This window comes from Myxocyprinus asiaticus, chromosome 6, assembly GCF_019703515.2.
Source record: "Myxocyprinus asiaticus isolate MX2 ecotype Aquarium Trade chromosome 6, UBuf_Myxa_2, whole genome shotgun sequence".
NCBI classification, from domain to species: Eukaryota; Metazoa; Chordata; class Actinopteri; order Cypriniformes; family Catostomidae; genus Myxocyprinus; species Myxocyprinus asiaticus.
In genome coordinates, this window is record NC_059349.1 from 53,872,123 (window position 1) to 53,994,018 (window position 121,896).

Genomic DNA, 121,896 nt, shown 5'->3' on the forward strand with positions numbered 1-121,896 from the left:
TAAAAATTTACTTTCTGTTCAGTTTAATGTTACGAAAACAATTATACTTAAATTCGATGCAAACTGAATGGATTCTTTAAGTTTAACACTGTTTTGTTTATACTGTTTTGTTTTGATATAATAATCTGAATAGAATCTGAATTGATGACATTTGGGTGCGCGACATGAACCGGCATGAAGATATCTCATGTAAACTTCGCCTTAAGTATAAGGAATAGTAAATGGAGATCAGCCGATGATAGGTTTTACCAGTGTTTTTAACCATCAGTACACTTTTCTGCTTAACTGGTTATCATTTTTTAAATATCGAATCTACAGATAATGGCGCCATGGGTGTGTAAAAAAGTAGCGGGATCAGCAGGAAGCAGCGGTGTTTATAATTATTTCAGTGAACTAGAGTGCTATCATACAGCCTTATAAGTAATACCTATTACTTAGTAACACTTGGTATTACTTCTTCGCTGCTTGGCCCCCTATTGTAATTGTACTGATTCTGTAATTCTGCCCTTAAAGTGTCTGGGCGTCAGAGACCGTAAGTCATGGAGACACCAAACTTAGCAGGATGATCCCAAATCCCCCCCACTACTCAGGTGCACAAACACACACCCATCTGAACCTAGGTGGCGCTATAATAAACACTTTTACGTTTTGGCTCATATCTCTGCAACCGAATCGAAATTATTTTTTCCTCTGGTTCCTTGAGTCAAGCCCTACAAAATGTATATCTCCGATTTCATTTCCATCGATAATATTTTTCCGGCACTTTGAATTTTTTTTTAATTACTTTTTCTAACTCCTCCTAGACCGATAGTATGATCAGCATGCAATTTGGTATACATCATCTACAGACCCCCCTGACAAAAAGTAATCAAAAGAATTTCGATACGTCAAATCGTTCCGAAGATATTAATGACACAATTCCTTTGGTTTAACTTGATTTGAGTAATTGATCAATATCCACTCAACACAAACTCCAAATGTAACCAAACTCAGTACACATAGTCAACAGGAAGTTTAGAAGATGTCAACAAAGTTTCGTACAATTTCACCCCTAGGGGTGCTACAACTAAAAAACTGTCATAACTTTACAGCCGTTTGAGCGACAAAGTTCAAATTAAATATGCATCTTCCTTGGTTCAAATGATAACATATTCTTAAAAAATAAATTCGACAAATTAACAAAAATGGCCGCCAATGGCCAATCAAATTTCAGCACCTTATAACTCGTATTGGGAAAGGCCGAGGGTTATGGAAATTACTATACACAAGCAGGGTGTCAACTCGAAGCCACATATAAAATTTTGTGACATTTGGCCACACGGTGGCGGTATAATTAGCTAATTCGTATTTTTGCTCATAACTCCGGAACCGTATAGGCTACAATACAAATTTGTAGCTTCTCTGAATCCACCAGTGCCCCGCAATGATATGGTCACATTTGTTTTTACAATTTTGATTTATTCGAAAAACCTACTTTTTCGAACCTGTCCTAGGCCGTTTGCCCGATTCTTACAAAACTTGGTATATATCATCTACAGACCCTCCTGATAAAAAGTTGTATAAGGAATTTGATGCATTGAATCATTCCAAAGATATAAGCAAATATGTTTTGGGTGTGGCCTATAATGACTAATTAGTAGTGTTGGGTTCGAGTCCACCTTAGTCGTGTCCAAGTTGCGTATGAGTATTTAAACAATCGAGTCCGAGTTGAGTCAGAGTCCAAAAGAGGCTGAATCGGACTCAAGACTGAGTCCATAAAATCTGTTCATGAATCTGAATTAAAATTGTAGCCATAAACTCAACATCAATATTTTAAGCTTTTTTTAAACTTCACAACTAAGAAAAACAGTTACAAATGTAACAAAAACACCTCTGTTGCCTTTCATATATATATTTTATGATTAGTATCCTACTGAACAAACTTCAAAGTGGTTTCAGAATGAAAGTATATGCTTTAGGTGTATAAAGACAAAACTGTCCTTCAACACACTTCTTATTGCGTTCTGTTGACATTTCAATTATTTGTTGCTTTTTCCCCTCCACTCGAACGTAGACTAAAGAAAGTGAAAGCTGCATTAGTCATTACAACCAAGGTTATTATGTTTCGAATTTTAATTGAGTTTTTATTTCTACTTCATTTTCAATTTGTCAATTTAATTTAGTTTTATTTAAAATTATCCCTATCTAAATAAATAATAGTCAATGCTAGTAGTCTATAGTCTCTATCTGCCGACTGATTTGGGAAAATACAGGACATACAAATGAGTCAACAGAGTAGTAATTAGCACTCGCTGAGAAGTTACGTCTCATGATTTGACTGCAAATGCTACATCCAAAAACACTGGAAAAGCCCACTGATAATATTAGCGCCATGTCGTCACAGACATGAGTTTCTAGTTAATTTGCGGGAAACCGCACAATGCAGGGCAGTTCTGCGTGCTGCTCGTGTACCTGATGCATCCGTTTGCGTCTCGTAGCAGCTGCCGCAGAAGATAAAAAAATAATTATAATAAGTGATATTTGCTTGAGCGGCAGCTGCGTTGGTCAGCGATCAGTCTGAAATCTTTAAATTCCAACCAAAGAAAATTTCACTTCTTTAACTGCAAAAATATGGAGAATAATAATTTTATCATAAAAGTCATAAATTTAACAGATGTGCATAAGTTACCCGGTGGTTTACAATAAAAATTAAATAAATAAACATTTAAAATAAAAATGTCATAACCAACTAAATTCATCTCGTAACATGAAGTTTAGCTTCATACACACACTCTGTCATCAAATAATACATTTATTTTATAGTCTATAATTAAATTATAAACAAAACATTTCACTGCCCAAAATATCCTAATATTTTATTGTGCATGGTTGAATGTTATGAATGTTGGACAAATGCTGTAAAAGAATGTATTTTAAGCAGCTTGTCAATGCTTTGAAAATAGTCAATCAATAATAAACAGGTGCTGTTTATCTGTTTAGAGTTGCTGTCTGCTTTAGCAATAATGCTTTTCCCCCTCGACTATTTAAAAAGTTACACAGTTACTTCATCAAGCTATTATGGACCAGTTCAAGCTGACAACACTGTGTGGACCACAAGAGATGACAGAAGCCTACATGTGTAGATACATTATGCATAAAAAGACTTAATATCCAATATTAATCCAGTATTTTTATTTTGATATGCTGTTTTTAGTAAACTGTGAGAGACATGATGTGGGTGACTTGACTCAATGAAGTTCTTGATTTTAAGTTTTTAACCACAATGAAACCGCAATCTTGGCTGCACAAATGCCACACGCAATTTTACCATTTGTCAGGTCCCGTGTCCTGTGAAACTGCCTTGTTTAGTTTCTATTACATTGGATACATACCTGTCTTTATGTTTTCGTCGTGCCAGCCACCTCGGTAGTCGATGTTATACTGTAGTATCTGTATTAACATTCAAGCGTATTGGTTGACTGATGAGTGTGCAATTAATTTCTGTTTTGTTATTTATTTACTTATTTTTTTCATTGCATCACAAGTGTCACGGACTCGGCTGGACTCTGAAAGAAATTCCGAGTCCTAAAGGCCAGAGTCCGTGACAAGTCCAAGTCCATTAAAATTGGACTCGAGTCCGAGTCCAAACTCGAATAGCCCACGTCTACTAATTAGCCTGTATCTTGTGAGTGCAATTTTCAAACGTAACAAAATGTTTACACATAGACAAGAGAACACTCTGAGGTAACATGCCGAGTTTCTTTCATTTTGAATGCTAGGGGGAGCTATAATTTAATAAAATCCTATTTTTTGCAGCTGTGCTCAAAGCAGGTGAAATGTCACACCAAAATAGGTGTCCACAGGATCTTTTCATTCAAATTTGATTATTTTGGTCATCTCGCCATATGTGCTGGCCCCCGACAATAGTCACATGCGACTATATTATTATTATTATTATTATTATTATTGTTATTATTATTTATACTGTTACTATTAATAATATATTTATAGGCAAATGCTACATTAATGCTACAGTATGTAAAGCAATTATTAAATATCGATTCTGCATATCGGTTATCGGACTTGTATTATTATTATTATTATTATTATTATTATTATTATTACAATTATTAATATATTTATAGGCTAATGCTATGTTTTTATGGTTATCAAATTTTTTTGTTACCATTGTGCAAAAAGGCATAAATAAAACAATGATTAAATATTGATTTTGTATATCGGATATCGGACTAGTATTATTACTATTATTATTATTATTATTACTATTATTAATATATTTTTAGGCTAATGCTCTGTTTTTATGATTGTGGTTTAATTATTTTTTTGTTAAAATTGTGCAAAAAGGCATAAATAAATTTTTTTTTAAATATCTGTTCTGTATATCGGTTATCGGATTGTATTATTATTATTATTATTATTATTATTAATATATTTTTAGGCTAATGCTCTGTTTTTATGATTGTGGTCTAATTATTTTTTTGTTAAAATTGTGCAAAAAGGCATAAATAAAAAAATTAATAAATATCTGTTCTGTATATCAGTTATCGGATTGTATTATTATTATTATTATTATTATTATTATTATTATCATTACTATTATTAATATATTTATTGGCTAATGCTATGTTTTTATAGTTGTGGTCTAATGATTTTGTTGTTAACATTGTGCAAAAAGGCATAAATAAAGCAATTATTAAATATCTGTTCTGTATATCGGTTATCGTATTTGTATTTGTATTATTATTATTATTATTATTACTATTATTCATATATATATATATATATATAGGCTAATGCTATGTTTTTATGGTCGTGGTTTCATTATTTTTTGTTAGCATTGTGCAAAAAGGCATAAATAAAACAATTATTTAATATCGGTTCTGTATATACCGATATACAGAACTGATATTTAATAATTGTTTTATTTATGCCTTTTGTAATATTATTATTATTATTACTATTATAAATATATTTATAGGCTAATGCTATGTTTTTATGGTTGTGGTCTAACGATTGTTTTGTTACCATTGTGCAAAAAGGCATAAATAAAACAATTATTAAATATCGGTTCTGCCTATCGGTTATCGTATTTGTATTATTATTATTATTATTAATATATATATATAGGCTAATGCTATGTTTTTATGGTTGTGGTTTCATAATTTTTTGTTAACATTGTGCAAAAAGGCATAAATAAAACAATTATTAAATATCGGTTCTGCATATCGGTTATCGGACTTGTATTATTATTATTACAATTATTAATATATTTATAGGCTAATGCTGTGTTTTTATAGTTGTGGTCTAATTATTTTTTTGTTAACATTGTGCAAAAAGAAATAAAACAATTATTAAATATCGGTTCTGCATATCGGTTATCGTATTTGTATTATTATTATTATTATTACTATTATTAATATATATATATATATATATAGGCTAATGCTATGTTTTTATAGTCGTGGTTTCATTATTTTTTGTTAGCATTGTGCAAAAAGGAAATAAAACAATTATTAAATATCGGTTCTGCATATCGGTTATCGGACTTGTATTATTATTATTACAATTATTAATATATTTATAGGCTAATGCTGTGTTTTTATAGTTGTGGTCTAATTATTTTTTTGTTAACATTGTGCAAAAAGGCATAAATAAAACAATTATTAAACATCTGTTCTGTATATCGGTTATCGTATTTGTATTATTATTATTATTATTATTACTATTATAAATATATTTATAGGCTAATGATATGTTTTTATGGTTGTGGTCTAATGATTTTTTTGTTACCATTGTGCAAAAAGGCATAAATAAAACAGTTATTAAATATCGGTTCTGCATATCGGTTATTGGACATGCAAACAACAATAATCGGTATCAGTTATAAAAAAAATGTGTTTAATGAAAGTGTGATGTTTAGTTAGGAGTTTGTCCAGTGTTTTTAGAGTGGCTGGTCTTTGACTGAACACATAAGAATCTGCAATGGCCACTAAAGTTAAAGTCGCTATAGTGACAGCTGATGAATGAAACTAATACTCGCTAAAACCTGGACAACAGAATACACAAAAACCAGGGCACTGCCTCTGGCCTTCAATCTCCCACCAGCTTTCTTGAAATTAAATAGCTATTTCAGGCACGGCTCTCACGCTGCGCTTAATTGCCAACATTATGGCCCCTTATCCATGAGAGAAGTCCACAGAGTTCATCTATCTCCTGATTATAAATCTTGAAGGGGGGCTGGTAGTCCATCCAGACAATGCAAGTCTAGACTGCTCTGAATGTAAATATTAAGTTGAACATTCATTCCAAATGCCTTTGTGGGCCGGACACAAACCGTGGGAACGTGAAAAAGTGCAGGCCCAGTCGGGCAGTGAGTAGACAGCTATGACGCCCTGAATGCCTCCGCAGCAGGTGAAGAAGGACCCTAGATGTCAAGGTCAAGGGGTGCTCGTCTATATGGCTGCCCTCGGCCCTGCCAGTCTGGGATGAAATGCAAATGAGCCGGTCTGCTTAATAAGCAGCGAGGGTGTGTGTTTGCACAAGTTCATGGTTATTTTATGTGGCAGACGACAGTTCTCATCACCTCCCCCAGTAATGTTCTCAAGTAGTCTGATATAGAGACTACTTGAGAGCATTACTGGTGGAGTGCAAACACAATGGTCTCGTCATCTAGTCATTATGGCTGGTCTCTTTCTCTCTTCAATGTTTCTCTGTGCAATACCAAAACATCACTCTGATAACATTTTACCTTGTTTTGGAGAATTCTTTGTGAATTTGTTATCATTGGATGGTCTTTGTTGGGTGTTGCTTTTCACATGATTTATTATTACTTAGAATAAATAAATAAATAAATAATAAAATTTGTTTGGCACTGTTGATCTCCAAAAAACAATGGAAACAATAGAATTTGGAAAATATATTCAATGGAACATATTGTTTTTGTTTGATATTTTTGGCATCTTCACCATCATTGTTTTACACCCCCTTGGCCCCACATAAAACATTTCTCTTAACAAAGAACCATTAGACCTGATTAGCTAGTTCATGATTCAGTGTATTGTTTCCACTGTCTAAAAGGCCCAGAGGAAAATGTTACTGCTCAGGTGTTGCTCTGACAATATAACTGAGAACATCAAGTTTCAACTTGTCTCAGATATTTCTCCTAAAATGTCTTAAGAGAAATGCAGCAAAAGTCGGTAAAACTTTTGTTTCTATTTATAAATCTTAATAAAGTGATACTTCTGTTTTCTTACCATGTTATTGTACTTTTAATAAAGTATCTTTCAAGTGATATGGCTTAACTTCGCCAAAGTCAAGCAGCAGTGAAGGGTGAGAGCAGGGATAAAATACTTGTAAACTTGTAACTAAATTAACTTTTAAATTAACTATGCTCCAAAGAGACAGTTTTTGAATGCATGACAACATAAGTAAAACACAATAGTAGTTAACTCCAGGTATACTTGCACAGGTGTGCTTTCCTCTGTTGTTTTCTGTGTATTCTTCATTAGCTGACAGTCATTTCAGCTGCTCTAAAATCAGCTCTTCAATTCATACAGATGGGATCATCATAGACGTTTTGTAATATTATGAGCAAGACCAGAAACTACACGAAAATGGAGATGAATCGTGCATAAAATACAGGTGCATTTCAATAAATTAGAATGTCGTGGAAAAGTTCATTTATTTCAGTAATTCAACTCAAATTGTGAAACTCGTGTATTAAATAAATTCAATGCACACAGACTGAAGTAGTTTAAGTCTTTGGTTCTTTTAATTGTGATGATTTTGGCTCACATTTAACAAAAACCCACCAATTCACTATCTCAAAAAATTAGAATACATCATAAGACCGATAAAAAAAAACATTTTTAGTGAATTGTTGGCCTTCTGGAAAGTATGTTCATTTACTGTATATGTACTCAATACTTGGTAGGGGCTCCTTTTGCTTTAATTACTGCCTCAATTCGGCGTGGCATGGAGGTGATCAGTTTGTGGCACTGCTGAGGTGGTATGGAAGCCCAGGTTTCTTTGACAGTGGCCTTCAGCTCATCTGCATTTTTTGGTCTCTTGTTTCTCATTTTCCTCTTGACAGTACCCCATAGATTCTCTATGGGGTTCAGGTCTGGTGAGTTTGCTGGCCAGTCAAGCACACCAACACCATGGTCATTTAACCAACTTTTGGTGCTTTTGGCAGTGTGGGCAGGTGCCAAATCCTGCTGGAAAATGAAATCAGCATCTTAAAAAGCTGGTCAGCAGAAGGAAGCATGAAGTGCTCCAAAATTTCTTGGTAAACGGGTGCAGTGACTTTTGGTTTTCAAAAAACACAATGGACCAACACCAGCAGATGACATTGCACCCCAAATCATCACAGACTGTGGAAACTTAACACTGGACTTCAAGCAACTTGGGCTATGAGCTTCTCCACCCTTCCTCCAGACTCTAGGACCTTGGTTTCCAAATGAAATACAAAACTTGCTCTCATCTGAAAAGAGGACTTTGGACCACTGGGCAACAGTCCAGTTCTTCTTCTCCTTAGCCCAGGTAAGACACCTCTGACATTGTCTGTGGTTCAGGAGTGGCTTAACAAGAGGAATACGACAACTGTAGACAAATTCCTTGACATGTCTGTGTGTGGTGGCTCTTGATGCCTTGACCCCAGCCTCAGTCCATTCCACCCAAATTCTTGAATCGATTTTGCTTGACAATCATAAGGCTGCGGTTCTCTCGGTTGGTTTTGCATCTTTTTCTTCCACACTTTTTCCTTCCACTCAACTTTCTGTTAACATGCTTGGATACAGCACTCTGTGAACAGCCAGCTTCTTTGGCAATGAATGTTTGTGGCTTACCCTCCTTGTGAAGGGTGTCAATGATTGTCTTCTGGACAACTGTCAGATCAGCAGTCTTCCCCATGATTGTGTAGCCTAGTGAACCAAACTGAGAGACCATTTTGAAGGCTCAGGAAACCTTTGCAGGTGTTTTGAGTTGATTAGCTGATTGGCATGTCAAAATATTCTAATTTTTTGAGATGGTGAATTGGTGGGTTTTTGTTAAATGTGAGCCAAAATCATCACAATTAAAAGAACCAAAGACTTAAACTACTTCAGTCTGTGTGCATTGAATTTATTTAATACACGAGTTTCACAATTTGAGTTGAATTACTGAAATAAATGAACTTTTCCACGACATTCTAATTTATTGAGATGCACCTGTATGTGCAAATGTCCACGAGAAGTCAAATTTGCAATATTTCTGCTGTCCTCAGACCTTCAGAAATTTTTCCTCAAACCTTTTTCTGACACTCAAAGGCAATTATTTATGTTTTTTAATTTTATATACAGTATATATTAAAATTATATATATATATATATATATATACAGTGACAAGAAAAAGTATGTGAACACTTTGGAATTAGCTGGTTTTCTGCATTAATTGGTCATAAAATGTGATCTCATCTTCATCAAAGTCACAAGTATGGACAAACACAATGTGATTAAGCTAACAACACACAAACAATTATAATCTTTTATGTCCATATTGAACACATCCCATTAAACATTCACAGTGTAGGTTGGAAAAAGTATGTGAATCCATAGGCTAAAGATGACTAAAAAAGCTAATTAGAGTTAGGAGTTGGCAAACCTGGCATCCAATTAATGAAACGAGATTGGAGGTGTGGGTTAGAGCTACTTTGACTTATAAAAAGCACTCAAACATTTTGAGTTTGCTATTCACAAGAAGCATCTGCTGACGTGGACCATACCACGCAATAAAGAGATCTCAGAAGACCTACGATCAAGAATTGCTTTGCATAAAGCTGGAAAGGGTTACACAGTTATCTAGAAGAGTTTAGATATTCATCTGTCCACAGTAAGACAAACTGTCTATAAATGGAGATGATTTAACACTATAGGTACTCTCACTAGAAGTGGTCGTCCTGCCCAGATGACTCAAAGGACACACCGCAGAATGCTCAACGAGGTAAAAAAGAACCGTAGAGTGACAGATAAAGACTTGAAGGAATCATTGGGACTGGTTAACATCTCTGTTCATGAGTCTACTATATGGAAAACATTAAACAGGCATGTATCAATGGCAGGACATCACGAAGGAAGCCGCTGCTTTCCAGCAAAAACATTGCTGCATGCCTGAAGTTTGCTATACTATATATAGTATTATATTAGGGCTGTCAATCAATTATATTTTTTAATCAAACTAATTACATGATATGCCAATTAATTAATCCAATTAATGCTGAAAAAGGCCCTCACATAACAATAATTCAATACATAATGGTTAAATAACAATAGTTATATTTAAACAATTATATTATAAAATATATTATATTGTAATAATTCAGATAAATAAAAAGCATTACATTATTGTGACAGACGAGTAAAGCATTGATAAGAAAATACTTTTTAAATGGCTTTAGAAAGCAATATATTGTTTATTTCCATATTATTGAACATAAGCCTATCATTGGCCTATAATTCACAGCAATCCATTTTGCAATTGAATTCGACAATCTGTCTGAGATAGATTAATTATAAGGGCTTTTCTAAGGACGAGTCAATGCACACATGAGATCCCTGCATTCGGAGTTGCCTTCCCTCCAGCTGTGTTTGAACACAAAAACTCATTATTATCTTGTGCCTATACAGCTGGCGTTCCTCTTACTGCCCCCTGCTGAAAACAGATGATATTTTAAGCCTAAATATTTCCGAATTTCCTTATTACAGTGCAGGGACATGATTTATTGTGTTAATTTTTTAGCTCGTAATTTTTTATATAATTTTTCGACTCAATTAACATGTTAAATTGACAGTCCTATTATATACAGTATATATATTTATTATTATTTTTTATTTTTTTTTACATTTTTTGAAGAAAATATTAGTGGTGTTTGCCAATGCAAAATTCACTGTGTGGTTGCCAGGGCATTATGTGGTTGCTAAGGTTTCCTAATTTCTAGGTAGTTGGTAGGGCTTTGCTAGGTGATTGCTATGATGCTCTAGATGGTTGGCATGGCTTTGCTACACGGTTGCTAAGGGGTTCTGAGTGATTTTCAGCACGCTCCAATATGGTTGCTAAGGTGTTTTGAGTGGTTACCGTATTTGCTAAATGGAAACTAGGGTGTTGTGGGTGGTATCTAGGTGGTTGTTTACTGACTGAAGTCAATATTGTCCTGCACCCTCAAGTCTCTCTGATATAATGTCTTTAGATGGGTTGGGGAGGTTACTTTTAATAAGTATTCCACTACAGATTACAGAATACATGCTGTAAAATGTCATTTGTAACACATTCCTTTAGATAACTCAGGTCAGTAATGTAATCTAAATACGTTGGATTACTTTTTCAGCACTGACAGATTTGTTTCACTTGTTTTGACCCTGGATATGACTGAAGTCTCTACTTCAATGTAAATCTATGGGGTTTTTGTGTGTCTTATCATCTGCGAGGTGAAAATAGTAAGTGTGATCTCTCAATAAAGTAACAGCACACCTCTTCTCAACAAGATGCAGCAGGACGAGTTTCACACTGAACGTTTAATACTCATCACGATGGTTTAACGACTCTTTTGTGCTCATCTCGCCCTCCTTAAACTTCATCTCTTTTCTCTCCGTCAGCTCAGTCGTTCTCTCACCCACTGCTTAAAACCTTTTTGCCATGTCAACAGTAAGTCCGCTCTTCAGGGGCTCACGTTCTCCATCCTGTCTGTCACTCCGGCCATCACTCTGTCTCTCTCTTAGCCCGAGTGGTGATTTTTAAATGAATAGTTCATAAAAAAAATCTTCCAGACTTTTTGTCTGAGTAAGTGGGTGAACAACACCTCTACGTACGTCCAGAACTAGTCATACAAATAGTTTTTGCTGAGCTGTTGGCCAGTACAGCGGTCAGTATCTGCTTTCTCGACATTAGATTATTTCTGGAAGCAGATGAGCAGGGTGTCTGGGCCACCTGCTTTTACCATCAGGCATATGGGTCAGACAACTATGAAGAGAGACCCTAGGGTCCTTATTTCAGGTGTGGGAGGAGATGCCAGCGTTGGCTAAAACAGAAATTCCATATTAACACACTAGTAGTATACGATTTCAAAATTCAGCCTATGTTTCCACAGAAAGAGGCTATTGAATACTGCATACTGTGCAGTAAATACTGTATACTACTCTAATGTTTTGCGAAATAAACTGCATGTGAAAAAGAATTCAAGCATAATGTTTATTGTATACTGTACATTACACACTGTATTCTGCTGCTGAAATTCAGATATAATATGTGATATCTTATACTACAATAAATGTTTCAAACAAGTGGTTTACTACATTATTATAACATCAATGCACTACATTGAGTGGCAATGTAATAAATAGTTATTTGCATTGAAATAAAATTGTATGTAAAAATGTCTTCATATTTGGCAGTCTGATCGAGTAATTGAAAAGGAGTGTAGTAGCATAACATTATTTACTATAATTCAGGATATGCAAAAACAAATGGCATAAACATTAGCATTTTAGATCTCTGCATGTCTATGTGTCCTTCACAGGCTGTGTACGGAAGCATTCAGAATTCAATGTAAGTCTAATATGCTGCTCAGTTTTTGAAGTTTAACTTTTTTCTGCCTGTGATATCCTAAAGTCTTGTACGTGCTGTTCTTGGTTGGTTGAAAGAGTAAAAATAGCTTCAGATGGAGCGGTTGAATAATACAATCACAAACTTGTGATTCCATTTTTAACAACAAATAAGAACTGTTTTCAGTTAATGACCTTAAATGACTTAAAAGCTCACTGGAAGTCTATCTGAAATCTGTTTCCTTACAAGGTACCTTTGTACACAAAACGCTGCCTGTAAAGTCATTGACTGCGGAAGCTGCATTAGGTTTCACACACAACCTGAACACATATCTGTGCATTTAAACAGAATAAAACAGTGCAGCCACGCATCTTATCATGTGGCTTGTTGAGCGCGTACCGCGGAGACGTAGCGTGTGTGGAGGCTTCACACTATTCTCCACAGCATCCATGCACAACTCACCACGTGCCCCACCGAGAGCGAGAACCACATTATAGCGACCACGAGGAGGTTACCCCATGTGACTCTACCCTCCCTAGCAACTGGGCAAGTTTGGTTGCTTAGGAGACCAGGCTGGAGTCACTCAGCACGCCCTGGATTCGAACTCGTGACTCCAGGGGTGATAGGCAGCGTCAATACTCGCTGAGGTACCCAGGCCCCCTGAGAACATGTACTTGCATTCAAACACACCTTGATGGAGCGCAAATCCAAACTTAGGGATCGTAAGATGTGTTTTTCTAAGTTTCAAACCTTTTTTTAACTTGACACAGCGACCTAAATATGGCACCTTTATGACGTGATGCGACTGAGACGCTCCAGAAGTGTTCGTCTGTTGCAGGTGTACATTGACGCATCCTTGAACAAGCACTTATAATAAATCTCGGACTGATTGACAAATTCACTTGCAAAATGGATTACTATGAACTGTAGACCAATGATTGTCTTATGTTCATTAATATGCAAATAAACAATATATTGGATTCTAAAGCCACTTTTTTAATGCTTTACTTGTGTGCCAAAATAATGTAATGCATTTTAATTATCTGTATTATTATTTGTCATAATATATAGATTTTATTAATAATTATTTAAATATAACTATTTATAATTATATAATCATTATATATTGAATTATTGTTATTTGAGGGTCTTTCTCAGCAAATATTTATGTATGCGATTAATTCAATTAATTAACCGGCATACCATGTAATTAATTCGATTAAAAATTTTAATCGATTGACAGCCCTAATACATTTATAAAGACAATTCAAATGTGAATGATTAAACAGTAAAGCAATGCACATACATTAAAACATAAAATGTCAAAATTAGTACCTCCATACAAAGGCTCTTAATGAGAACAAAACAAAGTCTTTTTATTCATCTTCTAACAAATTAAAGTCTTATAATGTACAGAGAACAACGATTACATTAATAAAAAAATCTACTTGTTATCAAACAACACTCCAATTTCTAGAAAATGTAGGTAGAGATTGGGATACCTACATGTTGTTTGTACCAGTAGCGGGTCCTGGCATAGGCGATATAGGCAGGCACCTAGGGTGGCAACGCTCTCTGGGGACAGCACAACAGTGTACCTGCCAGGCCACCCCGCACAGAGCTCGCAAAACCACGATGGGAGAAAGGTGCCCCAAATCGTGCCACCCCGCCCCCGCACAGAGCTCGCAAGATCGCGATGGGAGATAGGTGCCCCAAATCATGCCACCCCGCCCCCAAACAGAGCTCACAAAATCACGATGGAAAAAAGGTGCCCGAAATCGTTCCACCCCGCCCCCAAACAGAGTTCGCAAGATCGCGATGGGAGAAAGGTGCCCCAAATCATGCCACCCCACCCCCACACAGAGCTCACAAAATCGTGATGGGAAAAAGGTGCCCCAAATCGTGCCACCCTGCCCCTGCACAGAGCTCGCAAGATCGCGATGGGAGATAGGTGCCCCAAAACGTGCCACCCTGCCCCCACACAGAGCTCGCAAAATCGTGATGGGAAAAAGGTGCCCGAAATCGTGCCACCCTGCCCCCAAACAGAGTTCGCAAGATCGCGATGGGAGAAAGATGCCCCAAATCATGCCACCCCACCCCCGCACATAGTTTGCAAGATCGCGATGGGAGATAGGTGCCCCAAAACGTGCCACCCTGCCCCCACACAGAGCTCGCAAGATCGCGATGGGAGAAAGATGCCCCAAATCATGCCACCCCACCCCCGCACATAGTTTGCAAGATCGCGATGGGAGATAGGTGCCCCAAATCATGCCACCCCGCCCCCACACAGAGCTCGCAAGATTGCGATGGGAAAATGGTGCCCAAAATCGTGCCACCCTGCCCCCAAACAGAGTTCGCAAGATCGCGATGGGAGAAAGATGCCCCAAATCATGCCACCCCACCCCCGCACATAGCTTGCAAGATCGCGATGGGAGATAGGTGCCCCAAATCATGCCATCCCGCACCCACACAGAGCTCGCAAAATCGCAATGGGAAAAAGGTGCCCCAAATCGTGCCACCCCGCCCCTACACAGAGCTCACAAAATCGCGATGGGAAAAAGGTGCCCCAAATCGTGCCACCCTGCCCCCGCACAGAGCTCGCAAGATCGCGATGGGAGAAAGGTGCCCCAAATTGTGCCACCCCACCCATGCACGGCTTGCAAGATCGTGATGGGAGAAAGGTCCCCCGACAGGCTACTCAGCCTTAAAGGCTCTATATGGTTAGGATTATGGATGTTCATAATGTATTTTTACATTATAAAGAAACATAAGATAACCATGATAAACAGTAGATCTATAGGTAGGCTACACCATGACACTGGATCTTCTTAGTGGTCTTGCAATAATTACTATCAACCATGTGATTGCTGGGCAGATATGAAAACTAGGAGGGGAGGGTTAAATATTAAATTAGGGATTAGGTGTAATAGCACAGAGTAGTAGCAATTTGTAAGAGTTCTGTCATGCACTTTATTTATTGACTCTATAATTTAATTGTGCAATTTAAGTTATGTCCTGTATATACTGTATAATGTCAATGCTAATAGAATGTGCCATTTATTTATATATATATAGGGGCCGTTAAGGGGGGGTGCCACGTCCATTCTCGCCAAGGGCACCAAGTAAGCCAGAACCGCCACTGGTTTGTACCATATGACTAAATTGGTGGACAAAAGTTTTTAATCATACTTGAAATTAAAACTGACTTACTGCTTATTTTTTTAAAGAAATTCTAATGAAATATTATTCTGCACTACTTTTTTTTTTTTCAAGAATTTCAACTTTTCATGACTTGGTTTAGGCCTCCGGACCACATGAGATTTTTGACTTTAAGCCCCAGAAAAAAGATCAAAATGACTTTGAATGAGCGTCACATCACTGACCTGTAATTAGTTAAAAAGTATTTTCACTTTCACCTGAGGACTTAACCAAGGCAACCATCGACAAAACAAAGTTCTGTCAATCTTTGTCATTTAATTAAAGATTAAATACACTGCAAAAGTGTTTTTGTTAAAATAATTTTTTCATATATATAGATATTTATATAGTTGATGTTTGGCTAACTGTATTATGAGCCATTCACTCCATCCGCATTGTTTTCCAATTGTTTTCCTACAGTACATAAACATGCGTTAAACAGACGTCTTTGACTGTTGCACCACGTCAAGCTTTTATTCAGTGTCTAATTTTTTACATACGTTTTCAAGTTAAAAAGAACTGAAAAAAAAGTCACTCGAGACGATCACGTTCTGCTTTATTTGTTGCGCTGCATCTAGCTTTTTTTCCGCAAGGATGTGTTCGGTGTGAATGGCCCCTTAGATGCCTAAAAGACGATTTGGAGTGCGTAAGACGAACCTCAACAGATGCACTACGAAAATGACCTATAGAAATTCCCTTTAAAAATACGAACCCCCTAAAAATACATGTATAATTTGCACACTGGATAAACTCGTTATTTAATGTTTGAGAATTTACATCCAAACTGCACTGTTTTCAAACCATACTCCCTTTGTCATTGGTTAGATAAACAGATAGCCCCGCCCCTAAACTCACATGATTGGTTGAGCCAATGTTCCATTTTGGGCTGATTGAAACAAAACAAAACGGCAATATTTTATAAGCACCACATATACACAGTGTTACACTTTTCAGGAAATTAACCTACAAATGGCTTACTTATCGTTGTCTCCGCATACTGAATTTGGAAACGAGAAAGAATTTGAACGTCAGAAAAAAAAACTTTAACTTTTCATTTTATGTTCCTCTCTTGAGCTGTAAATGAAAGAATATGCTGGATTTTGCTCGAACGTTTCCTGGCGTTTCTCTTTCAGTTCCACTCTGTTGAGAATTTGTTGAGTTAAGGGAAAAAGGATTTCTGGGCTTTAACAGACAGGCAGTGACCTCTGACCCTGGCCCGCCCGTGGGATGCGGTTCCCATAGGCTGGTGCGGGTCATAGCCCATTCACGGTGCAGTCACGGCCTTTTAATGCAACTCACGGTCTCTGAATTCAGCTGAGGTGTGATCCAATGACATGTATTTTTAAAAAGGGCCGACTTCTTTGTTGGCCAGACACAATGTCCAGGCGAGGCGGGGGCCACGGTCCCCCTGACGGCCCCAAATGCGAAATACCACAATATGTTTGTAACACTTTTCCATGCACTACCCTCAGTTTGTAAAAACAAACTAATAATCGTGTTTAAAGTAACGCACTTACAATGGAAGTCTATGGGACAAGACATTGCTCCTTTAACATTTATCCAGCTAGATACATGTTAAAATACAGGCAAAAGACTTGCACATTATACGTGTCTACATGTTTTTGTCTGTCCATGACCGTGTTATGTGGTAAACCTGGTAAAAAGGGTCCCCAAAAATGCACTGTTTATGTACAGAAAAACTCCACCCACAGGAATTGCATCCTAATGCTTTCAATTTATCTGCCTAGAAAAGAAGTGACACCTCAAGAGGATGATTTAAACAACTTTGCAGCTCAAATAACACATTTTTAACAAGCTTCATATTTCTGCATTTAACTCTGTAAAGCCTGACATTTGAAATAATTTTTTTTTTCATTAAACTGTTTTTAGTACCATTAGACAAATTATAAAAAGAAATCGGGAAAAAAAATATGCATGTTGTTTTTTTAGTTTTTTTATGCATCATATTTGATGCATTAGGCTTTAAAGGTAATTTTTGTGCAGTACATTTGTTATGGAAGTTTTTCTTAGCCCATACATGCTACAGTGGTAAATCTTGGGGTATTATCAGAGGACTCTCTGGGCTTTTCAGAGATCCCAAATGTTTGAGAGTTTGGCCATGACAGCTTCCTCTCCTTGCTCTATAAATATGGACTGAAATGTAACACAGAATAATTCAGCACATTAAATACAAAGTTAATTAAATGCTCTTTTTAAATAAACAATTTTTATCATATGTATTTTATGCACTAAACACTATATTGACATTTAAAAAAGGGAAATTGTAAAACTTTTTTCACTGGGTCTCAGGAACTTATGGTAAGATGACATCATAATAGCTTGTAATGTAAAATAATGAGATCTTTATAATGACAGAGCAGAATGCATATATGACAATACACAGAAATATGAGTTCACACTTTAAATATATCTTATAAAAAGTATATGTCAGAATTGTCAAAGCTCTGTGATGTTTTTTTGTGGTGGGCATGAATGTAATGTAATGGTGATTGAGAGATATTCCTCAAAAGTCTGTTGTATCATATTTAATACATGGATTTCAAAGGGGGATTTTCAATAAAATAATATACAAAATTTTAACCAAGCACAAGTTGATTATATTCAGCAAATACTAATTTAAAAATATCAGTGACAATATAATCATTACAGTCACTTTTACTTTATTAAAATCAAAAAAGATTTCACATTGAGTGCATGCAATACAAAAGCGGACATTTTTGGAAAATTTTCCAAAATATTTGTCCATCAAGAATTGCCCAGAAACGTCCATCAAGTGGCAGCAAACATCTAGTACATTGCAGACAACAGGATTTTCAGCAAAATATTGATTATGTTAATGATGCACAAGCTTTAGAAAACAGTGTACCAATATTGATACAGGCGATGCTATAGGGTTAAACTCGCAGGTCCACTTGCCCCATAGACTTCTATTGGAAGTGCATTAATATAAACATGATTTTTGTGTGTTTTAACAAACTGAGAGATGAGTCGAAATTCTTTTGTGTCAATCGACATCATCTGCACCTGGAATATTCCTTCAACCTGAAACCATTTCCAAACAGACTGACTGCAGGTATCTGACGTTTAGTATTCTGTAAAATGCAAATATTTGTCATGTTCGGAGCAAACAAGAGTTTGCCGAGGCACATTACGTGGTTCATGACACGTATTGCGGCAATTCCGAGGTGAAATGTCCACTGTGTGGCGCTAAAAGCGAGTTAAATATTCTCCAAAACAGATCAATGCTCTATTAAGTTTTAAATCAACAAATCCCATTATAACCCCCCAATCCACATAATCTTCACACATGAACCCTCTCGCACCCAAACAGTCTCCTCAAGTGCTATCCAGACACCCCAACAACCCCCAACACACACAGACAGATTTATTCTCACCCCCCAGTAGACCCTGGACTCTTTCTGTCTACTCTAGTGTTTCTACATACATTAATATGCATCTGTCAGACAACTACAAATGGTTGAAGGAGTGTTTTTTACTGAGCAGGGTGTTACCGTGGTAAAAAATCTCATTGTTGTTATATAATAACCATATAGACTTGCAGCTTATACTGTATGTACTGCTGGGGGGGAAGTGGTGGCTCAGCAGTTACAGCTCTGGGTTACTGATCAGAAGGTTGGGGGTTCAAACCCCAGCACCACCATTGGGCCCTTGAGCAAGGCCCTTGACCCTATCTGCTCCAGGGGCACCATATCATGGCTGACCCTGCACTCTGACCCCAACTTAGCTGGAATATGTGAAAAAAATGAATTTCACTGTATATGTGCAAATGTATATTGTGTGATAAATAAATAAAATTAAAAAATTAATTAAAAAAAATGTTCTTCATAATGTGTCAGCTAGTGACCTTTAAAGAGTATATATATATATTTATACAATTAGACTCGCCTGTGAAGCATGCTTATGCAATTAAATGTCAAATGTGACTGATTTCTGTCATCATGAAATTCCAGGTTTAGATTTATTTGACTAAGACTTTAAAAGCTAATGCCAATTTCAAATTTAACATTTCTAAATAAAAGTTTGTTTTAAATTCATTGGTCCTTATTTATAAAAACACAATCAGAATGAATTTCTCTGTATATTTTACACAGAAATTTGATTTAAAAAACATATTTCGTACATATAAAACCATTCTTACATAAATAGCCGCATGAATGTGACAATTTATGAGAGAATAATTTTAGTTGGTAAAATTATTTCTGAATTCAATGGTTAAAATTGGGTTTGTTCAAATCACTAAGAATATAAATTTAAATAAATGTAGAAAGATTTTATATATATATATATATATATATATATATATATAAAACAAAAAATAGCAACAAAAAAAATAAATAAATAAATAAATATATATATATATATATAAAGAATATCTAATAAAAGAAAAATTCAAGAAGACTTTAAAAGTATAGCTAGCCAAAAAACGAAAATTCTGTCATCATTTACTCATCCTTATGTTGTTCCAAATCATGTTCATGTTGTTCAAATTTCAAAATTTTCAGTTCAATGGTTAAAATTGGGTTTGTTCAAATCACTAAGAATATAAAATAAAAAAAATAGATAAATAAAAATACTAAATATAATAATAAAAGAAATAAGAGAAAAAATGTATCATATTATATTATATATTTTATATATATATATATATATATATATATATATATATATATATATATATATATATATATATATATTGCTATTATTTTTTAAATATATATATATATATATATTTAAAAAATAATAGCAATATATATATATAAAGAATATATAATTTACAAAAATTCAACAAGACTTTAAAGGAATAGTTCAACAAAAAATTTAAATTCTGTCATAATATACTCACCCTCATGTTGTTCCAAATCTATATGACTTTCTTTCAATTCAGTGGTTAAAACTGGGTTGAAACAAATCACTAACAATATAAAATACATATAAAATAGATAATTAATAATAATAATAAATATTATAAAATAAATATTACAATAAATATTATAATATAATAAATATAAAATAGATTAAAATAAATAACATTCAGCAAAACTTTAAAGGGATATTTCACCCAAAAATCTGTATGACTTTCTTTCTTCTGTAAAACACAAAAGGAGATGTTACACAGAATGAAAGCCTCAGTCACCATTCTGTTTCATTGCCTCTTTAATCCATTGAAAGTGGATGGTGACTGAGGCTAATAATATTCTTAACATCTCCTTTTGTGTCATATGGGTTTGGAACAACAAGAGGGTGAGTAAATGATGACAGAATTTTTATTTTTGGATGAACACTTCCTTTAATGAGCATTAAGAAAATTCCAAATGAACAAACTTTTGAATATGGCAATTTAAAGATAATATCTATAAGGTATATGTATCTATATCTGACGTCAGTGATCAAATAGACAAATCTCACATTCTGAAGTGTGTGTGTCTAGTTTTATTGACCCACGGGTCGTGTTACTCTGGTCTCAGGGGGTCCCGTTTGTCTCCCACATAGAACTCGCCCCGGAACTAGAGGTCACGTTAAAAACCCAGACAGAGAGTGTGTGTGTGTGTGTGTGTGTGTGTGTGTGTGTGTAGACGCAGACATCATTATTTTTGGGAGATAAGGGTCACAATGTACACAATGTCAAACACCCTTAAAATATCAGCACTTTGGATGCAAATCAAATCAAATTTGTGGGTGAATGGGAGATCATAGCAATTTACTTTGAACAAAAAAAAAAGAAAAAATATTGTTTTCACAACTTTCCAAAAAGTGAAAACAGAAATAGAGATTAGTGTAATAAAATAGAAACTATAGTGATAGAAATGAACATTAAATAATTTAAAAATGGAAAAAAGTTTGTAAGATTCAACCAGCTAAATTGCAGTATTTTAACCTATTTTTAACTAAATTAAATTAATAAACTTAAAGGGACAGTTCATCCAGAAATGAAAATTCTCTCATCATTTACTCACCCTCATGTCATCCCAGATGTGTTTGACTTTCTTTCTTCTGCAGAACACAAATGAAGATTTTTAGAAGAATATCTCAGCTCTGTAGGTCCATACAATGCAAGTGAATGGTGACCAGAACTTTGAAGCTCCAAAAAGCACATAAAGACATCATACAAATAATTCAGTGGTTTAATCCATGTCTTCAGAAGAGATATGATAGGTTTGGGTGAGATAAATATCAATATTTACATCCTTTTTTACAATAAATCTCCACTTTCACTTTCACATTCTTCTTCTTGTGTTTTTGGTGATTCACATTCTTCATGCATGTCGCCATCTACTGGGCAGGGAGAAGAATTCTAACCCACACCTATCATGATACTTGTATTATATGAACCTACAGAGCTTAAATATTCTTCTAAAAATCTTCATTTGTGTTCTGCAGAAGAAAGAAAGTCCTACACATCTCAGATGACATGAGGGTGAGTAAATGATGAGATAATTTTCATTTTGCGGTGAACTGTCTCTTTAAACTTAATCAAGCTTTATCCATTACATTTTAAAGATTACTCCATTTAATTTGATGGAATTTTGTTATGAAATTGAAATGCATAAAGCTTAAAAATTGGCTATAAATGTGTGTGTGTGTGTGTGTGTGTTTAAATGGGGCCATATGATGGTATTATATTTACCACGATATATTGCCATATTTATACCATCATATTTAAATGACAAAGAATAACATAGTGTTACCATCATAGTAGTGTCCAAAAACACTGTTTATTTCTATGGAAATATCATGGTACTGTTTTGAAAGGGAGTGTATAATCGCTTTACTTTTTGTCCTGTCATTTGTCCTTATATAAACGCAGAATAATGGATTAATGTTGTGTTTTTTGCTCATTTCCACAGCTTAGAAGAAACAGACCCGCTGATGAGGTGCGCTGTTGTTTTGGAGACCTGATGATGTCATTTTTAAAGATGTTCAGGAAGACCGATTGAGTCAAATCCTGCTGGCAGAACATTTCAATCCAGTTCTGATGGGAAAAAACACACAATTTAACAAGCATGAGTTTTGTGGGACTATTGGTCTGTTCACTGTTAGTACAAAACTAAAAACATTCTGGAATATTTCCACAACCATCTGCACAAACACATGGATGCTCTCTCACACAGGTGAGTTTGTACAAGGTAAGTGAATCTAAAAATGCACATGACGTTATTTTCTTTAATATGCTTTGAGTTGCATTTCAGCATGTGCATTTCCAGATAACAGCTGAATGTGATGCATTATTCTCTCTAGTTTTTTCAAGCACTCTGTGTGAATTATAAAACTCAGTAACACTTAACATTAAACACAAATGCTTTTTGAGTCAATGAATACTGTTAATGAGCAATTAAATATCAGTTAAGCTGTCATTTATCATCTGAGTCTTTGTGTATTTTGTGAAATGATTATAAATAAAGCAACTACATAAGAAACATAACTTTGTGTGCATGGTGTGTGAGTACTTCACATTATGGTTTATGCCATATATTGTGCATTATGATGCAAATCGTATTTAATGTTTGTACATTTAATGGGTGTAAGCTGTTTTAAACACTCTGACTTAAAACACCTTTTGTAAAAATCCTAAATAATATGAATACAGTGAAAATGCCTGACACATTGTCCGAATGTCAATGCATTAGATAGCAAAACATCAAAGTAAGGGAAATCTGCAAACAAATGCTGTCTGAGCTTTTCTAATGGGGGACCCTTTTAAATAATCTAAAGTGCACTGATCTGGTCTATGGGTTTAATCTGGTCTTTTCAACATATGCAGATGGAGGATAAAAGTCTATATAACATAATACATAAATGTGTAGAAATAACATAAAAGCCTTAACTTTGTGACCATAAACTAAATACATGCATCCTTGAGTCGAGACAGGCCACTTCTGTTAATATGAATGGGAGAAAATGGAACGCCCAGATGTTGATAGGAAGTCCCGCCTCACAGGTGAAAGAGCCAATCACCTTTTAGATACAGACCTCACCTGTCAATCAACTTTAGAACGCTGATTTGAAATATGTTCTTTGATCCTAATCTTGACCAACCGTTTTGGAGATTTCGGTCTCTCTCCATTAAAGTAGACAGGAGCTGCAGTCATGACTGGAAATAACCTCCCGAGATCGTTCCAAACATGTCCAACAGTGGACCGACTTGCTAGAGAGACTTCGGTCTAATGAACAATCTTACGACATCACTGAAATTCTAATATAACTACTTTATTTTGGGCGGAAATGAGCATTCTAATATTAAAGGACTAGTTCATCCAAAAAATAATTGTGTGTCATCATGTACTCACCTTCACGTTTACCGTAGAACACAAACAGAATATTCTGAGCTATTTTAAATTCAACCAAAGTTGCTTTCAAGGCAAGTCATTCCACTTGGCGGCCATTTTTGGAACGCTCCAGGGCGGCTATTTTCTTTGTAAACAAGCGGCATAAAAGTAAAGCTGCTATTTACTTGAATGGGGAAAGATCATTATCTCCAAAATGGTTTGTCAAGATTATGATCAAAGAACATATTTCCAATCAACAATAAAATATGACAAAACTAGTTTCATAAATTGTGCTTCTTTACCTTAGATTACGCTAAATAAAACGCTTTTTTCAGGCTGGTTCAGCCAATGCGCATGCTCGTTCTAAGGTTGATTGACGGGCGATCTCAGTGGGACTTCCTTTTCTACAACCATTGGGCGTTCCAGTTTCTCCCATTCATTTGAAAGCAAGTGCTCCATAATAAGGAATTGTCTATTTTGGTACTCTGTTAAATTGTTTGTAAATTCCAATTTGATGTCGAGATAGGCTGATATATATATATATTTATTTTATTATGAAATTATTTTAAATCAGATAATGGAAATTTTTTCCTGTTTTGGTCTGTTAAATTAGTTAAATGGTTGAAACATCCACATTTTTATGGTTAAAACAGAAAATTATTATCTTGTTTCCATGTTTTAGAGAAAAAGGTTTGCATCTATTAATGACAACATTGTAATAGGCCTACAAATAGAATCTGCAACAAAAGAAAGTGTGTAAATTGGCATTAAATACTTAAATAAATGTGAAGAAACCAAACATTTTTTATTTATTTTTTTATTTGATTTTATTATTATTATTGTGTGTGGACAGAAACACTTATAGCCTAAAGAAACGAAAATCTTAAATTACCTTTTTTGTTTTCAATCATTCTCTTGTTTTTTTATTTCATTTGGCAGAATTAATTTGATTTAGTTTAATTTGATTGGATGGTCATTTTAAAACGTGGAATATATGTACGTCTTTAATATAATTTTTTTAACTGAAGGAAAATGTATTTGCATATGTTTTAATATTTTGTTAGGGTTTTTTTTTTTTATGTATTTTACTTATGCTATGTATTTTCCGATAAAACAATAATATATTTGAGCCACTGGCCCTTTAAATAATGAAATAAAAACATTTACCATCCAGCCAGCACATCCTCCAATCAGCTGTTTCCACAAGTGTGTGACATCATTTCCTGTTAGATGCAGTGAGCCAATATACATTATGCTCTTCTTCTGTAAACTGAATATTTATTAGATTTGTATTGCAATATCGCCCTTTCAATTCTTTACATTTAAGTCTATTAAGTCTATTAATATGAATCTATAACAATTACTTTGAATGCATTTTATATATTTTAAATACCTATATATGTAGGCGTATATAATCCAATAGAGCGCAACAGTGCCCGCGCACTTTTTCAGCCGTCTTGGTTCCGGAAGTATTTTCCCCATTCATTTCTTCCATAGACTTTTTAGAATATCCTTCATAAAAGAGTTGTGAGCCATGAACCAAACCAACCAGCTCCGACGTGAATCGCAACATCACGAACTTTGTTTTGAGGCAGAAAAGTATTTGAAAATCGGACATAAAGACAAAGATACAAGACTGTGCACTTACCGTCTTTCATGAGGGCACGGACTACAATCCCATGAAGCATTGCGAATGATGTCATTGAATAAAAACGATGGGAATATACAAAACTATTTATTTTATGTTGTTGATTAAGTATAGAAACAATATATTTTATGTTTATTGCAAAATATTCAGATATGTACAAATATATAAGGGAGACCGACATGATTACGTCATTCACAGTGCGTCATGGGAGCCTGTGGTCGCTCTGAGGCAAGTTTCGCGGGTTTCGTTGGCCGCCGTTCTCTGATTGGTGGATCTTTCGCTGATGGATTATGGGTAATGTAGTTGTTTACCATAAAGTCCGCTATCAAACTCGATTTTTAAACAATGAAGTTGAAATAAGGATGGCTTCAATGGAAGCATAAACCATAGATGAACAACCTCGTTGCTCACGGTAGGTCTGTCTTTAAAGGTTTATAACTTATCATTGAAAATCAATTAGTTTATGGGATAAATGAATGGGATACTTCTGGAAACAGACTGTTGTGATCTATTGTTCACAGGAAAACTGTTATTGAGGCAAGAATCGCTTGATTAAGATGGGCTTATGGGTACACCATTAGACAGTATTACATTTTAATTATGGTATTTTCTGACAATTGGGCTTTTGAAGGCGTTCTTATATATTACCTGGAGCAGTGACTTCCCCAAGTACAGAGGTGAAGATTAATATTGTGTATATTTAGTATTTGAAAACGCCAGCATCTTTGTCCTGCTGTGCTGTAAATTATTCATGAGTCATTTGAATACATGCAAATACACTGCATGGCTCCAGGTACCCATGGCAACCATCGGTTAACTCCGCCCACAGCCAGCATCGGCACCAGTCCTGAGTGTCTGTATCTGTTCATCATCTGTGTGACAATATCAGAGTTTTACATGATATGAGGACTAAATATTCAATAAACATTCACATGATAATAACCAAGTACAGTTACATTTTCAAAAGATATTGTAATATAAAACATATGAAGATATAACAGCACTTGTAAAATGAAATCTGCATTAGAGAGGGGTAAATGACAGGTCAAGTTCACTGGGGTTTCTAAAGTGAAACATGATTATTTCAGGTCAGTAGCGCCATCTAGCGGGAAACAATAGAACCCTTTGAAATCTGTTACATTTGAAACAGAACTTCAGTTTTAGAATGCAGTTATCCAACAGTCTTTGTTTTCTGAAAATGACATTCATTTACACTTTACTCACACTGTTAATTCAGCTGGGTTGAAATAAACGAATAAAGTGTGCAAAATATGAACTTATTCAAACATAATTAATATTTTGATTATATAAAACTGGAGCAGCTTAGTGTATGCCTGCCACATCATGAAATAAAAGTAAAGGGGAAGTTGTCACAAGTACAGTAACTATAAGGAGTTCACACACAAAACCTCACTAACATCTCTAGCAGTGTATGCTGGTCATTTACAGTAAATTTTATCCTCCAAAATACAATTCTAAAATCATCATATTGTTCCAGAAATTATTTTGTCAAATCAGTGTCCCATTGTGACAACTTGCCCCATATAGTGTGACAACATGGGGTCAACGTGTCTTTCTGAAAAATGTGGGCATATATATACAGTATATATATATATATATATATATAACTTTTAAAATAAACTTATCCTAACAAATACCAGAGAGTATTTAGCAGAGATGGGCCACTTCTATTAAAATGAATGGGAGAAATTGGAACGGCCAAACAAGGAGCTCTGAGCTCCCAGCGGTCAACAGATGTAGAAGGGAAGTCCCACCTTACAGGTAAAAGAGCCAATCACCTTTTAGATACAGATACCATGTGTCAATCACTTTGAGAACACGCATGCACATTAGCTCTGTTAGCTGGGAAATTTTGTATTTTTTAGCATAATCTGAGGTAAAGAAGCACAATTTAAGATTCCAGTGTTTTATTGTAATCTTGACCAACCGAGATTTCGGTCTTTCCCCATTTGAGTAGATATGAGCTGCACTGTCATGACTGGAAGTACCCTCCCGAGAGCATTCCAAACATGACCGACAGTGGACTGACTTGCTAGAAAGACTTTGCAAATACTCACTGGAGTAAAAAGTGTGATATCTATGAAGGTTAAATAGTGCCTAAATGATTTGCATGCACAGAGTAAGATTTGTGAATGCATAAATCAAATTGCAAGCGTAAAAATAAATTTGATCTGTGTGGGTGCCTCGTACCGACCCCCCTGCAAGATGTCGCCCATGCCTAAATCCGCCACTGCTCATAGGTGAATTATGGACACCTTGACTACCAGGGGGCTGGGCTGCAAGGACTCATGGCCCATCGATTTTGAAAACAGATGTTTATATATGCTTAAATATGTGGGCCCCACAGCTTATTCAAGACCCCTCAACAGGGCCTGTGACTATGAAGGCTTCCAGCCCTCTTATAGGACCCTTTTGCCTTCCTGTTTCTAATTAAAATTGCTGTGCAACTCTTTAACCCTTTTTGATCAAGTAAAAATAACAATAGCATTTATATTGTTACTGATATTTCAAAATGAGCATTTATTGAATTCAAGCAACGTGTGCTTAAAATGTCATTATTTTAAAGAAAAATAGGTCTAAACAATATAATGTTCTGGCTATTATTTCATATGTTTATATGGTTAAGCTTTAGTCTTTGTATAAAAGGGATGTCGAACAAAAACGTTTATTATACTATTCATTGCTATAACTGTATGTTACTACATTACAAAACATCACTTGGCTTAGGTGGTTGGGGAAAATATTGATATTTTAATTTGTGTGGTTCAAAAGTACTGATTAAACTAGATATGTAAAGTTTGTTGAGACAAACTACATTGCCGTGAAAAAGTATTTGCCCCCTTACCAGACTGATGTATTTCAATCACATTTTTCCTCATCATTTCTGGAATTTCTTTCGACCTTGGCATAGTGTGCTACTGCGTGAGACCTTTTAGCCAACTTCATGCTGCTGAAAAAGTTGTATTTATGTGTTGATTTGATTGAACAGGGCTGGCAGTAATCAGGTCTGGTGTGTCTAGTCCAGCTGAACCCCATTATGAATGCAGTTTCATAGATTTGGGGATTTAGTAACTAAGGGGGCAAATACTTTTTCACACAGGCCCAGTTGCTACTTTTTTGCTTCAATAAATAACATTATCATTTAAAAAACTGTATTTTGTGTTTACTCAGATTGCCTTTGTTTTATGTTAGATTTTGTTTACATTTTTGAAACAATTTAACACAAAAACAGCAGAAATCAGGATGGGGGCAAATACTTTTTCACAGCACTGTATAATGTTGATTTGACAAAACTGAAACCAACTGAAAGTCTAAAACAGTTTTAAATGCTTGCAGAAAATATTTGACAGGTCTTACAAAAAGAAAGAGCATCATAAAGCAGATTAAAGGGCTTGTATGTAAGTTTTGACTGCTGATGTTTGAAATCACGAACATTCAAAAACAGACTCGCAGCTCATTTAAATATTCTGTCAATGTAATGTAGTCTAGGGGATTTTGGCATAAACGATGCCTTCACAGGGCTTTTCTGATGGGAGAATAATAATGCTAGCCAAGATGTAGGGTCGTTCCAAACAGAATTTTCAATAAAATGACCAAATGACCACTGTTTTTGAGCTCCACACCTTTCAGCACATCGAAGCTCTCACAATGGAGGGTAAAGTCTTTGAAGGAAATAGAGTATAGGGATGATCACTTCTGAATGGAACGCACCCCATCATTCAGATGAGTTACAAAAGATATGGTAGCGTGAGCCAGAACTGTATGGACTCTTTGCCAAGTTTCACCAAACCCATGTGTAGATGGTGCAGGAGTTAAAATATTTCTTAATGTGTTACTGCCTCTTTAAATATATGCACATTTACACATATATCACACATTTTCTTACATGCTTATATTTTGTATGCATAATTTGTAGTATTTACATTGAGTTTACATTATAACAAACGTTAGTCCTTACAAAAATTTCGCCACTGATAATTTTCACATGGAAATGAGCTTTGCGGCAAACTTGCGGCAAATTGTCCATTGTTGCCAAAGGTTTGCCAGAGGTTCACCACTACCGGCGAAGAGCTGCAAACTTCTAGCAAACATCTGCGGCGAATCACAAGCTCATTTGCATGTGAAAATAACAAGCAGAAAATCTGCATCGTTTCGATTTTTTGTAAGGGTGGTACTGTCCCTTTAAGAACAGTGGCTGTTCAGTGAACCTGTTTTGTTTGAGTGGTTTCTTTACCACATCTGTGCTGTGCGTTTGAATGAATCTGACTGTAAATAAAAGAACAGGTATTAAAAGACACTTAATGACAATCGATTGCATAGATCTCAACTTTAAAAGATAACTGGACCAGGGCCGTTGCTAGTCATAATCCACCCCTGATTACACTTATGCAAAGCATTAAAGTATTGCTAATATTTTTTTCTTACGCTTACAACTTGATTTACAGCTTTACAAAACGTTCTGTGTGCATGCAATTTATTTTTACGCTTGCAATTTGATTTATGCTTTCACAAATCTTACTCTGTGCATGCAATTCATTTAGGCACTATTTTACCTTCATAGATATCAAGAGACTAAAGCTACTTTTAACTAAAAGAACAGCTCTTGAACTGTCAGGATGGCATCATCTAGAAGTCACATATTAAGTATTATTTTTAAAATGTAAACATAGCACATTTTTTCTTCCCACTATAAAAAAGGAAAATATGTGATAAGTGATGAAAACAAAGCTTTCCCCCCCAATATCATTAGTTTAATATACATTCATTGGGCACAAATCCTCACAATTTTTTAATATCAGAACATTAGATGCATTCAATTAATTTCATGATCCAGAATCAGAGAGAGAGGAAATCACTGTGATTCTGCATTCACAACATAACGGCATGATAAAAATCCTACATATCCTCAGTTTCTCATCGCAAACCTTTACATTAAAATATGCATGAATTTAGTGATCAGAAAAGTCAGACATATTCCAGAAACAGAGTTCCAGACTCAGTATCTTGCAATTCCATACTTCTAAATGGAAAAACACAGATTTCAGTCAAACCTCATGATATCAGATTTATAAATCGTGTTATAATAATTGATATTAATAATAATAATAATAATAATTGAAACTTTATGTTTTAGTATTCTGTGATTGTCTCGTTAGTACAGTGGCAAGAAAAAGTATGTGAACCCTTTGGAATTTCCTGCAGTTATGTATAACTTTGTCTTAAAATCTGGTTTGATCTTTATCTAAGTTACAATAATGAACAAACACAATCTGATTTAACTAATAACACACAAACTATTGTACATATTGAATACATCATTCAAACATTCAGTGTAGGTTGGAAAAAGTATGTGAACCCCTTGGCTAATGACATCAACAAAAGCTAATTAGAGTCAGTAGTTGGCAAACCTGGCATCCAATTAATGAAATGAGATTGGAGTTGTGGGTTAGAGTTACTTTGACTTATAAAAAGCACTCAAACATTCTGAGTTTGCTATTCACAAGAAGCATCTGCTGATGTGGACCATGCCTCGTAAAAAAGGGATCTCAGAAGATCTTGATCAAGAATTGTTGCTTTGCATAAAGCTGGAAAGGGTTACAAAGATATCTGGAAGAGTTTAGATATTCATCTGTCCACAGTTAGACAAACTGTCTATAAATGGAGATGATTTAGTACTATAGGTACTCTCACTAGAAGTGGCCGTCCAGCCAAGATGACTGAAAGGGCACACCACAGAATGCTCAGTGAAGTAAAGAAGAACCCTGGAGTGACAGATAAAGACTTGAAGGAATCATTGGAACCGGTTAACATCTCTGTTCATGAGTCTACTATACAGAAAACATTAAACAGGTATGGTGTCCATGGCAGGACATCACGAAGAAAGCCGCTGCTTTCCAATAAAAACATTGCTGCGCACCTTGACACTCCACAACACTACTGGGAAAATGTTTTGTGGACTGATGAAACTAAGATTGAATTATTTGGGAAGAACACAAAGGACTACATATGGCGTAAACAGGCCACCACATAACAACTTGAAAACATAGTGAAAAGTACGGTGGAGGGAGCATCATGATTTGGGGCTGCTTTGCTCCTTCGGGGCCTGGACCGCTTGCCATCAGAGGGAAAAAGTAATTCCCAAGTTTATCAAGATATCCTACAGGATAATGTCAGGGTGTCTGTGCACCAGCTGAAGCTGAGTAGAAGTTGGGTGATGCAGCAGGACAATGACCCTAAACATCGAAGTAAATCCACTACAGAATGGCTTCAAAAAAAGAAAATCCACTTTTGGAGTGTCCCGGTCAGAGCCCAGACCTTAACCCAATAGAGATGCTGTGGAATGACCTCAAGAGAGACGTTTACACCAGACATCCTAAGAATATGACTGAGCTGAAGCAGCTCTGTAAGGAAGAATGGTGTACAGGTCTAACCTGCAGCTACCGGAAACACTTGATTGAGGTTATTGCTGCTAAAGGAGGATCGACCAGTTATTAAATCCAAGGGTTCACTTACTTTTTCCAGCAGCACTGTGAATGTTTAATGGGATGTGTTCAATAAAGACATGAAAGATAATAACTGTTTGTGTGTTGTTAGCTTAAGCACATTGTGTTTGTCTATACATGTGATCCAATTTCTCATAATGCATAAAAATAAAAAACGCAAATACTGCAGTACAGTATGAAAATCTTCATGTCAAGACAATTTTTTTAACAAAAATCTGGATTAATAAAATCAGCACATCAGTGCAGTACAATTTAAATAATATATTATCATTTTTAGGATTAAATGAAGATTTGTTTTGTGCATTACAGTAGGCTACTACTAAGAATTGGGGAGTGGGGTGTGTCTATTTATTGTGAAAATAATGACACAATGCAGAAACTATAATAGTCCTAAAAACCGGTTTCTTTTTCTTAATATTTTCTTTTTGGTTTCGGTGTAAATATGACCTGGACATGTCCTTGATGTGAAATTTTCGTGAAATTCACCCTGATAATCTTCTTTTTAGAGCATAGATTTCATATAATTCAATACTTCGATACAAAAACTCTATGTCTATGAGTATGAACAAAAAACCAAACTTAATGTGAACATTTGATGCAGTTCTACTTTTTGTATTAGTTGTAATACTAAAACTCATGTAGAGATGATGTAGATGTGTTTATATGTTTAGTTGTAATATATGTTGCTGTTCTCACTTTCTTTTCAGGCACTTGTGCATACATGTGCAAGACGCAAAACACACGTCACAGACAGTAACACGCTACAGGTGAAGAAGACAAACACACACTCTCAATCGATCAGTCGGTGTGCATGACAACATATACTGTACATCAAGTGCAAGTTTAAAGAGAGGCAACAGACAGATCAGTCACTAAAAACAAACAGCCGTACTCCCGTTTAGTTTCTCTAAATATATAGAGATAATTTTACTCCACTGTCATGGGTCAGATGACCTTCCTTTGGTTCTGAGTCACTAAAGGTTAAAAGGTTAACAAGGTTAGTTCACGCAAAAATGAAAATATTTAATTGACACCCTCATGTTGTTCCAAACCTGACTTACTTTCTACTGTGACGCCCATAAGATGATCTTAAGCAGAATGATTACTGTCCTCTATTCCATATAATGAAAGCAAATGGGGACTGACTGAGGCTGCCAAGCTCCAAGAAGGACACCATAAGTCTTCACAAACATGTCTTCTGATGTCATAAGAAAGACTTTGTTAAAGGAACAGAAATTTCAAGTCATTATTCAGAGAAAATCTTCCTCTCGAACCTCATTCTCACTCCTGCGTATTCCAACTTGGCATGTCGCAGTCAGTTACGAGACACGAAAGAACCAACGGCGTTCTGCAACACTGGGGTGACACGTCATCTCGCAGCGCATTTTGAATAATCAAACGCGAATGAGAACATTTGAGAGCTTTTTAGGGTAAGATTTTCAGTGAATAACAGCTTAAATATCTGTCTGTTCCTCACGCAAAGCTATCATATGGCTTCAGAAGGCTTGGAATATAGTATTCGAGTCATATGGACTACTTTGAGACTTTTTGTCATTTTTAGGCCACGTTCACACTACTATGTTTAAGTTTCAAGTAGGGCTGCACAATTTGGACAAAAAGTCGTATTGCGATTATTTTGAAAAATATTGCGATTTGAACAAAACATCAAACAAAAAAACTACGCTCAAAATACTGTAGATTTAAACATTAAATTTTTTTGATAACGCAATTCGATTTTAAGGATTTTTGTTATGAAATTAAAATGGTTATATCTTACGTCTTACAATGAACCAAACTTGGACCTTTTTTACTACAGCCAAAAATATACAAATAAATAAATAAAATAGTAAAACAGAAAATATTCACATTGTACCTGTCAACCGTGTACCTGTTTGGGTCCACTTTGTGATTGGGTTTTTTGTTTTATTTTTGGAACCCAGTCTACTTAATTATTATATAATTGTAATATAACACCTATTATTATTATGCAATATATCAAGCTTTTATTTTGATGGGAAATGCTGTTTCTGGTTGTAGCAGAGTTCACAACATCTGTATAATGTACTACTCATTTTAACATCTCCTCTGTCCACAAATACCCATGGGTTATTTTATTTGCATATTAACTTGTAGCGGCCAAACATATTTGGAACTGCTCAGAATTGAAATGAAAATGAATCCGGAGTGCTTTAAATATAATGCGCTCAGCGCACGTAAGCAAATGGAACCGAACTCATCGCACTTCTGTTACTCTGAGTTACTATGGAGCTCAGAACCGCTCTAAAAACACTGTAATAATACACTAACACAACACAAACCAGACAGAGCAGCACACATAAACTTTGAAGTGAGCAGCACGTGCAAACTATTTATTTATTCAAATATGACTCAAATTACAGCCTTTTACGGTTTTATAATCGCACAAAGTAATTTCAAAATTTTGATTTTATTTTGATTAATTGTGCAGGTCTAGTTTGAAACCTCCGTTTCGGTTTCCTAACATCATATTTTCGAAAGTCTCCCTTTTGGCTAGGGATGCACCGATCCGATACCTGGATCGGTATCAGCTACGATACTAACGTTTTAGACAAATCAGGTATCGGTCCTACGAGCCCGATCCAAATCCAATACTGTGTGTTAGTCATGTTTGTTACTGTCAAGCTCCATAAAAGAAGCATAAAAACACCATTAAAGTAGTCCATATGACTCGTGCATTTATTCAAAGCCACATAGACATGCGATAGATTTGTGAAATCGCAAAACGCTGCGTTTAATAAGTAAATACACAGTATGCATGCGCAGTGCATTTTAGTGAATGGTGCAGCTGTTGACACACATAACGCGCACGCTAGTGAGGCGGTCGCGGCTGTTTTCACATTTGAGCGCTACTCATGAACAACACATCAGATGTAGATGCTCAATAGTTTGGCATCATATGCATTTAGAACAGCACCAGATGAGCATTTTACCAGAATTTGAATAAGAATCTAATTAAACTACTGTGAACAAGCCCACATACAGACACTTACAGGACATCCTGGAGTGTTCTGACAGTCAAAATAAAAGCTCGAGAGTTAAAAGTGCATAACTGAAATATATTACTGTTGTATTTTAAAATTCTAAAAAGTAAATAATAATAATAATAATAATAATGAAAAACAACAACACTAGTATCGGATAGGAATCGATATTGGCCAATAATGAGATTTCAGATATTGGAATCGGAAGAGAAAAGCGGTATCGGTGCATCCCTAGTTTTTGGTTGAGGAAAGCGCCATTCTAGTGTAAATGTAGCTAAATTAAAGCGTTTTCAAACTTAAATGCATTACTGTTGACGCCTGACAGTCACTGGTCACCGTATGCTTTCATCGTATGGAAAGAAGAGCATAAACATTCTGCAAAACATCATCTACAGATGAAGAAACATTGTTAGAAAGGGTTTGGAAAGATGAGTCAATTTTTTTGACTTGTGTGTAACCACAGGCAGAAAGTTGATAAAGCCATTTTTACATATACTGTAGATATTTTACATATACTGTAGAGATATTCCTGTACACAGGAAAATACTGTAAGCATTGCATACCATGTGTGTCCAAAAAGACATTCAGGACAGTAAATATTGCACACAGGACGTCCGGTCTGTGACAGCAGTAGATGCAGGACATTCATTCAGTGTATGCCAAAACACACGTCTGCAAAGTCTTTCATCAGGAAGTCAAAATTTAAACAGTAAACATCACACTTTTGTCAAAACTATTAGGTTTCTGCATTTGAGAGACACCACACTCTCTACTCTTCACTGGCAGCATATGCTTTAGATTAAAAAATTAAACGTCTCTTCCCGTTTTCTTGCGCAACAGGCTCTACGATGTCGCTCATGCATCTTTTTACGAGATGTTTGCACCATCTGATGCCTTGATGCTGCAACGAAACGTCTTTGTTCATCCACTGATGCGAGCTTACTGGAGTGCAGCTGTAATTTCATCTTCTCGTCTCTCTCTGCTGCCCCCTGCGGGCTACCGCGCATTATAACCTAACTGATGAAATTTTCGCAAGAGGATCTGCATCACATCAAAGGTCATGAAGCTAATACCGACTGCGATTGGACCTTTGACCCAGTTCATACTCAGGCCTTTGTAGAGGCCGCGGATGACGCCCTCCTCCGCTACGATCTCCCGCATGGTGCCGGCGATGGTGCTGTAGGTGTGACCGGTGACGCCCGCTGTCTGCATGCGTCTGCGCACCACGTCCAGTGGGTAGGAGGCAGACTGACCGATCAGCCCCGCGCAGGCTCCGAACGCCAGACGCTCGTAAGAGTACGGCTGCGGACGGCCTGTTCGCTCTGAAACAGCGAGAAGAAAGAACAAATCACTCAAGGTTACGAAAAACTACATTTCAAGTGAAAACATAAAAACATGTGCAAAACGGAAACTAATGTGCATCTATGATGTGAAAGACGAGTCACTGAAGGTTCATTCAGATGCACACAACAAGGTTATCATTAAATAAAACTATTACGAAAGCAACAAAAAAAGTGTTAAAATGTAAAAACGTAAGTTTTCAAAAGGACCAAAACAGAACTGCAATCACTGATGGTTACGAGAAAGGTTATGAAAAACTAAATTTCAAGTATAAACTGAAAGACAAGTCACTGAAGTTTTACATAACATGCACAAAGTTATTTTTAAATAAAACTATTACAAAAACAACAAAAATGCATGTTTACTAGAGGCAGACTGATAAATCGGTTTAACCGATTAATTGGTGCCAATAGTTGCTTTTTGGAAGTTTTTTTTTTTTTATTCCTCATTTATTTTTTCCTCATCAATAAACCTCATCTGGTGATGAATTTATACAAAACTCTTCATCTGGTGAATATATAGACCACAAAAAGCTTCATTTGGTAATGAAGCCAAATCTCTGTCATTTCAAAATAAGAGTCCCCGGGGTATTTCAGGCTTGTTTATGGTTATAAGTCCCATGTTATGCAACAAATCTTAATTTTTCTGGTTATAATTTGGATTTTGGTTGCAAAATAAACTGCTTTTAATATTTTATTCATTTTGGACTCTTGAATCCTCAATGTCTGTGCCTGTCATAGTAAGGAAATACCAAGAAATGTATCATTTTATAAATTGATAAAAAAAATTAAAAAAAAATGTAACGTATCGGCCGATTAATCGGTTATCGGCCTTTCCCACCACCTTAGTCATCGGTATCGGCAAATTCCACTAATCGGTCAACCTCTGATGTAATAGTACACCAAAACAAAAATCACAATTAAACTGCACCTATAATGTGCACTACAATACAAAAACTACAAATAATTACACAAACATTTTCCACTTTCGTATTTTAAATCCATTAAAAACTACATTTACATTTAAAAATGTTTTGCATGGGTAGCTCAGCGAGTACTGACGCTGACTATCACCCCTGGAGTCGCGAGTTCGAATCCAGGGCGTGCTGAGTGACTCCAACCAGGTCTCCTAAGCAACCAAATTGGCCCGGTTGCTAGGGAGGGTAGAGTCACATGGGGTAACCTCCTAGTGGTCGCTATAATGTGGTTCTCGCTCTCAGTGGGGCGCGTGGCGAGTTGTGCGTGGATGCCGCGGACAATAGCGTGAAGCCTCCACACGTGCTATGTCTCCGCGGTAACACACTTAACAAGCCACGTGATAAGATGCACGGATTGACGGTCTCAGACACGGAGGCAAATGAGATTCATCCTCCGCCACCCGGATTGAGGCGAGTCACTACGCCACCACGAGGACTTAGAGCGCATTGGGAATTGGGCGTTCCAAATTGGAGAGAAAAGGGGAGAAAAAATTGCCTTTGTATTTTTAAAACAATAAAAAAAAAACTACATTGAATTACACATTAAAGCAATTTTACTTTAATATTTTCAATAAATGAGGAATGTTGTCAGATACATAGTATAATATAATAAAAACAAAGCGGACAGCTTGTACCTGCATGGAGTTTCTTTAGGGTCTCGTAGGTGTAGAAACTGAGCCCAGCGTACGGTATGACGCCCAGTATAGTAGGAGTGAATCCCCTATAGATAGTCTTCAGTCCCTCCTCACGAGAGATACGCACAAACACATGCAGGATGTTACTGTACCTGAGAATAAATTGCACAATGACATCACACAAGAACATTTTAAATGACATTTAGAAGTAAACTGGCTGGTGGTGGTGCATTTTTTAACAGTTAGATGTATACAAAGTCTTCTGTATTTCTTACATCTCTTTGGCCGTGACGGCCATGCGTGCCCGGACCATGTCCAGTGGGTATGTGATCATGGCAGCTGTGGTGCCCGCCAGTGAACCAGCCAGCAGTCTTGGCACAGGAGGTAGAGCTCTGGAAAAGAGGGCACAAACTAACACTGGTAAGAAACTTTCACTATAACTTAAACTGGATGGACAGCAAAAGTTGTTAACATCTAAACCTGTATGTTACTGGAACAGTTACACTTACGCCCGTTTTTTTCTGTAAGGTGCGACGATTACAAAATAATACCGGTATGGCATGCAATGCAGCACTCACTTGCCCTGGAAGCCATAATAATTTCCCAGAATCCTCTTGTACTGCTCATGGGCGCAGAACTGGATGGCAGCGTACGGAATAACACGAACCATAGTGGCCGAGTTTCCCCTCCACAGACTGAAGAATCCATCCTTAAGATATGTGCGGTAAATTAACCTGTACGCCTCCTAAAAACACAACAAACACATTTGTGTGTGCTTCAAAAAAATCTGTGTATGCAATGAAAGCTAATCAAGCGCAATTAAGCTGCCAGTACACTGCCAAAAATAATTTTATTCATCACTATTTTGGACTTGTTTTCAGTAAAAATACCTAAACATCCTTTAAACAAGATAAATTTACTTGGAGCAAAATTACTTAACATATTACGTCTTGTTTGCAAAAACAAAAAAAGTGCAAAATGTTTAACAATTCAAAAGAGAACAAATATTTGCCAATGAGGTATGAAAAATAAACTGAATTTTCCCTTGGTATCATGTTTATTTTTCTAACCCCACTTACAAATGATATATATATATATATATATATATATTTATTTATTAGTGCTGTCGAAGTTAACGCGTTAATGCAAAAATAAAAAGGTTACGTAGTGAAAGCGTAATATGACCCTTCTAATAACCGTTCATGAGAAGCGAGTCCATTCGTGCAGACGTCGCTAATGTCACATGCATTGACCGTCGGGAAAACAGATGGGAGACATTATGCTGATACCTGCGCCAAGCATTTTATCAATGTAGCACAGCAGTAGAACATGTCCGTAAAGCACAGATGGAACTCGGAACTTTGTAACATGATTGCAGAGGCAAGACAGCTGCCATTTGAACACCTGCTTTGCACTGCGAGGCGCGGTGTGAAAGTTGCGACGTGTGGTGCGAGTGGAGGTGTGGTGGGAGCGTGAAATTAAAGTGTGAGCACAAGGCAATCGTCTGTGTGCCGCGACTGCTACCAGGTCCTTGAATAACATAACGTGCCAGTAAAGGCAGCTGGTTGAGTTTCTGGTGCCCCCCTAGGGAGTTGGTGCCCTACGCAGACTGCGTAATATGCGTATAGGGATCGGCGGTACTGATTACTGGCTAACGGAAACCCTACTGCTGTCTCCAAGGTTAGTGATACTGATAGCGCACTAACCAATGCAGAAGTTGAAGACATTACTGGAACCCTGCAGGTAATCTACACAATTGAAACCGGGATCTAAAAATAGTTTTTGATGTATTTTGCACAGAGATGTCAACTGTAAATGACAGATTTTTTGCATGAGTGGTGCAAATAGTCACATGACCAGAGCTATTTAATTCCACTGTGCTCCTGGAAAGATCATGTCTGTCAAAACTCCATAAAAAGAAGCAAATAAATCCTGTCATAATACACTTACAACTACCATATTTGTACATAATTTTAATTGAGTTGTGTTGTGTTCATTTTTCTGTTGTTGGGGTAGGTTTTGTGTGGATGACTGAAAAAAATACGTGGATTAAGCATATTTTGTCCACTCATGTTTTTAAAGATATTGCGATTAATCACAATTAACTACAAAAAAGATGCGATTAATCGCGATTAAATATTTATCGTTTGACAGCCCTAAAAAAAAAAAAATATATATATATAATTTGTAAGTGGGGTTAGAAAAATATATTTATTTTTTTTATCTTTTTTTAAGCATAAATGAGAACATTTGGTAGATTTCTCATATAAAAAAAAAAAAAAAAAAAAAATACGAGAATACATCTTCAATTCTGGTGCATTTTTTGGCTGCTGTCTGCAATTTTTCACACCCAAATTTAAAAGCTTACCTTAAACACTAATTGCAAAAAATTGGTCTCATTTTACAGATTTTTTTTTTTTTTTAAACTAACTTCATAGCATGAAATTCTGGTTCTATTTGTTCTATCTCCTTGCAAAAAGTCTTATTTCATTCCACTAGATGTCAGAGGATTTCAGGCTTCATTTTGTTATTTTATGTGACATAAATGCAAAAAAGATGGTATTCTGTGAAAGATTCAGATTCTAAGCTTTCAAATGATACCAAATATGAGTGACTTAAAGGGATACCAAAAATGAAAATTTTCTCATCATTTACTCACCCTCATGCCATCCCAGATGTGTATGACTTACTTTCTTCAGCAGATAACATTTGAAAAAAAATAGCTCAGTAGGTCCTTATAATGGATGTGGATGGTAACACAATTTGTGATGCTCCAAAAGCACAGACAATCAGCATTAACGTCATCCATATGACTCCAGTGGGTAAATGAATGTCTTATATCGCTTTTGTTGCAAAAAAGATGAATATTTACAGTACTTAAGCAGCAGTGTGCGCATTCACGAGAGGGCTGAGGTCACGCGGTCTCTCGTGTGACGTATTGCCGTTGGCATGTTCACGCGAGAAGTGAGCAGCGCTGTTTACAACTGAGTAGGAGGAATGCTGTACAGACCGAACACCGTAAACAAATTGAAGCAAATTTAAACAAAGATGTCATAAGATTTTTATTTAAGAGGAGATACAAGTTTTTGCACAGCCATACTCATTTGAACATGATGTGATCAGGAGCACAGGGAGATGGAGGAGGCTGGACCAACAAGCCTCAAAGAGACAGAGAGCTCAGATGATGTGGTGGTGCACATGTAGGCAATGCCAGGCAATGCCAACAGTGGTAGAACGCATCTGCTGCCGAATTGAACGTTGCCACGCCATCGCTGGAAAGACCCCGTGACCTCAGCCCTCTCATGAACGCACATACTGCTGCTTAACAGACGCAATGATTTATAGTTAAAAAGCACTTAAATATTGATCTTTCACACCAAAAGCGATCGTATCTCTTTATAAGACATTCATTTAACCACTGGAGTCGTATGGATGACGTTAATGCTGATTGTCTGTGCTTTTTGGAGCATCAAAAATCGAGTTACCATCCACATCCATTATAAGGACCTACTGAGCAGAGATATTTTTCTCCAAATGTGTTCTGTCGAAGAAAGGAAGTCATATACACCTGGGATGGCATGAGGGTGAGTAAATGATGAGAGAATTTTCATTTTTGGGTGAACTACCCCTTTAAGCATCCGGGGACTTTTACAATTTAAGTGTAAACTTTTTGCACGCTTCTCACCCCGCTGGCAGGTCCGTAGATTTTAAGAGGTTTTAAGGATGTTGAGATATTTTTTACTGGAAAACAAGAGTAAAAAAAAATACCAAAAATACCTTTTGAAAGTCAGACATCTTTAAAATTAATGTGCAAACTGCTGGCATGTTACAGCTAATCTTATTCACATTCAAAAGACAGAAAGAAAAAGAAAAACATTCACCTTAGCGGAGAATCTATTCGACGACACTAGAAGAAGAAAGGGATATTTTTTTTAGTGTTTGTGAGGGGGTTTCAAGCTAAAATATGTTTTTAATAAAAACCAACTTTTCAGCAATGATCTACCACTATTGTGGATTACTGCATGTCATTCATTGTACAACTAAAAGGTTTACTTTATTACTGAACTTAACTAACAATCAAACAGGTCACACATTCATGTAAAGTGAGTCACTGTGAGTTAATGAGAGAATGAATTTGTGCCTTGGAAGATGATTTTGGTTCGGTCCAGAGGGGCAACAGCTGTTTTAGCCACGGCCCCTGCAAACGCCCCAGAGAGCAGAGAGTTCAACACCGAACGACCCTGTTTAAAACCCTACACACACACACACACACACACACACAGAGACCATACATTGAGATTAGTTATGGTTCATGAACAGAGCAGTAAACAACTTAATCACCAGCCAAATATTTCTTCCACTAAATCTCAACAAAGAGACTTTACATTGAATTCTGTGAAAACACTTACCGTTGTTGAGGATAAAAAATAAAAAAAAAGGTTAAACAAGTCCAGTGTTAATCAGTAAGATATGTTAATTTAGCACCGGTGTAAACATGTCCAGGCATGCTCTTGGAGCAGATATTGAACGTTGGTTTCTGGGTATGATGCAAGCTTTCATTTCAGGCTTTAGTTTGTAAAGCAGAACAGGTTTAAACTCGCATTTCTAATCTGTGTTTCCACACAGAGACATTTAACCAAACCCCAAATGCCCAAAATGATTGACCAATTTGATGAACACCACTAAAGCAGGAAAATCAGGTTGAGTTGTGTGTGTCAAACTTCAAGTGCCAGCATGCTGAAAGGTTACGTGGCTACAGACCAGACTTGTTTAAACGTCCCAACAAATGAATATATCTACTATAGCAACAGGGGGGAAAAAGATTATGTAGATATTAAGGTACAGATGTAGTTACCCTGATCACAAGATCCACACATGCTAATGTTTTCACAGCATTATCTTATCCTTGGAAGTTCAGTCATTACTGTTATTTAAATTAATAGTTATTAATTTATTCATTTATAATCTTCCTCTCCATAGTATTCAAATCTCAGTCACGCTTCAATCTTGCTGCATCAGGACACAACGTCAATAGCTGTTTCCATCAAAAAATTTTAATGCGCATTTTGGGATATCGCATAAAAACTGCTGGATGGAAACACCAAGATGCAAATAAGTATCCAAAATGTGCATAAAAAATAAAAAAAATGTATATGCTCACTTGGTGGATACATTTTTTATTCAATAAGAAGAAATGCACATAAACTATGATGGAAACACACTTACAGAATAAACTCCTATTGAATTTGTTAGGAATAAAGTTGCACATCAAAACGGTCATGTGACTAGGGTTGCCACCCGTCCCATAAAATACAGGATAGTCCCGTAGTTAAAGAAAAAATTATGTATCCCGTATTGAATCAATACGGGACATGATTTGTCCCGTATTTAAGCTGGTCAGATGGCGTCACGGTGAAATCGTTCCAGATTGCCAATTTAACATTGATATAAGTTGGAAAATGTGCCTATGGTGGGTAAGGGACCGTCCACAAATGGTGATAAAACTGGATTTATTTCAATATAAATGTTCAATAAGATCAAACAATGTATGAATACAATCACTGAGTCATAAAGACAAGGACGGGTGAAGGACGGAAAAGAAAATACATATAAACCAACCAAAATATAGTATACATAAGATAAAAGGAGGCAAATTATATTATATATTAACGGGGGCCTGGGTAGCTCAGTGGTAAAAGACGCTGGCTACCACCCCTGGAGTTCGCTAGTTCGCTAGTTCGCTAGTTCGAATCCCAGGGTGTGCTGAGTGACTCCAGCCAGGTCTCCTAAGCAACCAAACTGGCCCAGTTGCTAGGGAGGGTAGAGTCACATGGGGTAACCTCCTCGTGGTCACTATAATGTGGTTCATTCTCGATGGGGCGCGTGGCGAGTTGAGCGTGGATGGCGTGAAGCCTCCACACGTGCCATGTCTCCGTGGCAACGTGCGGAAGCAGCTGGGATTCGTCCTCCGCCACTCGGATTGAGGCGAGTCACTACGTGATCATGAGGACTTAAAAGCACATTGGGATTTGGGCATTCCAAATTGGGTGGGAAAAAAATAAATAAATAAAAAATAAATAAATAAATTGGTCGTGACCCCCCCCTTATTTTAAAACGTTTTTTAAAATGTGGCAACCCTACATGTGACTGAAAAACTCGTTCATTAAATGGACTAACCGGCGGGCCAATCATCGCATCTGAAATGTTGCTCTGGTCATCCTGAAATAACACTGTTGAGAAAATCCAAAGCCTACAAAGAGTTTGCAGGGCAAATAAGTCAAAAATATGAACTGTACGGAAGAGAAGGTTTATTGACACTTCTGAAAAATATCTTATAGATCCACACGGTATAGTCATAAGGATGGATGAACGCACATATATAGTGCTCCTAGAAGCGTGACGCGCTGTCGCTCTCAAACGTGAGACAAAGTTCTTTACAGTGTTTTGTCTGTGTGCTCTAAACCGCCAGTATTTTATTAATAAAACACTCACAGTTGTGCTGAGTGACTCCAGCCAGGTCTCCTAAGCAACCAAATTGGCCCGGTTGCTAGGGAGGGTAGAGTCACATGGGGTAACCTCCTCGTGGTCGCGATTAGTGGTTCTCGCTCTCGGTGGGGTGTGTGGTGAGTTGTGCGTGGATGCCGCGGACAATAGCGCGAAGCCTCCACACGCGCTACATCTCCGTGGTAACGTGCTCAACAAGTCACGTGATAAGATGCGCGGATTGACGGTCTCAGACGTGGAGGCAACTGAGATTTGTCACTACGCCACCACGAGGACTTGGAGCGCATTGGGAATTGTGCATTCCAAATTGGAGAGGAAAAAAAAAAAAGTGTATTATTAAGATAATGCCCACGCACAACTCGCCACACGCCCCACCGAGAGCGAGAACCACATTATAGCGACCACGAGGAGGTTACCCCATGTGACTCTACCCCCCTAGCAACTGGGCCAAATTGGTTGCTTAGGAGACCTGACTGGAGTCACTCAGCACGCCCTGGATTCGAACTCGCGATTCCAGGGGTGGTAGTCAGCATCTTTACTCGCTGAGGTACCCAGCTCCCCATGCTTTTTAATTCGTAACAGGAGATGATCCCAATTCAAATGACCTCAAACACAACATAATATGATGAGTAGATCTTGAAATATTCCTCAGAGTGTACATGGAAAGCCGATGCACAAAGAGGGCGCTCTACACACATTATGTGTGTGTGTGTGTGCGTTCATGCATGTGTGTGTCTGCAAACACACATGCACATATGTGCCCATCTAATGGATGGGCATGCTCCTGAATGCTCAATTTTTCCTCGCTCTTTTTTTTTTTTTATAAACCTTACCATTCATTTCCAATGGTGGGTCATTTTGACCAGGGAACACCACAGGTGTAACTAAATTAAAACCAATAAAATTTTATGAAAATAGTCTACATTTCTTTTGCGTGTTCAGATGTCCTGTGTGAACAAAGTAATGGGATTTTAATCCACAATTTTTAGTTTTTTAATCTTTTAGATTTCATTGGATCAGAATGACTGAAATTCATTAAGCTTCATTCTTTCGATTGAAGATCTGGTCCATGACATATAAACTGCGTAGATGTGTATAACTTTCTTTCTTCTGCTGAACACAAATGAAGATTTTTAGAAGAATATCTCAGCTCTGTTGGTCCATACAATGCAAGTGAATGGTGCTGACAGCTCTGAAGCTCCAAAAGCACATAAATGCAGCATAAAAGTAATCCATAAGACTCTAGTGGTTTAATCCATGTCTTCAGAGATAATATGAAAGGTGTGGGTGAGAAAAAGATCAATATTTAAATCCTTTTTTACTATAAATCTCCACTTAAATTTTCATTCTTCTTCTTTTGTTTTTGGCGATTTGCATTCTTCGTGCATATCGCCACCTACTTGGCAGGGAGGAAAATTTATAGTAAAAAAATGACTTAAATATTGATCTGTTTCTCACCCACATCTATCATATCACTTCTGAAGACATGGATTAAACCACTGGAGTTTTATGGATTACTTTTATGCTGCCTTTATGTGCTTTTTGGAGTGTCAAAGTTCTGGCCACAATTCACTTGCATTGACTTTTTTTGTGTTTTGCAGAATATAGTCATAAACATCTGGAATGACACGAAGGTGAGTAAATGATTACAAAATTTCATTTTTAAGTGTAATATTCACTGGAACTAAACAGTGCAACTTTTTCTCTGCTATGATCAGGTTTAGAAGAGAGTATTCTTACCTCTGACTGGCTGGAGGAGGGGCGTGGCAGCACCTCGCCCTGTGTGAGCGCCCCCTGGCGTCCCTGAACTGCATTACCCATGCCAACCTCACCCATTCATACACACCAGCACACAGGAGGGCTCGCTGGCTGGACACAAAAACACACACCTAGCAAGACACAAGAAAGTAAACATTAGTACATAACACTAATAAGACAACGCTGATTTATTAAACTACCTGAAATCTCATTGGCTGACATTATAAAAAACTGACGGGGTCATTTTTCATCCCAAATAATAAAGAAAGAAAGAATAAAGTATACTTTTCTTGAAGAAAATGAAGCATATTTTAGGCAAATTTAGACGTTTTAATTTGTAGCATCATTTTTATGTCAATTAAGTACATTTTGTTGTAATGCCTTTATGCCGATTTAAATGTTAGACTTATTTGAATAATAATTTGGAAGTAAAATGTGCTTAATTGTCATGAAAATACAGTTTAGGCCCTTAAAAACAGCCTCATTTTGTTTATGCAAAACATATTATTCGTTCTATTGATTTTGGAATGAAATGTGACCTGGACTTGTTTTTGAGAGATCTAAACAAAGGACTGTTCATCATGTCAGGCCAATTTCACCTCTGTAGGATTATATGTCAAATATTACCATTATCAGAGCATTTCCATTTCAAGACAGCTTCAACATTAATGATAAATACTGAATTAATCTCTCGAGGGATCCTGTGTTAAACCAACAGCTCTGAGAAAAATGAAAATCAATGCAAGAAAATCCAATTGACTTGCACACTCAGGTCAGAGAAATATGACGTGTCGACAGAAATCCAGTCTCACAGAATGGCCTGGATCAAATAACAGATCGAGTTCTAATAATAGCACAAATGTGGAATTATTCATGGTCTGGACAGGCGAGATATGAACAGGCTGACAAATACATACTACTTTATTTAGCTTCTTGAATATATTCTAAAGATAGCCCTAATTCATATACAAACTAATTGACTTAATTTCAAATAAAAAAAATAAGACAAAAGGTCTGAAATATCCCAAGATCCACAACGTGAACTCAAATATGCATCTTGTATGAAGTTATTTCACGTATACACTTACGTGAAAAACAGGCTTCATCTGCACCGAGCAAATGCGTTAAAGCGTATCAAGTGCCGGACGGCAGTTTCAGCGGCCCGAGAGCACAAATTTAGCTGCATGTGCTTTACTTGAATCAATCTTAGGATTTAAGAATCGACATAGATATCGTTCAAATGAAGAACGTGATGCATCGGAAATTCAATATTTTTACCTACCCCTATTGTGAACCAAAAAATAAATACAATTATAGACCATAGCGTGGCATAACTCAATATTTCAAAATCTGGAACACTGTTTTCTGCCCATGTGATCATAAATGAAGTGACCCGTCATACATCATAATCTCTCTCTCGCTTGATTTCACCCCCACTGCGCTTTTTTCTACACTGTTTACAGGGTTCACACAAGATCCTTAAACTGCTTTTAGAAATGTAAATACTGGAATACCTGGAAAATCGCCTTGTTTTAATGAAAAGTGCTTGAGATTAAAGCGGATCGTTTCCTCCATGTAATGTGTGTCCATCAAAGATGAGGCGACTCCACTTTCATTGAATAATGTGTCTTAATATTTTTTCTGTTCTTTACAGTCAGATAAAAAAAAAAAGTTAAAATATTCATTTTACTCTCGCGCAGCACGGATGTGCGAGAGATTCTCGTTGATGTTCGCTGAACCGGAACACTGCGAGTCGCTCGTTGAACTCTTAAAGTGACAGTAACCTTTTTAGTGTTTCTTATGCAAATGAATGTAAACTCAGTGTTATTACTTGTAAATTATACACATTATTTCAAACAGTGATAGCTCATATCATTATTATATATACAATTTCATGATATAATGTTAATTAATATATATGTATATTTTTATAAAGTTAAATTTAGCTAATAATAATGATGACAAACAAATGATTAAAATATAAATATTCACTTTCACATACTTTTTCAGAACAGGTTTTGTTCAGTTCTATTGCTTGTTCTGCACCTGATCAGTCTGAATGTAGCCCACTATTTATGAAAGCTTATTTGTTTGTGATCTTTTCTTATAGAGAAACTCTTATTATTTAAACTTTGAGCATTTATTTCATGTATTAAAGAACTTTATTTTGATGAGAAATTATAATGAGCATTTTGCTCAATGTTTCAGAAAATAAACAATTTCTGTAAAATTTTGTCATTCAAGAGTTTTTATATCGAATCCAGATTGTACTGAATCATGAACCTCATATCGTATATTGAACCGAATAGTGCCAACCATAACTATATCTGTAATATATACACACACACACACACACACTATATACAGTGCATTCAGAAAGTATTCAGACCCCTTCATTTTTTTTTCTTCACATTTTATGTTGCAGCCTTATGCTAAAATGCTTTAAATTATTTTTTCACAACAATCTACACTCCATACCCCATAATGACAAAGAAAAAAAAACAGACTTTGCAAGTTTATTAAAAAGAATATATATATATCACATTGACATAAGTATTCAGACCCTTTGCTATGACACTTGAAATTTAGTTCAGGTGCATCCCGTTCCTCTGGATCATCTTTGAGATGTTTCTACACTTTGTACATGATTTGGAAAGCCACACTTTCTAAGATTTCACAGCTGAAAATGCATATCAGAGCAAAAACCAAGTCATGAGGTCAAAGGAACTGCCTGCAGAGCTCAGAGACAGGATTGTGTTGAGGCACAGATCTGGGGAAGGCTACAAAACATTTTGGCTGCATTGAAGGTTCCCAAGAGCACAGTGGCCTCCATAATTCTTAAATTGAAGAAGTTTGGAACAACCAGGACTTTTCCTAGAGCTGGCCGCCCTGCCAAACTGAGCAATCGGGGGAGAAGGGCCTTGGTAAGAGAGGTGACCAAGAACCCGATGGTCACTCTGGTTGAGCTTCAGAGATCATGTGTGGAGATGTGAGAAACTTGCAGAAGGACAACCATCACTGCAACACTCCACCGATCTGGGCTTTACGGCAGAGTGTCCAGACGGAAGCCTCTCCTCAGTGCAAGACACATAAAAAAGCACCTAAAGGACTCTCAGACTGTGAGAAACAAGATTCTCCGGTCTGATGAAACGAAGATTGAACTGTTTGGTCTCAATTCCAAACGTCATGTCTGGAGGAAACCAGGCACCGCTCATCACCTGCGCAATACCATCCCAACGGTGAATCATGGTGGTGGTAGCATCATGCTGTGGGGATGTTTTTCAGCAGCAGGAACTGGGAGACTAGTCAGGATCGAGGGAAAGATGAATGCAGCAATGTACAGAGACATCCTTGATGAAAACCTCCTCCAGAGCACTCTGGACCTCAGACTGGGGCGAAGGTTCATTTTCCAACAGGACAATGACCCTAAACACACAGCCAAGACAACGCAAGAGCGGGACAACTCTGTGAATGTCCTTGAGTGGCCCAGCCAGAACCCAGACTTGAACCCAATCGAACATCTCTGGAGACACCTGAAAATATCTGTCCACCGACGGTCCCCATCCAACCTGACAGAGCTTGAGAGGATCTGCAGAGAAGAATGGCAGAAAATCTCCAAATCCTGGTGTGCAAAGCTCAAAAAGACTTTAGGCTGTAATCGCTGCCAAAGGTGCGATATATATGGTTTTACGATATCTAAATTCCCATACAAAATTCTATAAAGGCTTTAATAACATGTAGTTACTAACGTAGGGTACACTAGCTTAGCAGGCTAATCGATTAACTATAAACTAACTGAAAACACTTAAATGGACCAATCGCAGCTTTGGTTGTGACACATGATTTATAATTATACAGATATCATTTTCAAGAAATATTACACCCAAAAAACAATAAAATAAAAAAAAAAAAAAAAAAAAGAGCCTGACAGACATATTAACTATATGTGTGCAAAGATTACAGTATAAAGGTTTGAAACAACATGAAGTTGAGTAAATGACAGAATTAAGAATCTGTCATTCTTTTAATTTACTTAATTCAACATTTAAGATTACATACATCAACAAGTGATATTTTAAAATTAATTATCATGCACTGTAGAAAAGTTACTGTTGTTGTAGCGCCTCTAATGAAAATTTCACCAGGAAACTGCCACGATACATAGAACGAACCATGTTCTAGTAACGTGATTCTCTGAGACCAGGTTGGATTTGTAGCTCTATTCTCAGTGTGACCGCAGGAGGGTAAAGGTGAGCTGGAAAGAGAGACTCTCTGGGTGAAAGGTCCTTCACTGACACACATTCAGTGCAACAGTACAACACTTCAGGCCCGTTAAACTCCTGTAGAGGCACAAACTTAAAATGATGCATGGCTCCACTTGCTTACATGTGACACATTCACTAAAGCGGAGCTCTTGCTGAGATGAGAAACATCAGAGTACTGTTGAGCAATGTTTAGTTAGACACAGAGTAATTTAATAAAAATAAACTTAAAGGGTGGAATTTCAAAAATAATGCCTGTTATTTACCAACAGAAAGTCTCACCCCGCACTCAGAGCATTGGTTGAGCCAGTGTTGTTATAGAGCCCAACAGTGCCTGATCACTTTTTCAGCCACCTTGGGAAGTATTTTTCATATTCATTTGTTTTTTCCATAGGGATTTAATAAAATCCTCAATAATAGAGCTGTAAGCCATGAGCCAAACCATCCAGCTCCAAGGTGTATCGCAATAAGCAAAAAAAGTGTTTGAAAATCAGACAAAAAGACAAAGACTTTGTACTTAACGTCTTTAATGAGGGAATGAACTACAATCCCCATGAAGCATTGTGAATGACGTAATCAAATAAAAAAGGTGGAAAAATGTACAAAAACTGATTTAACGTTGTTCATTCTAAGGATAGAAGCAGCAGGCTATATTGAAACTATATAGCACAATATTGACATATACAAATATACAAGTAGTTTGAGAGTGGGCGGTCACTGCTGAGCTCTTTTGGTGCGCTTTGTTTGCTGCAATTCTGATTGGTGGGTCCTTCTTTTCATGATCATGTGTAGTGTAGTTCTTCAATAGGTATTCCGCTATTAAACACTTTTTTTTTTTTAAATAAAGCTGAAATAATGCAGACTTACAGTGGCAAGAAAAAGTATGTGAACCCTTTGGAATTAGCTGGTTTTCTGCATTAACTGGTTATAAAAAGTGATCTAATCTTCATCAAAGTCACAAGTATAGACAAACACAATGTGTTCAAGCGAACAACACACAACCAATTATAATCTTTCATGTCTTTACTGAACACATCCCATTAAACATTCACAGTGCTGCTGGAAAAAAAATTAAATGCTCTTTTTTTTTAACAGCCAGGAATGTTCTTTGCAATAATATGAAGGTGCTGAATGGTTTATGTATTTTTTGCGCCCTCTTGTGGACTAAGGAAACAACATCAATTTAAAAATCAGCTGACAATCATATTTAAGGTAAAAATTCAAATGTTGTTTTTCTGCTCAATTGACAGCCCTATCATGTAGGATATCACGATAAACTTGATCATGTCAAGCAGTCCATGCATCGAAGCAGCCCCAAATCATGATGCTCCCTCCACCACACTTCACCGTTGGGATGATGTTTTCATGTTAGTACGTGGTGCCCTTTTTACGCCATCTGTAGTGCTGTGCGTTCTTCAAACAATTCAACCTTAATTTCATCAGTCCACAAAATATTTTCCCAGTAGCGTTGTGGAGTGTCAAGGTGCGCAGCAATGTTTTTTTGTTGGAAAGCAGCAGCTTTCTTCGTGGTGTCCTGCCATGAACACCATGCCCGTTTAATGATTTCCATGTAGTAGACTCATGAACAGAGATGTTAACCTGTTCCAATGATTCCTTCAAGTCTTTAGCTGTCACTCTTGGGTTCTTCTTTACCTCATTGAGCATTCTGTGGTGTGCTCTTTGAGTACTGTGGTCTGGGCTGAACGATTAACCAAAATATAATCGAAATCGCAATATGACCCATTGCGATTTTCAAACTGCGAGGGCTGCAAATTAATTAAATAAGTAAATAGTCTCAACACCCTGCCCACTGTGCTGCGCCTATGTGCACGTCTGTTTTGTCTGTAGTGTTTAGTGCTGTCTTAAATACAACGGGATCATTGTATTACACATGTGGTTTCAGAGTGGTTCATAAACACAAACTCCATCTAGTTCAATTAGGTGTGTGTGGTGATGGGGGCGTGGTCGTGTGTCTGTTTGCGGAAGAGAGGGTGTGGTGTGGCTCATCAAGCTGGTTGGCATAATTTCTAACAGCTGTTTCTCATTACAGTGATGGCAGAGAGAGCCCTTAAAAGCAGCCAAACATGCCAGACAAGACAGAGAGAGAACGACACGAGTGTGCAGCGTTGACGTGCCTCATGTGCATCACTGAGTTTCGAGAACTTTATTATTTGAAGAAGTTTCTGTTTATTGAGAGTGTTGAATGGCACCAACAATCATGCCATGGTCCAGATCATATTTTTTCCCCATTCTGATGGTTGATGTGAACATTAACTGAAGTTCCTGACCCGTATCTGCCTGATTTTATGCACTGCACTGCTGCCACACGATTGGCTGATTAGATAATCACATGGGTGATTGTTGGTGCCAGACGGGCTGGATTGAGTATTTCTTGGATACAGTAATTTGTGTGTTATTAGTTCAAACAGATTGTGTTTATCATTGTAACTTAGATGAAGATCAAAACAGATTGTAAGACAAATGTATACATAAATACACATTATTCCAAAGGGTTCACATTCTTTTTCTTGCCACCGTATGGCCTGAATAGAAGCATATACCATCGATTAACAACCTCGGAGCTCACGGTAGGTCAGTCTTTAAATGTTTTGATGTTTTGGTTAATAACAATTCCACTTTGGAAAAAATGAACAGGATTCTTACTTCTGGATCCATTGCTGCATTTTGGGCTGGTCGTGATTCTCAAACAAACAGAGCAATGTTTTAAAAGTGCCACAATGTATCTATTAATAAAGTACTTATAAAAGTTGATGATTAGATTGCCACGGCAACGGAGAGCAGGGTCTGTGCCGAATTGGACACTGTCCAATACCCCCCTTCAGTCTCCCACAGTCTCTTTTATGTTCCTTGTGGATCAGATGACAGTTCCACTGAAAGTCTTTTGTGATATATCCAAGGATCAGAACAGATAACCCCAAAAAAATTAAAAAATAACAACAACATTGAAGTCAGAAGTTTACATACACCTTAGCCAAATACATTTAAACTCAGTTTTTCACAGTTCCTGACATTTAATCGTAGAAAATATTCCCTGTCTTAGGTCAGTTAGGATCACTACTTTATTTTAAGAATGTGAAATGTCAGAATAATAGGAGAGAGAATGATTTATTTCAGCTTTTATTTCTTTCAACACATTCCCAGTGGGTCAGAAGTTTACATACACTTTGTTAGTATTTGGTAGCATTGCCTTTAAATTGTTTAACTTGGGTCAAATGTTTTGGGTATCCTTCCACAAGGATACCCAAGTGAGTCAGGTTTGTAGGCCTCCTTGTTCGCACATGCTTTTTCAGTTCTGCCCACAAATTTTCTATCGGATTGAGGTCAGGGCTTTGTGATGGCCACTCCAATACCTTGACTTTGTTGTCCTTAAGACATTTTACCACAACTTTGGAGGTATGCTTGGGGTCACTGTCCATTTGGAAGACCCATTTGTGACCGAGCTTTAACTTCCTGGCTGATGTCTTGAGATGTTGCTTCAATATATCTACATAATTTTCCTTCCTCATGATGTCATCTATTTTGTGAAGTGCACCAGTCCCTCCTGCAGCAAAGCACCCCCACAACATGATGCTGTCACCCCCATGCTTCACGGTTGGAATGGTGTTCTTCGGCTTGCAAGCCTCACCCTTTTTCCTCCAAACATAACGATGGTCATTATGGCCAAACAGTTCAATTTTTGTTTCATCAGGCCAGAGGACATTTCTCCAAAAAGTAAGATCTTTGTCCCCATGTGCACTTGCAAACTGTAGTCTGGCTTTTTTATGGTGGTTTTGGAGCAGTGGCTTCTTCCTTGCTGAACAGCCTTTCAGGTTATGTCGATATAGGACTCGTTTTACTGTGGATATAGATACTTGTCTACCTGTTTCCTCCAGCATCTTCACAAGGTCCTTTGCTGTTGTTCTGGGATTGATTTACACACCAAACTACGTTCATCTCTAGGAGACAGAATGCATCTCCTTCCTGAGCGGTATGATGGCTGCGTGGTCCCATGGTGTTTATACTTGCGTACTATTGTTTGTACAGATGAACATGGTACCTTCAGGCATTTGGAAATTGCTCCCAAGGATGAATCAGACTTGTGGAGGTCCACAATTATTTTTCTGAGGTCTTGGCTGATTTCTTTTGATTTTCCCATGATGTAAAGCAAAGAGGCACTGAGTTTGAAGGTAGGCCTTAAAATACATCCACAGGTACGCCTCCAATTCAGTACAACTCCTATCAGAAGCTAATTGGTTAACAGCCTAAAGGCGTGACATCATTTTCTGGAATTTTCCAAGCTGCTTAAAGGCACAGTTAACTTGGTGTATGTAAACTTCTGACCCACTGGAATTGTGATATAGTCAATTAAAAGTGAAACAATCTGTCTGTAAACAATTACTCATGTTATGCACAAAGTAGTTGTCCTAAATGACTTGCCAAAACTATAGTTTGCTAATATTAAATCTGTGGAGTGACTTCATACTAAGTGAGTGTAAACTTCTGACTTCAGCTGTATATGCAAACACATTATATGCATTGCTTTAAAAGAGTGGTGACATCACACATAATGTTTACAATGCACAATGTATTCGTCTAGACTGTTTGGCCTGGGAAAACCACAGAAATTCAACACTAAATAATTCACATAGCAAGAGAGACTAGAAATGTCACTACAGCTGACTTGAAATGGAATACTAGTACACTGTATACTGCGCAGCATACATTAAATGCTGTATTCTATTTTTAAAAATAGCATGTTCATTTGCATACTACATAAAGTATGCATACTATACTGCAGACATAGCAAAAGTAGTATGGTAGATGTCCATTTTCTGTCTTTTTAAGTTGTAAGAAGACATAAAGTGCATTTAGAATTGCTCAAGTTAAAGATTACATCACTAAAACGATGTCAAGATTCTAGTACAATGTTCTGCAAAGTCAACAGACCCTTAAGCCATGATGTTGCAACTACATCTGATCATGCAGACATCAAATGTACAAGACTAGTCAACACCAACAACAGAACACAATGAGAACTTCCACTGTTTATCTAGAAGTTTTTTAGCTTTAGCCTGTTAGCACAACAACTGTTATGTGGTATTAAAATGAAGCTTTTGGCTTACCTTATTCTCTGACCGCACCTGTTGTAGGTCTCTACTCGAATTCAGGAGGAAACACGCCGACTTTATCGGGCTCTGATCGCAGTTTGACGAAACATTCCCCTGAAGTTTGTCTGCTAACCTCATACGCACACAAATACGGACTGATAAAGTACAGTCACCATCCACTTACATAAACAGCAGTCAGTCACTATCCACTTCCTCACCAAAACCCGCTCAAATCACACTGCACCCGCGACTGCAGGGCTTCATGTTGCCGGAGAGAGCTGTTTAAAGACCTTTCGTGTCACTTTCACGTCTGCTGCTGTGACTTTGAACTGGTAAACTTGCACATTTCACTCTGTCTCGCGACTGCTGTCACACGCGCACGCGGGCGTTGAAGGGCGAGTTCAGGTGCATCATGGGACTTGTAGTCTAGCGCGGGAGCGAGCTTAAAGTGGATAGGCTCGCGCGGGGGGCGTCAAAGGGAGTAAACAGTAGAGAGGGTGGGATCTCAAGTTGGGGAAAAGAAAGCATTTATGTTCAAGTTTTAAATATTATGGTTCTAACTCTTTATTTCACCTTAGTACCGTGGTCTTTTGAGCACAGTCGATTCTATGATTTCAATCTTAAGGGGTCGATGTGCACATTTAATGTATTCCAAACATATATTATTGATATAGACAAATCAAATATTATTGTAACTGTCTATTTATTGGCAACACATTTCATCTGTCCTAATCATTCCTTTTTTAAGCTGTATTTATTATGTCCTGATCACCCGATTTTGCGATAACAACCCTTCAGTTTGCGTCGGAGTTCTAGTGTTTATTGAGCGAAAACGACTCATTATCCAGCTTATTACAAGAATACTTGCCAAATAAATAAATAAATGGACATGAAACGTTGATATCAGTTGAAAATATTTGTAGAGATTGCAGAGTGACACAAGAAGGCCAAATTATCTTTTAATGTTCCCAGCGTTACTCATCATAATTGCATTTTTACAATTAAAAATTTAATTATACAGCTCTAAAACTGCATTTTTACTAGTAAGATTTCCAATTAGAGAGCTCTAAAACTGCATTTTTACCCATTAATATTCCAATTACAGAGCTCTACAATTGAATATTTATTTGTCATATGTTTCCATTGACTCCCATTCATTTTTAATTACAGAACTCTACAATTAAATTTTTACTAGTAAGAATTCCAATAAGATAACTCAGTAATTGCATTTTTACTAGTAATAACTCCACTTAGAGAGCTCTACAACTGAATTTTTACTTGTAAAAATTCCAATTAGAGAGCTCTCTAATTAGATTTTTACTAGTAAGTATTCCAGTGACAGAGATCTACGATTTAATTTTTACTAGTAAAATATAATTAAAGATATGGTTAATTACACAGCTCTGTAATTGAATCACAGAGCTCTGCAAATACATTCATAATAGTAAAAATGCCATTAGAGAGCTCTACGATTGCATTTTACTAGTAAAAATTCAAATTACAGAGCTTTACAATTGAACATTTACTTGTCATGTTTTCATTGACTCCCATTCATTTATAATTACAGAACTCTACAATTAAATTTTTACTAGTAAGAATTTCAATTAGAGAGCTGTACAATTCATTTTTTATTATTAAATATTCCAATTAGAGAGCTCTCTAATTTGATTTTTATTACTAAGTATTCCAGTGACAGAGCACTACAATTTAATTTTTACTAGTAAAATATAATTAAAGATATGGTTAATTGCACAGCTCTGTAATTGAATCACAGAGCTCTGCAATTACATTCTTAATAGTAAAAATGTCATTAGAGAGCTCTAAAATTGAATTTTACTAGTAAAAATTCCAATTACAGAGCTTTACAATTGTAAAGTACCATGGTATTACTATTTGACTAGTTACCCCACTTATAAGGAAGTACCATGGTTTTTTTGGATATTGAAATGAGACCATTTTCAGATGGTAAACCCATGCAATTATATGTAGCATCATGTAGGCTAAACAACATGGTATATGAATATGGTACCATAGTATTACCATTTTATACGATACAGAACTTTTCCTTTTTGGAAGTACTGAAAAAATAAGTATCAAGTAGCATGGTAGAACCATGGGGTTTTGGATAATGTACTATGTTAATACCAGGGTACTGTTTTGCACCAATACAGTACATATGTTCTATTGCAGGCAAGGTTTAAACAGAGCTAATATTATCTTGTCTCAGTATGCATGAATATCTCATGTTCAACATAATTAAAACACTTTGGAATGTAAAAAGAAAATACAAATAAACTTTCAATGCACTCCAGTGAATACACATTTGACCAACAGCCAGGCTCATGGTCTTTAAATTAAGCCAATGGGCCACAGTGTGATAATTCACAATGCAAATCTGAATTAAGTACACTTGATTCTTCCAAAACAAGATATTCCAACACAGTTTCAATTCTGTTGTAGAAACAACTCTAATAACCATAAATAGGGGCAACAAAACTTTGACAAAAAGAAATAATAATAATTAAATATATTTACACTATAACTTAAAGTCAGACCGCAGATGTACTTCAATACCACTAAAAAGGATGTTTAATTGCATACATTTAGTATGACCTCCACTGTTAAGACATGCTGTCACATGATTCAATAGTGAATGATTGAATGAAGCAGAAATTTGGCATCACAGTTCATTCAGTGACTCAGGCTTCCCTTCTTGCCTGTCCAGAGTTCTCGCAGTTCAACATGGCAGCCGAGATCTCGTAGGGCGGCCCGTCCCACATCGCCACAGTCCCTGTGAGCGGTCAGAGCCTGGGATATCAGTGCTTCCGCTCCCATTTCCAGTATCGGCTGAGTGAAGTCACGTGTGTGAGCGACCAGGTTTCTCAACAGCATGCACGACTGTTTCTGAAACAGCAAAAAATAGAGTTTGAGTCAACACTGAATAGAACTTCATTAACCCTCCTGTGGTATTTAAAAATGGCACCTTCCTTTGGTATTCGCGGTCATTTTTGACCGGAAGGGTCAGATGATGTAACCCTTTTTTTTATGATGACAATGATACCATTTCTTCTTCCCTGAAGTAAGGCCAATACAATTATACATTTCTTTTGGGATTTTATGCTATTTTTATCTTATTTACATGTAAACGTCTAAATTTTACCATTAATTTGCATATACAAATAAGCAAATGTTTGAAAAAATACAATACAATTCAGAATCTACACTTCTATAAGTTGAAACATGAAGAAAATATGAGAATGTGACATAAATTGGAGGCAGATTGCTGCAATCTGGTGAACAAAATATAAATAACATGACTTGAACACCATGTCATGCCAGTAACAGCCAGTAGATGACTGTAGACACATACTGTGTAGTCTGATGAATTGTTGTAACCTAATTTGATATTTTATCATAAGATATGCATTTGGATATACATTTAGACATTATCAAACTATTATTTGTTAAAGTTTAGCATTTAAAAATGGATTTGAAGTGATTTTTGCAGTTTATGTCATTAAGCTTGCAATCAAACCTGACCATGGTGTTACAAAGAGAAGACACAGAATAATCATTTTTCTACCAATAATTTATTTCAAACTTAAAAATTTTAATAACTCAAAATAAAGGCATAAAAATGTCATACAAATTTACATCAAGAATAGGGATGTGCCCCGAAGCCGAATACCTTATTCAGAAAGGCATGAATAATGACTTCAAAACGAATAATGAATTCATCCGAATAATAGAAAAAATATTCGGAACACTGACATAAAGAAAAATTCTGTTTCAGCAGATATTAATGTCAGAAATACCAGGAGACACATTCCACAGTTAATGTAGCCTACATATTCAGCTTCATCTGGTGAGAAAAAGTAAATATTATATCAATAATATAATATATACAATAATAATAATAATATATAATATAATATTACAATTAATAATAATTATTATTATTAATATTATTATTAATAATAATAATAATAATAACAATAATAATAATATTTAAAAAGGCCTATCTGAGCATATTTTATATACAGAAACTATAAACGTAAGAGAGTTACATTTTAAAATACGGTTTGAGACACTTCCGGTTTAAGCCACGCCCACATCCGGTTCTATCAGAATACAGAAACAGATACAGATAATTTTGTGATAGTAACAGTTACAGATACAGATAATGGCTTCGCTGCACACCCCTAATCAAGAAACAGAAATGAACTGCAAATTTAAATAAATCAATTAGAGTATAAAACAGAAGAATCAAAGTAAACATTTTGCAATTTCAAACTATCTATAGTTAAAATGTATTTTGCAAACGTGTGAGTATGTCAGAGTGCTGTCATCAGCTGGAAAATAACATATGACTTGTAATGCCAACAATGACAAAAACACAGCTGTAGAGCTCCACTTATTAATGCCCTTGTTCTGTGCATTTTATCATCTCACCTTAATGTCTTAGTGTGTGTGTAAGTGCGTTTGTGTGTGTATAAGTGTGTTTGTGTGTGTGTAAATGTGTTTGTATGTGAGTGGGTGTGTATTTTTTGCACTGAGGATGTTTTAGAGTCTCACCCTGTAATTTCTGTCTGTTTTTTCTGCATCGTGGCTGATTTATTGATTGTATTTGACAGATAAAAAGAAAATTGCTCTGTTTTTGGTTTTTTTCCATTCGTTTTCAATTATCGGCCAATTTTAACCGCAGATACCAAAGGTGTAGCTTTTTTTTTTTTTTTTACGACCCCTTAGATTTATCGAATCAAGCCCATTTTTTTATTTATTTATTTTTTATTATTTGTTTTATATTCAGATGGCAAATGGAGGAAAAGTCAAGCCAAGTCTTCTACTGATCTGATAAAAGAAACCATTTAAATTTTATTTAGGTAGACTGAATACCAAAACAAAAAAGCAGGTAGTAGAATTGTTTAGTAGTTTTAATTTGTTTTCTAAAGGAAGAGTCCAATTGAGTGTTTTATGTACTATGTAAACATACTGTAACTTGCAAAACTGGTTATTTGGTTTTCAGGAACTCACCCATCCAGTCACAGTGAGGTAATAATGAGGAAATAAGACAGATACTATTATTCCTAAATAGCAGAATAACTAATGACAAGAGTCAAATGTGGTAAAGTGTGTGAAATCTTCTGCTGCTTGTGTCTGTGTGTAGCACCTGCCACTCTGCAGATCCTTCTGAAGAATCACAACGTAAGTTTATTTTGAACAAGATCCCTGATCATTTCAGTCTGAACAGTTTAAACAGCACATTTCAGCACAGATTGTTCTATAAATCTGTCACGTTGTAAAGCAGCTTTACAAAGACTCTATTGAACCTGAAAGCAAACCTGCAACCCCTTTGTGACTGCAACAAAGCAAAGAGGGTGTTTACAGAAAGTCTGAAAGGCACAGCAGCCAAAAAAGGGCTGTTTAATTGTAAGTGCCAGTTTAAATGGTCATTTAAAGGTGGGGCTTGCCACACCCCCTTTAAATGAATTCATTAAACAGAGGGCAAACAGTGGCATTGGCACCAGGGCCATCACTAGAGGGGACTGTGAGGTGCCACATAGGCGCATCACATTTGGACAAACAGTGCTGTCAGTAAAGGGTAAAGTAAATATTGGAAACAGCCTACCACTTGCAATAAGGGAGTGCTCTACATATTCCACTTTTAAGATTCAAGGTAAACCAGATTTGTGATCACTTTTAACTCGGCATGCTGCACCATGTATATTGCCTCTCTCTACTTGTGTATTTTACTTTTTACCACTTTACATATCAAATTCATCTCCCATGACCCATTTCAAACAAGGGTTTAAGGCAAACCAGATCTGTGATTACTTTTAACATGGCATGTTGTAGAATGTATTTTGCCCTTTTCTACTTGAGTATGGTGTATCTGTAACTGTATACTGTCACTTATGTATTGTATATTTGTATCTGTATACGATCACTTGTAATGTCTTTGTTTTTGTTACCTGCCTAGGGACTACGGATGTAAATTAGCAATGTTGCTAAAATCCGGCATGTTTACATCTTGTACTTTTATACCGATGTTCATTAACGTGCATTGTCCCTATTAAATAAACAAACAAATTAATTAATTAAATTATGACAGAGCTCTACAATTTTGCAGTTCATTTCTGTTTCTTGATGTTCATTTTCTTTACATTATTATGCATTTACTTCAAATGAATTATTGGTAGGAAAAAATCATATTCTGTGTCTTCTCTTTGTAACACCATGGTCAGGTTTGATTGCAAGCATAATGACATAAACTGCAAAAACTGACACTTTAAATCAAACTTGCCCCAGAAAACTTTACTAGCAAAATATAAAATATTATAATCATGTATGATATGACCCTTTTAATAAAAAGTGAGGAATCATATAGTGTTACCTGCACATTGACTTCAGCTGGATGATTCTTCATGGCCTGCAGTGTTGCCAGCGCTCCGCCACACTCCATAATGACTGTACAGTTATTGGGTTTACGTAGAGCGAGCACACATAGCGCTGCACATCCCTGTTCACACACCTGAAAACATAACAAAAATACAGAGAAAAACAGCTTGAGAAACCTCACCGATTCAGTTTTCAGGGCAAAAATTCATCATTTAAGAATTGGCTTCCTTTCAATACAAAATCTAGAACTGGAATTTGAATAATAGAAAAATAATTTTTTTTTTTACTGAATTGCAATTCAAAGAAATTCAACACAGTCACACAACAAAGGAACTTCATTAGTCCAACACAAATATATTAACATCATTAAATTTGACTAATTATGTATTTAGGGCTGCACCAATCTGGACTGTATATTGCGATTATTTTGAAAAATATTCTGATTGCGATGTGAACTGCGATTTGATAAACAAAAAAACTACACTCCAAAAAAATATTTTAGCCTATTTTTAAGATTTGCGCATTTCAATTTCATAACAAAATGTCATTTTTAACAAGATTAAATTCATTATGGTTCATTACAAACAAATCTTTTTTGTTAAAGATTACGCAATTTAATTTTAAGGAATTTTGTTATAAAAATTGAAATTCGTAAATCCTAAAATAACTTTGGTATAGTAGCCTTTTGACCAAAATAATGTAAATTATTAATTATTATGACCAAGATGTTTTGCCCATGTCGTACTGCCAATAAAAAGACTAAAAACTAAAAAAGACATTTTTCACTACAGCCAAAAATAAACAAATTAATAAATAAAACAGTGAAACAAAGAGAAAGAAAAACTGTTTTCTTCATATTCACAATGTATCTGTCCACTGTGCACCTGTTTTTGTCCACTTTGTGATCATCATTATTTTTTGGAACCCCGTCAACTTGAATATTATATTAATAAAAATATAATATTAGTTATTATTATTATACAATAGTAATATAATGAAGTTTTATTTTATCATATAATCAATCTTTTATTTTGTCGGGAAACGCAGGAACACCTTAAGTGTTCTGGTTGTAGCAGAGTTCACAACATCTGTATAATGTGCAACTTTGGAATTATGCAAAAGTTAAATTAAATTGAATCTGGAGCACTTTAAATAAAGCGTGCTCAGCGCACATAAGCAAACAGAACCGAACTCGGAGCACTTCTGTTACTCTGAGCATGAGATGGAGCACAGAACCGCTCTAAAAAAACAAACACTGTAATAATACACAATACAGACAGGAGACACCAGCACACATAAACTTTGAAGCTAACAGCACATGCAGACTATTTATTTATTTTTATAAAAATCGCATCCAATTCTGTTTGGTGGCACAGAAATTACAGACTTCAGCTTTAAAACACTTGATCGCATATTTATGGGTAATTCATACAGGAAAAACTACACTTCCAGCAGTTATGAATTCAGGCATGTGACCACATCACATGTGAGGTGTATACACGAATCCATCCTAATGCTTCCCGGACAGCAGCACAGCACTATCCCTCAGCTGTCAATCAACCGCTGAGCAAAAATAAGAGAGTTTAAATTAGGGCTGTCGATTTAACACGTTAATTCAGTGCAATTAATTACATAAAAAATAATGTGTTAAAAAAATTAACACAATTAATCATGTCCCTGGACCGTAATAAGGAATATTCCTTCCATCAGAGCAATTCAAGTTTGAAGTACCACCTGTTTTCTCCAGGGGGCAGTAAACGAAACTCCAGCTGTATAGGCAACGTGCAGCTTATACAGAGAACAAACCACACCACACTTACTGCACAAGATGAGCAAATCTGAATGCAGGGATCTCAAGATGTGTTTTTCTAAGTTTCAAACTTGACAAAGAGACCTAAAAATGGTACGTTTATGATGCGACGCAACAGAGACGCTCCAAAAGAGTCCGTCGGACGCAGGTGTACATTGATGCGTCCTTAAAAAAGCCTTTATAATAAATCTTAGACTGATTGATGAATTCAACTGCAAAATTGATTGTTATGAAATGTAGACCAATGATTGACTTATGTTCATGAATATGGAAAAAAAAAATATTTCGCATTCTAAAGCCAAATTTTGTATTTTCTTTTTGGTAACACTTTACAATAAGGTTCAATTCGTTAACATTAGTCAATACGTATATTGTTTACAGCGTTTATTAATCTTTGTTAAAGTTAGTTAATAAAAATTCAAGTGTTTGTTAGTTATTGTTAGTTCATAGTGCATTAACTAATGTTAACAAACAATTATTGATTTTAAAAAAAATTTATTATACGTTGAAATTAACATTAAGATTAATAAGAAATAAATTATATTTCAACTGCATCTGGGAGGAACAGTATGCCGGATTTATTCGCACTTTCCTTGTCTTTTCTGACTTTTTCGTGCTTTACTATCACACAATAACACAATGACATAGTGATTGATGTATGTCATTATGAAATCAGAGACCCTCCCCTTGAAATATGAACACAAGTTAGCAGCAGGTATGATTGGGGTCAAAGACATGCACTAGTAGAGGTCACACCTGTGCATTGGCCATGTGACGGTTCATCGATATGACAATCAGTTCTGCCCCGCCCGTATTCACAATGGCATCTTTGACATCATCATTTCCTGCGATGGCCTTCAATGCATTGAGCACCTGCTTTACAAGTTCCTGGAGGACAACATAAACACAAATAAACATAAATCATTATAAAGAACATTAAGATGTCTTTCAGTTAACTTCTGTTCATCAGGATACATTTCATGGATAAACTTAATATTATCAGATTCATCTGCTCACCTGACAATCTAAACTGTCAGCCAGGAGTTTTATCATGAATTTCAAGCCTCCGAGCTCTACGATGTCCTGACAGAACTCATTTCTCACAGCGAGACGAGAGAGGGTGGCACAGAGTTCACTGAGCACTGCCGTGTTCTCTGGGTGAGCTGAGAAAAGCACAATTAAAAGTTACCACACAATCATCGTCAAAAATATGCCACAATGGGTAACAGGGCTGTAAGTAGGTCTACACAATTAACCCTAAAATGCATAGGTGTTTCGCCAAACATTATTACATATTCAGGTCTTTAGCGACCCGGCACATATATCTAACACAAATGGATCTACAAAATGCCCAGACAGTGTCAAATTTTCAAAGCATTTTTTAGACAATTAGAAAATAAAAGAATGGAGTAAATTCAGATATATTTTGATGTTTTATTTTTCATATATCAAAGAGATACTGCAACAAATATATAGAAACATGCTTCATTACTTAAACCTCCTATAGTACTTTAAATTTAATAAAAATGGTTTCCTTTATCTGAGCAGTACAAGACTTGGTGAACATACGGGGGAAAAAAATTGGGCTTGAAGTCTTAGTGGTCCTAAAAGAAAAAAAAGAAAAAAAGCACACCTTTGGTATTCGCGGTCAGAATTGACCGGCCATTGAAAATGAATGGGAAAGACCAAAAAACAGAGCAATTTTTTTATTTTATTTTTTATCTGTCAAATACAATAAATAAATCAGCCACAATGCAGAAAAAACAGACAGAAATTACAGGGTGAGACTTTAAAACATCCTCAGTGCAAAACATACACACACACTCACACACAAACACATTTACACACACAAAAACAGACTTACACACACAAAAATAAACTGGTGACACTATAAAACAGAGCTTTTTTAACATTTGTCAAAAAACAACAACAAATAAATCAGTCACAATGCTAAACATACACACACAGAACCAGGGCATCAATATGTGGAGCTCTACAGCCATCTTTTTGTCATTGTTGGCATTACAAGTCATCTGTTGTTTTCCAGCTGATGACAGCACTCTGACACACACACACACACATTTGCAAAATAATTTTTTTGCTATAGAAAGATTGAAATTGCAAAATGTTTACTCTTATTCTTCTGTCATACTCTAACTGAATTTTCAGAATTTTGCAGTTCATTTCTGTTTCTTGATGTTCATTTTCTTGACATTTTTATGCTTTTACTTTGATTTATTAAATTTTTATGTTTGAAATAAATTATTGGTAGAAAAATGATTATTCTGTGTCTTCTCTTTGTAACACCATGGTCAGGTTTGATTGCAAGCATAATGACATAAACTGCAAAAACTGACACTTCAAATCAATTTTAAAATGCTAAACTTTGACAAATAATAGTTTGATAATGTCTAAATAAATATCCAAATGCATATCTTGTGATAAAATATCAAATTAGGTTACAACAAGCCATCAGACTACACCGTATGTGTCTACAGTCATCTACTGGCTGTTACTGGCATGACATGGTGTTCAAGTCATGTTATTTATATTTTGTTCACCAGATGGCAAACTTTTTTTTTCTCCAAAACTTTACTTATTTGTATATGCAAATTCGTAAAATGTAGAAATTTACATGTAGAAAATATCAAAATAGCATAAAATCACAAAAGAAATGCATAATTGTATTGTTCTTACTTCAGGGAAGAAGAAATGGTATAATTGTCATCAAAAAAAAAAAGGGTTACACATCTGACCCTTCCGGTCAAAAATGACCAAAAGAAGGTGCCATTTTTTAATACCATAGGAGGGTTAAAAACTAAAATTTATGAGACGCAAATGGCTGTCAAACACATATTGAGCTACACATAAGCTACACATATGTATTTTCTCAGGCACTATTTGAGTGTAATTAGATGCACAACTTACATAATTTCAGTAGTAAACCCAAATGACAATAGTCAAATCATACTGTTCATGTGTTAAACTTGCTATAGTTTACTTCCACGTTGCTGCTTCATCAAATAGAAATGTCAAATAGAAATCAATCATTGAAACATCAGCGCCACCTTGAGTAAGAAATAACAAGTATAACATGTACATGTACACACATATAGAATACAAATAATTCACCATTGTCACACAGAAATTCAATGTGATATAGTCATTTGTATGAAAACAGCACTCATTTGTCTTGTAATAAAGAAATAAATATACTGTAGATCCTGTGATAGTAAACTTATATAGATATGAAATTTACATACAAATATGATTTATGGAAGTGCAAAAAAAGCGGCACTATTACATATCTCGGGTCTTTAAAGAGCCTATACACGTTTGGTAATTAAGCAGTTAAAAAAATATATTTTTTGCAATTTTGCCCTTTTTTATTATTTGTATTCTGTCAACATTTGAATAACAGTTTTGTTTTTCATCCTGCTAAGAGGGCCAATGTGAAGTTGACTCTTTAGACACTGTCTTGATTTACTAATGCATAAAATATAAGTATCAAGGGAAATAATCAATAATTATGGTTTTTGTCAAAATCGTGCCACACTAGTCGCAAATAACAGGGTTGTAGATGTAGTAAAATTAAGTATTTTTAACTTATTAGGGGCTGGATAATTCTGAAACAAAATGTTAATTTATTATTTTTTTATTAATGTAACTATATTGCCAAAAGTATTCGCTCACCTGCCTTTAGACGCATATGAACTTAAGTGACATCCCATTCTTAATCCATAGGGTTTAATACGACGTCGGCCCACCCTTTGCAGCTATAACAGCTTCAACTCTTCTGGGAAGGCTTTCCACAAGGTTTAGGATTGTGTTTATGGAAATTATTGACCATTCTTCCAGAAGCGCATTTGTGAGGTCAGACACTGATGTTGGACGAGAAGGCCTGGCTCGCAGTCTTCGCTCTAATTCATCCCAAAGGTGCTCTATCGGGTTGAGGTCAGGACTCTGTGCAGGCCAGTCAAGTTCTTCCACACCAAACTAACTCATCCATGTCTTTATGGACCTTGCTTTGTGCACTGGTGTGCAGTCATGTTGGAACAGGAAGGGGTCATCCCCAAACTGTTCCCACAAAGTTGGGAGCATGGAATTGTCCAAAATCTCTTGGTATGCTGAAGCATTCAGAGTTCCTTTCACGGGAACTAAGGGGCCAAGCCCAGCTCCTGAAAAACAACCCCACACCATAATCCCCTCTCCACCAAACTTCACAGTTGGCACAATGCAGTCAGACAAGTACCGTTCTCCTGGCAACCACCAAACCCAGACTCATCCATCAGATTGCCAGATGGAGAAGCATGATTCATCACTCCAGAGAACGCGTCTCCACTGCTCTAGAGTCCAGTGGCGGCGTGCTTTACATCACTGCATCCGACGCTTTGCATTGCACTTGGTGATGTATGGCTTGGATGCAGCTGCTCGGCCATGGAAACCCATTCCATGAAGCTCTCTACGCACTGTTCTTGAGCTAATCTGAAGGCCACATGAACTCTGGAGGTCTGTAGCGATTGACTCTGCAGAAAGTTGGCGACCTCGGCGCACTATGCGCCTCAGCATCCGCTGACCCCGCTCTGTCATTTTATGTGGCCTACCACTTCGTGGCTGAGTTGCTGTCATTCCCAATCGCTTCCACTTTGTTATAATACCACTGACAGTTGACTGTGGAATATTTAGTAGCGAGGAAATTTCACGACTGGACTTGTTGCACAGGTGGCATCCTATCACAGTACCACGCTGGAATTCACTGAGCTCCTGAGAGCGGCCCATTCTTTCACAAATGTTTGTAGAAGCAGTCTGCATGCCTAGGTGCTTCATTTTATACACCTGTGGCCATGGAAGTGATTGGAACACCTGAATTCAATTGTTTGGATGGGTGAGCGAATACTTTTGGCAATATAGTGTATATTTCCCATTAATTAAAGAAAAATATTTGTTTGATGATTTTTGTTACTTTCGTAACTTTAGTAACCGGGTCGAATGGGAGAGCTTGATGAATGCTGTCAACACTACAATTTGAGTAAAAATTGAATATAATTTTTTTTAGTGAGATTTATTACTTCCCGCCATGTTATAGAAAGAGCCCAAATTATATAAAGTTCTGTGACCTAATGTTATGGAGTATTATACACCAATCTGAACTAAGGCTTTGCAATATATTTATATATTATATTACACTTTTTTGTTTTTTATACAACGATTTTCAAAATTACTAAACAGTTATCCATCTTTTCTAATGCATTTTTTTATGTTTTATGCCTCATTTTACTTGAGTAATGTAAGTTTACATTTTGATTAAAAATAGGGAAAACAGTATAGATTTATTGTTATTAATCATACTATAAAAATAATTATTTGCTATGAGTATCGCCCAAAATGTCCCTACCGGCTTAGGTAACAGTAAAGCTCACCTTTAGCAGCTTCAGTAATGACTTTCAGTCCGTTCTGCTCCATCACGATCATCTTAGCATGTTCATGGGCTTGTCCAAAAGGCACACGCACGTCATCGTCGAAGGTCATGACCCTCAGCGCGAGACAGGCCTCCCTCACGACCTCAGGATGTTCGGTGTGGCGTGTGATGCTCCCGGTGAGCAGTGCCAAAGCACCTGCCTTCACAAAAGCCTGCCTGTTATTCTCATGTTTCAGACAGAAGTGTCGAATGATACGGATGCACAGGCAGGTGAGAGCGGGGTCCGACTGGTGCGTCGTTAAAGCTCCGATCAAAAACTCTCGTCCTTCCACATCCAGGAGATCCGGCTGGCCGTCTGTTAGCGCGGAGAGAGCGACAAGAGCGACGGAGAGCGCCTCCTTCTCTTCTCCGGCTCTCTGGCAGCAGGTGAGGATAGTGGGATACGCGTCCTTTTGAGCTGCCAGGTATCTCTGAGCAAAGTCCACAGAGCACTGCTTTGTGAACACTCGCAGATCCTCCAGTACAGATGTGGACGATGACGCCACTGCAGATTTAAGGGACTCTAAAGCCTGGAAAACATGCCAGTATTCTTGATATTACAGAGTTAATGTTTGACATCCGAACATGTCATGTCGTAGAACGTGAACGTAAACATACCTGAAGAACCTCATGAGTTTGGTCTTCTGTGTTTTCTTCAGAAGACACTTTTGGCACTGCCTTCACAATGTTGCTGAGGTCCACACCTTTGAATAAAATTAAAATCACTTTATCATCCAATCACCACAAACACAAGTTTAAAGCTGCTTTGGAATGATTTGTATTTTGAAAAGTGCTATAAAAATCTAACTGAACTGAATAAACAAGAGAGAGTTGGGCAGGAGAGCGAGAAGAGGTGCATAATTAATAAGCCTCGTTCTGACAGCGGTGAATGAAGCACACCTGATGTGAATAACGCTTCATCACCGCTGTCTTTAAAGCGGTCAAATCTCCATGTGCGTACACACTGGCATCCTCGCGCACCCAGAACCAGAGCTGGGAGGGTTTGGAGTTGGACGCGCCGCCGGACCCGTTCCTCTGACCCCCGGACGCATTAATGAGTCGCCGGGGGTGAACAGCTCACTTCGCCGCTTGGCGGCCTGAAGGACACTGCCGCCCCTCACGCTGTGGACCCTGGAGGGAAGCGTGAGTGGCCGACAGACCCAGCTCATGCATGGGCCATTCTATGGACACTACCCCGCCCTTCACAGAGCCCCGTCTCACCGCGAGGATGCCAGATACCCCCTTTATTATGAACAATATTCCCCCTTGGACACTTTATTATTCCCTTTATGGACATTTTACGTTTATTATTATTTCCAATAAATGCCTCTCCGAGGCTTGACGCCACACCCACTGTGTCTGTCTCTTGCTCACCCTGCCACAGTGGTGGAGAATGCGGGTACTTTTGCGGGCAGAGACGGTGCAGTTGGGCACCAACAGTGACGTCACTCTTCCCCTCATTCACCAGTTGGATGGAAAGCCTGGAGTGGGACGGAGAAAGCACGAGGACAGCCTCCCAACTGCAGTAAAGGGTAAGTGGCATTTAATAAGCATTTACCCTGTGGCTGGGTGAGGCTGTCATATTAATTTGTGTTTTTTCTCTGTTCCCACCCGGGTGCGAGTGAGAGGGAGAGCTGGCCCGGAGAGGTATCCCCCATACGTCTACTCCGACCGTAGGGCCCAGTTGAGGAAGTAGCATTCCCATGTGGGCGGCTAAAGAGTGTGCACCTCCGGCTCTGAACTCCATGATAGGATACGAGCGTGGGAGGAGGTGCCGACGGGGTGATGCTTGGGGGGGGAGATGTGGCGGAATGATCCGCCCCTCCGGCTCGTCATCGTCGCCCCATCTCTTAGGGCGGCCCTTCAGCCAGGCTCACGATGAAAGTTGGGCAGGATAGCGAGAAGATGTGCATAATTAATAAGCCTCGTACTGACAGCGGTGAATGAAGCACATCTGATGTGAATAACGCTTCATCACCGCTGTCTTTAAAGTGCAGAGCGCACCTCTTCTCGGGGAGCTGGCTTCAAATCTCCATGTGTGCACACTGGCATCCTCGCGCGCCCAGGACCAGAGCTGGGAGTGTTCGGAGTTGGACGTGCCGCTGGACCCGTTCCTCGGACCCGTTCCTCGGACCCCCGGATGCATTAATGAGTCGCCGGTGGTGAACAGCTCACGTCGCTGCTGCTGCACTTTATTATCCCCTTTATGGACATTTTACATTTATTATTATTTCCAATAAATGCCTCTCCGAGGCTTGACGCCACACCCACTGTGTCTGTCTCTTGCTCACCCTGCCACACTGTATAACAGAAATAAAGGCAATTTCTATGTTTGGCAGTAAAATATGAAATGCCTCAACGATGGCTACATATTAGACAAAAAAGACATTAAAAAAAAGACTAAATATGATAACATGATGATTTATATGGAAAAAAATTATTCTGTTCTTCAAAAATATTTTTTGCACTTCAGTTTTTGCAGTTTAAAACCTTTTAAGGTTTATTAATCACACAAAGCCACATTGTGATTTCAATCTTATTTCAATCAATCATGCATCATTAATAGATATCATACTGATATCTCAGACGTCTGCTGATTTCAAAGCTTTTTGGATGGTTTCCCTCATCATGTAGCCTATAGCTAAGTGCTGGTTTCACAACTGTCACGTCTATTTATGGCGTTTTTTCTGTACTAACACGAGAATGAGAAAATAAATATTACATGTTCTTAGGAGAACCAACCCTTCTACATATTGTGGCTATTATTATTTCTGGATTGTGGACACATGGTTTATATAGGAAAACTAGACGCTTGGTCTTTTTTGAACCACATATGATGTTTAGATATTTTACCAGAAAATAAGACAAAAATACTCAGTAGTAAAATAATTTTTTGCAGTGTACGAAATGCACAAAGTAATTTATACAGTTCCAGTTTGCACACAATATACATAATACACATGGCAGGTAGTTTAACAAATAATATGAACATTATTTTTCCTTTTTTAACATCAAGATTTTTAGGTTACAATTTGTCAACAATAAAAAAGGAAAGCGTGTATTTTAAATGCTGTAACTGGCACTATTTAAAAAAAAATCATTTTCAATAATTTTAAACACATTTTATGTTTGGAGTTCCCAGTAACACAATGTTTATTTTAACCCTTGTACGTCAATTTAAAAAAGTTACTCGGAGGTCCTTAGAGGATGAAAATGTCCGCGTCAAAAAACTGTCATAATTATATTATATATGAATATTATTTTCCACTTTCACTTATCATAGCATCAGTCCTGATCATAACTACCAAATATTCATTCAGGATTTTTACCCTTTAAAGGTCCGTTTGTTTACATAATGCCACTGTTGTTTTTTACACTCACACACACGTTGGGTTTTCATGTTTTATGAGGAATCTCCATAGACATAATGGTTTTTATACTGTACAAACTTAAAAAAAAATTCAGGTTTCACTATCCTTGTGGGGACATTTGGTCCCCACAACGTAGGAAATACCTGGACACACACACACACACACACACACTTCTCAATACACACATACAAAACACACTCTGACATCCATACCAACACACCGACACAATTTTAGCTGCATCATTTATTCAATTGGCCTGCAGTGCTCTATAATACAGCAAACAGAAAACAGGGGAAAAGCATGTATATACTCCATAGGCTAAACATGAGAAAAATGGCGCCATCTGGTGGAAAATATTAAAAATGTAAATTTTGAAGCCAGGGCTCCGTAATGAAAGCATAATATCACAGAATTCATGATTTTATGCTTTAATGGCACTGGGATCAAATATTGCATTCCGGAAGGTCCTGAGTGTAACTATTTTGTGTACACAGTGTATTATAGATGTACTATAGGAACTGAGGTTGAAATTCCTAAATTCCCCCAAAAATACACACCTTTGGCAAAATGTATGCGGTTAACTCACATTGAGACTCAAACTGTTTGATGGCCTCTTCCAATGCTTCATTTCCCTCCATGTCAAACTCCTCAATGTTTTCTCTGACCACTGCATCAAAAGTCTCCTGTGTTATCCTCCGTTTGGCCATGACTGCAACAGAAATTGCTCCAAAACAACACAACACAGGTTCAGTTTCAATGTCATGTTTGTCCAAATGTATTCTAAAGTACCATGTTTTTAAGACCTGCTCAATGGCAATATCAAGGCACTGAAGTACCATATAAATATCATGGTATATATCAAAGTACTAATGTATTACCATGTGATAACATCACTGTACCATGGTAACCATACACTGCAAGCAAGCGTGACTCAGACAAATACATTATGTATTAAAAATTTAACATTTTTACACTGTAAAGTTACTACCTGAGAGTTTCGCTCATTCGAATCAAACGTTAAACAAAAATGTTTCCAACAAGACTGATAATAATCTTGTTACACATCAAAACCCCGCCCAGGAGAACAGAAGGCAGTACGGTAAAAGAGTAAGCGTGCCACAGTAACTAAAGGCAGCGGAATTTAACTGACGTAAATATTTCGTGAATTGCAGAAAGCGCTGCGATAGTGCGTTCTTTAACGGCGCTCGGGTTAAACCTGTAAGAAACATACGTTCCGCCTTCAGATTTCATGCGTTTCCCCCTCGCGGTAAAGTGTACATTTCTTCAGCAAAAGCGTGCAATTTAATTAAGAAATATTTATTTAAACACACTTCCCATTCCATACAAAAGGAGCTTTTGACAGGGAATAATATTGAAGCATTGCTTACTCTGTAAAATATTGTTTTTGTATTTTAAATAAATAAATAAATAAAGTCATAGATAAATAAATATATCTAGCAACACATACATTATTATTAAGCATATAAATAAGTAATTTTAGAGATATAAAATATAAATAAATGCATACGTCAGCATAAAATGTATATAATAATATGTGCAGAAATAAATGTAAATGTGTATTTCTGTATTTATTTTGATTACTTATTTGAGATATTTTATATCAGTGCCCATTTGTTTATTAATGTACTACGTTTCATCACGTTAAAACATATATCACATAAAGATCTAATCGTGACCTTGATAAACCTTCAAATAGATTTTTATTTTATTTTTTGATGTTTTTAGTGATGGTAAAGATATTTTGCACTTTTTGGAGAAAATTGCAAGTTCAATAAACTTGACGGCATAAATTTTGCCAAAGGTGTGAATTTTTGGAGGGAATTTTGATATTTCAACCTCAGTTCCTATAATACATCTATAATACACTGTGTACAAAAATAGTTACACTCAGGACCTTCAGGACAAAAATGTCCCCATTGAAACCCATTAAAACTGCAATATTTGATCCCAGTGCCATTAAAGCATAAAATCATGAATTCTAGGATATTATGCTTTCATTACGGAGCCCTGAGTTCAAAATGTACAGTTGTAATATTTTCCACAAGATGGCGCCATTTTTCTCATGTTTAGCCTATGGAGCAAATACAAGCTTTTTTCCTATTTTCTGTTTGCTGTATTATAGAGCACTGCAGGCCAATTGAATAAATGATGCAGCTAAAATTGTGTGTGTGTGTGTGTGTGTTAGTATGGATGTCAGAGTGTGTTTTGAATGTGTGTACTGAGAAATGTGTATGTGTGTGTGTGTGTGTGTGTGCAGGTTTAAGTGGTTTACAAAGACTTTTTTTTAGGTTACAAACTGGTAATTACAAGGGTATTATGCTATAAATGTGGTTTATGAGGATAGTTCTAGTGTCCCCATAATTCAAATCAATTAAAAACATACTAAATGATGTTTCATTGAAAATGTAAAAATGCAGAAAGTTTTTTGTGAGGGTTAGGTTTAGGGGTAGGGTTAGGGTTAGGGGATAGAATCTATAGTTTGTACAGTATAAAAATCATTATGTCTATGGAGAGTCCTCATAATGATAGCTGCACCAACATGCACAAGGGTTAATTTTTTATTTTTTATTAAATGCTGGACACAGAATACAAACATATATAGGAGCTGCTTTGAATAGGAACGTTGCGTGCGTCATCACGCTGAGCTCGCGGCCTCCGGCTGAATATAAAGTCACTCCCCGTCAGCACGCGCTCTTCTTCACTGCCTGTCCCGTTCCAGCGGAAGGCAGTGCGCTGTCTGTTTTAACATCTGTGCTGAGTGAATCCCGAAACATCCATCAAAATGGTACGTATCACCGGTGTTATTTTATTCGATACCGTTAATCAGGGACTCTATGCAGCTTTCCGATCCATTATTTCGCGGGTTTAACGGGATTTTGAGCGAGATGTTTGCGGATAAAGGCCGACGAGCTGTTCCCACAAACAAAATGGCTGTGGCTCTTTTCGGCATGACTGATTTTTTTAAAATACATCACAAATTGTTTATGACTGGATTATGAATGGTTTACCACTTACGTAATAAAATAACTCCAACCGCAATCTTATTACCGCATTTTAAAGATTATATTGACAGTTTACCAGCTGTGTAACGGCAGATGTTTCAGCACACCGGTACACAGCTGTCTCTGTCATCACGCACATGGTCGTCTATTGTTACCGCGAGATCTTCCGGTAGGCCGTGAAAACACGCAGACAATGTGTAATTCATGCGTGGCTTTGTGTCTGCCCGGTTTCAATGGGCCTGGATTCGGTATTTGAACTGCAATTCAGCGAGTTTAATGGTTCACTGCGACAGAATAATGTAAATAAAAGCGCTGCCAATCTGGCAGAACTATGCTGACGTCACAAACGCAGTAATGCAATATAATAGAATACAGTTAATGTAACAGATCTCATCAAAGTAATGCCTGAATTAATGATAAAGTTCAGTGTAGTATAGATATGTTTAATTCAGATGAGATGTTTACACTTGGTTAAGTGTATTTGATTGATGGAGATGGAGAGTTTTGTAATTATTCGGGTTATAATGTTATCATTTGTTTATTTACATTAATTTTACATTCGGAAATATGTAATATAAGTTATTAAAAAAATTAAAATAACTAATTTGACCTCACTTATTATTTAAACGTTTTACTAGCTTACTATATTGTGCTTTTAAATGTAACTCATCTGTAGAGTTAGACCGATATATCGGTTTTACCGATTAATCGGTGCCGATAGTTGCTTTTTGACACTATCGGTTATCGGCAAAATATATGCTGATAGTTTTCGATAGTTAATTTTTTTTTGTTCCTCAACAATTAACCTCATCAGGTGAAATTTTTATATATATATATATATATATATATATATACATACAGTATATACACAAAATGCTATATGTTAATCGGTTATCAGTATCGGCAAAAAATCCACTATCAGTCGACCTCTACTCATCTGTATGTTCAGTATGCATGTTTTTATCCACTGTTAAATCACTGGCGTTCCTCTTTCTCAGGTGAACTTCACGGTAGACCAGATCCGTGCCATCATGGACAAAAAGTCCAACATCCGTAACATGTCCGTGATTGCGCACGTGGATCATGGGAAATCCACATTGACCGACTCTTTGGTGTCCAAGGCTGGAATCATCGCTTCCGCCCGCGCCGGAGAGACACGCTTCACTGACACACGCAAAGACGAGCAGGAGCGTTGCATTACCATCAAATCCACGTAAATATAGTTTGTTGACTTTGCTTTACGTTATTTACGCACAACTGAAGACTTTAAGCATTATGTAAATGGTTCACTCTGTCAGTGATGTTTTTAAAGGAACTAAATTTTGTATCTTATATCACAAATGAATGCTAACTTGGATACTATGGAAATTTTGTGAGGTTTGTTTTGACCTGTCTGAGACTTTCTGTTGGAATAATTGTAAAAATGGGAATGGTATCAACCCTCTACTGACAAGTTGGAGAAAGAATCGCCATTGGCTTCACGCAATATAGTATACGAGATTGTAAGTTTTGTACATTTGATTTTATATTTTGCTTTTAATCATTCTAATCACATTTTTGCTTTATAAAAAATGTACAAATTTCACATTCACATTTAACATGAATATATATGATGTCATGAAATTGCATTTTTAATAATGATACAAACCGTTGAAACTGTTGGAAATTTCATGCACCTTTTTAACAAAATATTCACGAGGTTGGAACCTGAAAATAGATAATGAAAATAGAATTACGCTTAATAGAATTATATTATAAAAAATAATTTACTTACCAAAACTACTATGCACATTTTTTATCAAACCCCTGTATTGATGCTGCATAGATGTTATTTGTTAAATTCCTTAATATTTAAAGTGCTTAAGCGAAAATATTTCATAATGTGTGATTGTCCTTATAAATATTTATAATTTACACATTTATTACACTTACTACATTACATTTTCGTACATGTTTGTTTGGCTAATGATTGACATATTTTAGTCGCATACGCGAGTGATACAGCGTATAGGGCTGACGATTTGGACAAAGTCATTGCGATTATTTTGAGAAATATTGCGTTATGATAAAAAAAAAAAATCACAAATATTTAAACCTATTTTTTGATCATCAAATTAAAATTGACATTTTTAACAATTTAATTAATAAAATTGTGCGTGTGTATGTATGTGTGTGTGTATATATATATATATATATTTATTATTATTATTATTATTATTATTATTTTTTTTTTTTTTTTCCCAAGATTATGCCATTTAATTTTAAGGAATTTTTTTGTTATGAAATTGTAATGCAGAAATCCTGAATTTTGTGCGTTTAGTAGCTAAGTGATACTTTTTGACCAAAATTAGATAATGTTTTGTCCATGCTCTACGGTCAATAAAAATACTTAAGTCCTCTTAAAATAAACCAAACTCTGACCTTTATCACTGCGGCCAAAAATAAACAAATAAATAAAACGTTTTCTTATTGACAACATTGTATCTGTCCACTGTGTGCCTGTTTTTGTCCACTTCGTGATTATCATTAATTTCTTGGAACCCAGTCAACTTGAATATTATATTATTTTAATATAATTTATTATAATTATTGTGTAGGTCAAGTTTAATGGGTCTGATGCATTCATTTACACAGGACATTAGAAATGCATCAAGATTAGTAATTGCTTCGTGATTCGCTGAATCAGTCAAATTGAGTCATGAGGTGCCTAAATATTCCCACTCCTTTTGTAAACGTGTTCTGTTGGGAGTGTCGTTCCTGAGTGCAAAGGCTGTTTAACTGCAGTATCGGTTCTTTCAGAGTAGCTTTACGGTGTTGAGTGACATCAAATGGCCAGTTATCCAAGATAAGCTCCTTAGAACAGAATGAACTGGAAACAAAAGCGCTTGTTTTGAGTGCCCTCTCTTGTGCCTCTTTCACAGCGCCATCTCCATGTACTATGAGCTGTCTGAAAATGACCTGGCCTTCATTAAGCAGTGTAAGGATGGATCTGGTTTCCTCATTAACCTGATCGACTCTCCCGGGCACGTGGACTTCTCCTCTGAGGTCACAGCAGCTCTGCGTGTTACTGATGGAGCTCTGGTTGTGGTGGATTGTGTCTCTGGTAAACTTTGGTTTTACACATCATACTCCCATGTAGGTGGAATGACATCTTACTTCACACATGTATATTGGGGTATTATTTGTGCGGGAAATGCATTGAGAAAATTAGATGTTTATATATGTGTTTTGTGGTGCATTGACGGTCACCAGTCAGTGTGTCTCATATGTATAATATGCTTGTGCTCTCTCTCTCTCTCTCTCTCTCTCTCTCTCTCTCTCTGTCAGGTGTGTGTGTGCAGACAGAGACTGTGCTGAGACAGGCCATCGCCGAGCGTATTAAGCCGGTGCTGATGATGAATAAGATGGACCGTGCCCTGTTGGAACTCCAGCTGGAACCTGAAGAGCTCTTCCAAACGTTCCAGCGCATCGTGGAGAACGTGAACGTGATCATCTCCACCTATGGAGAGGATGAGGGTGGACCCATGGGTAACATCATGGTGAGAATTTAGATTCCTGTCTAAAGAGTTAACGAGCAGAAGTTGAAGACGATGCTGTCTGGTCTATGAGGAGAAATCATGCACCACTCTGATGTGTTGATGTATAACCCAACCCTTTTATCTGAGACCTGCTCAAACTCTCACGCTCCATTCCAAAATCTGGTCTACAAAGGCAGTTTACATTAAGGCATCAACCCACCTGCTATGGAACCTCACAAGGGACTGATTTGAAGCACCCTTCCTGTAAAGTGACTAAATGGTCACTCGTGTGCACCACATAGAGCGTCGCACAAGAGATCCAGGCGTTATGCTCTTAAAGGGATAAGAGGACTTTTTAAGGGGACTGAAGTGTGAAAACCCTAGTAGCCTTTTGGCAGTTGAACATGTGAAAAACATTACCATTTTTTTATTTTGTTTTTTAATCATAATTGCAGTTTAAATTGCAGTATTCTTCAAAATAATCGCAATATGACTTTGTCCAAGTTGTGCAGCCCTAACACAATTATTGGTTGGAAAAATGCATTTAGTTATAAACAAAATATTTCATCCATATTTCGCAGTGTGCCATAAATGACACAGGTCTTGTATTTTGGCTGTAGCGAGGCCTCTCGTAAGCTAACTTAATTTTGCAGCCTGCGGTTTGGAACGGCTTTCAAGTTTAGGGAGCCTATGATACCTAGAAATGCTGTCTAGTTAGACAACACACTACAATTTGAAACGGAGCTGAAGTATAATAAAGCTACGTCAGTCATTAGTTATACTTTCTTTTGGATCACTGCACTTTTATACATGTCTGACCCTCATTTATACTTCTCTGATTTAGATTGACCCAGTGATCGGTACTGTTGGTTTTGGTTCTGGCCTGCACGGCTGGGCCTTCACTCTCAAGCAGTTTGCTGAGATGTACGTGGCCAAGTTTGCTGCTAAAGGTGAAGCTCAGCTGAACCCAAACGAACGCTGTAAGAAAGTGGAGGACATGATGAAGAAACTCTGGGGTGACCGGTGAGATTCACACAATCAGTTTGATTGGGACATTTTAGCCTGTTGAAATTTATTATTGGTATGTTTTGATTCTAAATACAATTTAATGATGGCAAATGAGATGTACAAATAAATGAACATGTTATGCTATATTTGCATTTGATCAAACAGCATTATGGGGGTCCTGGGTAGCTCAGCGAGTACTGACGCTGACTATCACACCTGGAGTCACGAGTTCAAATCCAGGGTGTGCTGAGTGACTCCAGCCAGGTCTCCTAAGCAACCAAATTGGCCCGGTTGCTAGGGAGGGTAGAGTCACATGGGGTAACCTCCTAGTGGTAGCGATTAGTGGTTCTCGCTCTCAGTGGGGCGTGTGGTAAGTTGTGCGTGGATCGCGGAGAGTAGCATGAGCCTCCACATGCTGCGAGTCTCCGCGGTGTCATGCACAACGAGCCATGTGATAAGATGTGCGGATTGATGGTCTCAGAAGCGGAGGCAGCTGAGACTTGTCCTCCACCACCTGGATTGAAGTGAGTAACCGCGCCACCACGAGGACCTACTAAGTAGTGAGAATTGGGCATTCCAAATTGGGAGAGAAAAAACCCCATTATAAAATCAAATGGGGTCCTCATTTACATACCCTCTCATTTTCCGCTCATTCAGGTTCTTTGACCCAGCCACTGGTAAATTCAGCAAGTCTGCCAACAGCCCTGATGGAAAGAAACTGCCCCGTACCTTTGCTCAACTCATCCTAGACCCCATCTTCAAGGTAAGAGGGTTCTTGCTCACACCTGTCCCTGCAGTCCCAATTCCATGTGTTTTCCTTTTGCAATGTGGGAGCCTGAATTGACCGTATATGTGCACCACATATAAATCTCTTTCTGAAATGACAGTGGTTGTTCCATTTTCTTTCCTGTCTCCAGGTGTTTGATGCCATCATGAACTTCAAGAAGGAGGAAACTGCTAAACTGATTGAGAAGTTGGACATCAAGCTGGACACTGAGGACAAGGATAAGGAAGGCAAGCCTCTGCTGAAGGCCGTGATGCGTCGCTGGCTGCCCGCTGGAGAAGCTCTGCTTCAAATGATCACAATCCACCTGCCCTCTCCCGTCACAGCCCAAAAGTACCGCTGTGAGCTGCTCTATGAGGGACCTGGCGATGATGAGGCTGCCATGGGTACATCACTCTTTGACCTTTCTGTTGATTGCATTAAAGGGAAAAAGTGTTTTTCGTGAGATGTCCCCTCTAAAAGTTTCATACGTGTGCGTCATTGAATTTAATGTCATGATCGTCTTATCTTTAAATGACAGGCATTAAGAACTGTGACCCGAAGGCACCCCTCATGATGTACATCTCAAAAATGGTGCCCACCACAGATAAGGGCCGTTTCTACGCTTTCGGCCGTGTGTTCTCTGGTATCGTGTCCACTGGCCTTAAGGTGCGAATCATGGGACCAAACTTCACCCCCGGCAAGAAGGAGGATCTCTACCTCAAACCCATCCAGAGGTCTGCAGCGCTCTAAACTCACTCCACATTAACAAGAATGTCCTCGTTTTGATTTATAGTGTCTCCCAGCCGGGGAGCTTGTGATAGAAGTATATTTAATTTGGGATCACTTTTCTATTCATGGTTCCTTTCAAGTATCCAAAGATTTTTCTCTTTGCACTGTGAAGCATAACAATCCATAGATTTCTGTAGATGTGAATCAATCAGAAAGAAAACTGATCGGCTTTTATGTGTAAAATTATTTTATTATTATTATTACTTTCTGAGGGTTCCCATAGTCATATTTCACCTGGACAAATCAGGGGGAAAAAATCTGTCCTGGAAAATAAATTTAAATTAAATCTTAAGTGATAAAAAACTTGTAAGTGCATATTATTATTAAATTATTATTATTATTTTTTTACACATCTGCTGTATGATGGTTTGTGTGAGCTTGTGTAGAGAAACTCAGCTGCAAACCATAGTGAAACCATCATGAAAATCCTTATCAAGTAACCAAACAAAAAACATAAAGGTCATAGAAATCATGTAAATTAAATGGGTAAATTGTGGATGTTGAAGAAACTCATTTTGTTTATTAAACTTATTGAAAGATTAGACCATTACTGAAAATCTCAGGGCATATTCAATAGATTTGAATCATTGCAATCAGTTGAAAACCCTGATTTACACTATTGCTTTGCAAAACACTATCAAACATTTGTTGACCTTATTTCCTTGTGCCTGTCTGTAGGACCATTTTGATGATGGGTCGTTACGTCGAGCCCATCGAAGACGTGCCATGCGGTAACATTGTGGGTCTGGTCGGCGTGGACCAGTTTTTGGTGAAGACTGGGACCATCACAACCTTCGAGCAGGCCCACAACATGCGTGTGATGAAGTTCAGCGTGAGTCCTGTGGTGAGAGTGGCTGTGGAGGCCAAAAACCCCGCTGACCTGCCCAAACTGGTGGAGGGACTCAAACGTCTGGCCAAGTCTGATCCCATGGTGCAGTGCATCATCGAGGAGTCAGGAGAGCACATCATCGCTGGAGCTGGAGAACTTCACCTGGAAATCTGCCTTAAAGATCTAGAAGAGGACCATGCCTGCATTCCACTCAAGGTGAGAGACTAATCCGTACATGGAGAACAGATTTTAAAACGTATCGGATGCAAAGATGTCCCAAAACCAGCATAAAGTGTGATGCATCAAAGTTAAATCAGGGGCCAAATTCATTCAGTATTGTCAAGAGTACAATTAGCTACTTGTTTTCTTCTTTAAAGAATATTCTGTGGTGCTGAAAAGACGTTTCTAGCAAGAGGTCGTCTTACAGACTTATTTATCCTAACTTCTTTATAAAAAAAATAAAAAAAATTTACGGCAATGCGTTTGACTTCAACAACTATATCTCACTGTTTATAAAAACGGTTTCAATTATCGATTTAAAGATGTCTAATTACTCGTTGAATCTGTCTGATGTGCGATTTACTTATTTGATGTTACCTTTGTTTACTTTGTACTTAAATATGTCTAAAAATAGCCACAGAAGCTGGCATGGTGTTAAAAACCAAACTTAATGTGCACTTGTAATGTACACTTAGTTTTGGAGGGCAATTGAGGGACTTGTACACAACTATTACATAAGGTGCAAATATTCATTGATGCTCAAGAAGGCAACACACTACTATATGCATACTATACTTTATGTAATTATCTGTCATGTAGATTCTAAAGAGCAGTATGAAATAAAAATAAAATATCTCTTATATTTGTATAAATTATGAATGGTGTATGAACATGTATGAGACAAAAGGGAATGCAAACTTATCTTAACTATATATACTTGTAAGGGGGTTCAGTGGAAAGGAGGAGGCGAGAACCGGCTTGACAATTTAAATAATAATTTAATAAACAACTTAAACAAAAACACACAACCATAAACACACAGTACAGCTGCCTGTCATTCTCTCTCTCTCGAACTGTTGTCCCCGGCCGCCTTTATCCCTCACGCGCCCCATCAGGCTGATTGGGGACCGGGCGTGTGTCATTCCAGCCCGGCACCACCCTCCTCGGCTCTACACTCCTCCCAGTGTTGCCTCAGGCCAGGGAGCCCCCGGCATGAGGTACATCCCCCCCTTCCTCGACCTGGGAGGAGACAGGAGGGGAAAAACAACAAAACAAAACAAAATAGGCGAGGGAAAGGCCAACACGGAGCGACAGAGAGAGGAGAGAGAGAAAAAGAAACTCACCGGTTCTCTGATGCACCGTCGCGTGGTCCTCGATCACTCCTCCACCCTCTCAGGCAGACGGCAGCCGCTCCTCTCCGGGCGGACCGGAGTCAGACCTCCGACCCCCAGCGGACAGAACGCCCCTCCGCGTTCCCGGCGTCCCGTGGGGACACTCCTCCGCCCCTGGCAGCGGCCCTACCACTCCAGGCGGTCGGGGAGTCGCTTCCCTCCTCCCCCCGCAGACGGTGGTCTTCTCTTGACCCCTCCGCATTCCTGGGGGACGGCAGGGCACTCCTCCGCCCCCAGCAGCGGCTCCCTCGCTCCAGGCGGTCGGGGAGTCTCGTCCCCACTCGCCTTGCGGACGGCGGCCGTTCCCCACGTCCGGGTGGTCGGGCTACTCCGTCCCCCGTCGGATGGCAGTGGTGCTCCCCTGGGTGGACGGCAGTGTCGAGGATTCTGCGACGGGAATCCCTCCTCCTTCCCGGGTTTCGGCACCAGTGTAAGGGGGTTCAGTGGAAAGGAGGAGGCGAGAACCGGCTTCACAATTTAAATAATAATTTAATAACACACAGCTATAAACACACAGTACAGCTGCCTGTCATTCTCTCTCTCTCTCGAACTGTCGTCCCCGGCCGCCTTTATCCCTCACGTGCCCCATCAGGCTGATTGGGGACCGGGCGTGTGTCATTCCAGCCCGGCCCCACCCTCCTCGGCTCTGCAATACTGTTTATTAAACCTTCGATGAATGGGTTATCGGCTGACTTCCTTTTCTTCGGCTTTCAATCTTGTTTCTGAACAGCAATCTAAATCGTGCAATTCTGTGATTTTTTTTTTTTTTTTTTTATTTTTATTTTTTTTATTTTATTTTTTTTTTAGTCTGGAGCCATGCAATAATAGTTGGTGTACTTGTACCCTTAAGTTAAATGTTTTTTGATGTGAATCATTTTATGAAAATACAAAAACAGTGTTTTATGTAGTTGGAACCAAATATGTGGATGAAAAAATGTATATAATTCCCATCTTTAAATGTACAGTTCAAATAATATCGTTGGGCTTTGTTGGCAGTTCTGTTTGGTCTATGATGAGAAACCATGCACCACTCTGATGAAATGATCGATAACATTTCCACTAGTATCTGAGACCTTCGGACATGCCAAACAAATATTAAAGCCCAGTATTTACGGTGTCTTGACAAGTGATGTCCAACTAGATAGATATGTGTATACATGTATATATATAATTATTTTATTTTTTAATCTGACCACCAATGCTTATAACCACTAACATTTATGGAATGCACCAGATGCACATGCTTCCTACAGCTGTAAATACTATTTTACCATTTCATCTCTTTCTCCAACAGAAATCAGACCCTGTTGTGTCGTACAGGGAGACGGTGAGCGCAGAATCAGACCAGATGTGTTTGTCCAAGTCTCCTAACAAGCACAACCGCCTTTACATGAAGGCCAGACCATTCCCTGACGGCCTCGCCGAAGACATCGACAAGGGTGATGTGGCCGCTCGTCAGGAGCTCAAGACCCGCGCCCGTTACCTGGCCGACAAATACGAGTGGGAGGTGACCGAAGCCCGTAAGATCTGGTGCTTCGGACCTGACGGAACCGGACCCAACGTCCTGGTGGACGTGACCAAGGGAGTGCAGTACCTGAACGAGATCAAGGACAGTGTCGTGGCTGGATTCCAGTGGGCTACTAAAGAGGTGAGAATGAACTGTTGGCATGGAATGCCCACTTTTTCCATCCAAACAATTCCCATCTTTAAATGTACAGTTCAAATAATATCGTTGGGCTTTGTTGCCAGTTCTGTTTGGTCTATGATGAGAAACCATGCACCACTCTGATGAAATGATCGATAACATTTCCACTAGTATCTGAGACCTTGAGACAAGCCAAACAAATATTAAAGCCCAGTATTTACGGTGTATTTCGACGTGTCCCAACTAGTCTTAACAAGTGACGTCCAACAAGACATTTTGTGACTTGCTTTTCTCTTTGTTTCACTTTTGTAGCCAAATGAAGCCAGTGTAAGTGAAACATGATTATAAACGTAATTGTTTCTCATCTCTCAGGGTGTGCTGTGTGAGGAGAACATGCGTGCCGTCCGTTTTGACATCCATGACGTGACACTCCACACAGACGCCATCCATCGTGGTGGCGGTCAGATCATTCCCACAGCTCGTAGAGTTCTGTACGCCTGTCAGCTCACCGCCGAGCCCAGGCTCATGGAGCCCGTTTACCTGGTGGAGATTCAGGTGAGACTTAAAAGATTTGTTTACTGTTGTAGATCATTTTATGATGCGAAACATCTCTTCAAATGATTTCTTGGTTGGTCACGTGTGAATTGTCCTCTCGCAGTGCCCAGAGCAAGTGGTTGGTGGCATCTACGGCGTCTTGAACAGAAAACGAGGCCACGTTTTCGAAGAGTCTCAGGTCATGGGCACACCCATGTTTGTCGTCAAGGCCTTCCTGCCTGTCAACGAGTCTTTTGGTGAGTCTTGCTCATGTTGGAATTATCGTAGTTACAAATTGAATTACCGTAATCGTGACATGACAGCTGTTTGCATCCTCCGACTTCAACAAACAAGAGGTCGACCGATAGTGGATTTTGCAGATATCGGTAACTAAGGTGGGGTGGAAAAGATGTTTGTAAATTTGGTTTTAAGAATATTACATTATTTCCTTACTGTAACAGGCACAGACATGGAGGCTACAGGAGTCCCAAGTTTATTGTTCAACCAAAACCCAATAATAACCAGATAAAATTAAGATTTGGTGCATAATGTGGGACTTAACTATAAACAATCGCACAAAACACAAGGGGCTCCATTACAATGCTCTATATTTAAGTTTTTAACAAAATACTATATATTCATGAAGAGTTTGTGTATTTCACCAGATGAGGTTTAATTAGGAATAAGGTTTATTATTATTGACAAAATATGAAGTTGGAAACGCATGCTGTCAGTGACCCTTATGACCCCGTTTCCACCTGGTATTAAGATGTTTCGGATGATCCGATCACATGTGGTCAGCCTTAAAATACAGGTCTGAATGGGGTCTAACCCATTTTGTGATCAGATCACAAAAACAACATACGAGTGTAGTCAAAAACATATGTGTCCACATCGCATTTGAGGTGTACATAGTAATGCATTCTGGCAGCAGTGAAGCACCGACCCTCACCTGTCAATCAACCGCTGTGCTAAAACAAGAGTTTAGTCTTTGCAGTTTACGAGCGACTTTAAAGGAAATATACGTCTGATCAGAAAATTTAAAAAAGCACATACATACACAATCACAAGAGCTTCACAGATCTTCTTTAGTGTGTCTGATATCAACACAGATGACAAGCACGAACACCTGAAGCTCCTTTAATACAGATAATCCACTAAAATAACAGATAATTCTGCTTGACATGTTGCATTTGTGCTTGGATTAAATTTCAGCCGCATCTTGGAGAGACAGCACGATGTTTCTTTCGCACTTTTTTTGTCTTTACTTATGTGGTTGTGCTTTATTATCATGCAGTATCACACTGAAATAGTGATTGATGTATGTCGTCATGAAACAGAGACCCTCCCCTCCAAATCCGAACACATGTGATTACAGGAGACTCATTTAAGTGACCAAGTGTGAATCAATTCCAAAATACAAATTCTCAAGATTTATCACGTTATGCAATTATTAAATCAAGCTCTATTTATGTTTGATGCCCTAATAAGTATAACTAGGACTATGATTAATGTGGAACTATATCAGAAAAATTAAAAAATGAAATTGCTATGAGGGCATTTTTGCAACCCAATTTTTTAATTTTTTTATGTTTTGTACATTTTTGAATTTGTGTTTTCGCCCATGCACATGGATCTATCTGGCTTTCTTTTTTTTCTTTTTTCTTTTAAGTTGATTCCCATCGGGGGGGCCTGGGTAGCTCAGTGGTAAAGACGTTAACTACCACCCCTGGAGTCGCGAGTTCGAATCCAGGGTGTGCTGAGTGACTCCAGCCAGGTCTCCTAAGCAACCAAATTGGCCCGGTTGCTAGGGAGGGTAGAGTCACATGGGGTAACCTCCTCATGGTCGCTATAATGTGGTTCGCTCTCGGTGGGGCGCGTGGTGAGTTGTGCGTGGATGGCGTGAAGCCTCCACACGCACTATATCTCCGCTGTAACACGCTCAACAAGCCACGTGGTAAGATGCGCGGATTGACGGTCTCCGACGCGGAGGCAATTTAGATTTGTCCTCCGCCACCCAGATTAAGGCGAGTCATTACGCCACCACGAGGATTTAGAGCGCATTGGGGATTGGGCATTCCAAATTGGGAGAAAGAAAAAAAAAGGTTGATTCCCATCTATATTTTGAAAACACTGAAGAGCTAAAAGCACACCCTTTAAAACTGGCTAACTACTTTTGACCGGGCCCACTGCAGTTTTGTTTGTCACAACAGTGAAGTTGGAGAAATCTTTTATTGGCTTACAAACTGAGTTCTTCCTGTTTATTTGTTTATTTAACAACTTTGGAACTTGTATTACGGTAATTGGATTTGTGGTAGAAGTCCCTGTAAATGGTGCTTTTTCAAATCCACTCTTATTCTTGTATTCTGTCTCTAATATATTTTCTCTGTGTTTCTTTAGGTTTCACAGCTGATCTGCGCTCTAACACCGGTGGTCAGGCATTCCCTCAGTGTGTGTTTGACCATTGGCAGATCCTGCAGGGAGACCCCAAAGACGCCGCCTCCAAACCATGCCAGATCGTCGCCGAGACACGTAAACGCAAGGGCCTGAAAGAGGGCATCCCAGCACTTGACAACTTCCTCGACAAGTTATAATCGGCAGAGCGACACTTCTCCCCCTAAAGCATCCCTTCCCAATCTCTTACTCTCATTCCTGTTTGTCATTCCTGTCCCTCCTGCACTCGTTTATTTCCTCCCACAGAGTAAAATAGAGGGACTGGACTGTACAAGCCACAAACTACAGCACCATGACACATCGGAAAATTAAGTGGATTATGTAAATCTAAATAAAGAAGATAATCGAAAATAAGTGTGTTGCTTACTGGAGAATACAGATGCTGTCAGTATCCTCTGCTTGCTCTTGCCATTTATTAAAGGAATATTCTGGGAATATTCAAGTTAAGCTCAATTGACAACATTTGTGGCAAAATATTGATTACCACAAAATTAATTTCAACTTGTCCCTCCTTTTCTTTCAAATTAAAAATCTGTTACAGTGAGACACTTACAATGGAAGTGATCGGGGCCAATCTGTAAACATTACTCGCAGTTTCAAAAGTATTATCACAAAACGTAATGTGTTAAAAGGATTTTTAGTGTGATTTAAAATTGCTTCGCTTTTCTGTGTTATAGCCAATTTTACTGCACCGTAAATCATGTAATCCCACAAAAATGACAATTTAAGCTTTACAGCATTTTTTTTTTACAGCAATTTCTGTACACTTTAGATTTCTGCCCCGTCCATTCATTTAAAAAAAAAAAAAGGAGGGATGAGTCGAAATACATTTTTGTGGTAATCAACATTATGCTACAAATATTGCCGACTAAGCTAAACTTTTACTGAACCCAGAATATTCCTTTAAACTACAAAGCTTGGCACAGACCTACAGCCTGTTTTGTGTGCTGAATCTTTTTCAACCTGTTGTACTTGAGGTTTAGGATTGTACCCAACAATCATGCTACGGTCCGAATCACTGAGATTACATTTTTTCCCCATTCTGATGGTTAATGTTCAAATGAAGCTGAAGCTCCTGACCCGTATCTGCATGATTTTATGCACTGCACTACTGCCACACGATTAGATAATTGCCTGGATGATTGTTGGTGCCATATGGGCTGGTTTGAGTATTTCTGGGATTTTCACACACAACAGTCTCTAGAATTTACTCAGAACGGCGCCAAAAAAAAAAACCATCCAGTGAGCGGCAGTTCTGTGGACGGAAACACTTGTTGATGAGAGAGCTCAACAGAGAATGGCCAGACTGGTTCGAACAAACAAAGTCTACCGTAACTCAGATAACCACTCTGTACAATTGTAGTGAGAAGAATATCATCTCTCTGAATGCTATTCTGTGATGCAGGTTGGTGCTGTTTTGGTGGCACAGAGGGGACCTACACAATATTAGGCAGGTGCTTTTAATGTTGTGGTTGATCGGTGTATGTGTCAGAATTTTCAAAGCTCTGTGATTTATTTATTTATTTATTTTTTGTGGTGGGCATGAATGTAATGTAATGGTGATTGAGAGATATACCTCAAAAGTCTGTTGTATCATATTTGATACATGGATTTCAAAGGGTTTTTTTTCAATAAAATAATATTCAAAATTTTATCCAAGCACAAGTTGCTTATATTCAGCAAATATTCATTTTAAAATATTAGTTACAATATAATCATTACTGTCACTTTTACTTAATTAAAATAAGCCATCATTTATTCCAACATAGTCACTTTTTGCACAAGTCTGCCATAATTTTAGATAGATTTATTTGAACATTGAAACCACTTTTTTTTCACAACCACTAGATGGTGCTATAAACATGTGAAACTTGCATACTATAGGTTGTTTGGCTCGTCAGCTTGAACAGAGCGTGAAACAGGCGCTGTCAAACGTTTATCTGATAAAAACGGCATTATAGGGTTAATCTTGCCCATTGTACAAAGGGTCCTCGGTTCCTTGCAGGCAGCAGAGTCCTTAACCCCGCCCCCACCCTAATCCTAACCATATGTAGCCTGTAAGGCTGAGTAACCTGTCAAAAACAACCTGAGGCACCTTTTCCCCATCACTATAAATCTTGACATCAGCAGTCTCCTTGGCGATTATGATTTAAAGCTTGATTAAACTTACTAAAGCACCATCTAGCGCTCTGTGCATGCGTCAAGCACTAGGAAGTGTAATAGAGCTTGAAAGCATGATCGTGCCTAGAGACTGCAATGGAAAGATGTACAGTGAAAAAGGAGTTATATTTTGGTCTGTTCTCACCCAAAACCGATTAGATTACTTCTGAAATGTGGATTAAACCACTGGAGTCGTATGGATTACTTTTAACTTTTATTTCTCCTGAAATTCACCATTATCTCCACTGTTTTGAGCGTGTTCAGCTCAAGGTTGTTGTGACCGCACCAGACAGCCAGCTGATCAACCTCCCGTCTGTATGCTGACGCGTCACCATCACGGATGAGATCGATGACCGTGGTGTCATCTGTAAACTTCAGGAGCTTGACAGTGGGGTCTTTTGCAGTGCAGTCATTTGTGTACAGGGAGAAGAGCAGTGGAGAGAGAACGCATCCTTGAGGAGCACCAGTGCTAATAGTGAGGGTCCCGGATGTGAGTTTCCCCAGTCTCACTAGCTGCTGCCTATCTGTCAGAAAGCTGGTGATCCATCGACAGATTGGGGTGGGCACGGAGAGCTGGGTCAGTTTGGTTGAGAGAAGATCAGGCATGATGGTACTGAAAGCTGAACTGAAGTCCACAAATAGTATCCTTGCATAAGTCCCAGGTCTGTCGATGTGCTGCAGGATATAATGCAGTCCCATATTGACAGCATCATCCACAGAGAAGGAGGTCCAGTGATGTCCTTCATGTAGGCCAAAACTGTCTCTCAAATGACTTCATGGCCACAGACGTGAGAGTGACAGGTCTGTAGTCATTAAGTCCTGTGATTTTGGGTTTTTTGGGGACCGGAATGATGGTGGAGCATTTGAAGCAGTAGAGAACTTCACACTGCTCCAGTGATCTATTGAAGTGTAAAATCTATTGAATACAATTAATGTTTGTATTGTACTACACTTACTGATTTAAGAGGTGAGACTCGTGATACAGCTGATACGAGTTAAATGGAAGACTTTATTTTTATATTATATTATACAGCCTTAGTTGAAAATGCAAGTGAACCGTTATACTACAATAGTATGTTTGTGCACAATAACACCTTAAATTAAAAACATAAAATGAGGATTCATTAATGATGGGGATAAAGTATACTTCATTAAATTTGAAAATAATATGCGTATATGCAATATAACAATTGCAAGAGTAATAAATATTAGTAAACATGTCACAGTAACTTCCCCCGACAATACAGATACATCACGATCGGTTAACACACGAGTAATTTTCGATTCAAAGATGCGATTTCGTGCCATATCCGACCTGACAGCCAGTAAGGACTTTGTTTTGAATACTGACTGTTTCTGTACTCAATCAATAATGGCAATTTGTTCATTTTTAACCCATTTGTTCACTTTTCTGTGAAAGTTATACCCAATTCAACAACTTTGGTAAAGTTCACCCAAAAATGAAAATTCAGTCATTGTTTACTCACCCCTGTGTTGTTATAACCCTATATGACTTTCATTCTTTTCCTGAACACAAAGGGAGAAACTGTGAATAAATGTTGTGCTCAGTGATGTCATACAATGGCAGTTTTTGGTGACCACCTCTTCAATCTTCAAAAGAACACAAAAGTATAATTCAGAAGTCTAATAAATTATTCATGAGACTCATGATTGTTATGAAAGCATACGATAAGATTTGATGAGAAACAAACTGAAATCGAATGTATTATTTAGTGAAAATGTTCACTGACCGTTGATCTCCTGTGTGTGTTCATGATAGGACACGAGAGCAACAGTTCACGCAGGCCCCTTGCGATATTGGGACGTTCATGCGAAAACTCGTTGTTTATCTAAAAACAGGTCCTCCACAGCGATAGTGACAACAGAACACAACACAACTGCACACAAAACAGAGAACAGAACTTACTAATCATGTCTGAAGAGTTTGTAGTCGAAGAATTGATGCATTTCTATGCCCAGCCTTGTTTTTTTTTAATGGAGTACTCTGAAATCAAACAGAAACATAGAGGAGGCTACAGTCACACCGTGTCCTAATCTGACGGCAAACGACGCGATAAAATGTATATTTTCTATGGTAATCACAGTTTTTGTCCCAACCAGCAGTGATGAGCGACAGTACATTCTATCAACCACTTGTTTTATATTTTCAGCATCACGTGCGTAACTCCGTCCACTGTGAACTGGCACCTGTCCAAAAACGTTCCAAAAAAATAAGACTGGGCATAGAAATGCATCAATTCGCGCACAGAAGATCAACAGTCGGTCAACAGTGTCATTAAATAATACATTAGATTTTGGTTTGTTTCTCACCAAACTTTATCATATGCGTTCATGACAATCTCATGGAATAATTTATTAGATTTCTGAATTAGAGGTAGATCGATATATCGGTTTTGCAGATTAATCAGAGCTGATATTTGCTTTTTGGAACTATCGGTTATCTGAAAAAATTATGCCAATGATTGCCAATAGTTTTTTTTTTTTTATTCCTTCTTGTTCCTCTGAAAATGGTTTTCAAATTGAAGCGAGGGCATGCAAAGAAAAATGAGACTATATAGAAAAGTCCTTCGTCAGCACGTAGATTGTGTCTCCAACTTCATATTGTGAATAATAATAATAATATATAGGCTATAAAAAGCTTAATTTGGTAAAAAAAATAAAATAAAAAAAAATATATATATATATCTTTATTTTTTTTTCTCCCCAGTGTGCTCTAAGTTCTCATGATGGCATAGTGACTCGCCTCAATCCGGGTAGCAGAGGACGAATCTCAGTTGCCTCCGCATCTGAGACAGTCAATCTGCGCATCTTATCACGTGGCTTGTTGAGTGCATTACCGCGGAGACGTAGCACGTGCGGAGGCTTCACGCTATTCTCCGCGGCATCCACGCACCCCACCGAGAGCGAGAACCACATTATAGCGACCACAATTTGGTTAACTAAACGTGATTCTACCCACCCTTGCAACTGGGCCAATTGGTTGCTTATGAAGCCTGAATAGAGTCACTCAGCACACCCTGGATTCGAACTTCCGACTCCAGGTGTGGTAGTCAACGTCAGTACTCGCTGAGCTACCCAGGCCCCCTAATTTGGTAAATATTAAATATAGAGCATTGTAAGTCTACGTCATTTTAAAATAAGACTCGCTGATGTGTTTCAGGCTTGTTTAGTCATTAAAAGTCCCATGTTAAGCACCCAATCTTCTTTTTTCTGATTATTATTGGTTGAAAAATAACTAAAATTCTATGAATTCTATGAATCGATTTTAAAAACTATCGGCTGATTAATCGGTTATCAGCCTTTTCCACCACCCAAGTTATCGGTATCGGCAAAATCCAACATCGGTCGACATCTTTTGTGTTCTTTTGAAGCTTGAAGAGGTGGTAACCATAAACTGCCACTGTATGACATCACTGAGCACAACATTTATTCACAAAAGGGGTGAGTAAACAATGACTGAATTTACATTTTTGGGTGAACTATCCCTTTAAATATTACTAAAAGAAAAACTATTTTGCTCAGTTTATTCACATTATAGTAGTAGCATATTCCGATTCAGAAAACTAATGCTTGTATATACAGCAAATGCTTATTTTTTAAAGCTAATATAGTTTTTGAGGTTGTGTTAAGTCAGTTACTTTCGACAATATTGCAATTGAATCAATGTAAACCCTGCTGCATCAAAGACAGACGTGATATTTTTCAAGATACTGCTCTTAATCCAACCATAAAGTGTTCCATTTAAACAGTTTAACCTCCCAGATGGTTTCAACATGCCAAGTGTTTAAAGAAAAATTAAAAGTTTTATTCAATTCAAACCTTAAATTTTTGCTCATCCAATCGATCATGTTTGAGAGCAAAAATAAGTGACCACCCTAAACCAAACTGGTCAAACATACTCATGTTTAAAGAATATGATTCAACTTTATTTGACTGGAGTAATCACAGAAACAGGTGCAATATTACAGAACCATCCACAATGAAAAACCCACAGGTGTGTGTCAAACAGTCTACAGTCGTAATGATGGCATGCACAAGTTCAAGCTGACTTAATTTTGAGGTCCATCCTGTCTAAATAAATAATGTGGCATTCCTGATTTGTTTATCCTCTATAGTTACATTAAGTGCTGAAATTATTCATTATAACATTTAAGGAGTCATTCTATAGAAACAGGAAACCTTGGCACAAAAGAGAAAGTAACAGACCACGGCATTCCCAAACCTCTAGAATGACCCATAATTTCATCCGATCTGTACCAACATAAATGGAAATCATAAAGTTGCATATACATCAAAAGGTGTTGTCCTTAATAATGGAGGGTATGGGTGAATGTTTACAAAAAACACTTTTAAGGGGTCATGTCACCCCAAAATCAACAAAAATAATTTTTGTGAAATGATATTTTGCATAAAGAAAATGGGGTGAAATGTGTCCCAGACGTGTTCTTGGCAGGTTTTGTGACATGCACTCCATATATATTTAAATGCTCTGAAATAGTGTGAGGTGCTGATTGATTTGGCAAGATTTTAAATTGCAACCCAAATACACTGATGCTGAATCAGCTGCTAAAAATCCATAAAAATAAACATCTATATTTAACATTTAAACTATGTCTGTCATGGATTAGTAATGCATTTCTAGTTAACAGTTTCCTGTTCAGTTGATTGTATTGTGTAAATATGGACACACTATCGGTTATTAAATGCACAAAAGCCCCTGAAGATAAACCGTCCGTCCTGTAATGATAATAAGTGGCTCAATTGTCCATTTCTTTGCACTAATTTACTGTCAGATTTGGCTACAGCATCACGTGCACTATAGAGCCGTTATGTGCCGATGGAAACAGTCTGTGTGTGAGCCCTGCGTTGTCATGGTTTACTACGTGTAGAAGATGATTTCTGGGATTTGGCCATCCTCCACAGATGTGCCGTTGTTGTTGCCTGCTGCGTAGCAGAACGTGAAGCAGGTTTTGGTTCCGGATCCGGACAACTCGTGCGTCACCTTCCTCATACCTTTAGTGCCGTAGTGTGAATCTGGACCCTGCGAGATGAGAGAGATGCTGAGACTTTTGATGGCTATTGACAAAACACTCAAATTGAAAACAAATCTATATCAAATGATCTGTATCAGGAATGTCAGTCATTTCTTGATATAGACAAGTTTACTGCATTAACCCGTTAAGCTCAAATGGGCCCGCGAGAAACAAAATAATCATTGCTTATAACTTCACGAAAAATAAACAGAATATAAAATAGCACATACCATTACTTAGAGGATGTGATTATCTTTCAAACGAGCCCACACATAAGGTAATCAGATGCAGAGATCATTAAATAATCCACATGAAGCACAATGTTACATATGACCACCAGGAGATGGCGCCAAATACATGACACAGACTCAATGATGACTCAAATGACACAGAATGAAACTCATTCTGTGAAATCTCATTACTAAAATCATGTCTGCATGCTATGCAAACCTTTAGTCATTGTTGTGTTTGCATGTGTAATTAGTTCTTATGTACAATTATTATGTTTTATTTGTTTGGAGACGTTTTTGGACACTATGACAAATTATTTTTGTATGTTATAACTTTTGATTGCTTTGTCGTATCAACACAAACATTTTCTCAGATACAGTTGACATGATTGGGAACAAAACAAAAGCAGTTATACAAAGCCACCTTATTTACAACCAGATATATATAATGTCAAATAAGAAAAATAGTGAATTTTTGGCTAAATTTTTTTTCAGTTTCTTAGGCTGAGAGTCTCGGTATGTATCATAATTTATATCATAACAAAATTCTTTACAATGATACCAAACACTTGACCCTCCTTATTTTTTTTGTTTTGTTATAAGCATTTAATTTCGGGTATGCCACTGAAACAGGAAATCTTTAAAAACATTTTCAGAGCTTACTGGGTTAAAGAACCCATGTTTTAACTTGTCCCATGGATTGATTTTTATTATAAGTAACATATTCCAACTTTTTTTCTTTGTGTTATATGAAGGTCTAATTAAAACTGAATTAGAAACTTTTTACCAGGCCTTCATCATTTAATTTTGGTACTTTTCAAATGTCTATTATGTATAGATTTGACTGTTTTAGCCTTGAGACTCAGACTTTCAATATTAAACTATGAAAATAGATTATAAAAATAAAAGGTAACACTTTATTTTACAGTGTCGTTGTTACACATTTGACATGTATTGACTATAGTAATAACATTAAATTATGCATAATTACAAGCAACTAACCCTAAACCTATAGTAAGTACATGTTGTTAATTAGTAATAATCAGTAATTACTTGTGTAATTACACTGTAACAAGGACACTAAAATAAAGTGTAACCCAATCAAAATTATTACATGTTTAAAACTATAAAGTAAAATAAACAAAATATTTCAATATTTATAGTTTGAAAATTATTTCTATAATAAATGTTTAGAAAATTACAACTGTTTCAGTTGTGGCGTCATTTCCACCACACTAAAAAAATCCCCTAATAAAGTTTAATAAAAGTAAGTGTACTTGTTAACTAAGTGGACAAATGTGTGAGTGAAGAGCACGCTTGAGATGAAATATGAGACCAAAAAACAAACAAGGAAAATATAATTTGTGAGCAGAATATTTTTTTCAATCAAGCTGTAAAAAGTGTTAAAATATTATTTAATTGCATGTATTTAGGATATATAAAATCTTAGGAATAAAATTATCCTTAGCAAGACAAAGCAGTCTGTCATTTTATTAGAATTTTTTTTTTACAAAATTAAACAATACAGAATTTGAGATGTGCTGGAAATGACACAAAAATGACATAAATCTCCTGTGATGCATGTACATAGACAAATTAAAGATGTTTTAATGAGACTACTTTCTGGAATTTCACTGAGCTACAATTTGAGTTTTGTGGCTTTTATTTCATGTCTATGAGCTTTGAGGTCATCTATATCCTTGTGCGACCTCACATACACATGCATGGATGTTGTATTTTGGCTTCGCTATACGCAACGCATAATTTAAATTCATTTAAACTGACTGATCTCAGTTCAGAAGACTCTGTGCTGTCAGTAAAGGGTTAAACTTTTGATGTACGGAGTCATGTGACAAAACAACATGGCGCTGACCACAGCAGAGTTTGTCTTTGGGAGAAACGCCAACAAAACTACATCTGGTAAGAGAACCTAATTACGTTTCTACATTGAAACCTGTTTGAGTAAAAAGATTAGAGTCTCTAGTTTCATACGATATGCCATTTTTTAAATTTGACTGATTTATCGTGAAACGTCACACTGATAAACACAATGTACACTAATGTGTACTTAAGTGCATTTTTTCCATAGAAATCCATTTATTAACTGTGATCCAAATTCCAAAAGCTTTCAGAGGCTTTATATGGAGTTAGGATGAAAATAAGGTGCATTTCAAACTGTTCTGAGACCAGTGCAGACAGACAGCACACTGGAGGTTAAGTCATTCACTAAATAGGGAGCAAGGGAGCATCCTATAGCTCTCTATGCAGTTAAGTACATTCACTCCTAAAATCTGATCAAAAGTTCAGTTTCAGGCTGCAGATGATGTTTGGATCACTCAACATGTTTGACAGACATGTGACAATGATAATCAGTACATAGATTCAGAATTTATAATGTATCATTTTATTTGAACATGGTTGACAGTGATTGGATGATGCTGGACATTACTTTAAATCAGAATTAATTATGCTAATTACTGATGTAATGTCTGTAACGTCTAAAAACATGAATAACCAACACTCCTGGAAACATCATAAACAATTTGATGAAAGAAATCTGACTTTCTGTAGATTGGTGTTATTTAAAATTTCACAACTTAAAATATAATGGACAATAAAAGTTGACCAAACAGATTTAAAAATGTACACTTTTTCTGAAAATGGACCAACATTATTGATGACATCATCTTCTGCACGGGGGCGTATAAAAATGTTTGTCCAAATCAAAGCAAATCATGGTTTCACGGCTGTGATATAAACGAAAGACTATTGGCTATTACTAGGCCTGTCCTGATTATTAAATAATCGTCTGATCACGGTTATCTTATTGTGCATTTCAAATTCCAATCACATTCTACTGTCTAAATTTTAAGCGAATATATAAATGTCATGAACGGCGCGTTTGTGTGTCTTATTCAACTGAACTCTGACTGTGCCGCGTTCTGATGTGCATCTGTTACAAAATGCCGCGCATGCAGAAATACTCAAACCAGCCCGTCTGACACCAACAATCACGCCACGCTCCAAATCACTGAGATCACATTTATTCCCCATTCTGATGGTTGATGTGAACATTACCCGAAGCTCCTGACCTGTATCTGCATGATTGTATGCACTGCTGCCACACGACTGGCTGATTAGATAATCGCATGGGTGATTGTTGGTGCCAGACGGGCTGGTTTGAATATTTCTGGGATTTTCACACACAACAGTCTCTAGAATTTACTCCGAATGGTGCCAAAAACAAAAAACATCCAGTGAGCGACAATTCTGTGTATGGAAACACCTTGTTTACGAGAGAGGTCAACAGAGAATGGCCAGACTGGTTTGAACTGACAAAGTCTACAGTAATACATAATATAATATATAACATAATATACTTTAATATAATAGCTATACAGGTTGGCTGGGTTAGAAAAACAACAGTGTGAATATAAAATGGACCAAGACTAAAGTTGACCAAAAAGAGCAGTAGTTATTTGAAGTATTTAGAAACACTTTGATATTTAAAAATCTATTTTTAAAGCATTTAAGGAAATTATATATCCCTATTTTATTATTTGATTCCCAATTAAATATGAATAAATGACTTAAGGTGTATGAAGCACACATACAGCTTAAAAAGTATGACAATTAATCGTAAAGGTCATGAAACTGCAATTATTTTTTTGACAATTAACCGTCAGCCAAATTTTATAATCGTAACAGCCCCTAGCCATTACAAAAAAACAACAACAACTTAATCAAATCATTTGCTAGGGTCATGGTGTTGTGGTAATGTAAAATAGAAAATTTAAACCAAACTTCACTTTTCATGTGTGTGAATCAAGTTTTTCCATCTTTACCTTCATTGTAGCACAGGCGGTGTAATTGACGTTGGGCAGAACCTCCACTGGCTCTTTAAACATTACTCTGAATGTGTTGGCTGACCCGTCACAGCTGAAGCCTGTGTCATTCTGACCCAAAACTGTGTTGCTGTCTGTGTGAATGATCTGAGTAAAAGAGATTCACTGAATAGACATGCATTTGAACAATGTACGGTAAATGATGCAATTCTATAAGGTGCACAAAGTATTTATTCCACTTGAAAACATTTTACACACAAGAAATGAATAATTCTTTAGACAAATCTGTTTAAAATTACAGTATGTACACTAACATAACATCAAGACTGTAGAAGTGGGGCCTGGGTAGCTCAGCGAGTATTGACGCTGACTACCACCACTGGAGTCGCGAGTTTGAATCCAGGGTGTGCTGAGTGACTCCAGCCAGGTCTCCTAAGCAACCAAATTGGGAGGGTAGAGTCACATGGGGTAACCTCCTCGTGGTCACGATTAGTGGTTCTCGCTCTCAATGGGGCGTGTGGTAAGCTGTGCGTGGATCGCGGAGAGTAGCATGAGCCTCCACATGCTGCGAGTCTCCGCGGTGTCATGCACAACGAGTCACGTGATAAGATGCACGGATTGACGGTCTCAGAAGCGGAGGCAACTGAGACTTGTTCTCCGCCACCCGGATTGAGGTGAGTAACTGCGCCACCACGAGGACCTACTAAGTAGTGGGAATTGGGCATTCCAAACTGAGAGAAAAAAGACTGTAGAAGTCATTTCAGAGCTCTAGAGAAAGCTGTTTGATTCTACATAAGGGCCCTATGTTAAGATCACATGACCCGACGAAAAATTACTTTGTGCACCTTTATTATTACATTTCATCACTAAAACAGGAAGTTCAGTTCAGCATATTTACTTGTATGTTGACTTGGTAGTCTGTAGGTCCGTGTATGGATCCATACAGCCCAAAACCTACGATAAATATCCTGCGATTTACAGAGAATCTGCGAATAGAGACTGAACATTAATACTCCTGAAAAATGGCACGACAGATTACGTTTAACAGTGTAATTATTAGTGTTCTTATAGATTAAGTGTAAAGTAGCACAGAATAATGAATCTAAATAAAAAAATATCTTGAAAAAGAGCATCCACACTTGCATATCCAATATTGACTGATCCTAAATATGAATTAAAAACAACTAATATCGGCCGATAACCGATATGGTCCCGATATATTATGCATCTCTAATAGGCGTCTTTCTCACCGGATGCGGTCGCTGGTTCCACTGTAACCCCAGCGGCTCTCCACCTGTCCGAAGCGTGTGATACTGCATTCTTTCCCCCGCAGACAGCAGCGCGGCCGGTCGATGAACTCCACACGTGGTTTAGGGTTTACAGTAAAGTGCAGGAACAAACTCACGACCTCCCTGTCTGTCAGAATGGCCGACTGGGCAGGACCTAAGTGAAACACAGAGTACACATGCTTGATTAAATCAGATCGCTTCCAATCACAGTTCCAAAACCAACTGATAACACCAGCAATTTATACCTGGTCAAATCGCATTGTTGGGAAAAAAACAAAAACACAGATAAGTCGCAGTGATAGCCATATGTGCATGAGGCAGGCGTTAGGACCCATGAGATGCTCGGGGAAGATCACCTCAAGATCTACATATCTTATCACCTTGTATTTGGGCTCATTTTAATCTGGAGCATCTGCTTTAAGTTTACGTCTCGTGAAAAACACAACAAATAATCCACATCTGTTTATATGTAACTCTGTACACTTGCACATACAAATGAACACACTTTAGTCTGTGAGTGAAACAATATGCTTGTTGTATTAATTTCATTAACGTTAACGACTGTCGATTAAGGATGTTTCATAAATTTGCAACCCTATTTTACTATGCACCAATTGTTTGGTTCACTAACTGAATGGTTTTACTAGTGGTGCGATGAAATGTCATTTTGCGGGAATGTGAGTAGTTGCGTGTGACAGTGGTCTTAGAGTACTGGTAATCCTGTTTGTCAGCAAACTGAAGTTATGGTAGACAGAATATTTAAACTACTTTGTAGAAAGCATAATACTCTGAATAGGCTACTTTAAAATGCTACTACTGTCTATGACTGGTGTTTTCATCTCTTTGGGAGTAAGAATGTGTGTTATGATGTGTAGTGTGTTTGACCAGGACCTTACAGTCCAACAAAACAAAATATGACATATATTAAGGAAAATACAGAAAATATAAACCAGCCTTAAAGGCATATTTAAGGTTATTTTCAATGTAACGTCTAAAGACTCGATTATCACAGACAATAATATTGACTTGTCCCTCAGTTTGCACAAAGTGAATGTACCAAGTTTACTTTCTTAGTTGAAAGAGCGGGTATAAATTATCCAGGGTTCCCAGATCTTTTGACCAATAATTTTCCATGACTGTTTGTTTGTTTTTAGCGCCATGCCAGCTTCTATTTTCTTGGATAAATCCAGGTTAAAATATAAAAACAGGTAAAACAACTAAAACCTATATAAAGATGTTTAAGATCCATTTTTCATAAAAACTCTAAAACTGATTCTGGGCTGACTTGCTTAAAAACATGTCAAAGGGTGTCAGCAGAATAAAACATATTTCATTTTTGTGATTACTGGATAAACATTTTGTATTTTATAGAGATTACCCTCATAAAAAGGTTCTCTCTTATAGAGGTCAACTGATGGTGGATTTTGCCGATACCAATAACCAAAATAGTGGAAAAGGCAGATAACCGATTAATCAGCAGATCGTTTTTATAGAATGTTAAATAACTTTGAGTCTTTCGTCCTTTTTTTTTTTTTTTTTTGTCTTTTCTTACTATGAAAAAATGAAGATGTGGTACATAACCAGGGACTTTTAACTATAAACAAGCCTAAAATTCACTCTTAATTTGAAATGGATACACACACACACACACACACACACAGGTGGCCAAAATGTATAGATTTTGCTGTTTCGGAAGGAAATTGGTCCTTTAAGTCACCAAATTGGCATTCAACTGATCACAAAGTATAGTCAGGACATTACTGATGTAAAAAACAGCACCATCACTATTTGAAAAAAGTAATTTTTGATCATGTCTAGACAGCAGCCATCACTCCAACACCTTATCCTTGAGTAATCATGCTAAATTGATCATTTGGTGCTAGAAAATCACTTGCCGTTATATCAAACACAGTTGAAAACTATTTGGTTCATTAAATGAAGCTTAACATTGTCTTTGTGTTTGTTTTTGAGTTGCCACAGTATGCAATAGACTGGCATGTCTTAAGGTCAATATTAGGTCAAAAATGGCAAAAAAGAAACAGCTTTCTCTAGAAACTCATCAGTCAATCATTGTTTTGAGGAATGAAGGCTATACAATGCTTGAAATTGCCAAAAAACTGCAGATTTCATACAAAGGTGTACACTACAGTCTTCAAAGACAAAGGACAACTGGCTCTAACAAGGACAGAAAGAGATGTGGAAGACCAGATGTACAACTAAACAAGAGGATAAGTACATCAGAGTCTCTAGTTTGAGAAATAGACACCTCACATGTCCTCAGCTGACAGCTTCATTGAATTCTACCCGCTCAACACCAGTTTCATGTACAACAGTAAAGAGAAGACTCAGGGGTGCAGGCCTTATGGGAAGAATTGCAAAGAAAAAGTCACTTTTGAAACAGAAATAAAAAAGAAAAGGTTCAAGTGGGCAAAGAAACACAGACATTGGACAACAGATAATTGGAAAAGTGTGTTCTGGATCTTAACCCCATTGAGCTTTTGTGGGATCAGCTAGACTGTAAGGTGCGTGAGAAGTGCCCGACAAGACGGTCACATCTATGATAAGTGCTACAGGAAGTGTGGGGTGAAATGTCACCTGAGTATCTGGACAAACTGACAGCTAGAATAACAAGGATCTACAAAGCTGTCATTGCTGCACGTGGAGGATTTTTTGATGAGAACTCTTTGAAGTAGTTTAACTATCAAATTGTAATAGTAATTTTTCACATTATTAATGTCCTGACTATACATTGTGATCAGTTGAATGCCACTTTAGTGAATAAAAGTACCAATTTCTTTCCATAAGAGCAAAATCTGTACATTATCCCAAAATTTTGGCCGCCAGTGTATATATACACAAATGAGCCAAAACATTATGACTGCTCACAGGTGAAGCGAATAACGTTGATCATCTCCTAACAAGGCCACATGTCAAGGTCTGGGTAGATTAGATGGTAAGTGAACAATCAGTTCTCCTAGTCAACGTGTTGAATGCAGGAGAAATGGGCGGGAGTAAAGACCTGAGCGACTTTGACAAGGGACAAATTGTTACGGCCAGATGACTGGGTCAGAGCATCTCTGAAATGGCAAGGCTTGTGGGGTGCTCCTGGTCAGCAGTGATGAGTACCTACCAACAGTGGTCAGAGGAGGGACAAACCACAATCCGGCGACAGGGTGTTGGGCGCCCAAGGCTCATCGATGCGCGAGGGTAACGAAGGCTATCCTGTCTGGTCCAAACCGACAGAAGGTCTACTGTGGCACAAGTCACATAAAATTTTAATGATGGTTACAGGAAGAATACGTCACAAAACACAGTGCATCGCACCCTGCTATGTATGGGGCTGCGTAGCTGCAGACCGGTCAGAGTGCCCATGATGTCCTCTGTCCACATATACGGTATACCCTGATGGCAGTGGCCACACTGCACACATTTTTCGGGAATGGTTGAAGAGTTCAAGGCGTTGCCCTGGCCTCAAATTCAACAGATCTCAATCCGACTGAACATTTGTGGGATGTGCTGGACAAACAAGTCCGATCCACGGTGGCTCCACCTCGCAGCTTACAGGACTTGAAGGATCTGCTGCTAATGTCTTGGTGCCAGATACCACAGGACACCTTCAGAGGTCTTGTAGAGTCCATGCCTCGGCGGGTCGGTGCTGTTCTGGCAGCACGCAGAGGACCAACAGCATATTAGGCAGGTGGTCTTAATATTTCGGCTCATCAGTGAATGTATATATATATATATATATATATATATATATATATATATATATATATACACACTATATTGCCAAAAGTATTCGCTCATCTGCCTTTAGACGCATATGAACTTAAGTGACATCCCATTCTTAATCCATAGGGTTTAATATGACGTCGGCCCACCCTTTGCAGCTATAACAGCTTCAACTCTTCTGGGAAGGCTTTCCACAAGGTTTAGGAGTGTGTTTATGGAAATTATTGACCATTCTTCCAGAAACGCATTTGTGAGGTCAGACACTGATTTTGGACAAGAAGGCCTGGCTCGCAGTCTTCCCTCTAATTCATCCCAAAGGTGCTCTATCGGGTTGAGGTCAGGACTCTGTGCAGGCCAGTCAAGTTCTTCCACACCAAACTCGCTCATCCATGTCTTTATGGACCTTGCTTTGTGCACTGGTGCGCAGTCATGTTGGAACAGGAAGGGGCCATCCCCAAACTGTTCCCACAAAGTTGGGAGCATGGAATTGTCCAAAATCTCTTGGTATGCTGAAGCATTCAGAGTTCCTTTCACTGGAACTAAGGGGCCAAGCCCAGCTCCTGAAAAACAACCCCACACCATAATCCCCCCTCCACCAAACTTCACAGTTGGCACAATGCAGTCAGACAAGTACCGTTCTCCTGGCAACCGCTAAACCCAGACTCGTCCATCAGATTGCCAGATGGAGAAGCGTGATTCGTCACTCCAGAGAACACGTCTCCACTGCTCTAGAGTCCAGTGGCGGCGTGCTTTACACCATTGCATCCAACGCTTTGCATTGCACTTGGTGATGTATGGCTTGGATGCAGCTGCTCGGTCATGGAAACCCATTCCATGAAGCTCTCTACGCACTGTTCTTGAGCTAATCTGAAGGCCACATGAACTTTGGAGGTCTGTAGCGATTGACTCTGCAGAAAGTTGGCGACCTCTGCGCACTATGCGCCTCAGCATCCGCTGACCCCGCTCTGTCATTTTACGTGGCCTACCACTTCATGGCTGAGTTGCTGTCATTCCCAATCGCTTCCACTTTGTTATAATACCATTGACAGTTGACTGTGGAATATTTAGTAGCGAGGAAATTTCACGACTGGACTTGTTGCACAGGTGGCATCCTATCACAGTACCACGCTGGAATTCACTGAGCTCCTGAGAGCGGCCCATTCTTTCACAAATGTTTGTAGAAGCAGTCTGCATGCCTAGGTGCTTCATTTTATACACCTGTGGCCATGGAAGTGATTGGAACACCTGAATTCAATTATTTGGATGGGTGAGCGAATACTTTTGGCAATACAGTGTATATACACACACACACACACACACACACACACACACACACACACACACACACACACACACACACACACAGTATATCAGGCACGTGCCATGGGCTTTGAGACTGGGCAAGCATCAAAGATTTTTAATCCACATTATTAAACGCTGAGCCCAAAACGCGGTATACGTGTAAGTGTAATGTTGCCGAAATGTTGACGTAAATTGTTGCCTTAGAACCCACAAGTCAATGGAAACAATTGACAGTAGTATTGCTCATATCACACAAATTAAAGGTTGTCATATATTGAGCTGAGCATGTTTATGTACATTAAATCATACAATGAACCATATTGCCAGAAGAGCTTGTTTTGACACAACAAAAAGAAAAGAGTGACAGTTACTAATTTCAACGTCATAGGCCTCACATGTCACTCTTCCCAGAGTTCAGAAACACTGGAAAAGACAGCAGCAATTAACTAATCTGACCACCAATCTTAACCTGAATGCACAAGGCAAATGTAACGTAAACACGGCAGTCATCCCTTAATATATTTTTTTAAACAGACACTGCACCTTAACATTAGAACTATAAAACAGACATAACACAAGAAGGACGTGATTGCCAGATCACCACTTCATAGTCTCAGACTAACCAGAAACAATGACCTAGTATCGATAACACAGACTTTTAATACATTAACTTACCTTCACTTGAACACAAAATCCATGCATCTCTCCTTGCAAATGAACATCTCTGTCATTTTGTTCTAAAAGTTGCCTGTTTGTTAAAGATTCGATAGCCTCTCTTTCTCGATTTTTAATTGAAATTAACTTTGCTAAATCCACATAGGTGATCGATGCTTACACTATATCCATTTTAGCACCTAATAACGCATTAGTTACGTGAACTTGAACATGTTGACGCAAAACAAATCTAGTCTCAGATAGTGTGACTGAAGGAAGGAGCTTCTGATTGGCTTACTCATTTTGGTATGCATGCTTACCTTGGCCATTTGTAGTAGCGGGCATGATTAAATTTGAATGAACATATGTAAAGTATTGAATGAAAGGGCGGTAAACAAGGGAATCAGAGAAAGCATAACAAAGTGCTTACACCTGAGGGTGGCGCCAAAGCGAATAAATGAATTACTGTCTGTGCTGCTCCACTGAGATAAAAGATGATGAATTTGAATGAAAACAGTAGTTTATATTAACAATTGTATTTAAATATTTCAGTGTCATTTTTCTTTTCACCCTTCTGTTAGGTAAGTCCCTGCAGTATATAAAGTGCATTCAGACCTCTTCATTTTTTCCCACATTTTGTTATGTTGCAGCCTTATACTAAAACGATTTAAATTATTTAAATTTTCACATCAATCTACACTCCATACCACAAAATGACAAAGAAAAAAACAGAAAAAAAACTGAAATATCACATTGATATAAGTATTCAGACCCTTAACTGAAGCACCTTGGGCAGCGATTACAGCTTCGAGTTTTTTTGGGTACGATGCGACATGCTTTGCACACCTGGATTTGGGGATTTTCTGCCATTCTTCTCTGCAGATCCTCTCAAGCTCTGTCAGGTTGGATGGGGACCGTCGGTGGACAGACATTTTCAGGTCTCTCCAGAGATGTTCGATTGGGTTCAAGTCCGGGCTCTGGCCGCGCCACTCAAGGACATTCACAGAGTTGTCCTTAAGCCACTCTTGCGTTGTCTTGGCTGTGTGTTTAGGGTCACTGTCCTGCTGGAAGGTGAACCTTCGGCCCAGTCTGAGGTCCTGAGCACTCTGGACCAGGTCTTCATGAAGGATATCTCTCTATTCTGCTGCGTTCAGCTTTCCTTCAACCCTGACCAGTCCCCAAGTCCCTGCCACTGATAAACACCCCCCCACAGCATGATGCTTCCGTCTGGCCACTCTGCCATAAAGCTCAGATCGGTGGAGTGTTGCAGTGATGGTTGTCCTTCTGCAAGTTTCTCCCATCTCCACACATGATCTCTGGAGCTCAACCAGAGTGACCATCGGGTTCTTGGTCACCTCTTTTACCAAGGCCTTTCTCCCCCGACTGTTCCGACTGGCCAGGCGGCTATCTCTAGGAAGAGTCCTGGTTGTTCCAAACTTCTTCCAGTTAAGAATTATGGAGGCCACTGTGCTCTTGAGAAACTTCAATGCAGCCGAAAGTTTTTGTAGCCTTCCCCAGATCTGTGCCTCAACACAATCCTGTCTCTGAGCTCTGCAGGCAGTTCCTTTGACCTCATGGCTTGGTTTTTGCTCTGATATGCATTTTCAGCTGTGAGACCTTATATAGACAGGTGTGTGCCTTTCCAAATCATGTCTGATCAATTTAATTTGCCACAGGTGGACTCCAAACAAAGTGTAGAAACATCTCAAAGATGATCCAGAGGAATGGGATGCACCTGAGATAAATTTCAAGTGTCATAGCAAAGGGTCTGAATATTTACAGTATGTCAATGTGATATTTTCGTTTTTTCTTTTTAATAAATTTGCAAAGTTATCAAAAATCAGTTTTTTGTTTTGTCATTATGGGGAATTCTATTCAATTCAATTTCAGTTCAATTCAATAAAAATAAAAAAACTATTACCTATCACATAGTCTTAGGTTAGGGGCTCACAACCAACATCCAAACATACAACCATGAAAGACTCGCATAAAATTACATTAAAACTTATTAATTCCATAAATAAATAAGAGCAAGTGTACAAGTCTGCATAAAGAAAAGGAAAAAAAAGGAAAAATAGTGACAGTCTATTTGGCTTTATTTAAAATGGATATTGCAGTGGGAATCAAAGAGTTTTTGTAAATTCTCCTTTTGGCCTAAGGCGCTCTGAAACGGCTGCCTGATGGTAGAAGCTGAAAGGAGTGATGAAGGGGATGTGAAGAGTCTGTATGTTGGGTTTGAGTGGAGCCGGTAATTTTGGTTGCCTGCTTGATGATTCTTGTGAGTTTTTCAAACAGAATGTAGGTTTGGATTTTGTTTTCCCTTAATAATAACAACCTTCATTTAAAAAATGCATTTTGTGTTTACTTGTGTTATCTTTGACTAATATTTAAACTTGTTTGATGATCTGAAACATTTAAGTGTGACAAACATGCAAAAAAATAAGAAATCAGGAAGGGGGCAAACACTTTTTCACACCACTGTATGTATATATATATATATATATATATATATATATATATATATATATATATACATACACACACACACACACACACACACACACACACACACACACACACACACAGTTGAAGTCAGAAGTCATTAAAACTCATTTTTAAACCACTCCACAGATTTAATATTAGCAAACTATAGTTTTGGCAAGTCGTTTAGGACATCTACTTTGTGCATGACACGAGTTATTTTTCCAACAATTGTTTACAGACAGATTGTTTCACTTTTAATTGACTGTATCACAATTCCAGTGGGTCAGAAGTTTACATACACCAAGTTAACTGTGCCTTTAAGCAGCTTGGAAAATTCCAGAAAATGATGTCAAGCCTTTAGGCAATTAGACAATTAGCTTTTGACAGGAGGTGTACTGAATTGGAGGTGTACCTGTGGATGTATTTTAAGGCCTACCTTCAAACTCAGTGCCTCTTTGCTTGATATCATGGGAAAATCAAAAGAAATCAGGTTCATCTGTACAAACAATAGTACGCAAGTATAAACACCATGGGACCACGCAGCCATCATACCGCTCAGGAAGGAGACACATTCTGTCTCTTAGAGATGAACGTAGTTTGGTGTGAAAAGTGCAAATCAATCCCAGAACATCAGCAAAGATCCTTGTGAAGATGCTGGAGGAAACAGGTAGACAAGTATCTATATCCACAGTAAAACGAGTCCTATATCGACTAGTGCCCGACCTATGTATCGATCGGCCGATATTAGCCTTTCACCGATATATCAGTATCGGCATATATTTTACCAATATGCACCGATATGAAAACTTTTTTCAGAACATATAATGCAGAAAACAATGCTTTAGAATTGGTGTCATAGTGTAGTTTGTCCAGCAGAGCATGCTCTGGCTCCATTGTTTACAGAGCTGACTCTGAGCTGACGGTGGCTCTGCACACAGGGTGGAGTTAAATAGTGCGGATTTGAGCGGTCTCTTCTCGTTAAATTGCTAACTTGTTTGTGAAATACATACTGGAAAGTTAATAAACAATGACCCCATCATTTTATATAACTAATATAATGCTAACCCTGTCCCTGACAGCCATGTCACTCATGTTTATCACATCTGTTTGCTGTTAGACAGCTATAGTTTGTCAGTGCAGTCAGTAATGTAGCAGATTGAAAGGTAAACATAAGAGCATCTTTTTGCAGCTCAGCAGACAAAGGTGCAGTGGTGAATTGTGTGTGGTGAGTGTTGATTTCACGCTTCGCTGTTACCTAGCTGGTGAGACACAATGCTGAAAAGTAAATAAAGTCCATATTTTACTCTCCGTGACAATGAGCTTACAACTAACTAGCTAACCACGTAGCTTCTTTCATACCTTGTCAGCATGTAAACATGTATTCACCAAACTGTTTTGTTCAGGATTCACAAATGAAATAATGTGTAAATAATAATATATAGGAACTTTATCTAAAATAAATGAGGGGTGATGCATACTAATACAACAGGCTGGAAAAACAGACATTTATTCATTTTAATATCCTATATATATATTTTAAATGTGTTGAAACTTGACACCGGGTGACACACCCTAAAAACGGCACCGTTAGATCGGTTTCATGCTGAAGAGCCGCTTAAAAGCACGTTTTATTTTTCTCTCTCATAAATGTAAACGAGTGCAAATGCCAACACCATCATATATGTCGAAAGGACTGAAGCCTGTCAACCAAAACATGAGCTCATTGATGTCATTAAATATCAGTCTGCTTTTTTATTCCATCAGTTACTCCTGGTCGAAGGCTGCCGTATATATTTAGTTTATACGTAGAGTTACGTCCTACATAAATTTAATGGTGCAACGCTCAAATATTTAGTAGAGTGTAAATTGTGACTTAGCCTAGTTGTGGCATAAATGGGCACTAAGTTGTAATTTACGTATAGCTGGTGCAACCGGCCCCTGATGTTTATTTAGCTATTTATTTAATTTTTATTTATTCTTTTTTAAATGGTCAGCCAATGACTGATACTAAACAGTACTGATGTTTATTTTATTCTTTATTTTAATGGTCAGAAATTGACTTATACTAACAGTACTGATGTTTATTTAGCTATTTATTGTATTTTTATTCATTCTTTATTTTCTCAGTGTTCATTTCTAGCATTTGTTGACAATGTATAATAATAATGTCAAATATTCTTTGATAAAAATATTTAAGAAAGCAGCCTTCTGAGTACCTTTGCATAGTCATATCGGTGCAAAATCAGTGCACAATCTACATAGAAAAGGTCTGTTTTCATTCCAGCTCAAAAATTAGCTATATCGGCCACCATATTGGTAATCTGTGAATTTTCCCCCTCTAAAATCGGTATCGGTCTCAAAAATCCCATATCGGTCGGGCTCTAATATCGACATAACCTGAAAGGGTGCTCAGCATGGAAGCAGGCAATGCTCCAAAACTGCCATAAAAAAAGCCAGACTACAGTTTGAAAGTGCACATGGGGACAAAGATCTTAATTTCTGGAGAAATTTCCACTGGTTTTATGAAACAAAAATGGAACTTTTTGTTTGTTTGGAGGAAAAAGGGTGAGGCTTGCAAGCCGAAGAACACCATCCCAACCGTGAGAGCATGGGGGTGACAGCATCATGTTGTGGGGGTGCTTTGCTGCAGGAGGGACTGGTACACTTCACAAAATAGATGGCATCATGAGGAAGGAAAATTATGTGGATATATTGAAGCAACATCTCAAGACATCAGCCAGGAAGTTAAAGCTCGGTCACAAATGGGTCTTCCAAATGGACAATGACCCCAAGCACACCTCCAAAGTTGTGGCAAAATGACTTAAGGACAACAAAGTCAAGGTATTGGAGTGGCCATCACAAAGCCCTGACCTCAATCCAATAGAAAATTTGTGGGCAGAACTGAAAAAGCGTGTGCGAGCAAGGAGGCCTACAAACCTGACTCAGTTACACCAGTTCTGTCTGGAGGAATGGGACAAAATTCCAGCAACTTATTGTTAGAAGCTTGTGGAAGGCTTCCCAAAACATTTGACCCAAGTTAAACAATTTAAAGGCAATGCTACCAAATACTAACAAAGTGTATGTAAACTTCTGACCCACTGGGAATGCGATGAAAGAAATAAAAGCTGAAATAAATCATTCTCTCTACTATTATTCTGACATTTCACATTCTTAAAATAAAGTAGTGATCCTAACTGACCTAAGACAGGGAATGATTTCTACGATTAAATGTCAGGAATTGTGAAAAACAGAGTTTAAATGTATTTGGGTGTATGTAAGGTGTATGTAAACTTCAGACTTCAACTGTATATTGGCTAATGGGGCACCTTGCCATATATTCCTATTTTTTTTTTTCATGCCCACAATTTAATTTAGAACACTTGATTATTTAACAATAATTAAAAAAATGCATTGAAGTGAATATAAAAATATGGATAAATATTGTCAATGATAAAAGATTTAAACACAGCAAATCCCCATTAAAAACCAATATACAGGTGCATCTCAATAAATTAGAATGTCGTGGAAAAGTTCATTTATTTCAGTAATTCAACTCAAATTGTGAAACTCGTGTATTAAATAAATTCAATGCTCACAGACTGAAGTAGTTTAAGTCTTTGGTTCTTTTAATTGTGATGATTTTGGCTCACATTTAACAAAAACCCACCAATTCACTATCTCAAAAAATTAGAATATGGTGACATGCCAATCAGCTAATCAACTCAAAACACCTGCAAAGGTTTCCTGAGCCTTCAAAATGGTCTCTCAGTTTGGTTCACTAGGCTACACAATCATGGGGAAGACTGCTGATCTGACAGTTGTCCAGAAGACAATCATTGACACCCTTCACAAGGAGGGTAAGCCACAAACATTCATTGCCAAAGAAGCTGGCTGTTCACAGAGTGCTGTATCCAAGCATGTTAACAGAAAGTTGAGTGGAAGGAAAAAGTGTGGAAGAAAAAGATGCACAACCAACCGAGAGAACTGCAGCCTTATGATTGTCAAGCAAAATCGATTCAAGAATTTGGGTGAACTTCACAAGGAATGGACTGAGGCTGGGGTCAAGGCATCAAGAGCCACCACACACAGACATGTCAAGGAATTTGGCTACAGTTGTCGTATTCCTCTTGTCAAGCCACTCCTGAACCACAGACAACGTCAGGGGCGTCTTACCTGGGCTAAGGAGAAGAAGAACTGGACTGTTGCCCAGTGGTCCAAAGTCCTCTTTTCAGATGAGAGCAAGTTTTGTATTTCATTTGGAAACCAAGGTCCTAGAGTCTGGAGGAAGGGTGGAGAAGCTCATAGCCCAAGTTGCTTGAAGTCCAGTGTTAAGTTTCCACAGTCTGTGATGATTTGGGGTGCAATGTCATCTGCTGGTGTTGGTCCATTGTGTTCTTTGAAAACCAAAGTCACTGCACCCATTTACCAAGAAATTTTGGAGCACTTCAGGCTTCCTTCTGCTGACCAGCTTTTTAAAGATGCTGATTTCATTTTCCAGCAGGATTTGGCACCTGCCCACACTGCCAAAAGCACCAAAGGTTGGTTAAATGACCATGGTGTTGGTGTGCTTGACTGGCCAGCAAACTCACCAGACCTGAACCCCATAGAGAATCTATGGGGTATTGTCAAGAGGAAAATGAGAAACAAGAGACCAAAAAATGCAGATGAGCTGAAGGCCACTGTCAAAGAAACCTGGGCTTCCATACCACCTCAGCAGTGCCTCAAACTGATCACCTCCATGCCACGCCGAATTGAGGCAGTAATTAAAGCAAAAGGAGCCCCTACCAAGTATTGAGTACATATACAGTAAATGAACATACTTTCCTGAAGGCCAACAATTCACTAAAAATGTTTTTTTTTATTGGTCTTATGATGTATTCTAATTTTTTGAGATAGTGAATTGGTGGGTTTTTGTTAAATGTGAGCCAAAATCATCACAATTAAAAGAACCAAAGACTTAAACTACTTCAGTCTGTGTGCATTGAATTTATTTAATACACGAGTTTCACAATTTGAGTTGAATTACTGAAATAAATGAACTTTTCCACGACATTCTAATTTATTGAGATGCACCTGTATTAGTCTACTACTCTCTGAAATATTTTAGAGATGAGCATAAATTGAAACATTAATACTCACTAAGGGAATTTTGGAGCACAGCTAATCTTTTGCAATGACAGCTGGATATTTTAAATGTTCATTTGCAGTGTTGCATGCTTGCCTGTTGCACTTCCTCTGCAAGTGTATTTTCTGTAAACATGTTTCCCTTTCATTTAATCACATTGAGGGAGGAGCTGATCTTTGTCGGTGCTCATTATAATGCAGTACAGTAAACAACCACATTGAATATTATGTTGAAAATAACCCATAATATTTTTTTTTTATTCCACAACAAATGGTTGCCTACACACAGACCTGCAGCGAACTCCTCTATCGTCATAAGGGGGAAGCGGATGAGACTGAGGGCTTTGCCCAACACGCGTCTCTTGTTCTCTGGTGTGGGCTGTAGCTGCTGACGGTGAGCCTCTGCCTCCGCCCAGCGGACCGCTGCCCCGAACAAACGCACCTCTCGTACACCCAGAGTGTCCCTCTCCAACACCGCAAAAAGCGTGTCTGTGACAAACACACAGAGAGAGAAGGTTACGACAAGCTAATGGTGACCCCAAAAGTATTTGGACACTTAAGTCACATTTAAATATGTCTGAATGTCATTGCAATAGGTAACAACATTTTAAAGAATGTGGCATCTGCAAACACAATACTAATTTGTGAGTATGTGAAGCATGAACATTGCTCAGATAGGTTCTCAGATTTCTGTTCTGTGTCTGTAGAGATTTCTTTGTTACTCTGTTATTTCTGTAGTGATCCAGTACCTAGATCAATATCTGTGAATCCCTCTGCAGCCAGAGCGTCGCCTGTGTTCTTGTCAATGTTCTCCAGACACAGACTGGCCAGCTGCGGCTCGTCAAAGAGTCGAGCCTTAAAAACAAACAATCACTCTTTCAGAACCACAGGAAAACTGACATTAATCTGGCGTGAATCCATTGCAAATTTTCAGCAAACATGTTGTCTCGTGAATCAAATGTACCTGCGTGAGCAGCATGAAAGCGTTGTCGGCTCGCAGGTTCTTCTTGAGAAACTCCACACAATGGGCCTCCAGGGCCGGAACGGCGTATTTCTTTGCGGTGTACAGAGTGGTCATCACTGTCTCTGGTCCAATGTGAACTTCATCAGAGTATAAGAACCTGGGAAGAAGGTCTGGGTCAATATTCACATACATAGAGCTTGCAGGAATAAATATTTATCTACATGCTGAGAGACAAATAAAATACTTGAGCAAGGCAAGGAACGCAGCAGCTTCAACATCAGGAAGCTCGATTTCTGTAGATGTGGTGGCCATGCCTCCATTAAACATGGCATCAAACACCGCACTGCCAACTGCCAGAACAAACCTGCAAAACAAAACTTAAATCTTATGAAGCCTATCAAAAACAAGCCATGCCCACTGATACATCCGCACACATGAATATTTACATATGCCGATATACACAACACAGCAAAATCTCTATTGACTGACACTTAGAGCTGAAGTCAGAAGTTTATATCCACTTAGGTTGAAGTCATTAAAACTCATTTTTAACCACTCCACAGATTTAATATTAGCAAACTATAGTTTTGGCAAGTCATTTAGGACAACTACTTTGTGCATGACACGAGTAATTGTTTACAGACAGATTCTTTCACTTTTATTTGACTATATCACAATTCCAGTGGGTCAGAAGTTTACATACACTAAGTTAACTGTGCCTTTAAGCAGCTTGGAAAATTCCAGAAAATGATGTCACACCTTTAGACAATTAGCTTCTGATAGGAGGTGTACTGAATTGGAGGTGTACCTGTGGATGTATTTTAAGGCCTACCTTCAAACTCAGTGTCTCTTTGCTTGACATCATGAGAAAAGCAAAAGAAATCAGCCAAGACCTCAGAAAAAAATAGTGGACCTCCACAAGTCTGGTTCATCCTTGGGAGCAATTTCCAAATGCCTGAAGATACCATGTTCATCTGTACAAACAATAGTACACAAGTATAAACACCATGGGACCACGCAGCCATCATACCGCTCAGGAAGGAGATGCATTCTGTCTCCTAGAGATGAACGTAGTTTGGTGCAAAAAGTGCAAATCAGTCCCAGAACAACAACAAAGGACCTTGTGAAGATGCTGGAGGAAACAGGTAGACAAGTATCTATATCCACAGTAAACTGTTGACATAAGCTGAAAGGCTGCTCAGTAAGGAAGAAGCCACTGCTCCAAAACTGCCATAAAAAAGCCAGACTACAGTTTGCAAGTGCACATGGGGACAAAGATCTTACTTTTTGAGAAATTTCCTCTGGTCTGTTGAAACAAAAATGGAACTTTTTGGCCATAATGACCATTGTTATGTTTGGAGGAAAAAGAGTGAGGCTTGCAAGCTGAAGAACACCATCCCAACCGTGAAGCATGGGGGTGACAGCATCATGTTGTGGGGGTGCTTTGCTGCAGGAGGGACAAATGCACTTCACAAAATAGATGGCATCATGAAGGAAAATTCTGTGGATATACTGAAGCAACATCTCAAGACATCAGACAGGAAGTTAAAGCTCGGTCACAAATGGGTCTTCCAAATGGACAATGACCCCAAGCATACCTCCAAAGTTGTGGCAAAATGACTTAAGGACAACAAAGTCAAGGTATTGGAGTGGTCATCACAAAGCCCTGACCTCAATCCGATAGAAAATTTGTGGGCAGAACTGAAAAAGCATGTGCGAGCAAGAAGACCTACAAACCTGACTCAGTTACACCAGTTCTGTCTGGAGGAATGGGACAAAATTCCAGCAACTTATTGTGAGAAGCTTGTGGAAGGATACCCAAAACGTTTGACCCAAGTTAAACAATTTAAAGGCAATGCTACCAAATACTAACAAGTGTATGTAAACTTCTGACCCACTGGGAATGTGATGAAAGAAAGAAAAGCTGAAATAAATCATTCTCTCTCCTATTATTCTGACATTTCACATTCTTAAAATAAAGTAGTGATCCTAACTGACCTAAGACAGGGAATGATTTCTACAATTAAATGTCAGGAACTGTGAAAAACTGAGTTTAAATGTATTTGGCTAAGGTGTATGTAAACTTCTGACTTCAACTGTATATATATATATATATATATATATATATATATATATATATATATATATATATATATATTTATCTCATATGATTTCAGAAGACTTGGAACTAAGTGTACAATTCAGATTAACCACTTATATGGTGCTTGACAGTCCTAGTCCTCATTCACTTCCGTTGTATGGAAAAGAGCAGAGGGAACATCCTGCTAAACTTTTCTTAATGTGCTTATGGTTGCCAACATTCGACCAGCCAAATACGGGACATTCCAGCTTTAAATACGGGAAAATTTATTTTTCAACAGAACTCCAGCATGAGATGCTGTGTAGCAGTTAAAGAGGTCCACCTAGAGATTGTTTACATAGGAAAACAACTGAAAAAAAAAAAAAAAGCATCGACGGACACAAAAACGTGTTCGGTGTGAACGGCCCCTAATGAAAATGAAAACAGCTTTTATACAACGACCTGGGAGACCCAAATTTCTATCAATCTTCACTTTTAATAAACATTCTCTTACCCATAATTAAACTTAAGCCTTTTACATTTTTAAAGCTCAATGACCATTTCAAATTGGGCTAATCAGTTTGTAGACAGCACAAGACTAATGTGTTAAAAATAGTATACATAACAACAACAACAACAACAACAACAAATTTGCCTTCCAGGGCCACTGTCTCAGTACAAGTCTTAGTACTATTTTAAGCAACTATGCATTATAATGGATATTTATGGGAGAGAAAACACTTAACATAGTGTATTTCTCCTTGGATTACATTGTCGTTGTTTTGGCAGTAAATAGTGTTTATCACAAGGGAAATGTAAAAAAAATTACATTAAGGGTTTTTACTAAACCTGTACTGTATTGTACTTCACTTAAAACTGATGTAATTTCTGCAACTGAATGGAATTGCAAAAATAAACAATGTCTTCAAAACAGCTTTCTGAACACGCCCCTAAACTGCAGTTGTTCAAACAGTCAGATAGTCCCGCCCACAACGCACGCCATTGGTTGAGTAACATTGTTGGGGATGGGCCTAAACGGGTCTCTCAAAACAAATAGGAATTTTTTATAGTGCCACAAATACACTGTGTTTATAGTTTGAGAAAATTAACCTATGAATGGCTTACTTATAGTTGTATCTGCATCTTAAACTGGGACAGAAGTTACATACTGCTGCTTTTTTTTTTTTTTTAACCGTCATTTAGCCAATTCTCTCTTTCGGAACGGGCACTGACATATCACTGCAATGTAATGTCATCAATTCCAGGTGTTTATGGAATCAAAAAATTATATTTAGAATTTTGTTCCCTCAAATACAGGACGATTTCGTATTATACAGGACGGTTGGCAACCCTATCTACGGTCATACGGGTTTGGAACGACATGATCTGGAGTAAATGATGACAGAATGTTCAGTGCTGATGGAACTAGCAGTTTGCTGGTATACTATCCTGCTTTAATTATATTCAATTTGTGTATTTAGTAATCACCTGTGTGCAGGTATCCGCTGAACACCCATTCCTTTTCCCACTAGAAAATGAACATCGCTCAGCACTTCATTATTGAACAGAAACGCAAATCTCTCCTTCACGGTGCTTTTCGTCGCTTGCCAATTATAAACGGGCTCCCGGTACACGAGCACGGCGGCTGCGGACGGGGCAGCGGAGTGCGTGACGACAGCCGGTGTCACCGCTGCGTTGGACGGGCTTCCTGTCATATTCGAGGCGACAGGAGCCATCGCCCCACCCAGCGGCCCCGCCACTGCCGCCGGGAGAGAGTTCATCAGGTTCGGCGGAGGTCCCAACGCAACACCGGGGCTTTCCAGGCCTGCAGGCCCCGATTGAGGGTTCGAGCGCCTGGTTCCGCCCTGAGAGCCTCCGCCGCCTCCCACGGATCCTCCGTGAGCCGCAGCTATTGCGTAAGGACTGTTACTCGGTTGGCTGTTACCCAGAGGTCCGAGTCCGGAGAAATTTAAGCACGGAATCCGACCGCTATTGTCCCCTGTAGCCATCTTGAATTGAGGCGCGCGCCCGTTGAATCAGTAAACAAATCGCGCGCACGGTCAGTATGCTGTCAGCACACGCACAACATCCGGTGTGCAGGGCACACGTGTGGAGTTTGCTGCAGAAGTCCAATATTTACACTTCTAAATTTACATATGTTTGTTAAAGGGGGCTGGGACCGTTTACGAGTCAATTAGGTAGATCAGACCTCTTGCAAAAACCACCCTGGCAAAACCATGGTACTTAAAATAACATGGTACTTTAACCCTTGTGCGACCTTCAGGACATTTTTGTCTTTTTCATTTTTTTTTTTTTTTTTTCGATAATTTTGGCTGTGTTAATGCCAACGGCATAATTTTGGCCAAAGGTGTGTATTTTGGGGGGAATTTTGATATTTCAACCTCAGTTCCTATAATACATCTATGTGTACACAAAATAGTTACACTCAGGACGTTCAGGACAAAAATGTCCCCATTGAAACCCATTAAAACGGCAATATTTGACCCCAGTGCCATTAAAAGCATAAAATCATGAATTGGCTTCAAAATTTACATTTTTAATATTTTCCACCAGATGGCGCCATTTTTCTCATATTTAGCCTATGGAGTAAATACATGCTTTTTCCCTATTTTCTGTTTGCTGCATTATAGAACACTGCAGGCCAACTGAATTAAAGATGTATGTAACGGGGGCCAGCTGATATAGCTGTGCAATGTGTGTAAACCTCACTCTCCTGACCTCAAGAGGTGCACTAGTGACTGACACTAGAGGCTTTAGCCTCTTTGTTAGCGCATCTGCCACCCATGCTGGAGATGATGGTTTGAGTCCCGTACGGGGTGGGTAGAACAGGAGTGTCACATGTAGCTAAAATTGTGTGGGTGTGTTAGTATGGATGTCAGTGTGTGTGTGTGTGTGTGTGTGTGTGTGTAAAAAACAACAGTGGCATTATATAAACAAACTGGCATTTAAAGGGTTAAAACCTGAAAATTAATGAATATTTGGTAGTTATGATCAGGACTGATGTTGGTTAAAAAAAATAACTCACTGAAAGTGGAAAATAATATTAATATATCATATTATTATGACAGTTTATTGACGTGTCCTCTAAGGACCTCTGAGTAACTTTTTGTTATTGACGCACAAGGATTTAATATATAGCATGGTACTGAATAATTTCCATATTCATGTAACATGTTATATACATGTTCCCCCAAGGTATTTCCAAAAACATGGTATTACCATGGTACGTCCAAAACACTGGTATTGCCATGGGATTTATTGGCACTTTTTTGTTAGTGCTGTTACCTTGTCAATTGCTATTGTAACTGTGCATCAATAACCTGATCATGACGACACGTTTGGAGAAAATACAAAATACAACACACGATCCAAAGTACAGAACCGGTATTTTATAGCTCCATGTACAGAATACTTGAGTGTAATGATTGTGTCGTCCTCCACTGGACAAAAGTGGAAGCTCCAGGATGACGTCACTCATTAAAAAAGCAGCAGCAGCTGCAGCAAGTGTTATCCTATGGAAGCTCATTTCAACCACAAAAAAAAAAAAAAAAAAAAAAAAAAAAAAATCGTGCTTTGGTAAGAGATACAAATTCATAATTTTGAGATAAAGAAGTCTTTATTCTGAAGTAAAAAATCATAATTATGAGATGCTGTCATAATTATGAAATGTAAAAGTCATAATTATGAGATACTTATTCATATTAATGAGATGCAAAGTTATAATTATAAAATCCTGAATCATAATTATTAGATAAAAAGTCATAATAATGGCTAAAAGGCAAAATTATGATATACTAAGTCAAAATTATGAGATAAAAAGTCAAAATTATTTGATAAAAAAGTCATAATTATGATATAAAGTCATATTAATGAGATACTAATTTATAATTATGAGATAAAGCATCATAATAATGAGATAAAAGGCAAAATTGTTATAAAAAGTCATAATAATGAGCTAAAAAGTCATTATGAGATAAAAAGTCATAATAATGAGATATTAGTTATGAGAATAGTTATACATAGTTATGAGAAAATTATCTCATAATTATGAATTAGTATCTCATTATAATTATTTTTATCTCATTATTATGAGATTTTTATGAGATTA

At 37.7% G+C, this 121,896-nt stretch overlaps 4 protein-coding genes and 1 long non-coding RNA gene across 7 annotated transcripts in view; 2 read left to right on the forward strand and 3 right to left on the reverse strand.

Moving 5' to 3' along the window:
* Positions 1-23,212, forward strand: part of LOC127443058 (uncharacterized) — a 50,182-nt gene extending 26,970 nt beyond the window's left edge. The window contains exon 4 of the long non-coding RNA XR_007897595.1: positions 22,660-23,212. This is a non-coding gene — a long non-coding RNA (uncharacterized LOC127443058). The remainder of the gene's footprint in view (positions 1-22,659) is intronic.
* Positions 23,213-30,512: 7,300 nt separating this feature from the next.
* Positions 30,513-56,246, reverse strand: LOC127443041 (mitochondrial coenzyme A transporter SLC25A42). Its single transcript, XM_051701519.1, has 8 exons — positions 55,870-56,246; positions 46,467-46,615; positions 42,364-42,475; positions 42,104-42,129; positions 38,801-38,967; positions 38,498-38,614; positions 38,223-38,374; positions 30,513-36,592 (listed from the first exon to the last, which is right to left on the reverse strand). The coding sequence occupies exons 2-8, from the start codon at positions 46,560-46,562 to the stop codon at positions 36,267-36,269; spliced, it is 996 nt and encodes a 331-aa protein (XP_051557479.1). The 5' UTR covers positions 46,563-46,615; positions 55,870-56,246; the 3' UTR covers positions 30,513-36,266.
* Positions 56,247-56,800: 554 nt separating this feature from the next.
* LOC127443030 (armadillo repeat-containing protein 6-like) lies at positions 56,801-73,970 on the reverse strand. The gene is made up of 7 exons (XM_051701509.1): positions 73,479-73,970; positions 70,140-70,225; positions 69,484-70,051; positions 65,081-65,226; positions 64,820-64,951; positions 62,249-62,386; positions 56,801-58,758 (listed from the first exon to the last, which is right to left on the reverse strand). The coding sequence occupies exons 1-7, from the start codon at positions 73,729-73,731 to the stop codon at positions 58,546-58,548; spliced, it is 1,536 nt and encodes a 511-aa protein (XP_051557469.1). The 5' UTR covers positions 73,732-73,970; the 3' UTR covers positions 56,801-58,545.
* A 1,583-nt stretch (positions 73,971-75,553) lies between these two features.
* Positions 75,554-90,503, forward strand: LOC127443015 (elongation factor 2-like). Of its 3 annotated transcripts, none has more exons than XM_051701486.1 (13): positions 75,554-75,698; positions 76,914-77,128; positions 78,837-79,018; positions 79,243-79,454; positions 80,278-80,456; positions 81,099-81,204; positions 81,359-81,611; positions 81,746-81,941; positions 82,675-83,041; positions 85,511-85,864; positions 86,234-86,416; positions 86,520-86,652; positions 88,796-90,503. In XM_051701486.1, exons 1-13 carry the CDS (start codon positions 75,696-75,698, stop codon positions 88,987-88,989), a joined length of 2,577 nt encoding a protein of 858 aa, XP_051557446.1. In that variant the 5' UTR covers positions 75,554-75,695; the 3' UTR covers positions 88,990-90,503. The 3 variants fall into 3 exon arrangements, with proteins under 3 accessions (XP_051557446.1, XP_051557447.1, XP_051557448.1); XM_051701487.1 differs by lacking the exon at positions 75,554-75,698 and adding an exon at positions 77,293-77,417 and having other exon boundaries at positions 77,011-77,128; XM_051701488.1 differs by lacking the exons at positions 75,554-75,698; positions 76,914-77,128 and having other exon boundaries at positions 78,882-79,050.
* Positions 90,504-94,934: 4,431 nt separating this feature from the next.
* Positions 94,935-119,796, reverse strand: LOC127443029 (BTB/POZ domain-containing protein 2-like). Its single transcript, XM_051701508.1, has 9 exons — positions 119,256-119,796; positions 115,932-116,051; positions 115,688-115,844; positions 115,473-115,578; positions 115,015-115,212; positions 101,389-101,581; positions 101,037-101,124; positions 100,139-100,285; positions 94,935-96,071 (listed from the first exon to the last, which is right to left on the reverse strand). The coding sequence occupies exons 1-9, from the start codon at positions 119,774-119,776 to the stop codon at positions 95,910-95,912; spliced, it is 1,692 nt and encodes a 563-aa protein (XP_051557468.1). The 5' UTR covers positions 119,777-119,796; the 3' UTR covers positions 94,935-95,909.
* Between the last annotated feature and the right edge of the window lie 2,100 nt (positions 119,797-121,896).

Bases quoted from the DNA above. Each gene is read 5' to 3' on its own strand.
- LOC127443041 (XM_051701519.1), bottom strand. From the start codon at position 46,562: ATGGGTGAGGTTGGCATGGGTAATGCAGTTCAGGGACGCCAGGGGGCG. The intron at 38,968-42,103 runs GTGAATGTTTTT...TTGTGTTTTTAG, and splicing joins CGAATAGATTCTCCGCTAAG to GAGGCGTACAGGTTAATTTA. The intron at 38,615-38,800 runs GTGAGTGCTGCA...CCTCTTTTCCAG, and splicing joins TATTATGGCTTCCAGGGCAA to AGCTCTACCTCCTGTGCCAA.
- LOC127443029 (XM_051701508.1), bottom strand. From the start codon at position 119,776: ATGGCTACAGGGGACAATAGCGGTCGGATTCCGTGCTTAAATTTCTCC. The intron at 115,213-115,472 runs GTACTGGATCAC...TGTTTGTCACAG, and splicing joins ATTCACAGATATTGATCTAG to ACACGCTTTTTGCGGTGTTG. The intron at 101,125-101,388 runs GTGAGAAAGACG...CTCTATTCGCAG, and splicing joins GGAACCAGCGACCGCATCCG to ATTCTCTGTAAATCGCAGGA.
- LOC127443015 (XM_051701486.1), top strand. The intron at 80,457-81,098 runs GTGAGATTCACA...CCGCTCATTCAG, and splicing joins AAGAAACTCTGGGGTGACCG to GTTCTTTGACCCAGCCACTG. The intron at 81,942-82,674 runs GTCTGCAGCGCT...GCCTGTCTGTAG, and splicing joins TACCTCAAACCCATCCAGAG to GACCATTTTGATGATGGGTC.
- LOC127443030 (XM_051701509.1), bottom strand. From the start codon at position 73,731: ATGGTACTTCAGTGCCTTGATATTGCCATTGAGCAGGTCTTAAAAACA. The intron at 62,387-64,819 runs GTGTGACCTCTA...TTATGTTTTCAG, and splicing joins GTCACATGGCCAATGCACAG to GTGTGTGAACAGGGATGTGC. The intron at 58,759-62,248 runs GTAACACTATAT...TTGCTGTTTCAG, and splicing joins CAGCTGAAGTCAATGTGCAG to AAACAGTCGTGCATGCTGTT.